The sequence below is a fragment of the Sarcophilus harrisii genome, chromosome 2 (assembly GCF_902635505.1).
Source record: "Sarcophilus harrisii chromosome 2, mSarHar1.11, whole genome shotgun sequence".
In the NCBI taxonomy this organism is placed as follows: domain Eukaryota; kingdom Metazoa; phylum Chordata; class Mammalia; order Dasyuromorphia; family Dasyuridae; genus Sarcophilus; species Sarcophilus harrisii.
In genome coordinates, this window is record NC_045427.1 from 297,436,150 (window position 1) to 297,580,328 (window position 144,179).

At 35.1% G+C, this 144,179-nt stretch overlaps 1 protein-coding gene, 1 long non-coding RNA gene and 1 other non-coding gene across 9 annotated transcripts; 2 read left to right on the plus strand and 1 right to left on the minus strand.

Moving 5' to 3' along the window:
- Positions 1 to 852: 852 nt before the first annotated feature.
- LOC111720368 lies at positions 853 to 50,506 on the minus strand. Of its 3 annotated transcripts, XR_004231982.1 has the most exons (4): positions 50,405 to 50,506; positions 28,429 to 28,558; positions 25,631 to 25,827; positions 853 to 4,278 (listed from the first exon to the last, which is right to left on the minus strand). It is a non-coding gene; the product is annotated as an uncharacterized LOC111720368 (long non-coding RNA). The 3 variants fall into 3 exon arrangements; XR_004231983.1 differs by lacking the exon at positions 853 to 4,278 and having other exon boundaries at positions 24,109 to 25,827; positions 28,429 to 28,555; XR_004231981.1 differs by lacking the exon at positions 853 to 4,278 and having other exon boundaries at positions 24,109 to 25,827.
- Positions 48,673 to 92,880, plus strand: GTF2A1 (general transcription factor IIA subunit 1). Of its 5 annotated transcripts, none has more exons than XM_031952425.1 (9): positions 48,673 to 49,130; positions 53,843 to 53,944; positions 68,370 to 68,577; positions 74,580 to 74,641; positions 76,517 to 76,601; positions 78,709 to 78,842; positions 84,444 to 84,764; positions 85,376 to 85,465; positions 90,103 to 92,880. In XM_031952425.1, the coding sequence occupies exons 1-9, from the start codon at positions 49,101 to 49,103 to the stop codon at positions 90,208 to 90,210; spliced, it is 1,140 nt and encodes a 379-aa protein (XP_031808285.1). In that variant the 5' UTR covers positions 48,673 to 49,100; the 3' UTR covers positions 90,211 to 92,880. The 5 variants fall into 5 exon arrangements, with proteins under 5 accessions (XP_031808285.1, XP_031808284.1, XP_031808286.1 ...); XM_031952424.1 differs by having other exon boundaries at positions 48,676 to 49,130; positions 74,577 to 74,641; XM_031952426.1 differs by having other exon boundaries at positions 48,677 to 49,130; positions 74,577 to 74,641; positions 76,517 to 76,592.
- Positions 70,622 to 70,766, plus strand: LOC111720385. The gene has a single exon (XR_002770074.1). It is a non-coding gene; the product is annotated as a small nucleolar RNA SNORA79 (small nucleolar RNA).
- Positions 92,881 to 144,179: the final 51,299 nt, after the last annotated feature.

Sequence of the window (144,179 nt, forward strand, 5' to 3'; positions counted from 1 at the left end):
ACCGATAATTATACCTAGAAATTATAGGCACAAGAAAGCATAAACAACTATTGAGAAAAGAAGGGGCTTTATGGGGACAGTGGAAAACTGACTTAGCCTGAAAAGTCGAGAATTCTAAGAGGAAGTGGGGAGAAGGGAAAGTTCAAAGTCACATTTTTCTTCAAATTTACTTCATACATATGGGATGGGTGCTAGACTCCCTTCCCCAAATTAACTAATCAGAAACATCTTCAGGTACAAAAAGAAAGCATTTATTAAGTCCTTGCAGGGAGAGGTCCAAGCACACTTGGGAAGCATCTTAGGTCTCAACATGTGCTCAACCCGACAAGCCAGAAACAGGAAAGCTGGTTAAATAGCAAAAGACCCAAGCCTTTTCATTGGATGTATTTAAAGTAACTATCATTGACCAATGGTGACCAGGATTATCTGCTTCCTTTGGGTCACTTCACTTCCTGTCACTGACTTAGGGTCTTGGCCTTTAGAGACCTCTAGGGCTAGAGATCATGTGACTTTCTACAAGCTGAGCCCAAGTCCTGATCTTCCAACTCTGCACACCTCTAGGAATAGGGACCATGTGACTTAGGCCTAAGATCTAACCTACTCTCATAGACTTTTTGAGAAAGCTTCATCTAGTCCCATTCAATATTATTCTACTTTATGCACATTTTTGTTTCAGTCAAACTTCATCTACTCAGAGTTTCCCGAATTTGAGATTTCATTTCCTTTCTTCACGTGTTTGTACAGGTTGTCCCACTTGCCTGATTGCTTTGGGTCTATATTTTGACCCATAATGACAAAAATACTTATCACAATGCTTTTTTTGTGGTTGCAAAGGATTGGAAGTTGAGGAAGTGCCAAACAATTAGGAAATGGTCGAACAAGCTATGATATGTGAATGTGATATAACACTCTTTATAGTGCTATAAAAAAAGATGAAAAGGATGGTTTCAGAGAAACCCAGGAAAACAACTGATTTATAGTGAAGTGAGTAGAACTAGAACAATTTCAACAATAAAAGTAATACTATAAAGACAAATATCTTTGAAACACTTAGAAATTTTGATCCACATAATGATCAACTGTAATTCTAAAGGCCTCAAGATGAACCATGTTAGCCATCTCCTAATAGAGATAGAAATTGAGACTTTTTTTTTCCAAACATGGCCAAAGCAAAAATTTATTTCATCCGACTATACATGTTTGTAGCAGGGTATTGTTTTTCTTACTTTCTCAATGGTGGGGGTGGAGTTGAAGAAAGGGTGACATTGGAGGGAGAAAATATTGAATTAAAAGTAAAATGTAATTTAAATTTAATATATACATGTGTGTGCACTACATTCTTCATATCCTTTTCACTCAGAGAGCCTACTATTCAGTTTATATCTCCAAATAGGTTAATAACTGCAATAAAAGATTCATATATATATATATATATATATATATATATATTTGCAGCAGCATTATTGATAGTAACTAGAAACATATTACATGTCTGACTGCAGAATGTCTGAAGCATCAAAAAAAAAGTGATGGAATATTACCATGACATTAGAAATGACAAATATAAAGAATTATAGGTGATGGGGGGAACCTTGAAACTGTCCTCTGACTTTGGGGGGGGGAAGCTATAGGTGAACTCTTGAAACTCTCCTTGAAACTTCTCCTGAGGCCCACCTCAGGGAATCAAGATAAAGTGGCTTCATTCTGTTATCTTGGTGGGACTAGCTGCACCCTCTATTGACTAGCTAGCTGCACTCTCTATTGAGCTGAAAATCAGTCCAAGATCACTCCTACTTAGCTTGAACTTAAGTGATCTTATTCAACTGTAAATCTAGGCCTGGGGGCAATGACAATATTGAAGGAATTTTATTCAATTGATTTATTATTAAAACGGGCAATTTTAAACTCATAATTTGCAGAGGCCCAAAGCAGGACTATACCTTATCAGGGAACCTCTCTTTCCTTGCCATAGCTGCCTGGCAGGACCCCTGTCAATTTAAATTTCCTTAAAGAACTGATATGCAAGCAGATAATAAGAAGTACTTACATGCTAATTAAGGAGCAGTGGGAAATGGGAGAGGACAATCACCTGCAACTTTTAGCTATCATTCTATTTGTTATTATAAAGTCTCAAGTCACAAAGTATAGTTTAAGACTATATTCCCATGAGAGCATCTCCACTTGGTTAATTCCTCACAATCCCTTCAGTTTTTATTTCTCCTTTGAAGACTTCTCACACCATTCTTGATATATTTCCTCAACTGGCTTGTTGTTAGTCTCCAATCTCTATTATCCTAACCCTTGAAAGCTATCAGGAAGAACCAGCTGCTTCCAGACCAAAATTACCATGAAGTACTGTGGATGGTTTGGTCTGCTAATGAATCCAGTGCCTTTTGTGGTCTGACAGACCATGGTCTAGAGTCTATTGAGTTTGTTCAGCATACAAATTGGGGTTTGTTACTCCCAACTCCCATCTAGGGTCCATCTATCACCCCAACCACTGGTGTCCCCAGTCATTAGAGTACAAATGTCTATCATAAACAGAAATGCTAAAAGAAACAAACAGATCACAACCAAACACATATTCTCAAGATTCATATATTCATCCAGTGGGAAGTCTCTGGGATGGTTTGAATCCATAGTCCACTCCATGGGAATAGTAACTGGTCCCTTAGTCCAAGTGTGATAAGTCCTTGGTACTCACAATGATATCTAGCACCAGCAAGACTTAGAAAGGTCCCTCCCAAGAGGGAGTGAATTTTTCCTCTTTCCAGGTCTGGATCAGCACCCAGTCCCAGGCTGAAATTTGTGTACAAGAAATCCTAGTGGTGGAGTCTGAGCAATCAGCCCTTTATTCTGAAATATAGTCAAATATTTTACCAGAGAACACACAATTCCTGAGGAATTTGTCTACACTGTGGAATATGAGATCCCAGTTTCCCTCTCCTCTTCCTCTGTGGGCAATGCTTCTTCATATGCCCTTGTAGTCCACAATTGAAACAAATTAATGGAGTCAGTACTAGGCAGCCCACTCCCTTTTCTCTTTCTGAATCTCCTGCTGGCTGGGCTTCAGGGCAAAATGCTCTCCTTCCTCTGCCTCTACCAGGTTTCCCTTGATTTTTCATTACAGACTTAGCAACTGTTTGCAGTATCTGAAGCATTACTTTAATCTGCTCTTTCTGTTGTTTGAGGGACTGTAGTATACTTTTTCTTTCTTCTCAGTCTCTCTGGCTACATATATCTTCAGGACCATTTCTAATAATTCATCTAAGAGCTTGGTCAGCCACCCCTCTTGCTTCTGGAGCTTTTTGGTGACGAAATATGCCCAAAGTAGATTTTTCCCCATAGCATCATTTTCTCCTAACCCTAAATACTTCCCTAATACATTCCTTGAGTCTATTTAAAAAGGTTGAGGGGGGTCTCTTCTTTTTCTTGCTTAATTTCTATTATTCATATTTTGACTTTAATTTCCAATACCTTGAATAATCATCTGTCTTAGATCCCTCATACTTTCTTTGTGAACTGGATTGTTATAATTTCCCAATTGGGATCTTGAAGGAGGAATTTTTATCCTCCCCTGGGTCCTCCTTATGCAACCGGATAGGCATTATCCCAGGTCCTCATTGCATCTCTCCTAATCTGCCCCTGCTCTTCTCCAGTGAAGAGGATCCCTAAAATTGACATCAATTCCAGCCAGGTGTAGATGTTAGGACCCAGAAATTGGTCAAACTGTTCTGCTAATCCAGATGGATCTTCTATAAGGACTTTCATCTCTTTTTTTTAAGTTTTTCATCTCCATGCTGTACAAGGGAGCATTTACAAAGGCAATTCCTTTCTGGAAGAATGGGACCTCTTTAACTAGGAACAAGCTAGTCTTTGTGGGGAGTGGAAGGTTTTCTTGTTGCTTAAGTTCCCACTGAAGAGGGCCAGGAGGAGAGGAAATAGTTAATGGTTTTAAGTTCCCTTCTTTGACTCCTCCCTGGGATGGAATCAAGGAGAGAATTCTGGGAGTCCTGGAGCAGAAGCCTTAGGAGCGGTAGTCAGATGGGGGATATAGGGAGTAGGCAATGTGAAGAAGAGGTCCCAAGGATAGAATTTCTCTGGCTCCTCTCTCTCCTCCTTCAAAACAGATAGTCCCACAGTCAGCAACCACAAGGTAGCATATTTACTCTCCTCAGAATTAACAGGCTTCTTTGAATTTACATACTGATTCCATTTTTGGCATACTCAAACCTTGTCAGTGCTTTGGCCAGAAGATGTTTCCTCCAAGTGGGGCACCTGCCCAAACAAAACAACAACAGTGTTTAATAATTTTCTTTTTTTCCTTCTCTGTACATTTTGATATTTTCTCCCGGTTTGTGAGCCTTTTATTTAGAGGGCTATCATCAGTATACTATACAGGTTCTTAGAGCTAGCTACTTTAGATTGTTCCTTTTCCCATGATTCACAATATCTTGTCCCCTCTAATGAAAGACTCACCTGATTTTACCAAAGGAAAATAAGAAAATCTTATGGCCTGAACCATCTAGGATTTCCTCAATATCAAAGAGAAATGGGAGCCTTTTAATTGCCTAGATTCCCCCAATCCCAACCTCACTAACCCAGATACTAAATCAGTTTTTAAACAGTCTCTCCAACCCTTACCAGTTTTTGGCTTTACCTGGATTACATGACTGACTATAAACTTTTCTCGGCTGGCTTATCTCTGGGACCAAATTAATCCTCTATTTTTGCTGGTCCACTTCCATTTTTGCTTTCTCCCAGTGTCTCGCTTCTGGGTTTTACCTGATCAGAGCTGGAGTTGCTGAACCAAATCCAAGGACCACCAGAGAATTCTCTGGAAAGTACCTGCCCAAGGATTCTGTACAGGAGCCCCCCCTCACGAATAGGAAATATCCTGGACATGCCCTCTAACTGGGTAAACAGTATCATCCATAAAAATAGAGACTCTTGGCGTAAGAAAAAGCAAAAGGATTTGATAAAGGGCATTTCCCATCTGACATAGTGTTTTTCAGTAGAAGTGCAAAACATAAACTGCAAAACACAAGATTAAATAGGTCCCTGAACACAGACACCCCCAAAGCCCTCACCCCAGGCTAGCCTTTTTCCTTTGGGAGAGTCCAGGCTGACATTCTAATCATGAAAATCTAACTTAGAAACAAAAGAATACAAGTCAATAATAATAAACTCTTAATTTAAGTTTCCCTAAAGAACTGATATACAAGCAGATATAATTCAAAGATATCATCACCTTTAAAAGAAGTACTTAAATACTAATTAAGGAATAGTGGAAAATAGGAGGGGACAATCACCTGCAACTTTTAGCTATACCTCTATTTGTAATTATAAAGTATCAAGTCATAAAGTATAGTTTAAAGCTATGTTCCCATGAAGAGCATTTTCACTCACTTAATTCCTCACAATACCAAAATATGAACATTAAAGTATAACTCTTCAGGTGGTTATGTTAACTGTTTTCCTGGAATGGTTTTGTGGGTATGTCTCAAACATACCTGTTGTGTTTAGATTATCAATAAAAAGATTGAATTTTAACAAAAAGAATAAGAAAAGAGCATTTTGGGCGAGAGGAACAATATGAGTAAAGGCAAGAATATAGCTATAAACATGCAAAATATGTATGTATACAAATATATTCAGTTAGTGATACAGAATAAGTTAAAAGAATAATGACACTACACACCTGTCAGATTGGCTAAGATGACAGGAAAAAATAATGATAATTGTTGGAGGGGATGTGGGAAAACTGGGACATTGATTCATTGTTGGTGGAGTTGTGAACGAATCCAACCATTTTGGAGAGTAGTTTGGAAACTATGCTCAAAAAGTTATCAAACTGTGCATACCCTTTGATCCAGCAGTGTTACTACTGGGATTATATCCCAAAGAGATTATAAAGAAGGGAAAGGGACCTGTATGTGCACGAATGTTTGTGGCAGCCCTTTTTGTAGTGGCTAGAAACTGGAAACTGAATGGATGTCCATCAGTTGGAGAATGGCTGAATAAATTGTGGTATATGAATATTATGGAATATTACTGTTCTGTAAGAAATGACCAACAGGATGATTTCAGAAAGGCCTGGAGAGACTTACACGAACTGATGCTGAGTGAAATGAGCAGGACCAGGAGATCATTATATACTTCAACAACAATACTATATGATGACCAGTTCTGATGGACCAGGCCATCCTCAGCAACGAGATCAACCAAATCATTTCTAATGGAGCAGTAATGAACTGAACTAGCTATGCCCAGAAAAAGAACTCTGGGAGATGACTAAAAACCATTACATTGAATTCCCAATCCCTATATTTATGCACACCTGCATTTTTGATTTCCTTCACAAGCTAATTGTACAATATTTCAGAGTCTGATTCTTTTTGTACAGCAAAATAATGTTTTGGTCATGTATACTTATTGTGTATCTAAGTTATATTTTAATATATTTAACATCTACTGGTCATCCTGCCATTTAGGGGAGGGGGTGGGGGGGGTAAGAGGTGAAAAATTGGAACAAGAGGTTTGGCAATTGTTAATGCTGTAAAGTTACCCATGTATATATCCTGTAAATTAAAGGCTATTAAATAAAAAAAAAAAAAAAAAAAAAAAAAAAGAATAATGACATATATAATGTACTATATATATATGCATATATATGTGTATACACATACATAAATGTTTTCTCAATGGGAAGAGTGATATGAAGGAATACAGATCTGGAAGCAAAATGGAATTTTTAAGTGTTTTTAAAAGAAAATATACTAAATTGTTCATATACCCTTTTCACCCCAAGATTCTATTACTCAATTTACACTTCAAAATAGTTTAGGATTGCAATAAAAGACTTACATAAATAAAATATCCACAGCAACATTACTGATGATAAATGGAAGCTAGAAATATATTGTGTGCCCAGTGACAAGGGAATGTCTGAACCAAATGTCATATATAAATGTAATAGAATGTGTATGCATACATATTTGTACATATATATATATACATATGTATGCATATGCATACATATGTGTATATGCATTCTTAAGATGATTATGGAGAATAGAATTTAATTAGCAACCTAAAATAGTTAATGTTGTTTCCAGAATTAAGGAATTGACAGTAGTAGTAATAGTTGGAGCTGACTCCACTGTCTGTTTTCAAGATGCTATATAATAAATAATTATTGGTTTGATTGTTTGTCATACCAATAATAAATTGTATAACCAGTTGCCTTGATATTTATTTAAGCCTAAGAGATGAGAGGATTTAAGAGAGAGAAAAATAAGTGAAAGCTTATATAAAAAGTGGTTTCTCCACTTAATTATATTTAAAGAACTGGGGTAAACCTGAGAGCCAAATGATTAATGAGAGCTATTGCAGTTTTAAATAATTTATGAGAAAATAACCATGCCACTTAATTTCAGAACAAGAGAAGAGAAAGAGTCAATAATAGACAGAGGGGATAGTAGACAGCTCCACCAAAGCTACATATGGGGTTGGGGATGGGATGGAGTGGGAAGGGGGTGTTGTTACATTGGGAGATAATGGATAAAGTTAACTAAAGTAATTGAATACTGGAAAAAGAAAGATAGGGACCAGCTTTTATAGATCATTGAATGCCAGTCAAGAAGTTTGAAGTTTAATTTATAAAAACCTGGGAATCTTTGTTAAAGTCAATAACCAAACTTTACTGTTTGCCATGTGTGAGACATGAATCATGATTCTGTACAAGATAGAATTTGAAAAGGGCACAAGAAAGTTACAAAGTAATATGGGAAGTTCAAAAGGGAGGGAAAATCACTTTTTACAGAAGGCTATCAAACTGTGGATACTTTTTACTCTGGCAGTGTCTCTACTGGGCCTGTATTCCAAAGAGTTCTTAAAAAAAGGAACAGGATCCACATGTGCAAAAATATTTGTGGCAGTCCTCTTTGTAGTGGCAAGGAACTGGAAACAGGTGGATGCCCAGTTGGGGCAATGGCTGAATGATGTGACCAGCACAACACAAATGGGCTAGTGCAATTGAAAATAAAGAGATGGGGCTGCTGATAATTCAACAGAGCCATTTATTGAGAAAAAGCATGTTGTTTATATATCTTAAAACCATGTTACTATGAAAGGCATTGTTCTGTAACCAACACTGGTTTCTATTTTCTATGATCTAACTCTCTGAAGCATATTGCTAGTTTCTAGGGACTCAATCTTATTTAAAGTTCACAATGCCCCAGTAATTGTATCAGGATCTTATGTTTTCTTATGATTTCAAGCTTAAATGCACCCTTGATTAATTTTAGGAGGAGGGAAATATCCCAATTAACAAAGTTTCTAGCTTCCTGGGAGTTCTCTGCAGCTGAATAAGTTATGGTCTATGGATGTTATGAAATATTATTATTCTATAAGAAATGATCAGCAGGATGATTTCAGAAAAGCCTGGAAAGACTTGCATGAACTGATGCTAAGTGAAATGAGCAGAACCAAGAGATATATTGTACATAACAACAAGATTATGTGATGATCAATAGTGTTGGACTTTACTCTTCCCAACAATGAAGTGATTCAAGGCAATTCCAATAGACTTGTGATGAAAAGTGTCATCTGCATCCAGAGAGAGAACTGTGGAGACTGAATGTGGTTAAAGAATAGTATCTTTTACCTTTGTTGAGTTCATTTGTTTGCTTGTTTTTTTTTTTTTTTTCTTTCTCATGTTTTCCCCTTTTGATCTGTTTGTGTGTGTGTGTGTGTGTGTGCAGCATGATGAAAATGGAAATATGTTTAAAAGAATTGCATATGTTTAATCTATACTGATAGCTTACTGTCTTGAGGAAGAGATAGAGGGAAGGAGAGGGCAATAAATTTGAAACACAAGGTTTTACAAAGGTAATTTTAAAAATTTGCATATATTTGGGAAAACAAAATACCATATAAATAAATAAATATAATGTAAACCCATTTTTTAAAAAAGTAAGAAAGATCAATCTTATTTCAATAGATAGTAGGGGAGGGAGTATATCACAGAAAGAAAATGTAAGCAGAGACACAAAAATGTAGAAAAGTTCTAGGAACTTAAAATATTCTTGTTTGGCTAGAGAAGATAGTATATAATACATAATCTGATCTATACATTAGGAATTTATTCAGTAAATTTGGAAAAATAAATTTGAGAATAGGCCATGGAGAAAATTGTCTTTAATTTAATTTTTAAGATGAACCTCTAGCAGGGTAGTAATAAAATCACAGCTGTGTATTACTTTTCCAGTGATGTATAGGATAGATTAGATGGGGGAGAAACTGGAAACAGAGAAACCAGTTAGGATACCTATGGAAAGAATTTTGGATTTGTCATAATACTTTTAGGCCTAACTCTGTGACTTGTCATCTCTTAGATCTTGGACTAATCATTGAGCTTCCACTAGCGTCAGGTGTCTCATCGATAAAGGAATAGTGGGGAAGGTGAGAGGAAACTTATTTTCCTGGATGGTACGTTTTGAAGAAACAAAAGAGCTCTTGAAAAGGACACTAAAGGTACGATTAAATAGAATGTAGGAAGGTAGGGAGAAAGGAACAGAAAATCCATTCAGAGAAATAATGAAAAGTTTGGTTAGTTCGAAAGTTGTGGTTTAATTTGATGGGTGAGATTAATTTTTTTTAAACCTGAAATGGGAACTCAGAATTATAATTATAGACTTAGAAAAAATCCAAGTGATCTTGTAATCTAATTCTCTCTTTAGAAAGAAAGTGATTGGTTGAGGAACACACAACTAATAAATGTAAAAACTAGACCTCTTGACTCCAGTCTAATAAGTTTTCTACTCCACCACAAATAAACATATTTCTTTCAAGAACTCTCACTTAACAAAAGCCCTAAATATACTTTAGAGTAGGAGTTCTTAACCTGGGGCCCTTGAATTTAGAGAGACAAAGACAGAGAACTATTGTTCAATATAATTGTATTCCTTTGTAACCCTGTTATTTTATGCATTTTTAAAAAAGTATTGTGAGAAAGGTCTCTATTGACTTTACTAGGTAGCTGGAGGGGTCTATTATTAATTATTGGCTTTTTCAGTTGTATAGTTGCCCCCATCCACATAGATAATTTGGGAAGTGAACTGACACCATTCAACATTCTGCCTTTTTTCTTTAATAGGTCATTTTAAATTTTTCAATAAACGAGGGTTAAAGATTAATATGTCTTTTTATAGCTCCTGGAAAAATAAAGCCCTTGGTACATAATACAGTTACCATATATAATGCTCTTTTAGTTTTGTAAAGTGCCATAACATTTTCTATTTTTTTTCTTTCTTTTTTTTTTATTCTCACAACAACCCTGCAAGATAGGTCTTATTGTTATCCCCATTTTACAGATAAAGAAAACTGGCAAAGGATAAGGGACTTGTCCAGAGTCACACAGCTTGGGTCTAAGTTCCAATTTGAACTTAAGTCTTAGTGACTCTAAATTCACCACTCTTAGCCATTTTGCCACCTAGTTGTGTAATCCAGCAAAATAAATTCTCACATCCAAAAATATAAATCTGTCTTCAAATTACAGTTCATCACCTCTTGTTTAGGTGGCAAGTGGTTTGTTTCATCATTATTCTTTTGTTTATTGAACAATGGCTAACTTTTATATATTTTTGATTTATCATGTGCTGATCAAAGTAAATTTTTAAATTAATTTTAAAAAAGTATCTCATAAATATTATTGTTCTATAAGAAATGACCAACAGGATGGTTTCAGAGAGGCCCGGAGAGACTCACATGAACTGATACTAAATGAAATGAGCAGAACCAGGAGATTGTTATAGATGACAACAACAAAATTACATGTTTTGATGGATATTGCTCTCTTCAACAATGAGATGATTCAGATCAAGTCTAATTGTTTGTGATTAAGAGAGCCATCTACATCCAGAAAGAGGACAGTGGGAACTGAGTTTGTTCACAACAGCATTTTCACTCTTTTTGTTGTTTGCTTGCATTTTATTTTGCTTCTCATTTTTTTCTGGTTTCATTCGATTTTTCTTGTGCAGCAAGATAATTGTATAAATATGTATACATGTATTGGATTTAACATATATTGCCACCATGTTTAACATATATTGGACTACTTGCCATTTAGGGGAGAGTGTGTGAAGAAAGGGGGGGGGAAATTGGAACACAAAGTTTTGCAAGGGCTAATATTGAATAATTGTCCACACATATGTTTTGAAAAAAAAAAGCTTTAATAAAGGGGAAAAAAAATCTCCATAATTGTCCCCTCCCATTATTATGGATCTCTGGTAGGTGAGAAATAATGGGAAGGGACAATTATGGAGATATTTTAAAAAATTAATAAAAAGTTATTTAAAAAATTTTTCCATTTCCTCATTTCTTATAGCACAATAATATCCTATTATATTCATATAAAACCATTTATTTAGCCATTCCCCAATAGGTTATCTACTTATTTCTAATTTTGGGCTATCAGAAAAAAAGCTGCTATAAATAATTCTGTAAGTATAAGTCCTTTTTTTTTTTTCCATTTCTTGAATTTTTTGAGGGCATTGGCTTAGTTGTGTTATAGTTGAATCAAAGAGTATGCAGAGTCTGGTAACATTCTGGGCATAGTTCCAAATTGGTTTCCAGAATAGATGGACTGATTCATAGCTCCACCAGCAACATACTAGTATACTTGTTTTTCAGACTCAATGTGTTTTCACTAACTCCCCTTGCAAACACATGGTCTGCAAACCTCAAAGCTTCATTCAAAGAACGAAGAGGTTTGTTTACAGAACAATACCTGTATTCATTTCCTGGCTCTTCTGATACCTTAGGTAGCACCATGAGGCTTGCAATTATTCAGCATATGGCCTTGATCCTCTTTTTTTGAATTTGCAGGAATATAACTACACCTTCAATTTTCTCACCTTCCAGTAGGTGGTGCCTGACATCTTTTGATATATTCAACCTACAATGTACCAATTAAAGTTAAATCCTCTATATATATATGGGATTATCTAAGAGCTTTCTTGTTTGGGCTTCCCTAACTTTAATGCAATTAGAGACAGTTCCAAACAAGGTACTGAATTTCAAATCTCATCTTTTACTACAATTTTGCAAATCTTTAACCTCACAGAAGGGTGCCTGGTAGTCAAGAGTATCTTTTCAGTTTGTCTTCATCCCCAATATCAGGCCTACAAATTCCCTCCCCCAACTGCCCAGCTAATATGCTTCTAGCCCCATGAACATCTCCCATAATTCTAGAAACTCGAGAAAATTTCCATTCACTTTTTCTCCATTATTTCTTCAGGTCCCAAGGGACCAAGTAGGTAGAGTTACCCAAATTATTAAGGGTTATTTCCTGTGCCAGTAGAAAATGGCATTGAGAGCCAAGAACTCTCCCCGTGTTACCAGAGGCACCAAGAAAGAATACAATTTTATTGTCTCAACAAAACTAATAAGAGTATAAGTAATAAATAATAGGTAATAAGGGGGATGTTTGACTTCTCACAGATTGTTGTGTTAATACAATTATACCCTAAAAGATTAATTTCTGCTTTCATAGGATAAAGTTATCTTTAGTGGGGCCACATTGATAACAAAGCTGTAAAATGTATTAAGGAGAAATTAAAAGCCACTTCAGGACTTGTTATTCCCTAGCTTTGTCATTTGTCTTGGCTCAGTCACATTTGCAATTCTTGTGGCAAAATAATAGTATCTAAATGTTGCTCATGTCCTTGGGAGGAAAACATCACAGATCCACTTTATTAGGTAAAGTGAAGGAAAATCTGTCTAGGGTATTCTTATCACAAAGCCTTATTTTCATACAGAGTAATTTTCATCTAATTAGAAGTTTCTGAGGAATAGAAATTCAATTTATACTTGGAAAATTATTATTTTATATGTTATATTCCCATTGTTTTAAAATACCAAAGTCCTCTAGAAAAGAAATGGATGAAAACACAGCAGCTCCTGCTTGCGGAATCATTTTTCTTCTCAATCCAGAAGGTAGCCTTTTGATCACCTAAGCATTGAGGACATGACCACAGTAAAGGACTCTGTTATCTTTCTTTTTGATTGTGGGGAATAAGATTCCTTCTCTTTCACTTTTTGTTTCTTAAATATCAACCAGTTTACTAAATATCAACAGTTGATTTTAATTGGTGAACATTTTTTCCCAGAAACTTTTCTATCAAGTATTAAAGATGGGAACCAGACCCAGGCAGTTGCCTGAGGGATTCAGTGCCCAGAGCTCCCAACTAGACCAGCAGCATGAAGACTCTCAGAACTGATCTTGGACTTAGCTCCAGCCTCATCTCAAGTTGACAATATGGGGTATTCTCAAGGAGATTGGAGTATGGACTTTGTGATCAGAACCCCAAGCAAGGGATCCTCCACCACAGAATTTAGATTCAGTTATGGTTCCTGGGATTTCAGATTCAGTTCCTCTAGCTCTCAGATAGACCTGGAACACAGGGTTGCCTAGAATAGATCTCTGCAAGAATGAATAAGCAACAGATAATAAAATGATTGCACATGTATAACCTATATCAGATTTCTGTCTTTGGGAAGAGGGATGATAAGGGAGGGAAGGAGAGAGAAAAAATTTGGAACTCAAAATCTTACAAAAATGAATGTTGAAAACTATCCTTAAATGTAATTGAAAAAATAAAATATTATTGAGGGAAAAAAAAGGAATAAACAAAAAAAAATGATGCCAAGTGTGCTGAAGACATAAACCCTCCCCAAAATAACTCCATAATAGCTATGTAGTAGTGTTGTGTCACAGTTCCCTTTTCATGTCCTGACCCAGTTTCCCTAATTGTCCTATTCAGTTATTCAGCCTCAGGTTATAATCATTCCTTCTTAATGTTTGATAGGATAAAGGTCTTATATCTTACCAGGGGTCCTCCAACTTTTTAAATAGGGGGCCAGTTCACTGTTCCTCAAACTGTTGGAGGGCCGGACTATAGTAAAAACAAAAACTTTGTTTTGTGGGCCTTTAAATAAAGAAACTTCATAGCCCTGGGTGAGGGGGATAATTGTCCTCAGCTGCCACATCTGGCCCGAGGGCTGTAGTTTGAAGACCCCTGTGATTTAGACCTTAGGCTATAATCATTCCCTTTTAATGTTTGATGGGATAAAGGTCTTTATCCATTTTAGACATTAGAATATCAAGAGCCTCTCCAGTACCTCCCTCCATTATGTCATCCTAGGTGCCTCCCCCCATTATGTCATCTTCATCCTAGGTGCCTCCCCCATTAGGTCATCCCCATCCAGGTACCTCCCCCATTATGTCATTGTTTTTGTCACCCTATAAAAGAATCTTGTATCTGACATTCGCTGCTGGATTCTTTGAGAGACTCATTCAGCCCTGGGACCAAATCATGGATCCATTTGGTCCCAGTAAATCTCTCCCATTTAAATAAATTATTAAATACTCTCTAATCTCTGTCTTGCTCAATTTCTCTGGCATTACAGTAGTATATGGAAGTCTAGCTGAAATGGCTCCTACACAATATAGCTTTAATAAATTATTGCTACTCACAAGAGAAAATGGAGAATAATTGTTAGCAAGGACAGTCTTGATATGTGAGAGCCTGGAAGTGTTTTTTCCCCCCATATTTTTATGATCTTAAAAGAAGAATGAAAGGGTGGAAGAAATACACATTTGGGAAGAAGAGAAATTGGAAGGAAATATACTATCTCGCATGATTAAGGAATACAAGTAGAAGTTTATATAAATGAGGAAGGAGGTGGGATTGAGGTATCACTTGAACTGGTCAAACAAAAGTAAATATACACCCACACTCAGAGAGAGAAAGAGAGAGACAGAGAGATTAGCATAGAAATCTCAATAAGAAAATAGAAGTAAAGGAAGAGAAGGGAAAATGATAAATAAAAAAGAGGATACACATTGGAGATCATGAAGAGAGATTTTAAACAGGAAAGAAAGTGTAAGAATTTGTGAGCAGGATTTGGGTGAAAGCAAAAACAACAACAACAACAACAACAACAACAAAAGAGTAGAAACTGTTATTTTAGCAAGCATAAATTTTTGATATTAAGCACATTCTTGTTCCATAGCCATCTTCTTCTATGTACAGAGGAATCAAGGATCCAAAAAAAAAAAAAAAAAAAAAAAAAGAAAAGAAAGAAAGAAAGAAAGAAAATAAGTATGAGAGAATAAGACAGAGGGAAATGAAAATTAAAAAGGTTTTGGACAAAGCAGCTAAGATTAAAAGGGAAAATCTTTGCAGCAAGTTTTTCTGACAGATGTCTTGGATCCAAGATATATACATTTGAACTGATTAAAATGTATAAAAATAAGAGCCATTTTCCAATTTACAAATAGTCAAAGGATATAAAAAAAGAAATCTAAGCTAGTTATGTTGTTGAGTCACTTCATTTGTGTCCAACTCTGCATGAGTTTTGAAGAGCTAAATTGATCGGCTCTTCAAAATAAGACCCATACCAACATAGTGAGTCATCAGAATCAGTATGCTACAAAGTTGCCTAAGGAGGAATTAAACAACTTAAATCAAAGCTCCTGAGGCAGTTAGTTGTAGAATCAGTGAGTGGCCACAGTATTTCTGCCCTGGGTGAGATTGGAATGGCCAATCCTAACGTTAACAAATTAGATGGAGACAGAGAAAGCAATTGAGAGACAGACAGACAAAAACAGAAACAGAGACAGAAAGACAGGGAAAAACTAAGACAGACATAGAGAGACAGAAAACAAGAACTAGAAAAATTTTTTTTCATTTAGTTTTTTTCTCAATTACTTATAAATGTTAACAATCATTTAAAAAAAAAATTGAGTTTCATATTCCCTCTCTCCCTCCCCTTATCTTTTCTTGAGAAGGCAGTTTGATGTGGATTATGCATATGTAGTCATGTAAAACATTACTCTGTTAAACAATGTTGCAAAAGAAAATGTAGAAAAAACCAAAAATAATGAAGAAAGTTAAAAAAAAATTTTGGTTTATCTTCATTCAGACTCCAACTTAGGAAAATTTTTAACAACAAAACTTATTAAAAATGAGCTTCTATATACTAGCCATCTTCTGTTAAAGGAATGATGGATTCAGGATGTAATTTTCAGACATTTTAGGACATGGTCATTGTGGAGATTTGTTTTGCTTCACTATGCTTATTTGTTACTAGGTTGTTTTTTAAGAAGGTTTTTTTTTTTTTTTTTTTTTTTTTTTAATGGACAGGATTGGGAGAAAAGATAGAAAGGCTGAATTTTTGTTGATTGAAAAAAATAATAATTTTGAAACCCAACTGTTGTATTTCCTATACTCCTTGGCCTGCTCACAGGAAGAGAGGCCATGATGGATCTAAGCAGACCTAGAAAACCTTCCTTTGAATATATGTATTATCTAGAAACTTCCTATCTCTCCTCAGATATTTCACTTTGCTTCTGGCTATATTCATTTTGGACTTCTTTGGCTTGGCTACACTCATTTTCAAATCCTTTGGCTTTCTATCATGCCTCCTTTACTTACTGTAAATTAAAATTAATTAAAATTAGAATTATAAGTTCCCCCAAAAGAACAGAAACTGTCATTCTTTTTTATATTTGTACTCCTAATACTTAGCTAAATGCCTGATACATATTTAGTCATTTTTCAATTGTGCCAATACTTTGTGACCCCATTTGGTTTTCTTGATAAAAATACAAGAGTGATTTGTCATTTCCTTGTCAATCTCATTTTACAGATGAAGAAACTGAGACAAACTGGGTTAAGGGACTTGCCTAGGGACACACAGCTAATAAGTATCTGAGGACAAATTTGAACTCTGTGCACTATGGTGCCACCTAGCTGCCCCTAATATATGTCTGGCACATAGTAGACAATAAATATTTATTAACTATTAACTAGGAAAGCTGTGGGTCCGCAGGCACAAATAGATCTTTTATTTTATACTGTAATCATTTTTATTGGATCTATTGTAAGAATAAAATTTTATATGAATCACAGAATTAGAACTATGCAATGGATCATAGAGGTCAATGATTATAGAGGATCATTAGAGGTCATAATTCAAGTTCCTTATCTTATAGATGAGGAAACTGAGTCCCACAGACATTCAATGAATTATCCAAAGTCACATAATCAGCAAGACTGAGGCAGGATTTGAACCTGGGTCTGATAGATCACAAGGCCCGTTCTATTTCTAGTCATCACTGAAGTTCCTTAGACCCTATTCCTTGGAGAAGTTGCTCCATTAGGACAAGATTACATGACTAATATACTGTGAAACAGTCAACAAAGAAGATTGGAGTTCAAAGCTGATTCTGATTTGGCAAGTCCACATTTAACTATACTATCTAAGATTTAAAACTCAGAAAGAAGAGTTAAGAAAAAGTTTCCACTCTGAAAAACTGAGTGGAACCCTACTTAGTGGATTATAGTATCATAACTTTCCAGGGAAGTGTGGGATTCCAAACACTTGATCATTTCTATTGGAGGAATTGTAGATAGGGTTTGACTTCAAATTAAGAAAATTTGGGATCATATCCCACTTTAGACACTTACTAGCTATTTGACATTGGGCAAGCCTCTTAACTTTATCTCTTTTGATTTTGTTTTTCTGTTCTATAAAAATGAGGCACTGGACTTCAAGAACCTTTAAGGTAGCTTATAGTTCTAAATCTATGATCCTATGAATAAAATCAGGTTAGTGGCTAACAGAGAATTAAATGGAAAAGAAATTACATTCAATTTTTCCCCTCTAGTTCAAGATTCTTTAAGACAGAAGCAAGACAGAAGTAGATAGTGTCTAGAATTTGGCCAGGAGTGAAAATAGAGGAAAAAATCAAAAGGAAAAGTTTAGATCTTGGATTACTGTGTAATGCTTATGTTACAGTAAATTTTTCTCAAATACAAGGCTACTTTACTTTCTTGTACTTGTATCATCAGCTTAGCATAGTGCTTGACACAAAATAAATGTTTTAACAAATGCTCTATCTGTCCATCTGTCTATCTGACTGTCATCTATCTATCTATCTATCATTTATCTATCTACTTGCCTATCTGCCTGTATCTATCTACTTATTTCTCTAACAGCAGTTATAGTTTGAACCTGGGTCTGATAAATCACAAGGCCTATTCTATTTCCAGTTATCACTGAAGTTCTTTGGAGTCTACTCCTTGGAGAAGCTGCTCCATTAGGACAAGATTACATGACTAATATATTGTGAAACAGTCAACAAAGAAGATGGAGGTTTTGCAGAAAACAGATAGTTTTGGATCAAATGGTCCTGAGCAGGTGAGCAAGTAATATTGATGGGGGAAACAAAAAGTAAGGAAAGCATTAATAGATAAAGTTTTACTAGCCCCAGGGGAGTCAGAAAACCAATGAGATAGGAAAAGGATGGATAATTTCTGAAGTCTTGTCGGAAATGAAAAAGGAAAAGAGGGGAGAAAAGAGTTAAGAAATGATTAGAAATGGGATTTCTATATGACTTTTTGGGTGGTTTTAAAAAATAGTACTTCATTTATTCACATAAGAGATAGTTTTCAACATTCACCTTTGCAAGACTTGGTATTCCAAATTTTTCATTCTTTCTTCCCTTTCCCTCCCTCCCCAAACCAGCAAGAAGCAATCCAATATAGATTAAAGATGTGAATTCTTCTAAACATATTTACATATTTGTATGACTTTTTTTTTCCCACAACATTACTTTTACATGGCAAGTCTTAGACAATACCTGAGAGACGGTTCTGTTTTCATTAGGCTGAGTCAGGAATTTGCTAATGATAGATCGAATACACTGTACAAGCCAGAAAGTAGTAGCCTATCCCAGGAAAAGTCAGGGAAAGGCTACTATTGATAAAGCTTCTTTCAGGAGATCCCAGCCACTAAGCATACCATTTTACTTCCTTTAGCAAACAGTATGGCCTGGCTCTTAACCAAGAGAATCAGTCATGAGAGGGATAGAAAACTGAGGCTCTTAGTTTCAGCAATTTTTTTCCCAATGACCTCCAGAAAACACATCTTGTTTGAATTTTTACCAGTCTTAAGTAACTACCACATGGACATAAAGTGGAAATTGATGGAGAAGGTAAAAAGGCTAGAAAAATGCCTCTTTAATCTCCATCTTATTAGAGAAAATCTGCTTTAGAAAGACTTTCAAAGTGAAACCAATGAGGAAAAAGAATTTAAAGAGGCAGAAGGCGCTATTAATCTGTACCTGGAGGAAAAGGAGACAAACTTTGGTGACAGCAATTTTATTGGTATTCTGTTTAGGAATGCCAATTCAATCTGACATGAAAGATTAAAAAAATATGCTAACTTCTGAGGATATAATTGGGACATGATAGAGAGCCTTCTGAAGTATGTCAAACCCAGAGTCCAATAGTTATTTCTGTTGAAAGGCAGTGTTATATAGTTGTTAAGAGAGTCAAGCTTAGAACTCTGGGAGATGACTAAAAACCATTACATTGAATTCCCAGTCCCTATATTTATGCACACCTGCATCTTTGATTTCCTTCACAAGCTAATTGTACAATAATTCAGAGTCTGATTCTTTTTGTACAGCAAAATAATGTTTTGGTCATGTATACTTATTGTGTATCTAAGTTATATTTTAATATATTTAACATCTACTGGTCATCCTGCCATTTAGGGGAGGGGGTGGGTGGGGGTAAGAGGTGAAAAATTGGAACAAGGTTTGGCAATTGTTAATGCTGTAAAGTTACCCATGTATATATCCTGTAAATTAAAGGCTATTAAATAAAAAAAAAAAAAAAAAAAAAAGAGAGAGTCAAGCTTAGAACTAAGATTGCTTCTATACTGCTGACTAATTCAAATACTGCTGCTGATAAATGTTGACTGTGTGATCTTAGGCAAGCACTTAAACTCTCAGTGATCTACACAATTTTGTTTTTTTAATTTAATTTTTAGTAATATTTTATTTTTCCAAATACATGCAAAGATTTTTTTTAACATTCGCCTTTGCAAAACCTTGTGTTCAAAATTTTTTTTCCTTCCTCCTTCCCACCCCCTCCCATAGAGAGCAAGCAATCCAATATGTGTTAAACATGTGCTATTCTTCTAAACATATTTCTATATTCATCATTAGGCAACTTTCTAAAACTGTAAATTGCAGAAAAGAAACTTAGCTGCACTGGTAGGTTGCTTCTATATCTAGGAATTCCCTATGCCACTGAAATTATAGGTCCAGTCTTTATCCCCATCCTATACATAGAAATGAATGAGACCTCAGAAAGAACCTAGAAAATGTTGCAAAGAAGTTCTGGTAAAGAACCTGAGTCTTTGTAGTGTTTCATTACTATTGTTAATTGAATATAAGGCCTTCAAAAAAGAAAGATTTGAGAAGTTAACAGCTGATCATGAAAATGTTATATAAGAAACAAATGTGAATTTCTGGGCCACAGCTTAAGATAGAAGAATTATGGGTTCCTAATAAAGGATAGTCATCTAAAGAAGGTCAGTAAAATAATGGATGTGTCCTGTGTTAGGCTTGACTACCTATCAATTGCAACCATTTTATGACATTTTAAGGGGAAGAGAGTGCTTTAAACTCACCACACCAGGTTACAAAAGAAGCTCACGAGGCTTTGAGAGAAGTTGAACTGGTTTTATCCAATATGGTTGAAAGAATCACTCAAAAACCCTTGGAAATATCAGTTTTTGCTACAAAAGAGGCACCCACAGCAGTCCTTCATCAAGGAGACAGTGTGATAGAGTGGGTGAACCTCCCAGCACAACCAGAACAAAGTCTTACTCCTTACCCAGTACTTGTGGCTAGAATTTTATTAAAGGCCATTAAGCAAGCAGTACAATTATCTGGGATAAGATCTGACAAGATATATATCTTTTATATTAATGCACAAATTAATGTATGCTGTGAAACCATCTTAGAGTGGCAAATTTTATTGGCCACAGCTCCAAATTTTACACACATAGATTCTTGAAAAAAGGTTTCTAAACTTCCTCTTAAAGGAATCCAGATGCATCCAAACATAATATTTGCGCTTTATACTCTTGTGACAACTATAAAGAGAGTAGTCAGAACTTCTTTTCAATCCACTCAGCAGAATGAATTGTATGCAATCATTCTAGCTCTTACTTATTATCCAGGAGATGTAAATATAATATCTGATTTGGCCTATTCAGTAGGTGTGGTACAAAGAATTGCCACAGCCCAAATAAAATTTGTAGCCTCTAATATATATCAGCTCTATAAAAGCAAGTGAGAAAGCATCCAGGTAAGATTTATATCTTGCATGTCCACTCTCATAGTGGACTTCTAGGTCCTATTTTTGATGGTAATTCAAAGACAGATAGCCTTCTAACGATGTTGGCCAATACTCCTTTATTCCAAGAAGCCCAGGCATCTAATATCATCAGGCTGCTTGAGCTTTACATTTACAATTTGGAATAAAAAGAGAGGAAGCAAGGAGCATAGTAAAAGCCTGTACAGTTTGTCTTTCTTTCCATGCTCCTACACTGCCTCCAGGGAAAAACCCTTGTGGTTTGAGACCCAATGAAATTTGGCAAATGGATGTAACCCATTATAAATCGTCTGTCTTTTATCCACGTTGTGGTAGACACCTTTTCAGGATTCACTTTTGCCATACTAGCAGTAAAAGAGACAGCTCGAGTAGTCACTGAATTCCTTATAAAAGCATTTGCAATTATGGATATGCCACAAGCAATAGAAACAGATAATGGACCTGCATATACTGCTAAACATTTTGCACACTTTTGTGCACAGTATCAGATTTTACACACCACTGACATACCTTTAATACTCAAGGACAGACAATAGTAGAGAGGAGAAACAGACATTAAGACACTCCTCCAAAAACAAAAGAAAGGGGGAGCCACAGGTAACCCTAGAGAACTTCTAAATTTAGCCCTTTATACTATTAACTTCTTGATTTTTGACAAAGATGCACTGGTTCTGGCAAACAGGTTGTATAATCTACTAGAAGGTCAGTGTCCAGTGCAAGCAACTCCACTATCTTTAGATAATTGCCAGGTGATGTGGAGAGACCCAGAAAGTGGTGAATGGAAGGGACCAGGTAGGTTAACTGCTTGGGGGAGAGGATTTGCTTGTATCTCTACAGGTGGAGAAGGAACCAGATGGGTGCCAACGAGCCGTATTCGTCTTGTCTATCAGAAAGAGACGGAGCAGATACATGAAATGAAGGAGAAGACCCAAGAAACATTGGGTGGTTCCATTGCTGATTGTGCCCATTGCTGATTGTGCCCACCACTGAAGGAGCATGACAGTTATGGCGATTGACTCATGGACATCAAAATGTGTTGGACTTCAAAACCCTCAGGAATCATTGGATTCTCTGAGACATAAGACTGTTGCAAGACTTCAAAATCTGCTGGAATCATTGGATTCCCTAACACATAAAAAGACTGTTCCAGGACTTCAAAAACTTGTAGGGATCATTGGATTCCCTGACACGTGAAGTAATGGATAATAGACTGGTTTTGGACTATTCTTGGCTGCTGAAGGAGGTGTATGTGTGATTGTTATTTACATACCCTCCTTCTAGGACTTCTGGAAATCTTTTATCACACCATGTTGATTCATATTATTGGTTATATCACTACTCGCATGTACAATTCATGTTTGTTACACCACATTGAACCTGCACTGACTGTAGGAAGAGTCATCACTGCTAGCCTGTGCTTTATTGCTTGTGCTTGTGTAATAACCCCCCCATGCTGATGCGTATACCTGTTTCTAGTAAGACCCTTTAGCCCAGAAACCCGCTAACACTATCTGGCTTGACTCCCCACTTTCCTTTGGTCTTTTTCATCTCTTTTCCTGAGAAGTCAGGGAGGGTGTGATCATCTCCTTTTTAGTGCTTTCACCTCTTTTCAGTAATCATTTAACTTCCCTGGTTGTACACATTGTGTCTAAGAACCCACCAGCTCCAAATCCCATGACTGATTCATATCTGCAATTAAATGATCTACCTTAGCCATTTATACTCTCTTCAATTAAATAACAGGAAGAAAAAAGTTGGCCTTTAAATTGCCAGTAAATTCTTTCATCTTTGTTCATACTAATATATTCTGGAGATGTTCTCATAGTCATTAACAATTTAAAAAAAAATCTGTCTATTTGTAAATTTCAGGAAGCTGTTTACACTTCCCAACAATGGAAATAAAGTTAGTATATTGAATAGACAAAATGCTACAGTAATCTCTCATTCTTACAACTGATAATATCCTGACTCACTAGCATATTGGTTAGATGATGGGCTTCAAAACCAAGAAATCTGCTTTTGATACATGCTAAATATTCAACCACAAGCAAGTCACTTAACATCTCAGGGCTCTAGAAAACTACTCAACTAAAGCTGAGTTGTCAGATAGCCTCCATGAAAGGAATTTTTTAAAACAGCAAGTTTCCTATCCAGATCAGTGACCAGGTCTTAATCAAGAAAACAAACATCTCCTTTAAAAGGTTATTAAGATAAAAAAGATTTGATTAGGGAGATCCACAAATTTGGGGTTTATGCCCAGCTCTGCCATTAACTCCTAGTGTGTTCTTGAGCTTCAGGATTAGATAATATCCAGATTCCCTTTTAATTCTGTCATGCTTTGCTTTTACTAGTAAGGATTTTGAATGATGACATTTTCTAACTGGAAGTAGAACACACACACAACACAAAGTCCAAGATGAACTCTGGCTACTCAAATACTTTTCAGTAAATGAAATTCCCCTAACAATACTCTAAATACTTTTAGATTACTCAAATTCTTCTATTTCTCATTACAGTCATTTTTTTTTTAGTGTGGTGAAGAGGATTGCTTCTTAAAACTATTAAAATAAATACTACTGAGTTAATTATCAGCATGATAATTTTCTCCAATTATTTGAAGGCTAGTTATATTAAAAAGAGATACTGAGATAAAAGCCTTTCCCTTCTTTAGCTTGCCTTGTCTATATACTCAGATATGTCTTCTGCAAGAGAATGCAAAATCCTCGAGGGAAGAGATAATCTTTTTAACATTATATCCCCAGCACCTAGTATAGTGTCTGGTACATAGTAGGAATTTAATAAATGCTAGCTCATTGAATTAGTTTTAAATTAAAATGTTATATTCTCCAAATTTTAGAATCAGAAGAATAAGGATTCCACAAAAAGCATATTCAAAAACAGAATTTGAATTCACAACTCCCTTTAGTGAGTTTATAAAGCCATACAAATTCTAAATTCTACCTCATAGCTTAATTAGTAGATGGAGTAAGCACTGCATAATTTATATATTTCTCAACAAAGATGATACCATCACTTGTTTAAGAATTTTTACTACAAAAGTTACTAACACATGAAGAATTGTTCTTCAGTCTTTTAGTGAGGAGTTAACAATCATCTGAGATGTATATATTGCTATTTCTTGGAGATCTTTAGCATACAATAAATTCCATAGAATACAAATCCTAAAACTAGACATAAATGATGATTACAGCATTTGATTAAAAAATAGCTTATTGGCAACTAAAATAACCTAGTAAGTGTTATTTGGGATTCAATAATTTTCAGTTGACATTAAAAAAATAATAGTGTTTTTTTTTTTTTAAAACATCAATAGGTTCACAAAGGAAATGAGGGGTGTTCAGGGAAGACCAATGATATGGTGCAGCCCTTCAGAAGGATGTAGAAATAACCCTAAGGCCATCTGGCCTTGGAAATGATGTATTAGAAATGATTTATTTCTTCCCCTATGCTATCCTGCCCCAGTTTATTCTATATGATCAGGATGCTGAGGTCACAAATATTGCTGGCTGTCAGATAACAGCCTGTTGGTCAGGGATAACAGAGTTTCTTAAACTAATGAACAACAATAATGAGGTATTTAAAGTTAACACAGGCTCAGAACAAAATTGAGTGTCTGCCACTTGACCTGATATTTCAGGTATAAAAACACACCTCTAGAAGTTTCTCCCATGAGCTCTGCCCAGAGAATAATGAATACTGCACCTGGGCACAAAGTCAGAACCAGACCACTCCTCAACTCTATTTCTAAGTCATAAAATTAGCATTCATTGACTTGAAGCATCTGGTTTCTCTAACTTTTCTCTATAAATTTATCTTCCTGCTCCTGGTTCTTTGCTAACTTTTTTTGGAATGTAGCCTGCTCTAATTGGCGTTATAATTATAACAAACTTTGCCCCTTGACTTGGAGATGGATCTGAGCCTGCAAATACTTTTGCGACAATATAGACATAAATATCTATGCATAATAGACATTTATGTATAAAGCATATAAATTTCTAGTTCACTATTCGTGACACTAGTCTGGACTCCCAAGCTTTCCCCCAACACCAGCACCTCTGGTATGAGGTCTTACCAAATCCTTTTCAGTGCTATCATTTACCTTTGGTGTCCACCTGTCACCTAACTCTTACTTGTGGTTCCAAGAAGCTACAGAATGTACAGAGGCCATACCTCAGTAAAACTTTCTCAGCACACAGACTAAACCAGGTTGAGGGTAACCAACATGCTTCAAACCTATTGGTAAGCCACTGGTGAGTCTTCCCCAAGCATGTGATGACTTCACAAGGCAAAATGGATAGGTGAGAACCATTTATTCCGATGGTTATGAAGGCTATTGAAGCACGTACTGTGTAACTCTTAGAGGTTGTCCAGACATAGAAGACACTGAGGTCATCCACTGCATCCCAGGCCATTGCCAATCATCTTGACTTTTGTCTTGCTACTAGACTTCAATGGTTCTGGAAGAATGAGGTTGTTGACTCCCTCTCACTTGAATTCAATTCACCCATGAGTCAAGATATCACTCCTTGATATTAATGGTCTTCTTCAAAAAAATACAAACAACGATGACAATAAATGCTTTTTGATGATATGTCTATACAGTCACAAGTACATTTAATATAGATAATTAATATGGCTATGTTTTGTTTTTCCATTTACATGTACATGTGCAAATACATATGCTATATATAGTATTTACATATATATGGATGTATATACATATATTAAACTTCACTTGATATCTCAATTTATCTTTGATTGAACCCTTTGGTTAAATCTCAGGTAAAAAAATTCAAACTCTCATTTTCCCTTCCTTGTTCTCTCTTATTTGCTAATAGTTATGTCCCTATTATTTGCCTTTTAAAAATTACCTCACAATTGTTGACCCAATATCTCTGCTGTGTTTTTATTTTTCCATAATAATCCTCTATAAGAGAAAGTTCTTTGTGGGACAGTTACACACCACTTTTTATACTATTTGGAAACTGTCAAAAATCTTCCTGCTAAATAATTACCTGGTTTCAAGGAGGACTATGAACCTTTTCCTCTTTCATTTGCTGGTTTCTAAAGCGTAAATTCTCACACTGAAAACTGAATATTGGTTCACACTATTAGCACACTCCTACACAATACCTTCCATAATACATGAACTAGTCACTTAATCCTCTCAGTGACCTAGATAATCCTCTAAAATCATGATCTAAGGAAAGCTGCTGATCTCCATTAGAGGAGTGAATTTTCATATTTGGAATTTCCCAAACCAATAAAATCACAGGTCCATCTATACCTGACCTTCTCCCCTCTGCCTCTCTCCTAAGAAATTGTATAAATATTAGAGAGTTATCTTTGGATGAATCACTTTACAATCTTTTAAGATTTACTTCTGGAAATGATAGTAAGAAAAAACTCATCTAATCAACACTTATTGGTTTATTAAAAATGTATCTCCAAATGATGTTCTGAGCAAATATCCTTTCATGCTACCTTTGGATATTCACAATCACAGCTATTCAAAGTGGGACTCAAAATGAGCATTCCTGGCTAAAATCTATGAGTCATAAATAAAAAAAGGAAACTTCAGTCATTAACTATGGTATTAATATGAAACATACTATATCAGATCTTGCCAACAATCCATAAGTATTCTTCAATGCCTTCTATGTTTTAGGGACTATGTTGAACTCTAGGGACACAAATAGTAGAGTGAGACATTTCCTATCCACACAGAGCTCACATTATTTTAGTAGACCATGTAAAGAGTTTTGAATAGAAGTCTAACTGTATGCTAATAAATGGCTATTGAGAATTCTTGGATCAGGGATTCTTAGTTTGGGATCCATTGGACCAAGAAATCTAAAGCTAGATTTTAAGGGGTCTCTGAACTGAAACAAACAAAAAAAAATACATCTTTATTTTTATTAATCTCTAACTGATAAGTAACATTTCCTTCAATTATTTAGAAAAATTGTTCTAAAAGGGAGGTTCCAAAAGATTCTATGTTGCAAAAACCCATCTTCGACCATGTTCCTGTTATCATTTGCTTTCTATAGTGTTCAGGAAGGTTCAATCAGCTCTTGACTGTGTTTGAGAAGTTCTGCAGAGGATTCATGTCACTATTATTACTAGTCCTCAGCTACTAATGTTTTCCCCTTCAAGATTTCCATGTATTGATTTGCATATGTCCTGTATGTACCCATGTGTTTAAATTTTCTCTCCCTCAATAGAATGTGAGCTCTTTGAAGTTTGGAGTTTGAAATTTCTTTTTTGTGTGTTTGTATTCCTGACACTTAAGAGTAGGGCCTACCACAATGTTGTTGTTTGGCCTTCATTCCCAAAGAGGACCATGGCATCAGGGAGGTTATGCCATGGTATGTAAGTGAATTGGGTTTAAATAAAGATTTAAATAAGATGATTGCAAGATCACCTGCCTCACTCTTCCCTCCAGAACCATCTGATTTAAGTGTTTCATACATATTGACTCATCCATTGATATAACACTATCATTAACATTATAGTTGCATATCAGAAAGTATTTTTGCATATATCACTTTTTATAACTACAATTTCCACATGACTTAACTGCTGCATATGTTAGAGATGACTAATGTAAGGTAATTGATCTTTGATCAGTCTTTTTCTCTGTCCCCAATTCAAAAAGGCTAGAATATAATAACAAAGAGTTAACATGATGTTAGGCATGTAAACAACAAGATGGGAGATTAGACTTTCTCTGGACCCCACAACTTCTCAGAACTCTCCAAAACAGATAAAGCAACTTCAACTGTCTCCTTGGTCTAATTCAGGCTTTCTTTAACCTTTTCTGGTTGTGATCTTGAAAAATTTTTACATGATGCTGGACATATAGGTATATAAAATAGGTCTATAGATAAAAAATTTACTGATAATAAATCATAATTTTACAATCCCATATTTTGTTATGAGAACCCATGTGTGATTGTAACCCATGGTTTAAGAAGCTCTGGTCTAGGACACCCAAAAGATAAAAACAAAACAAAACAAAAAACATTAACTGAAAGTCAATTATCCTAAGTTCATTCAGCACACCATTCCCACCTCCCACTATTAGCAGCAAGTTTAAACTGGCAGACCAGAAGATCTGTTACAGACTTACAATGAAACCTACCTCTGTACTCCAGTGTCCTTTCCCTCCTTCCACTGCCATGGAGATCCTAGGCCCCAGGATTGAGAAGACTGTTAGATCGTACCAGCCAATTTAGCATGACAGGTGACAGGCCTTCAGGAGCAAAAGCCTGCTGGGAATCAATTTTGTTTTTATTTTAATAGCCTTTTAGTTACAGGTTATATGTATGGGTAACTTTACAGCATTGACAATTGCCAAACCTCTTGTTCCAATTTTTCCTCTCCTTCCTCCTCCCCCCTCCCCCAGATGGCAGGATGACCAGTAGATGTTAAATATATTAAAATATAAATTAGATACACAATAAGTATACATGACCAAACCATTATTTGCTGTACAAAATGAATCGGACTCTGAAATATTGTACAATTACCCTGTGAAGCAAGTCAAAAATGCAGGTGGGCAAAAATATAGGGATTGGGAATTCAATGTAATGATTTTTCGTCATCTCCCAGAGTTCTTTCGCTGGGTGTAGCTGGTTCAGTTCATTACTGCTCCATTGGAACTGATTTGGTTCATCTCATTGCTGAGAAAGGCCAGGTCCATCAGAATTGGTCATCATATAGTATTGTTGTTGAAGTATATAATGATCTCTTGGCCCTGCTCGTTTCACTCAGCATCAGTTCAGGTAAGTCTCTCCAGGCCTTTCTGAAATCATCCTGTTGGTCATTTCTTACAGAACAATAATATTCCATAACATTCATATATTGGGTGGAGAATTTTCAGGGAGGACTCTACCACAGGTTGACTGCTCTGCTTTGGTTGCAAAGCAGTAGATCTGCAGAGAAGTTACACAAATGCCAAAAATAAAGTGTACTCCAAAAAACCCCAGAGTTTAACAAGACCTGGCTACACCCACCCAGCACCAGAAGTGACTCAGCAGGGAACACAGTACAGCTTTGCAGCCCCATTCTGCAGCATGGGGCTTTTGCCTAGGGCAGCCACACTTCTGTACAGCAGAGGGGTTCTGCCCAGGGCAGCTACACTTCTGCACAGGGGGGAGGGGCTTTGCCAGGGCAGTGGAACATCCACAGTGTGGTGCTCTTCCCAGGGCAGAAACAATTCTGCTGCAGGGCTCTTCACAGGGCACTTCTGCAACTCAGCCGCTCTTTGCAGCCTATTGGCAGGACAGCTACTGTCCATCTATCTATCTCTGTTCTGTAGAGAAAGCGGGTAACCTCCTTGCTCTGAAAGCAGACCCTAAGGGCTTTTGAAAAAATGAGTTAAAAAGCCAAGTGAACTCTAATTATTGATAGAAAGAGAGCGGATTTCCAACCCTGAAGAGACTAATAGCAGACAGTCTCCAGACAAAACTCCAAAGGGGGATGTAATCTGATTCCCATCACACAAGTCTCTCCTAGAAGAAATGACAAAAGATCTTTTTTTTTTTTTTAAATAATTATAACTTTTTATTGACAGAACCCATGCCAGGTTAATTTTTTATAACATTATCCCTTGCACTCACTTCTGTTCTGATTTTTCCCCTCCTTCCCTCCACCCCCTCCCCCAGATGGCAAGCAATCCTATACATGTTAAATAGGTCACAGTATATCCTAGATACAGTATATGTGTACAGAACCAAACAGTTCTCTTGTTGCACAGGAAGAATTGGATTCAGAAGGTAAAAATAACCCGGGAAGAAAAACAAAAATGCAAACAGTTTACATTCATTTCCCAGTGTTCTTTCTTTGGATGTAGCTGTTTCTGTCCATCATTGATCAATTGAAACTGAGTTAGATCTTCTCTTTGTCAAAGAAATCCACTTTCATCAGAATACATCCTCATACAGTATCATTGTTGAAGTGTATAATGATCTCCTGGTTCTGCTCATTTCACTTAGCATCAGTTCATGTAAGTCTCTCCAAGCCTCTCTGTATTCATTCTGCTGGTTATTTCTTACAGAACAATAATATTCCATAACATTCATATACCATGATTTACCCAACCATTCTCCAATTGATGGGCATCCATTCAGTTTCCAATTTCTAGCCACTAGCCACAAAAATTTTGGCACATATATCTCCCTTTTCCTTCTTTAGTATCTCTTTGGGGTATAAGCCCAGTAGTAACACTGCTGGATCAAAGGGTATGCACAGTTTGATAATTTCTTGGGCATAGTTCCAAATTGCTCTCCAGAATAGTTGGATTCGTTCACAACTCCACCAACAATGCATCACTGTCCCAGTTAGAAACTGGAAATTGAATGGATGCCTATCAATTGGAGAATGGCTGAATAAATTGTGGTATATGAATGTTATGGAATATTACTGTTCTATAAGAAATGACCAGCAAGAAGATTTCAGAAAGGCCTGGAGAGACTTACATGAACTAATGCTGAATGAAATGAGCAGGACCAGGATATCATTATATACTTCAACAACAATAGTATATGATGATCAGTTCTGATGAACGTGGTTCTCTTCAACAATGAGATGAATCAAATCACTTCCATTTGTTCAATAATGAATAGAACCAGCTACACCAAGCAAAAGAACTCTGGGAAATGAGTGTGAACCACTACATAGAATTTCCTATCCCTTTGTTTTTAATCCACTTGCATTTTTGATTTCCTTCTCAGGTTAATTTTACCTTATTTCAAAGTCCAATTCTTGTACAGCAGAATAACTGTATGGATATGTATACATATATTATATTTAACATATACTTTAACATATTTAACATGTATTGTTCTACCTGCCATATGGGGGAGGGGGAAGGTGGAAGGAGGGAAAAAGTTGGAACAGAAGGTTTTGCAAGGGTCAGTGCTGAAAAATTACCCATGCATATATCTTGTAAATAAAAAGCTATAATAAAAAAATTATAAAAAATAAACAAATTCTTTTTTGATTCTTTTATAAATTCTCTTTGGGCAGGGAACCATTTAACAGTACTCTTTGGAACAGAAGCTTTTTTATTTTTACTTCAGTGTCCTCCTCTGAAGATGAACCTCAATCTTCCCTGTTCCCACAGTAAGTCTCCATGGTGGGGTTCTTTCTTCTTTGCCACTTCATTTTTTTTTAATAAGAAGTATTGTAGCAAGCATCTCTAATCATGAGGTGGTGAGATGGTGTTTCTAGCTTCATTTCAGCTCTCCCCGCTGACCTAGAACCCCAAACCAAGAGTTCCCCAGCCAGTCCTATCCCACTGCCTCTCCACTCAGCAGATGCTGGTTCCTTCTCACCCAAGGCCCTGTCTCTTCAACACTGTTAGGCCTGGTGTTTCTAATCAGCTGACATTCACTCAGTCTTCCTGGACACCAATTCCAACTCCACAAACAGTCCAGAAGATGAAAGTCTCTGTGGTTCCTGCTAAAGCTCCAGTCCCATGCAGCTAGCCTGGAGGTGTTTGGACTTCACAGAGTCTTTCCTGTGAAAGACCCAACCTGGGGTCTTTCTTCAGATCTTATTGAGTTGTACCAGGAGGGCCCCTTTTCTGCCTCAAATCTTGATTTTTCACTAGTCTATGTTCGCTCTGAACTGCAAATTTATTCTATTTGTGGGGGAAAGCTTAAAACTTACCAACTTACTCTGCTATCTTCCCAGAATTTTCCACCAACTTTTAAATTTTTTAACTTATATAAAATAGTTTTGGTGATTAATGTTTTTATAATATAGTTTGAGTTACAATACTAGGTTCACTTTCTTTCCACTTTTTTTCTTGAGATTTTTAATCTTCTGTTCCTTCAGATGAATTTGTTATTGTTTTTTCAAACTCAAAAAGGTAATCTTTGCGTGGTCTGATTAGTATGGCACTGAATAAATAAATTAACTTAGGTAGTATTGTAACTATTATATTGGTACTGACCAGCTGGAGGAATTATGGGAATTGAGTGAACCACATTGACTCCATCTTGTGACTCAATTGTGGAGTTACCTCAGTTTCTTTTCTGTTCAATCATGGGTCTAATACAATTTATGCTTTGTGAGAAAACTTTATTCAATTATGGGAATTGTGAGAAATCTTCACTGAATTGTTTGAATCAATAATGAATACTCTCCCCTTCCCAACATGGAATGCTCTTAATCTTGCCTCCAGATAAAAATCAGATTACCTAATCTTGTATCCTTGGTTTACAGCCAATTGTTTACTTTTAATGCATAAAAATCTGTTTCCCCCCATATACCAGTTCCAATGCCAACCTGAGGTAGGCTTGGTTCCAATTTGTTTTGCAATTGGCATTCATTGCTTAATAAATTAATATGCTTGAAAGTTTGAACCTTTGTTTCTTCAATTATTTCAGATTTTACCAGTCACATAACCATAACCAATTAATATTTGTTCAGCTTTTAGGATCTTTACTTCTATAACAAGTGCTATGTAGTTGCATTTGTATAATTCCTGTGTGCGTCTGGATAGATTGACTCCTAAATACTTTATACATGCTATAGTTATTCTGAATAAAATTTATCTTTCTATCTCTTTTTGTTGAATTTTGTTGGTAGAAAATAGAAAGTGTGATGATTTATATAGGCTTATTTTATATTTTGCTGCTGCTGAATTTATTGTTTCAATTAATGTTTAAATGAATCCCTAGGGTTCTCTAACTGGGCCATTATATCATGGGGAAAAAACAATAATTTTTTTTTCTTCTTTGTCAATACTTACTTTTCATTTTGTTGTTATAGTTAGACTTTCATCATGTAATTTTTGTTCTTTTTGCTATTAAAATGAATTATTATATTTTAGTTTCCCAAATACTGACCCAAACTTGAATTCTTGATATAAATACAAGCTGGATATAGTGTATAATGTTTTTAATATGTTTTGCAGCTTCTTTGGTAATACTTCATTCAATATTTTCAAGTCAGTATTTATTAGGAATAGGAATTCTATAGCTCTTTTTTCCACTGTCTTTTTCTGGCTTAGGTATCAATGTTAATACTGGTATCTGTAGCTCAGGGTCTGGTTCCAAACCCAACTGCCAATTAGTGCTGGATCTCCAAAAGGTGTCTAACTAATTTTCCCATTTAGATTTAAAGACAACCCAGAGGGACTAGAAGTTTCACTAGAGAATGGGGGAAGTTTCTCTAATACTATACTTTGGTGTGTTTCCTCCAGATGGTCAGTTGTTACCAATTAGTTTTTAGAAATGGATATTAACTAAGGAGACACAGTAAGAATAGTTGGTACAAAACATTCCTCCATATTAAGGGCATACCCTCCTGAAAGTATATCTGAGTCTAGGAAAGTGGAGCTTATAGTAAGACAAAAGGTTAAGTCAACACACCTGAAAGTTTTTTTTTTGCTAGAAATCCTCCATCCTTATAAAATCCTAACAAAATGCCCTTAGATATGCTATAGTTTTGTGCTATGTCCCCTTGTAGAGTTCTAAAGCTGTCTCTTTTCAATATATTTACTTCCTCTTCATCTCCTAAAGTGATTAGCTGTTGCTGAGACACTGCTAGGACACTCATGGGAGGTGTAAGTCTTTTGGACCTTTTGAAGTTTGAAATGTCTTCCTTTGGTCAAGGGGGAGGTGGCGAAGAGAATTTCCCCCTCTCACCCCAGCTCTTCACATGGTTTCTTCTCAAAGGTTTGGCTAGAACAGCTTTCACCACTAAATTGGTCAAGCAATCTAATGCCTGGAATTTCAAACTAACTTGATATTTTATATAAAGAAGATAGGGCATGAAAGATTTTACCCAATTTCAATACATTATTTTTTCTTTCTTTTTTTTTTTTTAAAGGCAAGTTATTTCCCCAGGGCCACACAACTAGCTAGTATATGTGAATCAAATTTGTGTAGAGTGCCACAGACAGTGGGGAAACTCTCAGTGAGGTATAAGACCTTTCAGTCCAGAGGGAACCTACTGATAATGTCTGGTTTGGCTCTCATTTCCCCTTGGGGCAAATCTGCCTTCCTGAGATGTGGTGGGGAGAGAGAGGCCATGACAATGGTATTCTACTTGAGGCAGAGATATTTATAGTAAGAGCAGCATTTATATATTAATAGCAGGGTGCTTATATAGTTAGCACATGCTCAGTATGCTGTAATGATATAATGATATAATTGTACTAAGGTATTTAAGGGCTAAGAGGACTTGAAATAAACAGACTCCATCTTTGACCATTCTTGTGAGTCCCTGCCTCATCACTTCTCTATTAAGACCAAGGACTCAGGCTGGTCCCGAGAACCTCTAGAGAGCTAGTCTGGATGGTATATTTTAGTACCCCAGTATGGGGGCTCTAGAAAGCACCCTACAAATTTGAACTCCGGTCTTCCTGACTCCAGAGCCAGCAAGCTATTCACTGCACCCCCTATGTGTCCCCAGTATACTGTCTGTATCATGTTATATCATTTAATCCAAGGACTAGAAGTATTCTATGCCTTTTCAACTTAATCAAGTAGATACTTTATAGTTTAGCTTACTGTCTTTGAGTTTCTGATGAATTTCATAGAGATATTCTCATCTGACATTAATCCAATGATTAGAAGTATTCTATGCCTTTTCAACTTAATCAAGTAGGTACTTTATAGTTTAGCTTACTGTCTTTGAGTTTCTGATGAATTTTATAGAGATATTCTCATCTGACATTAATCCAATGATTAGAAGTATTCTATGCCTTTTCAACTTAATCAATAGGTACTTTAGAGTTAGTTTAGTTTACTGTCCTTCAGTTTCTGATGAATTTACTAGAGAAGTTCTCATTTATATTATTAATATTATTCCACAATTTCCCTAAATCTGTTGCTATCTTTCATTTTTGAAGAGGACCATGATATCAGGGAGATGATGCCATGACATGAAAATGAATTGGATTTAAGTGAGGGTGTGTGGTCACACCTACCTCACTTTATCCTCTAGAAGCAGGGGTCCTCAAACTACAGCCCTTGGGCCAGATGGGGCAGCTGAGGATAATTATCCCCCTCACCCAGGGCTATGAAGTTTCTTTATTTAAAGGCCCACAAAACAAAGTTTTTGTTTTTACTATAGTCCAGCCCTCCGACAGTCTGAGGGACAGTTAACTGGTCCCCTATTTAAAAAGTTTGAGGACCCCTGAGAGCCATCTGAGAATCTTCTCCCAGTTTTATTTTTCTCCCTAAATCTAGATAATCCATCAAACAATAAAGCAAGCTCTGATTTATTGTATTTGTGGATTTATAAGCCAAAGCTGACCCTGAAAATTTAAAAATTGGCTCTCAAGAGTCAGTTTGAACTAGTTCCAGCACACTTCTGCTTACAATTTTAAATCTCACTTTTTCTCTTAGTTTCTAGTTGATTGCTCATTCTATTATGTCCTACTACTTCTGTATTGACTTATTAATTTTTGTTAATCTGCTTACAGTAGCAAAGATTCTTTATTGAATACAAGAAACAATCCCAAATCAGCTTTGAAAAATGCAGTATGTTACTTTGAGAAAACTCATATGATATGATAGTCCTTTTTTTCTGAACTTTTAAGAAATGTAAAGTATTCCTCCAACTGTCAGTTCCTTATTATCTTTTTCCCCTTTACCCAAAGTGAGAGAGAGAGAAAGAGAGAGAGAGAGAAAAGAAAGCACTAGATATGGAAGGCTATAATTAGTGTAAATACTAAAGAAAGGAAGCAAAATTAAACATTAAGTTTAATTGTAGAGGTGGAGCTGAAGAATCAAAAGTTTAAGGAGTCTACATTTTTGTTGAAATGAACTGAATTAAAGTAACTTTTAATCTATATATTGTAGAACATAAAGTTTTCAAAGAACAAAGATTAGTTGGTATGATGCCTTTATCTTGAGGCCAAGAAGCTTTTGTTTTATATTTCTTGTACATATTAGTTTATAGGTGCTCTCAATAATGTCTAAATGGGTCAGTAAAATTAGCTTCATTTGAAATCAAGAAAATAGAAGCACAGGGAAAGTTGGTAATGAGTGATATCCTAACATCCATCTCCTAGAACTAGTTTAAATTATTTGTACTTCCTGGGGAAGCACACCGTTTACAAAATATGTCAATCCAAAAGTCAATAATTCAATTGATCAAGTATTTTTGAAAATCATTCTTTTAAGATTTTGCTTCTTTGATTCAACTTCAATTTCATATGATCAGAATATAAGTGAGATTAGTTTATTTCTCTCATTCAAATGAAAAACTTAAGCTAAGAAGCAAAAATAAGCTCCATTTTCCCAAAATTACCCAGTAGCCTAAAGGAGGGAGACAGACAGACAGAATCAGAAATAGACAGAAGCAGAGAGAGAGACAGATAATCTGTCTCTCTAGAAAGTTCTCCCCGAGTTAGAAAGACAGCTTGAGAGGGTAGAGAGAGAGGATACTATCAGAAAATGTCAATAAGAAAACTAAGGGCCCAGTCCTTCAATTCCACACCAAACAAAATTCCTGAGGACCAATACTATTTGGGGTTCTATTATAAACATGAATTAGTTATGGAACAGGATAAGATGTCTTATTTTTACACAAGAAAGGGAATCTTAATATAATTATAATTAGTTGAGAGGCGAAGCCATGCTGGGACTTTTGGAACAGGGTGACTGGTGAGCTATTTTACATTTTACTTCACCCAGTTAAAATTATGTGGGCTCTGCTTCTTTGATGATATATCTCAGGTGCTATTTTTTGCCACAATTACTTCAGTAACCAATATTTCACCCCTCAGGTACTTAGGATTGGAAAGATTCCAGTTACCTTTTGAAATCTCAAAAGATCTTTTATCAAAGGAAAGAAAACAAACATAAAATGGCCCAATTCCATACACAGGTTTGACTAGGTCTGTGGTTTTTAGTTGGACTGACATGATAAAGCTGGAGAGCATAGGGCTGCTAAATGGCTAGTAAATCTTAGTTGTATAAATCTGAGACACCAATTTAGCAGAAATTCTCTTAGAAATGGATGAGTGGATAGGAAGAGAATTTAGTGATATTCTAAAGAGCATGAATGAAAGAATGAAACACTTATTAAGTAAGCAAGCCCTCATTATAAAACAAAGATAGCTAAATGCCAGGGATACAAATAGAAAATTAAGATAGCTCTAGTTGGGAAGAAGTATTATTTGCTTCCTAGAAATACTATAACTTCTAATTTAAGATTTAGAAAACTGATAACAATCATGTGAGTTTAGGTTCCCTTCCTCCCCCTCAAAAAAAAAAAAAAAAAAAAAAAAAACCCATGGGGGAGAAAGTACAGTTTTGGTCACAGCTGGGAAAAGTAGAACCTATCTCCCCAGAGAAATAAAACAATGGAAAAGTTTTGAACCCTAGGGCAAATGGAAGGGGAAAAAGGGGGAATGTGATTAATTAGAATCACCATAACTTTCTTGGAGAGAATGGAATAGAGTAAACAATAAAACAGTGAGTTTAAACTAGCAGAAGTTGAAAGAAAGATTTTTTTTAAGTCTTTTTTTTTTTTTAAAGTTGTGCGGTCCAAAAACTGCTTGGTGGAATCTTCTCTTTGCAACTAACTGTATAATCTTGTTCCATCATTGATGAAATGATTGTAGTGAATAATCTCTAAGATCTCTTCTAGATTAACAGCAAAAATGACAGAAGCATGTTTTAAAACTGGATTTTAGAATTAAGTGATATTCAAATTACTTTAAATTATAGCCTTTCAGTGTGTTTAGGTAAGAAATAAAAACCTTTATGCAAATAACTTAAACTCCCTAAATCTTTCTTCATCTGTAAAATGAGAGGGTTGCTCTGATCCAGCAGTGCTACTACTAGGCTTATATCCCAAAAAGATACTAAAGAAGGGAAAGGGACCTGTATGTGCCAAAATGTTTGTGGCAGCCCTGTTTGTAGTGGCTAAAAACTGGAAAATGAATGGATGCCCATCAATTGGAGAATGGTTGGGTAAATTGTGGTATATGAATGTTATGGAATATTACTGTTCTGTAAAAAATGACCAGCAGGATGAACACAGAGAGGCTTGGAGAGACTTACATGAACTGATGCTAAGTGAAATGAGCAGAACCAGGAGATCATTATATACTTCAACAACGATATGAGGATGTATTCTGATGGAAGTGGATTTCTTTGACAAAGAGAAGATCTAACTCAGTTTCAATTGATCAATGATGGACAGAAGCTGCTACATCCAAAGAAAGAACACTGGGAAATGAATGTAAACTGTTGGCATTTTTGTTTTTCTTCCCAGATTATCTCTACCTTCTGAATCCAATTCTCCCTGTGCAACAGGAGAACTGTTTGGTTCTGCACACATATATTGTATCTAGGATATACCGAGACCTATTTAACATGTATAGGACTGCTTGCCATCTGGAGGAGGGGGTGGAAGGAGGGAGGGGAAAAATTGGAACAGAAGTGAGTGCAAGGGATAATGTTGTAAAAAATTACCCTGGCATGGGTTCTGTCAATAAAAAGTTATTAATAAAAAAAAATGAGAGGGTTGAAGTAGCTAGTCTTTTAGGTTCCTTCCTTTTAGATCTATAATCATTAGATTATAGATCTAATTTCTAGTATCTTATTTCTAAATGAAATGTCCAATGATTTCCTGGACATTTTTGATAAACTTGTGATCATTCTGATAAACATATCCAGGGGTCCATATTTTTATCTGGTATCTGATATAGAGAAAATTCTCCATCTCTCCATTTCTTGATTAGTCTTTGATCCAATTCAAGCCAGAGTGTGATAAAATGCATATCTAAGTTTTTTTTAGTATGTTACCTTTAAGAGAAAGAAGCAGGTAAGACTCTAGGAGAATTCTTCGTAATGTGAATATACAACTTTGGAAATAGGCCACCTGTCTTCTTGAGGGGAAAGAGAAGAGAAGGAAGGACTTTTAGCCAAGAATATGAACTGATTGGGATTAGACTAAGTGGTGGCAGCATTAAAAATGAAAATAGAGAGAAATGATTGAAGGAATTTTAAATAATATCCATGAAATGTTGGCAGCAAACTATATTCTCAAAACAAAAATTTCTCCAGAAGAACACCTTTAAATTGAGTATAGAATGCTTCAGGTACAATAATTTTGATTTTAAAGTAGAAGGAATAAGATCCAGTTTCTCCAAAGACATATTCAACCTGGGAATCCAAATAGCTGGAAGAAGAGGCAGAAAGGCCTGGGACTTACCCAACTGGGAGATAAAATAAAGGAGTGTCTTTGAAGAGACTGATTAAGGTTTCAAATCTATGCTAAGTTAATTGAGTAACATGAGATTTTATGCCTACACCTAACCTTTTTTACATATAATGTAGGCCTAGAGATTGCCTTCTACTGTACCAAAATGATTTGTACTTCTGAATTAACCACGCATAGTGTACAGCAGTGGAAATGAAAAAATCTTGTTCTCTGTCTTGGTCTAGGAGATCTTGGGGGGTGGGGTGGGGAGAGAGAGGTTCTTGCTCATTTCCTGAGTCATGGAAGCAGAGAGTTACTCAAGAACAAAACTGCCTTGGGAACTGGGCTTGGAAGCTCCCCTGGAGGGAACCTGTTTCATCACCCATAATAAAAATATTAAACTTTTGCTTAATTTTTCTAAGGCAAGGAGCCAAAGGGAGAAGGAAGATGGTGGTAAACCTCAGATACCAAATTCACACAGAATGGAATCCCTCAGGACAGGAATAAAGACTATTTTTTATTGTAGTTAAATTTGGTAATAAATATGATACAAGTCAGAAAATGAACATGCTTTTTGTTTTGATGACATACTAAAACTTTTCAGTAGAGTCAAAATAAAACTCAGATAACCTAATATTTTTAATTTTTACAAAGTGTTTTTATATTGATTGGTTCATTATATTTTTTCAACATTTTTGTGAAGTGTACACTCAAAGCAGAATTTCTAAATTGTAGTCCCTCAAACTTTATCTGTTTACTCTGAAATTTTTCCTGAGTTATCAAGTAGCTATGATCCTTTCTCATTTCACTCTGAACTTTCCACATCAAGTAGATTAATTATCTGGAGGGTTGTCCCAGTTCAAATGACTGTAAGCCTTGAATGGATAAATAGAATAAGATTTTCACTGATATGATAATATACCTTTTTTTTTTCTCTTACCTCCTCATTACTGTTCATATACTATCTTATGATACTCCCAGGTATGCCATTCTAAAGGACTTTCACGTTGACAAATGGCAAGTGTTAAGATCCTTATAGATCTTCCTTTCTACTGATAGCTGGAAATAGCAGTTATTCATATTCATTCTCTCTCTCTCTCTCAGGCTGAGTGTTTATTTTTGATTGTCCTATTGTGAGAATACAGAAACTACAGATCCTTTGAAATAAAAGTTAAGACAATATAAACTGAATGAGATTAGCCATGTAGAAATAAATCAGTCTAAACGATGTTTGTACATAAATTTCTGATGACTCTCCAACTAAAAACCATATTAAATTATTAAATTAGTTGGTACTAAAATTAATTATGCTCTCATAACAGAAGAAGGGTAATTTACCTGGAAACTAGGGGGAAAAAAGTTGAAAACTGTCTAATATTTGTGATTCTATTTACATAGATCTTTAAAGTTGCAAGACCTCTTACCTCTTTTGTAAATATCTCCTTTTTGAAAAGCAGAGACCCTGGGGAACTTCACATTTCTCTGCCTCATTGCTCCTAATCAGACAATACAGGAACTTTAATATCTCATCTTAATTCTCCTGGGGCATAGCCACCAACTCCCATTACAAATACACAGGTTGACAGGGCTCAAAACATGAACAAGTTTATTTACAAAGTTAAAAGAAATAAATAAAACTCATTTCAGAACTCAAAGAAAACAACAATATCCACTTGTGAGCAATCTCTCCCCCTTACCCTCCAAATATGAATAGTTCAAGTCAAAAGTTTAACACTTATGTTTTAACAACAATTTAACATTCAGACTCTGGGTCTATCAGCCTCTCATGTAGTCCACAATATTCCTGAGTGTGACCCCATTAAAATGTAATTGAGAAATATTTAATAAATAAATAAAAATACAATAAAACAGACAATATTACATTTTAAAATTAAGTCTGGCTTGAAGGGCCATATATACTAATTTTATACACTGGTTTAGATCACTTTCCAAGCTGCCCTGAGTAGGGCTCCAGCAGGGAGTCCGGAGAATTCTCTTCCCTATTGGTACTCCTTCTGTGTACTTCTTCTAGTTGCCTATACTCTATTGAAAAAGTAAGGATCATTTGCCCTAAACACCCTATTTTCTCCTTCTCTATATCTCATAACCTCCTAACATTTTCTCCTTTATTGTAGTCCGAGATAGAGGTGACCTCTCATCAAAGTCAACCTGTACATATATGAGAATTCATCAGATAACACAGGTTTACTTGTCAACTATATATGGAAAACTGCATATCCTGTGGGTATCTCAAATTCAACAAGTTGGAAACTGATCTCTTTATCTTTCCCTAAAACTCACCACTATTCTGAATTTTTTTATCTCTGTAAAGAATACCACTATATTTCCAGTCACCCAAGTTAAAAATATTAATGTCATTTTCAGCTTCTTAGTTTTCCTTACTCCACATATTCACCTCACTCTAACTACCTCCTCATCTCTCAAATTCATCTCTTCTCTACTCATATAACCACCACTGTAGTTCAGCTGTGGTCTGAATTATATAGTAATAACCTCCTATTTAGTCTTCCTGCCTCTTATCTCTCCCTTTTTACTATTGTTCAGTTTAGTTGTATCCAACTCTTTGTGAAGTTAAAAGTGTAAGCTAATTATATTAAGATTGTCATTTTTGATATGTTGGCATGGCCTTTTAATGTTATACTAATTAAATTATCAGAGATATTTTATAGAACCCCATAAAATAATAATAAAATTCATTTAGAAAAACAAAAGATTTAGAATATCAAGGGAAATGATGAGAAGAAACAAGGATGAAGGGGGAATTGCATTCTTGGACTGCAAACTATTTTATAAATATGCAGTCATCAAAATCATCTAGTTTTGGTAAAATACATATATATATATCAATGAAACAAATAAGACAAAAGAGATTCAGAAACAATAGAACTCAGTAACCTCATTGGATAATGTGGGAAACAAAAATTACCCAGGTAAAAAACATCTTTTTTGGTAAAATTTGCTAGGAAAATGGAAAGAAGTCTGGCTGAAATTAAGCTTAAACAAACATCTTATGCCATATTACACAGTACATCCTAAAGGACACATTACATTAATATCCAATATCACACTATAAAAAAATTAGAAGAGCAATATATATGTCTTCCTTAATTATGGGTAAAAGACAGTCTTAACCAAACAAGAAATAGAGCCAATTGCAAAAAATAAAATAAAGAATTTTGATTATTTCAAACTGAAAGGCCTTTGAACAGACAAAATTGAAACACCTAGGATAAGAAGGGAAGTGGTTAAGTGAGAAAAAAAATCTTTATAAGAAATTTCTCTGATAAGGATTTGACATCTAAGATATAGAAACTATAATATGCATATATAGCCATATATTTGTATAATTAATATCCATTTCCCAATGGATAAGTGATCAAAGGATGTGAATAGTTCTCAAAGGAATTGCAAAATGTTTACAATCACATGAAAGTGCTTTCCAAAACAAGAAAAAGTCAAACTGAAATGAGACTGAAATTTTATCTTATTCTCTGCAAATTGACAAAAATGCCCAAAATATGGCAATCAGTGTTGGAGGTATTGTGAAATAATAGGCACACTAATACATTATTGATGGAATTGTAAAATGGTATAATCATTTTGGAAAACAATTTTGAATTATGCAAATAAAATTACTAAAATGTTCTTATACTTTGAACCAGAAACTCCATTACTGGGCCTAAGGAAGTCATCAATAAGAAAAAAGTTCCTATATATGTCAAAATATTAATAGCAGCATTTCAATGTCTATGAATGGGGATTGGCTAAACAAACTGTGTTACATTAATGTAATGAATTATTATAATACTGACATATGAAATGAATACAGAGAAACATGGAAAGATCTATATGAACTGATAAAGTATGAAGTAAGCAGTCAAGAAAATAATATACATGGTAAGTAAAATAGTATAAATGGAAATAACAATTATACACCAAAAAAAAAAAAAAAAAAGAGTAAATGTAGCAAAATTATGAGCAAGCAGCTTGAATGAAGAGATATGAAAGGACACCTCGTAACCCATCCTTTCATAGAGGTAAGGTGGCCACAAGTATTAGATATTGCATATGTTTTCATAATTAATCAGTCATGCTGATTTTTTCCTGTCTAAAAATGCTATTTTTTACATAGAATGTCTCTCTAGGAGGAAGAAAGGGAGAGATACTTGGGATAACTACAATGTTATAAGATACAATATATCAATAAAGCCTCAAAAAAAGAGAGCTATCATTGATAACTTTGATTTTTCTGTCCTTAATGCCCACATAGCCAACAACTTCCTAATTGCTCCCTTCTCTACAGTTGTTCAGTCTTTGTTCCATACTTGTTCCAATCTCTAAAATCCATAACTCAGTATCTGTTCTCCAATTTCTAAGATAGCTTCTTTTATACAAAGTGCTTAGCATATGATCCAGTGTCTCACATAATATCTTTGATTTAAAGAGATGTTCAGACCTGATATGTACTTAGTTTTGATTGATTTGATGGAAGCTGATAGGTGGAGCAATGGATAAAACAATGGGCTTGAGGTGAGGGTCCTGAGTTTAAATAGTTTAATCACTTACAACTAGTAGGACTCTTGGCAAGGCAACAAACTTCTGTCTTATGTACTCTTCTGTAAATGGGCACAATACTTGTACCTCTCTCTCAAAGTTGTTGTGAAGAGGAAATGAGATAATTGATAAGTGCTTTCCAAATTTTTTCAAGTATTATATAAAGCTAGTTGTTATTACTATTATTATTGTAGTAGTAGTAATGGTGGTAGTGCTGGTAATGGCACTAGTGATAAAAAAGTAGTTGCACCTAGTCAAAGCATCAGAACGAAATGGGATGATCTAGATTTTACTTTCACACTATTATAATCTCTTAAAGTATGTTTAAATATATAATCAATATATGGTACTCTTACCTACAATGCTGAATATGTACTAATAAGATAATGCTTGCAGAAATAATTGATGGGTATATTTAAATATCATTTAATAGAAAAGAACTGCACTATCAATAATTTCAATTCTTTTGAAGGAAATTTAGTTGTATCTATTTAGTAGATTTTATAGCACTTTTCCAAATAGCTAAAGCATGACAAATAATTTTTAAAAATATGCTAAAAGTATCATATACAAATAGAGGATTCTATACTCAGGTATTTTGGAGTCTATAGAATTTTTTGTTTCTTCTTCAAGTTGCCTATCTTCTTTGCCCTATTCCCTTAATCACTCCAATTGTCTTGTCATGTGATCACATTGTTGTAGTAGTTGTTATTGAGAGAACCAGTGACATCATAGACATGATGTCTTGGTTTGGTCATGAACTGGATTTGAGGCAGAGCTATGGAAAGTCATCAGCCTCCCTCTCTCTTCCAGAGCCAATGGAATGTGTAAGACACAGGTCAAGACAACAGGCAAAAGTCCCCAAGAACATATATTTAGAGTCACTGAATTCAAACTCCTTATTGTGCAAATATGGAAACTGAGGCCAGAGAGATCCAATGATTTTACACACAGCTAGTAAACATTTGAGGAACAACTAGGTGGCACAGTGGATAGAGAACTGAGCTTGGAATGAGGAAAACTCATTTTCATTTTCCTAAGTTCAAATCTAGCCTCACACTCATTAGCTGTGTATAAGTCATTTAACCCTGTCTGCCTTAGTTCCTCATTTGTAAAATGAGCTGGAAGAAATGACAAACCACTCTAATATCTTTGCCAAGAAAACTCCAAATGGGGTCATGAAGTTAAGACACAATAGAAAGCAAATATTTGAGACAGGATTCAAATTTAGGTCTTTCTGAATTATCCAAAACTATGTAAAACACCTACCTATTTCTAAAAATGATCTAACCCCACTGGGATAAGAATCCAAGACACATTGTTGACTAAATGGCCTTGGATTCTAATCTTTGCTCTACTTTTGACTACTGTGACCCTAGGAAGATCACTTAATTAATCTCTTCATGATTTCATTTTCCTCACCTGCAAAATAAAGACGATTATTCTAGATATTTAAAGTACTTTCCAGTACTGTTATGATCTTAAAGTACTTTCCAGTACTGTTATGATCTTAAAGTTAACAGAAATGTTATGTTCCAAATAATTTGCTATATTGATTAACTTAGATCAAAATATAATAAAACATATTCAATGATTTTTAGATGATAGATGGAATTCATGCTTTTAGGGAGTTCTGTTTCTGTGTGGTTCAGCTTTGCTATGACCAGTTAGGTGGGTAGTGACTTAGGGAGACATTTGGACAGTGTTAAGAGTGAAGTATCTTGCTTAGTTGAGGCTGAACAAGATCTTAAATTCATAACCTTCATTTCTCCTCTTTATGAAGAGGAGATCTTTTCTTGTGAAGGTTTTCTGGAGGCAGCCTTAGTTTCAGTTACAATCAATAATTACTCCAAAATGTAGCCAGCTGGTAAAAATGCAAAGTGTTTATTTCTCCTTCCAAAATATCCCCTTTAGTTGAAGCCTAACTCTCTGCTTGAGCTCTTGCAGCTTTGTCCTTGGCTTCTGCCTCTGCTTTCTTCAGCCTCCAGTCAACACCAAGGTAGAAGATACGATGAATCACTCTTGCCTCGAAGATAGGGCTTGTAGGCTTTCTTCCAGAGTCCCCCCTGGCCCTGAGAGCTTCTTGCTTATATGCTGTGCACTGAGTACACACCCATCATTATATCACTGGGAAACCATTATGTTGTAGGATTAAATCAATGCTAAACTAGATTTAACCATTGTTTCTATCAGTTCCACTTAGTACCTTGTTTCAAGTTCTGGCCCAAAATATCTCTTTCTAAGATCAAATCAACTCCAATGGCTTAACAGTTTGTAAAGATTCCAACATTTTCTCAGTAATTTTTCCCTTTCAAATCCCACATTTTGTGATTCCCCTCCCCCCCTTTTAAGACTGTTCTTGCTGATTCATTTGAATTTGATTTCATTTCTACAAAAATGTCATTTCAGCCTTACTTAGTGCCAAATATGATCCTTTCCCCAATTCACTAGATCTAGTAATTGTATGACTCAGAATCATACATAATGATGATTTTATAACATGATATCATTGCATAACATTATGGAAAAAAATCTTAGTTGGCCGGCTTTCTGGTTATTTGCATTCTGGATCAATGGGGCCTCTGAACTTTTCAATTCAGGCTGTTGTGCTTCTACTGTAAACACTATTTCTGTCTGCATAGAGTCTAGGATTTTTACATGTCAGTGTTTTCTTAAGAAAAGGCAAATAACATAAACCCATTGATAATGAGAATACCTAGGACTAAAGTTACTACTTAAAGAATGCCAGTCCATGAGGCATATTTCCCCTCAGAACACAGATTTAAGAGTGGGAGGGGACCTTTAAATACAGTAGATTAATGAATCAGTCAATAAACATTTATTAAGTGCCAACTATGTGCCAGCTAAGCGATGGAAATACTAAGATAAAAGAGCCCTTGCTCTCAAGATCATGGTCTAATAGGGGAAGACAACATGCAAACAATCATGTGCAAGCAAGCTACGTACAGGATACATGGGAAATAATCAACAGAGAGAAAGCACTAGAATTACGGGGCATCAGGAAAGATTTCCTGTAGAAGGTAAAATTATAGCCAGGATTTGGAGAAATCCGGAGGCGAAAATGATGAGGGGTTGAATTCCAGATACGGAGAGGGAAGTGCAAAAGTCCTTGTCCGGAGGCTGAGGGTATTGTTTGAGGAATCACAGAGGCCATTGCTCCAGAATCGGAGTGTTTTAATTGAGAGTGGGAGGTTGGGGTGAGGGGCAAGACGTAAGAAGACTGGAAAAAGGGAGGGAAGGGGAGACGGGTAGTTTATGAAGAGCTCTGAATGTCAAAGCACTTATTAAGTACTCGCTATAGGGCAAGACCAGTGCTAAGTAGGTGAATTAAAAAAAAAAAAAGCTATCCCTTACCCTTGAAGAATTTACATTCTATAAAATAATGAAGACACATTGGGGAGAGGTGGCCTGGGAGATGCAATTTGGCCGACCTAGTTAATGATGTGGAGCATTTCAAGAATTGAAGTGGAAGAGGGAGGCGGGGTTGCTCACGTGGCTTCATAAATTGCTGAACTGAATTTAGTGTGTAAACCCTAGAAATGCTAAAAATCAGAATATTCTGATGCCGTCTCTTGATAATGACAGAGAACTAAAGACATTATTCCAAGACAAACTGCCAGGAGAATACTAAAATTAGATAATATGAAGCTAACATATTTCTACTAATCGGACTTAAAAGTAATGAAGGATAATAATAATAATAATCAGTTGATATGTGAAAAAAAAGAAGGGGTGGGGGAGGAGCGCTCTACGCTATCTAATTTTAAAACTATACATCCCTAAGTGAACAAAGCCCTACGCTCCCTCTCCTTTACTGGGATTGCGCGCAGCAGATATTCTCGGGACAGAACACTGCAGGCGCTTCTTCCGGGGAAGCGCGAACGTGGGGCTCCAGCCAAGCAGCAGCGGGGAGAGCGCGTACCAGGTGTCTCTCGGTTTTTGGAGTGATGACTCCGCAGATCGAAACTTGAACCAGTGACCGGCTCGGTAGGACAGAAAAAGGAGTCACATGATCAATTAATCATCGGCCTACCCCCCCCTCCCCCCCCCAAGTCCGGAGCTAACAGGGTTTCAAGTGAGCGCCGCTTCGGAAATTTCGCCCAGCCGATGCTGCGCGCTCCGAGGGACGAGAGAACCGGCGACCGGTCCTAGACTCGCAAGCTGCTTCGATTGAAGCTCCCGCCTTTCTCTGGAGCCGGTTTATCCGTTTTTTTTTTTTTTTTTTTTTTTTTTTTTTTAACTCTTATCTTACCAAAGTGAGAGACGCAAAAAGAAACTTCCGCCTGGGTCACGGCGGAGGCAAGCCACGTGACCCCGGCACGAGAGGCGATTGGGAGGGGGAGGGGGGGGCGGGAGTAAGCCGGTCAATTTCCCAGCTCCCCAGCCTCGGTTCCCTCCCCACCTTCGCACCGTGCGGAGACGTCCGCCGACCGCGAGTCATTTTGGCAGTCTCGCGCGCCCCCACGCGTGCGTGCACCCGGCCGCTCTCGCGGTGTCTCGCACCGCCTACCCACCCCCCCCCATTCTTACTCCTCCCTCTTCTACTCCGCTCCTTCCCTCCTCCCCTTTCCCTCCCCTCCCTTCCCCTCCCCTTCCTCCTGCCCCTGTCTCTCGACGGTGGTGGCTCGCGCAGCTCGTTGGCTCACTATATAAAGGAGAGAAGCGGGCGGAGAAGACGGCTGGTGGCTGCAGCCCGTGCGGCGGCGGCGATAGCGGCAGCGCGGGGGGCGGCGACCGGTGGCGGTTTCGCTCCTTTGCCCCGGGCGGGGGGCGGGGAACGCTCCCCTGGACCCCCGAAGGGTCGATTTTTTTTTTTTTAAGGGCGATTCTCGAAGATCTCAGCTCCCGGAGGATCCCCTCCCTTCACCGCCCCCCCCTTCCCCCTACTCCACCTTCGGGATTCGATTTCATTTTTCTTTTTTTCTTTTTTTTTTTTTTTAATCTCGGTGATCTGGTTACAGTCGGGGTCTTTTGTTTTTGTTTTTATTTTTTTTATTTCTTTTTTTTTTTTATTTTTTTGTTGTTGTGTTGTGTGTGGAAATGGCGAACTCGGCAAATACAAACCCCGTGGTAAGGATGTGACTCGGTGACCGGTGGCGGCCACGGCCGGAGCTGGGTGGCGGCGGGGGCGGGCGCGGGCTGGGGGCCCAGGAGCCTTAGCCGGGCTCAACTCTTTTCCCCCTACCCCACCCCCACCCTCAGCCTCTTGCTGTCGCCGCCGCCACCTCTTCCCGCCGAAGGGAAGACCTGGGCCGAGGGCGGGGGAGGGGGTTGGGGTGGAGGCAAGAATGTGGGGCTCATGGGGGGCGTAGGGTGGGGATCCCTTCCTTCTCCATGATGGAAGGCTCTCGAGAGGGGTGGGGAGAAGTGGGGGAGACGAGAGTAAGTGGAGGGCTCTCGGTGCTTTCAGGGTTTAGGGAAGGTTTCCCTCAGATTAGTCACCACTCGAGCGAAGAAGAGGCTAAAAACTTGAGAAAGGGGAGGGGACGGAGGCAGATACTCTCTCCTTCCGTCCCCTTCCCCCCCAAAAACCGCCATAAAATGGTTTTGGTGGAAGGAGAGTTGGTTTTGTTTTAAAGAGGGGGGGGCAGTTCATGGTAGAGGGAGGAGTTTAGAAAGGAGTGCGATCCTCCGGGGCAACCGAAATCTATGGCAATCTCTTTAGACTAGTGAGGCGCGAGAAGTGGCTCCGGGAGTCCCCGAAGCCCGAGCCGGCTGGAGCGGGCTCGTCCCGCCAGGCAACACTCAACTGTTTAGTTCCGATCGAGGGTAAAAAATCCGGGTCTTGGGCAAGATTAATCTCCCAGACCCCGCCCCGATCCAGTTTGCTGGGGGGTGGGGGGATGTTTTTTTGCTTATTTTGCCCCCCTCCCTTTCCTTTTTTTTTTTTTGAGCGCGAATGCCTTGGACTAGAACGAAGTATGAAGCGATCTTTGAGTTTTGTGTTTAGTTTCTTTGGTGCTGGATGGGGCCATTTTACGTTTTAAAAAGGTTGAAAAGCACTTGTCCCATCTCCTTTAGAATCGTTAAAATGGCGTAGGGGAAACAAAATCCCGTCATACCTTCGACTAGCAAGAGGAAAAGAAAATTACATTGACCCAAGGCACCCCTTTGCCTTAAATGCTGCCTTATCCTCCAATCCATTCCCGTGTCTTTTTATTTTTTTTGTTACTTGCAGTCACATAGGTTTGCAAAAAGCAGTCACATAAATAACCTTTGCAATCACCAGTGCAATGTGATCCTCGATCCACCCGACTCTCCTTTATTATAAGACTAATAACAATAAAAAATGACATCCCCCTCCCCAAATGCCGAAAACAAACCCTCTCTGCCCAGGACTGTACCGTGGAGAGTTGGCCCCCTTGTTTGCGACTCTCAGAGAGAGATCGATCCATCATGGCTGCTGCAGCTTCCCCTGCTTTTCAGTCCCTGCTCCTTGTGGTCCTCCTCCCTTTGGCTGCCCTGTTTATATAGAGCCATTGCGCTCTCTAATATAGACTCTGCCAGGATGGGAAGGTGCTTTTCAGTCCTACGTCACCGGCTCTCCATTTAAACACCAGATCAGGCTTTAAATAGTGAGAGCTGCGGAGAGCGAGGCTGGGAGGTGCATGCTCCGTAGTGAGAAACTGATTCGTGCACAGCATAGTTTTTTTTCTTTTTTTCTCCTATGGCCTCTTCTTGCACTTTTAATTTTGCAGCTCTTGAGTCCACTCTACATTGCTCATCGACCCTGGCTTTTGCTGCAGTAGCTTATTTTTCTTTCTACTTTTTAAACAGTAGGAGGCTGTTATTGATGATTTTTATGTTATTTTTTTTTTCAAAGAAGGAAAAGTAAAAGATCTAACTTCCATTTCCTTCCTAATAGCCCAAATCTTTCCAAAGTATTTGGAAGTGAAAAATAAAACATTTGTATTAACTTAATGTGGATAATACGGGACAGGCTGTATCCAGGACTTAGCATCTGATTACAGATGTCTTTAAAACTGAGGTTTTAAAAATTCACAGTTTATTTAAAAATTTTTTAGATTGTAAAACATATTTAAAAAGAGGTCCTTTAAAATCTGTTATAGATTCTAGATTCCTATAGTAAGTCTTAAATGTAATCTGCCTTCCATGCCTTTTGAAGGAAAATGGTATTTTTATTGTTAATGAAGAGGTGCTTTGGAGTATGAACACTGGATTTTTAAAAAACTTAACAGACCACAGATTAACATCCTCTTGTTACATAAACAATTTCAATTTATATTGTGTTTCTATACAGGATTCTAAATGCATAGATAACAGATTGACAGTCTTCATTAGCGTTACTCTTAAATTTACATGGACCACATAGTATCTATTGCTTTTTGTTATTGATTAGTGTGACTAAGTAGTTTTTGTTATTGGAACCAGTTATCCACATTAGAGGAACTTTGTAAATAATAGATGACAATTACATAACTACATGTATTCATTTGATCCTGAGATAGTTGTTAAATAGGAAATTAAAATATTTGAACAATTTTATTGATGAAAAAACAAAGTGCAAAGTTGCATTCCTAACAAAAGTTGGATGAATTGGGGGCAGAATTTGGAAACAAGATGTTTTTCATATCACACCCTTGATACTACTTAGTCTTACTGCAACTAGCCCTCTGTTTATCATTATAAAGAGACTTCCACATGGACCCTAAGAAATATTCCTGTTGTAAATCTTATCTAATACAGCTGCCTCTCTAAAGTTAGTAAATATTTTGGTAATGGAAATATTCACCTACTTTAGCTAATTGTAAAGTTTTTTTTTTTTTTTTTTTTAATATCCTGTTTTTCTAAGTTAGATCTTTATTTCCCTGAACCAGTATGTGTGGTGCAGTTTGTAGCTTTCATTCAGATTGATTAGGAAATGCCTTTAGAAATGATTATTCTGAATGGTCTCTGAAGTATCTTAATACTGATATTTTAAAAACCTCTTTGGCTTATGAACAAAGGCATCTAACTCATTCTGTATGCAATATGCTTTATGAAGATAATTATTCTGTTGCATTTGTAAGAATGTAAGGTTATGTTGTATAGATTATAAATCCATTAAATATCATAAGATACAGTTTAATCAGGGGGCAGGGCAAATATCTCCCCTCCACCCCATACTATAGTATGTACAAAAACAAAAGTTTCTGATAGTAATTTTAGGTGCCTCTTAAGTGCCTGAGTCTGTAAGCTAAAAATTTCTATAATTTATCATCAGAAATTTTATTATTGATGGGGAAATTTTGATCATTCGTAATTTGGGCTACTGCTTACTAATTTCTTCATATAATCTTAGAAATAATCTTGCTATGATAATCTCTTTGTAGTGAGATTTTTTTGTATGGGAATTTGGGGCTTGGCATAGAAGTCTGATATTTAAGAAATTAAATCTCCCATGTATGTGAATTATACAGTAGAAAAAGTTCCCAAATTGTTTTTGTAAGGGTTTTGTTGAGTCATTATACGTTAGAAGTTTGGTTTTTTTTTTTTTTTTAGTTCAAGGGTACTTAACTATATTTTATGGACTTCTTTTAGCAGTCTTGTGAGGCCTATGGCCTTTGAAAATGTTTTTAAATCCACAAACTATAGGATTATAAAGGGAGCCAGTTATTGAAAGTTATAAAAAGAATTTTTTTTAAGTTCATAGACCTTATTTTAATCTATTTCCTAGATGGCCTCTTGTGACTAAATAATATTTGTGATCATACAATTAACATGAAAATTTCTAAACAATTGCTCTGGAGATTGCAAATGACCTTAGTACCATCTAGTTCATGTTTTCACTAACTTTTTCCCTAATAAAAAGATCTTTTTAAAAAAAGATCCCTTTGAAAACTGAGAAATGTGTTGTGATGAGATAATTCAGTTTCATATTTGTAGAGCTAGAAGGGATCTTATCTAATGAAATCTTTTCATTTTATAAATGAGGAAACTGAGGCTTATAAAGGATAAATGCCTTACTCAAGTATTATAGATAAATAGGCCAGTATTCAAACCTTGGACTCTATAGTATTTTTTCTTCTGTATCATGCTACTTCTGTTGATCTGATTGAGCTATTTTATTAAAAATATAAAAGCATCCACCCATAACCCTCCTATACAAACCCATATTTGGGGTGTATAGAAAAGAGGCATACACCTGAACACAAAGGGAAAAAAGGCTAACTTGGAAGTCTTTGTGGGTGAAGGGAGAAGGTAAGAGAATAAAACAGTAGGAATCCAAAAGAGGATGTCAAATGGGGATGGCAATAAGTAGTCAGCTTGAGGCTATCCAGAAACAGGAGTCGGGAGTTAAACTTTCGGCTCCCAGGTCTAAAATCTAAAGGTCAAACTGAGGAGCAGAGGCTGGCATGAAGCTTTGGAAGGTTATAAGGTGGGGGTGGAGTGGGAAGGAGAAGGTGTCAAGATAAAATAGTGACAGAAACCAAATCTGAGTAATTTGCAAATCTGTTGAACAGCAGAATAATTAATATTTGACATTGAGATGCTAGAATTTTTATTCTAATATGTAAATTCTTTATATTAATGAATAATTAGTTGTTTCGATTTTATTCAAAAGAGGAAGACTTTATTTAAAAATTCATTAAATAACCTGTGATTATAAAATTTATCCACTATATTAAAAATATTTCTTTTAAGGTAATCCAATTGCAAAACTCCAATTTTTGTGATAATGCTTCCCAAACTAATTAAGATATTTTGTAAAATGACTACTGTTTTGAATGCAGTATAAACTAAATGAGTTTGTTTTTCAACAACTTCTTTTTTCTTTATAGCCCAAATTATATAGATCTGTCATGGAAGATGTCCTTAATGATGTCAGAGAAGTTTTCCTGGATGATGGAGTAGATGAACAAGTCCTTATGGAATTAAAAACAGTGAGTTGTCATTTGTTCAAAAACGTCTATAGCCATACATTGCTTCCCAAACACGTTAAGACAAATTTTTACATTCTTAAAAAGTAATATCCATTATAAATATTAAAGTCATAGTTTCCCCAATTATACCTTTGAAAATTTGCTTTAATTTTTGAAGGTTAGATTGATACTAAGGTATGTAAGATGTCATAGTTTGAATAATGTCTCATAATTTTAACCTAATTCCTATCTAAGGTTTTATGAAGGTCAAAGGATAGGTTTTTCGTGTCTTCAGTTTAATAGTTCTAAAGTGAAAATCATGATTATGCCTGGGCATTGTCTTAGGTTTAGACAATATTGGATATTTTCATTCAAAATTTATATTTTCCTACTGTTAATATAGTGATGATACCAAATGCATATATATATACATACATACATTTTTTTTTTCTTTTGGGGGGGCAGTATTTTTTATAATTCAAATATTCCTTAGCTAATTGGTCAGTGATGATATTCTAGTATGTGATATGTGAACATAACATAACTATTCTCTAACTATTTGTTTTGATGTGTGATAATTCATTTCAACAAATAAATTTATTCAGTGTGTTACTATGTTCCTGAGCACATAGTACCAGATGTTGTAGGGAGTATAAAAATAATTGACATATTGTTTATTGTCCTAGTTTGTTATATAGCAAGTTGGGAAGAGAGGCCATAATTAAATTTTTTCCCCCATAAAATGAATCTTATTTTAAAGGTCAGTAAAACTTGTGTGTTAATCAACAAGCATTTAAGTGCTAGGAAATGCTAGAGGTATAAAGAATGAAACAATCCCTTGTCTCAAGCAACTTCTGTTCGGTCAAATGAAATAACAACAGTAAATAGCTTATTGTGGTATCTGGCACTAATTATGTAAATGTTAGCTATTACTATTAAGGAAGACACTATGTATATAAGCATAGATAAAGTAGATATAAAAAGATGAATACAAATAAGTACATCATGGTTATGAAGGTAATCTTCTATTGGAACAATCAGAAAAAGCTTCATGTGAAAGGTGGGTGCCCAAGCTGCATCTTGAAAGGAGGAGGTGGAAGTGAGAAAAGATTGCATTCCAAAGATGGGTCTGGCTAATGCTTTGCAGGAGATGGAATTTTTGTATGACAGAGAGCAAGAAAGCCAACTTACCTGGATCACAGAATGTGGGACAGGAAATAGAGAGCTTTAAAAACTTAACAAAGGAATTTATAGTTTATTCCAGGAGTAGTAGGGATTTGGAAAGGAGAGTGATACAGACAGATTGACCTTCAAAGAAACTAATTAGCATATCTGGACATTGGACTAGAGAGTCCATGGATTTAAGGTGAGGAGGCTGTTAACAATAAAGACTAGAAGTGATGTGTGTAAATTTAGGTGGTAATTCTGTAAGTAGAGAGAAAAGGTTGAGTGAGAATAATATTGTAGAAATGGCAGAAGTTGATGAATTATTGAGTATGTGGAAGAAGGGAAATGATAATGCCAATTGCCAACTTGGGTGTTTGGAAGAATTTGGTGATGTGTCTTCAACTGAAATGGGAAAGTTTAAATGACAATTTTATTTTGAAAATGTTGGATTTATATAGCATGATACTTGTGGTCAGCTTTCTCTATAATTTCGTGTATAATGAATGGGCTTTTTAATCAAGGAAACTCCTGGTCATTTGAGCCTTCAGTCTGATAGGGCTTCAGACTTGTAGTAGAAAAGCTAATATCTAAAAGGGTCAAAGAATGCTGCTAAAAGGACTTATCCTTGGGTATACATTGTCTTGTTATCTTTTCTTGGCCTGCAAATTGATTTGGGCAAATCCGGAGAAATTGAAAGTTTAACAGGCAATAGATTGTAGCTTTCTCAGTCAATAAAACAGTTTCATGAGTCAGCAAATTCTGAGTTCTTGAATTCATTGGTACCTTTTACAGGTACAGGGTAGAGTGGAAAAGATGTCAGCTAGCATTTATTTATGTGTGTGGTTAGCAACTGTCCTAAATTCTCAGAATACAGATATAAGCAGAAAGAAGCAGTAATCCCTATCCATAAGTAGCTAATATTCTTTTGGGGGGAACATAGCACTTAAAAGGAAGCTGGAAAGGGAGAGAGGGGAAGGGAAGATCCTTCTGTTTGTTTAATTTCTTTCTTAATGGAATGTTATCTTTGCAGTAATATTCTTTCTAAGTTTATGGTGGGCAGTAACTTCTTTCTACTATGTTTTTTCATTAATTACTTTTACAGTGAAATAATTTTATCTTCTGGCTGATTATTGGATGGGAAACTTGTGAGTGTGAGATATAATGTGGTTTTAGGAGTTCCAGACTTGATTTCTCAGTATGAATAGAAGTTAAATTGGTAAGATCTTCTGGGATAGCAGGTATTGAGTGAACTGAGAGAGTGAAAATAAACAATGGCAAATACTCAAATATCATGCAGATACATAGTGATGGATAAAAAATAAATGGGTTTATTTTAGATTCTTTAAATATTAGACTTATTATAGCAGTAGGGTTTATTCTTTGCATTAATATATTTTCATAACTTTTAGCTATATTTTATAGATAAACTTGTTTAGGCATAAGTTTTTCCAGGAAATTCAATATTCATTTCTCATAGCCTAATTTTATAACTTTCTGCTACATCTTTTTGTGAAGCTAAGGAATTATTACTCCTACTCAGATTAAGAATTTTTCCTTTTAGAATGAGAATTCATATTTTAGACTTGTGATACTCCAACTGTTGCTTTCCTATCACGTATCACTCAACAAGCTTTTAAGTGCCTAATAGATACAAGTACTGTATCTCTAGCCTTTGAGGATATCAACTTAAGTGAATCCTATTTAAGAAATGAAATGAGCTTTCATTTTTCTTCTAGTCTAATACACAGTACTACTTAACCTTTCCATGTATGTTTACATATGAACATGTTTTATTCTATAAGATGTAAATTCTTTGAGGAAAAGAATTATATCATTTAAGACTATATTCTCAGATACTAGAGCACAGTGGTCAGCAATTGTTAGTTCCAGGGCAGATGAATATTGACCTATGTTCATCTTAAGTGTCATTTATGATATTTAAAATGTGAATTATGACATGATAAGCCATATATATCTAAGTAGATCATAACCTAGAGCTATCATCTGGTAACTGTCATAAATATTTCCTTACCCCCAGAAGTACAGTTTAGAGACCTCATTTGAATACCTTTCTTAGTCATCCTCTGCTTTTCTGCTTTTTCCCCCTTCACTTCTTATTGTACCTCTTGATTTTACTTAACTTTTCTGAGTCAGGTTCCCTTTGTTTTTTAATATAACAAATAGCTAATCTGATAATCCCGTTAAATCTTTTTGTTTCTGGACCATAAATGTGTTTATTATACTTCTGGTGATAAGGAATTATTTTTTTCTTGTTTAATCCTAGTAGTATTGTTTAAATAATGAAAATTTATAACCAATAGATAAGGTTGGTATAATGTATCTAGAATTAGTTATATCCATATACATTAATGAAAAATAGATTTCCTTCAAAAAGTTTATTTGAAAGTAACCTGCAACTCTGTATAGGCCTTAGTCATTCCATATCATGACAAAGAATGGACAGTGGGCTTTTGTATGCTATGCAGAGTGCAAGTTGTTAAAGGTTCTTGCTAAGTTGGGAGGACTTTGAATATGAACTGTCCATAGCTTTTCTCTGAGAACCAACATAGCTAATTGTGTAATGTAATGTCCAGACTAGCTCTCTGGAGGACCTCGGGATCAGCCAGAGTCCTTGGCTTAGTGGAGAAGTGAAGGAGGCAGGAGAGCCACATGACTGGTCAAAGATGGTGTCCTGGAATCTGCCGTCTTCTTTTATGGCTCAGAGTCTGGGGCTCCCTTAAATACCTCATTACGATTACATCACTACAGCACACTGAGCATGCATGAGCAACCATTACATGACCATACCAAGTACTAAGTATATACTTAACTATAAGTACCTTCCTGACCTAGATTTAAATACACCTTTTCAGAGTTCTGGCCCTCTACAGTGTAAAGTTTTTTGTGTTTTTTTTTTTCCAGAACAAGGATAAAATTGCAAAATAATCGACAAGCTATACAGCTCTATTCATTTTCTGTAGCAAAAGTAATAGTATCAAAGGAATGGGGACAACAAACAGTTGAGAATTGTACAGTTGTTAAGTTGTCTACAAACAATTTAACTTTTGCTACTCGATGTTCGATTTTTGTCCTATTGATAAAAACATTGATACACTATCAGAAGAACTAAACCATGGTGACCCCAATTTTATTGCTACAAAGCCATAACATAAATAATTACCATCTTTTAAATGGAAGAATAGTTTACATACTGTCCTCAGAGGTAAATGAAAGATTTGACAGAAATTGATTAGTCCTGTATCTGAAGGCAATAAGAAATGTTACATCACTGTGTCTTTGTTTAGCTTGCCCAGCATTTCTTGTGTGAGTAAACAAATAGACCATCCGGAGGATAAATAAGTTTGTATTTTCACATTTCTGCAACAGATAAATAAGTAGAAAAGGTCTAGGAAGAATTTAGCAGATTCCTCTAAATTAAGCCATATTTACCTTAATACTTCATGACTGCAATGAAGAGGCAGATGTTGTTTTTAGATATGGTGAGTATAACATTACAATTTTAAATAATTGGTTCCTGATAATGGGAAGCCATTTCTAAATCAGTTGCCCATGTAGGTTAATCATTAATAATTTTTTAAAAAATATAAATATCAAAAGGTTATGTTGCATGCAGCTACAGCATGTTTGATGGATATCATTAAAAAAAGATGGATGTTCTACAGTATGGAAAATTACCAAAGTAAAAATATTGACTGTCAATATTTTTTTAAAACTCCTTTTTTTAAAAAGTTTATAGGATTATGTAAATGATACTGAAACAATTTCATAACCAGTTCTTTTTCTTTTCTATGATGAATATGAAAATGCAGAATATGAACTTTTTTAAAAAGGAAGGTGAATTGTTAGTGGACAACATGTTATCTCTTTATTAAAAAATATTAAAGCTGGCAAAGCCTCAGATAAGTTTTCTTTTTACTTCTTACTACTTTGAATATGTTTTATATTGTGCAAAATTTATATCACAGCAAATAAGCTATAACATAATAGAAACATTTTAAATCAGGAGTTTACCTCATCTTCTTGCTCTGTAAATATTCACTGATCATAAGCAGTTGTCCAGAATTACAAAGGACAGGAAGATTGAATTGTGTCATCACCTTATTAAACAATGCAAGGCTGATTGAAGGTTAAACTGATGCGTATAATAAATCATTCACTGAATACTTACTGTGAGGCATTGCATATAGAATTTTAGACAGAGAATAGGACCCACTCAGCTAAGCTGGATCTCTAAGAATAATTATAGATATTATTAGAAGGATGATGAGAAATTAGCATGAAATGTAGTTCTGCTTTCATGTCTATAACTTCTCCTTGTTTTTTAAGTGATAGTAGTGGAATATATTTAAAATTTAATTAACTCTGTACCTATTGTACAGAATATTTAGCCGGGTCTCCTCCAACCAAAATAATAAATTAAAAAAAAATAATAATTTTTTTCCTCAACTAAAGTGAAAAGTTTTATGTTTATACATTTAAATTCATCATTTTAATTTTTGCCCATCACTTGTGTGATCTTTTGGATCTCATTGTTTTTCATCTGTCCTGTTAGCTATATAGCTCTTAATTTTGTCATTTGTGTCCCTGACACCAGATAAGTTTTTTTCCATGTGCACAGTAGGACTGAAAAAGGGAATTATACATGAAAGTAATATTTCTGTTATGCACAATTTGCTTTTCTAAATTGGTAATTTTAGTCTGCAGCTTTCAAAGGTGTCCTGCTTATTGTGCATCTTTCTAGTCTTCTTTTCTGTTTTTCTTTTACTCTATTCCTTTTTCATTTCACTCAAACTATCCTTGCCCCCATTGAAAAGAAAAAGAAAAACAATACCTTCATAACAAATTTCTACATTGGCTTCTAATTTGGCATCTTGCATCCATCCATCAGAGATGGGGGTAGCATGTTGCATCATGAGTCTTAATTAATCATAATTAATTGGTCATTGCATTGATCAGAGTTCTCAAGTCTTTCAAATTTATTTTTCTGTATAATATTGTTAAGACTGTTATAGTTATGCTCACTTCACTATTTTATCAGGTAATATATCTTCCCAAGTTTCTCTTATGGTACAATAATATTCCATTATATTCATATACTTATACACACACACACACACACACACACACACACACACACACATATATCATGATTACTTTAGCCATTCTGCAGTAGACTGGTGCATTTTATTTGCAGCCACAAAAAAAACCCTGCTTTACAACAGGTATTTTTCTTCTTTCTTAGCTGTTTTTATCACATAGAACTGTAGTAGTATAACCAACTCAAAGTTTAGTGCGTTTGGGGGCATAGTTATAAATTGCTTTTCAAATTTGCTGGACTAATTCCTAATACGATTAATAATCTATTATTAGTATGCCTGCTTCTGCAGAAACATTTCAGTAATTGTCTTTTTTGTTATCTTTGCTACTCCTTTCCTTAAAGAATGACTGGACACATCTAGGGGAAGGGGTGGAGCGAAGGAGGGGAAAAATTGTAACGGAAGTTTTTGCAAGGGTCAATGTTGAAAAATTACCCATGCATATGTTTTGTCAATAAAAAGCTATTAAAAAAAAAAAAAAAGAATGACTGGGCATAGACAACTTCATGGTATTGTAGATAGGACATTGATCCAGCCTTGGATACTTCCTAGATTTGTTCCTCTGAGCAAGTCATTTACCCTCTGTTTGCCTTAACTTCCTCAACTATAAAATGGGGGAAATAATAGCACTTACTTGGAAGAGTTATGGTGAAGATCAAATGACATAATATTTGCAAAGCACTTGGCACAGTATGGAGCACATGGGAAGCTCTTTATTCTCTCTCTCCCTCCTTTGTTTCCTTACCCTATACATAGTATAAATGTTTTTGTTCTTTTTTGGTTCCAGCTTTTAGCACTTTTTAGCTCTGCCATTCCTGATTGTTCACAATAATATTTACCTCTGATTTTTAACTTTATGTAAATATTATTAATCAGTTTTCCTTCTCATGCCTTCAGAATAGGATGGTAATATAAAATTCAGAGAGAGGTAGGTTTTGGTTTTAGAAATTATGTGAAAGAAATAAATGCCTATACAATATATCTTAAAGTGATAGACTCAATATAATACTTTTTTCCAGAGATTAATTCTGGAATTAATTTGGAAAACTGAATGATCTGGTTTTATAAAAGTGAATTGGAAATCATTAATGTGAAATTGAACTGTGAGAGGGCTGGTTAATGATTTTTAGTTATCATATTTGGATACTATATTATAAAGCTATTAGCACCCAAGTCTTTAACTTTTATTTAAATAATAAATTTATATAATGTTATTTGTATGAAATTTAGATTTTACAAAATTAACCAGAAAATAAACACAAAAATACTTAACACATTAAGGATATAAAGCCCTAGCAGGAATTTTTAGGTATCTTTTTCTAAAAAATAGGCTGGTTTTCATTAGCCTACCAAAGGGAACCCCTTTCCCTTTCTACTTATTTGTGTGACCTTGAATAAATCTGGGTCTCAGTATTATCTTAGTTTTGAAATGAGAGTGTAGAACGAGATAAACTCTGATGTATCTAATTCCTGTGATACTAGAACTGGAAATTTCTCATAGGGGAAAAAATGTTATAAATAGCAATGATGCCAGTAATGATGGCAGCTCCAGTTTTATATAGTTCATTACTAATTTTTTTAATACCCTTGCAACATAGTACTTAAGCTTTCATATTTTAGTAGAATTTTGATCTTGTGGATATGAGAGGCTTCACTTCGAATTAATTTTGTAACTTCTCTAGTCTTTTTGTCTTATGCTACAGTTTTACCTATATCTTTCTATAAAACTTCTATACTGGATCTGCTACTAGAGTGTAGAAGTGGAGATCCTTCTATTGTTTCTTTTCAGACATTTCTTTTGCATTTTTTCACTTAAGCCTCAGCCTGGAGTTAGGAAAATCAAGAATCTAAATTAAGAATTCTAAATCCAGCTTCAGACACTTCATAGCCTAATTTCTGTCTGCCTCACTTTTCCTCAACTGTAAAATGTAGATTATTAATAGTCTATCTCTCAAGATAATTGTGAGGATTAAATGAGATATTTGTAAAGTGCTTATACATTTTAAGTACTTTAAAAATTGCTTGTTCCCCTTCCCATGTGCAAGACATTGTTAATAATATGCTTTAGACTGCTTATATGTACCATGTTTCTTTATGTTCTTTTGCATCATCTGTGGGTGTTGATTGTTCTGTGTTGATGTCAGTCCATGTTTTTCATCACTCCGAAAATGCTGATATTTTAAAATTAGATTTTTGTGGAAAGCATATATGAAAGTATTGCGAAGTTTCCAAAGTATATTCCAGTTATTTAGTATGGGTCCTGCACGCATGTGCGTGTGTGTGTGTGTATTTACATATGTGCATACATGTACTGATGGATTTGTTCAGTTGTCAAGGTATATCCAATACCTAATAGGTTCACTTAATAGGAACTTAATAAATGTAAGATTGAGTTCCTTTGGCAGTTGATTGTCTTTCTGTTTAATTTCTTGTTTGATGTTGATTTCAATAAATTCAAAGTTGTTTTGTTTCAATTCTCATGGAATTTATCTTAAAATATGTGTACAAGTACAAAGAATCAAAGGTTTTATAAGATAGCTTATCTGAAGAAGATTGATTCTGGTAGTAGTATTGAAGCTTAACATGGGTCAGTAGTTTGATAAAGCAAACAAAATCTTAAACTGCATTGAAAGGTATAGCATTCAGGATTTGAGGATTGGTTAGTAAGTGCTCTGGGAATATTTTGAAGCAACTGAGGATACCTGAAGTGAGAAGACTTGGAGAGAAATAACAGCTATCCTTTACGATATTTGCAGGACTGTAATGTAAGGGATCAGACTTTGCACTGGACTTCAGAAGGCAGTAGGAGGCGTAGTAGCAGCTCAGAGTTGCCAAAAGGCAGAGCTTGATGTTCAGAGAAGGAAATTATAAAGAACCTACCAGAAGTAGAATGGGGCACCATGGCAGATAGTGGCAGCTCCATATTTTTTCGAAACACAATCTGGATGACCTTTGGGTATGTTTGTGTAGGAGATTGAAGTGGTTATATGAGATGTTGTGAGATCCTTCCAAATTCCGAGGTACTGTGATATTAGAATGGGTTTTTTTGGAGGAGAGGGCCTTTGAAGCTCTATTTCTGTTCTCCTGAGTTAATGTTTTATCAACAACAGACATAAGGTTCTTAATTTCTGTATCCTTTTTTAGTGAGACTGAAGACATGCTCGGCTGTTTAAAAGTGACAGAAGGTTGTTCCCTTTTCATGATAGTCTTGTAAATTCTCTCCATCCCTCCTAAAAATGTTTTTAAATGTGGAAAATAAAATACATAGAAGTACAAAGGAATCCAATTACATTGAAACATAGCTACCAAAATATTTTTTAAAGGCAAGCTCACGGACCTCAGGTATGAATAGCTAGTCTAGACTTAAAAAGGTTTTCTAGAAACAGATGATGTTTGTATCATTGGAAAAACTGAACTATTCTATTAATTTTCAGTTCCTTTTTTGGTTTTATATATATTGAGAATATTAATGTGAATGGAGTTTAATTCCTTCATTAATCTATTCCAATCCTTGGTGATTGAACAGAAATTGCATGTTTTTTTTAAGAATACTAACACTTATATTTTTATAAATCTTAAAATTTCAGTTATTAATATCTTTTTCCCATTTTTCTGCCACTGTACAAAAAGTTCCCAACAAAAGTTGGGAAAGGGACATATGAAATGGTGGAATAGTTTTCATATTTAGTAGTGTGATGGTTTACTGTGTCAAATTTTGATGAATCTTTGTTGACTCTCTGTATACTTAGCCAGGCTGGCCCTTGGCAGATGCCTTTTGTTACTGGAAGCTTTTTTTAGTTTGGTAGAACCTGAAGACCTGGATGCTACAGATAGATGCTGCAAAATCTTATATTCATACCTCCCATTCTGTGATAATCCTTTGAATTGGTTTTTTATGAAGGATAAGCACTGTTACCCTCATTTTATAGCTGAAGGAAACAGCACTCAGCAGGGACAAAGGGACTTTCCTAAGATGAGACAGCTTGTTAAGAATTCAGCTAATTGGGTTCACATCTAGTATTGTTTTGCATGTATCACACCTATCTCCTTAGGTAGTTACAGTAATACGATTGTATAGCTCTTTTTGTGGATGATAAAAGATTTTTGTTGGCTGGCCTTAAATTTAATCACCCATTGGTTACATTGTCCCTATAGGGCCAAGTACCCCCATGACAGACCTTGTTCCAAAACTGAAGATCTGGCTTTATATTCTTTAGTCATTAAATTTACAGTGATAGTTATTACCTTATGTTATAATTTCCAAGATTCAGGTTATCTTGCATTAATAAAAATTTTTATATTGGTGATTTTAATAATTTAACTTAATCTTAGCTGTAGCAGATTAAAAATTTGTAAGTTAAAGGTTGATTACTTGGGGTAGGTTTTTACAGATAATTTATTCTTAACTGACAAAGTGATGCTTCCTGACCTGAGATGATAAATCATTTAAATGCTTTTTTATTTGCTCTGAGCTAAGCACTGAGGATGCAAGTGCTAGAAAGTAAAGACTGCACCTGCCTTGGAGGAGCGTAACAGTGTTAATTTCTGGAAGGACTGGAGAGAACAACACATAAGAGAGCTGAGAAAAGGATAGGAGAGTATGAAAGGGGTTGGAAATGATTGCTAAGAAGTGAATAGAGACCTGATTCTGGGTAAGATAAAGTGAACTATAATATATCATTAATGATTATTAATTGGAAATTTTTTTTTTAATAAAATGAAAAAGCTTTTATTTTAAGGGCTTACTTTGTACCAGGCACTGTGTTAAGCAGGAGGTTGCAAATGCAAAAAACAAGTTGGTCCCGGATCTTAAGGAGTTTACATTCTAAAAAGGGAAGACATCACATTAAGGAGCTGTGGCCAGGGAGAAGTATTTTGTTAAGGGAAGTTTGAGGGATTGAAAATAGAGCCATTGATTAATTAATATATTTTTTGCCCTTTCCTCCAATGGCAGTGTTGATTTTATTAATATTCCAGAACAAGAGGTAGAAAGCAGGATTAGAAGAGGTTTTGTTAGCTTGAAGATGCCTTAAATGCAGTCTTGTGGTAAATCTGGGTTGGGCTATAAATGAAAAGTCACCAATCAGAAGCCTAGAACCCTTGGAGTTGTAATGGAAGTTGCTTTATGATGTGAAGACTAGAGCAAAAAACATGGAATAAAAATGGTTGAAGAGCAAAAGAGAAGAAGTATTTGTCCAAAAAAATTATTCACGATTATCAAAATTGGCTTTATAATCTAGTTCTATGTTAAATGAAAGTAATTATATTAACAATAAAACCTTCCAATTCTGTGAGATTTTGTCAGTAGATGGAGAAAAAACCTTTGACACAAAACTCATTTAATTTAAAGCCCTACAGAAGTTAGACATAGACCTTTTTAATATGATAACAAAAAGACAGCATTTTACTTAGTGGAAAAATACCAGATGCTTTTTCAATAAATAGAGAAATAGAGTCCCTACTCTGACATATTTATAGAAATGCCAGCAATAAGAAAAGGAAATTAAAAGCATAAGAGGAGACAAAAATTAATCCTTTGAAATTATGGTTTTCAACCATCTGGAGCAGATCTGTGATTTGAGAAGGAAAAAAGGCCTCTTATTACAGGCTGGTCCTGGTGCTTAATATTGACTCTTCCCTCATTCTTTATAGAAGTTTTTTTATATATTTTCTTTACTTTCCTAGCCATCTAATTGCACTTTAATTCCTTCATTGTAGCAGAAGACCTGGCACTCTTTAATTCATCCAAAGGGCTGAGGTTGTCCAGCAAGAGCACTTTTCAGTTCCCATCCCTTAGTTTCTTGGAATTTCTCAACTTTATATCCACTTTCTTCTTTCCTTAGGTATCTTACTAGAATTAATTTTCCTATGGGCATTCTTGACCTCCTTTTCCCTATTTACCTCTTAAGGGATTTTGTTCTAGCAAAACCTTCAGTTGTGTCTTTAGTATTTTCCTTTCCCATTGATTCCTTCATAACTTCCTTCTTTTCTGATTCTTAGAGGTGGGAGGTTGGGGAAGAGAGAATCCTTTATTGATGTTTTTACTCTCTTCAGATACTCATCTTTCTCTGCCCTTCACTGCTAAGTTTATTGAATGTTGTCTGTCTTAATACCTAATATCTCTTGAGCCTCACTTCTTCACCCTCACTATGAAACTGTTTTTCCATCTGTCATCAATGACTAAACTAGTGGTCTTTTAAAGATTCTCTCTTTCTCTCTCATTTTTTTACTTTCCTTTTAACTTAATATGGTATTAACTGTCCCATCTGACAAAATGTTTTATTTCTCTTTGATTTTATAGATAGCAGTCCCCTTTGGTTCTTTGCTTCTATAATTGTTCCTTTTTTAAGGCCTCTGTTGGCTTCACATCTAACTTATCCTTGAATATTTGTATTCCTTAGAGCCTATTCTTGACCATCTTGAGTCTGTACTCTCCCTTCACAATCTTAATTTACCTCTATACAATTCTGAAATCTATAACCTCTGTTCTTACCTTTTTTTCTGAGCTTTAGACATATTGCCAAAAACCTACAGTAAGTCAATCTAAATCTGTTGCTTGTCTATAGTATTACATACCACTTCTCTTGTTTTCCAGATTTTGAAATTATGTTCTGTCTCATGTGCCATCATATGTTAAGTGCAGGTGTTACTGCATAATATCTCCCTTCTCAATCACCTTTTCTCACTTCTAATATCAGAATGGAAGAATTTAATTCTATCAAATATAGAACTATTGTAACAACTTCCTAGCTTCTGAATTCTCTTTCACTTTACAATCCATCCTTCTTATGCCCGCTAAAAGTCTGTTTCACACATAGATCTAACCATTTCTTTCCTCTTTCTCACTGAATAAAATTCAGAACTCTTCAAGTGTTACTCAAGACTTTTTCAAGTGGCACTTGAGACCATTCATATGCTGGTGCTGTTGTATATTTTCATTGTTATCTTAATAACTGCCTACTATCTATTAGATACTGTGTAGGCACTTTGGATACCAATACAAAAGTGAGACACAATTTTCGCTCACCTCAAGAAGCTTATGATCTACATTAGTGATGTACATCATGATTTGGAGGAGAATGCCTTCCCTGAGGGATTCAGGGAAGATTCCCTCTAGGAGGAGGCACTTGAGTTTAGCAATTTGAAGAAAACCATGAGTAGAGATGAGAGCATTCCTGGCAAAGAGGCAAGAGATGGAATGTTGTGTATAGGGAATAGCAAATAGATCTATTTGGCTAGAGCCAAATCAAAGCATGTGAGAGGAAGATGTATGTAATCATAAGACTAGAAAATCTGGAGGCAGTTTGTCAAGGCTTTTAAATATTAGAAAGAGCTTGTATCCTATATTAAAAGATAGTAGGGAAATCACTAATTCTTTAACAGGAGATGACATGGTTAGACCTGTGCTTTACAAGTAAATATTTTGACAACTTTAGAGAGGAAGGATTGGAGAGGGGAGAATCTAGTTTAGAGGATAGCTGTGAAGACATGCCATTAGACTGGTAGAAGGACACAGATGTGCAAGGTAGAAAGATGGTATATAAGAAATTTAGATCACTGAAATAATAGTCTTGATACAAATAGAGGAATGAGGTTAAGTGGAAAGATGGTTGTGTTTTTTGAAATTTGAGTAAAAATAAATACATGATGTTTTGTGAATTTACTTAATATACTGATCTCCTTGTTTTTCTCTTCTCCTTTACTCCTGTCTCTGTGCCTCCTGAACTAGTTATTTGTTGATACTTTATTTTATTTTTTTTTTTACTATACTGTGAAGGTTGAGACTTCTCATCTCACTTAAATTTTCTATCCAGTCACCTATGATAATTTTTTGTACCTAGTAAAGTCAGAATACAAAGAAATGAAAGCTTACCCTGCAATAAACTCTGAGGGTGTAACTATTAAAATATAATACTGATAGTATCATTATTCTGTAACATCATGAGGTTTTTTATATTAGCCATATTGTATTGTATTGTAAAGGAATTATAAATTCAATCTTATTTAAATTTTTTTGTATTAAAATTAATACATATTGGTATTATTTAAAGAATGTATATATTTGGTGTGACTACATTTATTGTTGGAATTGACAACATACTATAAAACCATAGAATATGTACTTCATTTATTCTTTTTTTTTTTTTCCCTTTTTACTTTAGTTATGGGAGAATAAACTGATGCAATCTAAGGCAGTAGATGGATTTCATTCAGAAGAACAATATTTAATACAAGTGCAGCAGCAACAGCAGCAGCAGCAGCAGCAGCAGCAACATCACCATCATCACCATCATCAACAAGCACAACCCCAACCGACTGTGCAACAGCCATCTCAAACTCAACAGGTCCTTATCCCTGCATCACAGCAAGGTTTGTATGAAATTGATTTCAGACTTTTGGATGTCAACCTTTATTTTCTTCTGTTTTAGGAGAAACTAAATCTGCAAGAGTTAAACCAATCATGGTTAAATGGTGCTTAGTGAAACTAAAAAGTAGCATGAAATATTAATGCTGGCTGATGTCCCAGATTCTTTCTTTTGGCTCAGTTATATGCATATTCATTTATTCCTCTAAGATTAGTCTAACTTAGGAGCTACTATCATAGTGCCTTGAACATAGGTGGGTACTTAAATGTTTGTGGAATCAAATTAATACCTAATCTCATTTCAATAGGATCAAGATTTAGTAGTGGAAAGGACCTTAAAGATAATAATCTATTGTTTTATAATGTCCAAAGATAATCTTTATTAGTCCAGCCCCTTTATTTTATAGAGGAGGAAAAGATCAAAAAAATTCTTGTGACTTGATAAAAGTCACATAGCTAATATATAAAAGGACTGGGATTCAAACCTATTATCTTATATCAGATAAATGAAATCTGAAATAACTAAGAACAAATAGATTTGAGCTTCTGAACATAAGCCAATGAGATGCCAATTGTATAACAAATCAGAAGCAGGTCTCCTCATTTTGTCACTGGACCCCTGAATACAGGAGATTTTTGTGCACTAAAAGAAAACAATACGATATAAACAAGATTAAGTAATTTGACTTCTAATTTGAGGGAAGATTAGGGACTTTTCAAGATATAATTCCCAGAAATTGAGAGAGGTACCCTGATACCTCCCAAGTGTGTTTTCAATTAAAGGAAGAAGAAAGTAATTACTAATCAACAAGCTTGGAGTGTTTTCAGATAAGGCGCATAGGTTGCTTCATTTATTATTGAATCAGTTTTTGGATCTGACCACGTTTCTGGTTGTCCTCAGTAAAGGAACTATAAACAACAAGGAGAGGTGGTCCAGCTTCCCAGTCACACAGGGCTGGTTTTAAACAATGCAATGAAGTTTTCTCACAAGTCAGAAATTGGACTAGGCCCATAATTGAATAGAAAGGGAACTGAGCTAGCTCCAGAATTGAATAACAACATGGATTCAGTGTGGTTCACTCAATTCCCACTATGCTCACAAAACTTAATCCTCATTCCATTACATTATATTCTTATTTACCTTGCCTGTGTAAATAATGAATTAGTATTTTACATTTGAAATACTCCCTATGCCCTATTAAGACAGAAGCAGTTTTAATTTTTCCTTGGAGAAATATTTATTGGTTTTATTACTTAGTTAAGTCAGTTAACTTGTATCAGATCACTTACAGGTACTTTATTTTTGAATACCTATGAATTTCTGTTATTTTGTAGTATTTGGTTTCCTTAAGGTGGGCTGACCTTATAATAGTAAGATTAACTTTATGCCTTTAATTCATGTTTTCAGTATTTGTGACATTTCTTTTTTGTCTTTTTTGTCAGTGGTGAGTTTTATTTTTCTAAATTCTCTGCATATTTATTTTGACTAGGTATTTTCAGACATGTCTGTTATTTATTTTGTTTATTCGGATAGTAAAGCATATGTTTATCCTAAGTCATTAAGCCCCAAAGAATTTTATGTAATGGAAAAGGTGTACAAATTTATAAATATCTGTGACACAACATATTAACTACACTTCAGAAGAGTGATGATTCAATTTAAATCACAGCACCTGTCCTTTTTAGTCTTAGATAAGCTTTTCTGATGCTGTGACTAAAAAAAAACAAAATTCAGATCGTGATTCATCTTGTAGTGATGAATCTGGCTCCAATTTGCTAGCTTGCTCTTCAAGTATCAGTTTAGCTTGGGTTATACTCTGCTGGCATAGGCTTACTTCCATGCCAAAAGTAAAATTTCAGTGAAGGGTAAAGAAATATTATTTTAATGTAGTATGTAGGTATAAAAACAATTAGACATGAAGAAAATTAATTTGTTCATTTGGAGAATTTTAACAGCCTATAGTTTACTTAAGGGTAGAGAGGTTTTCTTTTTCTAAAACTGGTAATTTTCACATAATAAACTTGACAGTAATTTTCTCCTTTCTGGCTTGATGACTGTTCCTCCTATTGCCTAAAGCTCTGGCATTAGGATTTTATGTCATCATACATTAAAATTTGACTTTCTTCACTCAGAGAATATTTGGGATAAATGGGTTATCCTTCTTTTCTCTGAAATTTGCGGAGTCAGACATTTTTAAAATATTAAGCATTTAAATATAAAATTGTTTAAATATTTAAAAAATATTAGTTAGGAGTTAGTGGTAAATTTGAAGCTAGATGATAAGCCATATTATTACTGATAATTGACATGGATGCTAACATATAATGATGCTTAATTTGGGGCAATAATTTTTTCCCCAATAGTATTTTACATTTTCCCAAATTCATGTAAAGACAGTTTTCAACATTTTTTTTTGTAAAACTCTTAACTTTTTCTAACTTTTTTTACTCTCCTACCTTCCCCCCTCCCTAAAACAAGCTATCAGATATAGATTAAATAAGTGCAGTCTTTTAAAACATTTCCATATTTGTTAGTTGTGCAAGAAAAATCATTGCAAAAGGGGGGAGAAACCATGAGAAAGAAAAAAACAAAAAGGTGAAAATATGCTTTGATCTACATTCAGTCTCCATATGTCTCTCTCTTGATAAGATTGGCATTTTCTATCCCAAATCTATTGAAATTGCCTTGAGTTACTGAATTGTAAAGAGCTTAGTCCATAACAGTTGATCATTACATAATCTTGTACTATGGTCTTCTAGTTCTGCTTACCTCACTCAGCATCATTTCATCTTAAGTCTTTCCAGGCTTTTCTAAAATCAGCCTGCTCATCATTTCTTATAAAATAATAATATTCCATTATATTCATATACTGTAGCATATTTACATTCTCAAAGTGATACAAAAAAAGAGCTGCTACATTTTTGTAACTCTGGGTTCTTTCCCCTTTTTGAGATACAGACTCAGTAGTCACACTGGCTATAAGATATACTTCCAAATTATCTCCAGAATGGTTAGATCACTTCACAGTTCCACAGATCTGAAAGATATGAAGTGGTACCTTAAGAATTGTCTAAATTTGCATTGCTCAAATTAATGACTTAGAGCTTTTTTTTTCAAAAATATGATTGTAAATGACTAATTTCTTTATCTGAATGTTGTTGATATATTTTGACAGTTTATCAATTGAGGAATGATTGGTATTTTTATATATTTGAGTTATTTTAGAAATGAGGCCTTTATCAGTAACACTGTAAAAAAATTTTCCCCAGATTTCTGTTTCCCTTGTAATCTTACCTGCATTAGCTTTGTTTGTGCAACAACTTTAAGTTTAATGTAATTTAAATTATCCATTTTACATTTTTTGTCTAAAGTTTTTCTTTGGCCATAAATTCCTCCATTCTCCACAGATCTGATAAGTTGACTATCCCTTTGTGTACTAATCTGCTGATAGTATCATTCTGTATGTTTTAAGCTTATCTTGGTATAGGGTGTTAGATGTTGGTCATTGCCTAGTTTCTGCCATATTGCTTTCCAATTTTCCCAGGGATTTTTTTTTTTTTTTCAAATAGTGAGTTGTTATTTAAGAACCTGGAGTCTTTGGGTTTATCAAACACTACTGTACCTAAACTATTCCACTGATCCACCGCTCTGTTTCTTAGCCAGTACCAAATGGTTTTGATGACTGTAGGACAATAATTTTTAAAAATACTGATTTATTTATTTATTTATTTTTATATCACCATTGTTTTCCCCAACATCCCTTTCTCACTTAACCAACCCATTTTTTAAAGGAAAAAAAATAAGAAAAATCAGCTAACTGATCAGCATATTGAAAAAGTCTGGAAATATGTGCAGTGTTCAGTATTTGTGGACTTCCTTCTTGAATGTCTGAATTTCTGTTTTTTTTTTTTTTTTTTTGAGACATGCTTATTCTTTATCATTTTATAATTATAACTATATAAATTACTTATGAGATCTAATAATTCACTTTTGCTTATGTATGTTTCCTTTCCATTTATACCATTATAGTCATTGTGTATGTTATTTTTTAGGCTCTTCACTTTATTTCTATGTACTTATCAAATTCAGCATTTTCCCCCCTGAGTAAGGTTAAGTGACTTGCCCAGGGTCAAACAGCTTAGGAAGTATTAAATGTCTGAGGCCATATTTGAATTCTTGATTTCAGGACTTGTGCTCTGTTCACTGTGCCACCTAGCTGCCCCTCATTCAGCATTTCTTAAACCATGATGATATTCATTACATTCATGGACCATGTTCTTATCTAGTCATTTCCTAATTTATTGGGTATCAACTCTGTTTACAATTTTTTTTTTGCATCACAAACAGTGCTGCTATAAATAGTTGGGGATACTTGGGGAACTTGAGCAAAGTAGAGCTCATTATCACTGATTACTCTTAGTTATATAGTATAAAAGATAATGTGGTAAGATCATGACTTTTCAGATACATTCTTAAATAATCTCATTAGTTAGATCTTGTATTGTAAATGACTAAAAAATCTTTTTTTTTGTTTTTGTTTTTGTTTTTGTTTTTTTGTCTGAGTTATACCAGTAGTATTACATATTGAAGGACCTCTGGGCTCAAATACCAAAAAAAACCAAACCATGAATCTCTACTACAAAAAGTCCTTTAGTGCTCCCAAGCATAACTTGAAGACTTCTCAATGATAGAGTTCCTTCATTTATGAGGGACAGTCCATTTCATATATAGATATTTCTCAGTTGCTAAAAAAGTTTTTCTTTCTGTTAAATCAATGTCCTCTTCACTGTGGCTTATGCCTTTTAGTCCAAGTTTTTGTTTTTTGGAACTGAACTGAACAGCTAGTCTTTTTTTACTGGTTGACAAATTGAAGATATTTGTCATGTTTTCTTCTTCAGGCTAAACGTTTGTAATTCAGTGGTAGGACTCTAAACTATACTCACTTTTGTATCCCATTTAGCTTAACAGTATCTCAAGTTTTGGTGCCTAATACTGGAAAAGATATTAACTGAGCCGGTTCAGATATACTGAAGACTACTCTCTAAAGCTGAGAGTAGGCACACATACACTTTACATATGTTTGTTTATGTATTGAAAGTAACACTGCCCAAGCTTTCACCAGCCTTGAATATCTAGAATGCAATTATTTGGGAACTGAGAAGTATCCTAAGACCTCAGAGGAAAATAACTATATTTTATACCATAAAATAGAGCTGGAACTATACATGTTTTATATTAGAGTTGGAATTTAAGCTTGTTGATAACATGAAATGAATGGACATAAAATCAGAACAGTGAATAAGAAGGACCAAGTGATTAGAGTTGTTTAAGATGAAAAAAGACTGAGGAATGACAGCTAACAGTGAAGAAGGAGACGGTAATAACTGTAAAACAAATAGCATATAGCCCTCTTTTGGGGATCATTACTATATTACTCCATAGTGTAATAATGGATTTTCCTAATGACTTTGTTTTCTGTACTATTTTGTATTCTGTGTTATACAAGAATGCAGGGAATTATGTACTACATTTTAGTTGTTTATTTTTTAATCAAAAGAGATAGAAACTTAAGTTACCTGAATAGCCACTTGGGGCATAAAATTTTATTCTCTGAATATGTAAAATTAGTTATGAGATCTAAATGGTTTTGAAATGCCAATATTGGTGAGACTACTAGTGAACTCATGTGATTTCCACATGAGAATCACTTTTATTGCCTTTTAAGATTTGTGCTAAGATTGATGTTTTTCCTAGGTGCTCACAGGACTAACCCTACTTTTGTTTTCCTTTACTACTAGTGTACATTTGTTGTTGTTTTTTAAACATAGGATGGCTAAATTATTGGTTTTCATAGTATTAATTGATTTTTAAAAGTATGCATATTTTTAGGACTGTAATTGCCATTTTGAAGTAATGAATTTTTAACACCTTTTAAGATTTCCTAACTCTTTATAAAGTTATTAATTCCTTATGCTCATATTACTTTTTGTTTTATGTTTTCAGCAGCACCACCTCAAGTTATTGTGCCAGAGTCTAAGTTGTTACAACATATGAATCCCTCAAGTATGGTAAGATTCACAATTTAACATTTTGATCAATCTTAGCTTAACTTCACTCTTTTTGTTTTTATTTTTTATTGCTTTTTATTTTCAAAACACATGCAAGGATAATTTTTTCACCATTGACCCTTGCAAAACCTTGTATTTCTATATGTTAAATATGTTAACTTCATTCTTTAGTAAAAGAAATAGTAAATCAAGAGAAAACCTTTAAGGAATGGTTATAAATAAATAATTTTTTGGGATTTAGTAGTGGAAAAAAATTAATAGACAGAAGTTGAGTTTTAAATCTCTTTGGCAGAACATATAAAATCTGAGTCTTTGTGGGAGGCAAGAAGTGTTTTCAGAAACTGATTTTATATGTGTGCCTGTTGGGACAGCTAATCTAATTAAATTAATGCCCGAGAAAGCATGATGGAAATTCTTTATTTTAAAGTTATTATGTCATCCAAAAGGGAAGGTGTTTTGTGTGTGTGTGTGTGTGTCTATAATTTAACTTTATAAGTATTTTAGCAAGCCCTCAAAGTATTTTTGGGCTTCATAATTGCAGGAATGTTTTTTGTTTATTTGTTTTTGGAATAAAGTACTTTATATGAATTCTGTTTTCTAGCTCTCTTTGATCATCTATCAATGTTTTCAGGTTACAACTTTTTAGAAAGGTGGTAGTGTTTAAGTGAATCATAGAAGGTTATTATAATAGCATGTGCATACTTAGACACGCATACACAAATACCTTGTGTAGTATGCTTTTGATTATTGTTCCCTCACCTCCCATTTCAAATGTGAGTTCTTTGAGAATAAAGGTTGGTTTTTGCCTTTCTATCTCCCATGCTTAGCAAGTCTTCCACTTATAATGCTTAATATGTGCTTTTTGACTTGAATTGTTAATATATTGTTGGCTAATGCCAAAAGAATCACTGCAAAATTGATTAAATTTCTAATTTTTTAAATGTGTTGTTTAACTTAACAAGAAAAGGATTTTTTTCTAATATTTTGAGATTAAGATCTCAATTATAATATTTCTCATACTCATGATCTTTAGTGTTTACAAAAAAATTAATGTAGGCACTTCTTGAGTTATAAACACCTGTTTTATCCTTGCAGATACAGGGACTAAACTACCCATTCTCCTTGTCCTCTGTGCTTTTTTTGATAGCTACCAGATTGTTTTCTTGTGTTCATAGTGCAAACTATCTGGAGTTTACCTTGAGATAATCTCATTTCCTCTTAGTCATTTGCTTTTCACAACTCATAGCTCAGTTAAATTTAGCAAGACAATCTTTCTCAATTGTATATGATTTCCATTTCTTAACATTTTTGTCTTCTCAGGGGTTTTAAATTTTGTGGATTATGCAGTCTGGTGAAGTCAGTGGACCTTTTTTCAGGAATGTATATTCCTGAAATTGTTTATATTGAAGTTTAGATACTAATTTTTAAAAATTTTGCTGACCTAATCTAGACCTCCTGTTCTAGCTCTTCTCTAAACAGAGTGGCGCCAAACTTCAGTATGAATGAAGGCCCGAGGGGGATCTAGCACCTTCATGTCTTTGTTCTTCCTTTTTTTCCTTTCCCTTTCTATCTTTTTGTTTATAAGTGTATGAACAGGCAGTGTAACTGTATCCAGGAAAAAGAACTCGATTAAGAATCCTCTGTCATAAATATAAAATTCTTTTGAGAGTGTCCAAAAATTTCTGGTATCTCAGCAAAGTTTTTAACTATATCCTCCTCAAAATAAACTTGTTTTTCTTACAAAAATAATCCTGAAGATAGATTTAACTGTCCATTTTCTCCCATTTTGGATTTCTTATTTGGAATCGATTTTTCTGCTTTGGTTCAGTATTTACAATTGGACATCTCATTTTATTTTTACATCTTCTTCCCCAGAGTGCTGCTGCTACTGCTGCTACCTTGGCACTGCCTGCTGGAGTTACTCCTGTTCAGCAGATTATAACTAATTCAGGTAATTCAGGTAATTCAAAATGATAGGTCTATTTGACATCTCAAAAAATTATATTACTTAGTCTTTATTGATGAATTTATGGTTTCATTTAATTAGGTGACTGAGAGTAATTGTGAGCTTTTAATGCTTATGTTGTGCTTTCACTATAACATTTAATTATTCCTCAATATAAATTCTGTTCATGGAAATAACAGAGAAGACTATATACAGTAATATTGAGCACTAAAATCTGAACACTTAATTGTTTATATCTTAATGTTTTACTTGTTTTTTTAATATGGATAAACCACATTTGCAAATATGTAAATCATAGTTTACCCTGTTCAGTATTATTATGATGTTATTATCTTTGCTGAGTGTAAAAGGAAAAAAAAATGTTCATTTAATCAATGGCTGTCAGAGACAATTTATATAAATATATACGTATAAAATTACACATGTGTATGTAGCTAAGTATTGGAATCCCCTATAAATTAAAAGTGAGTGTAACCTAGATTAAGGCCTTATTCCATTTCACCTGGCACCCAGGTAGCTAGATGGCACTGCAGATTAAATTCTAGAGCTAGAGTCAGGAAGATCCGAGTTCCAAGTCATTTAATCTCTGCTTTTTTCTGTGTATTCATCTGTAAAATGAGACCAATAATGCTATCTAATCCCCAGGGATGTTGTAAGGAACAAATGAGATATATTTGCAAATCTCAAAGTGCTAAATAAATATTAGCTATTGTTATCATTATATTACAAAATTATGCATGACATTCTTATTACTTGTTAATTGATTTTATAGTGTTTAAGAAACAAAGATAAGTTCTTTTACCAAGATAAGGCAAAGTACAAAGTATAAATAAGAGTTTTGACTTGGTCAAGCAAAATAATAATGTTTAATATTTGGAGGTATACCCTTAGAGATGGTATCTTCTAGGGGTGTAATAAAAGCTTTAAGGAATAAGCACTGTTAATTTAGAATGCTATTCAAGAGGAGGTAGCATAGAGTACATATCCCTGGTCAGGAAGACATGGTTCAAGTCCTTCCTCTGGTACATGGACTGGTTCTTTGATGTCATTAACCCCTCATGCACTAGGCAACTTGGTAAAACTATGAGATGCAGAGCAGCTGCCAAATCTATTCTGCTCAGAGGAGATTCCTTCTCAGGAATTCTTGACCAGTGTAATCACCAGTCTGCTAAAATAAGTATAATCATTTGTGTGTCTCTGCATGTGTACATGTGTACAATGCACAAGTCTGTTTTTAAAATTCATACGGTTTTGTCTTAAGCATTTTCAATAATCTTGTCACTTTGATTTTGCTATAAGCATTTTCAATAATCTTATCACTGATTTTGCTATTAACTTATTTTGGAAGAAGGGCTCATAAATGTCTACCTGTTAGGCTACTAGGGTTCCATTTTAAATGAAGTCATTTCCATTTAGCACTCTAGAAGTCTGAAAAATGTACATTCTTCTAAAGTAACACAAGTAGGATCATAGGATTTTTGAGCAGGGGTTCAAAAATCTCTGGTCTTTTCAAAAAAGATAAAGATTTATAAAGAAAATCAATTACATTGAAATGCAATTATCAAAATATACATATATGTATTTAAAGTTCACAGACTCTAGAATAAGAACCCCTGATTTAGACATGTCACATGTCATTTAGACATTCTCACTTTTCAAATGAGGAAACTGAGGCAGGGGCATTAAACGATAAGTAGCAGAATTAGGATTTTTAAAGTCCAGTTTTCTACTCACTCTGGATTCACTTTTAATTAGCTAACTAGTAGACTCAGACTCTGTCAGCAGTTTGGATCCTCTAATTAAATCACACTCTTAATAAAAACCTGTTGGAGGGCAGCAAAAAAGATGAGAACAATGGAAAGTGCCATATTTAAAGCAGCATTTTTACTAGAATTTACCCAAAAAAGGGGAAGAAATAAAAGAAAGGAATAAAGAAGAGTATATTAAATGTAGATGAAAATACTAAAGTTAAATTTTAGGCTTATTGTCAGCTAACCTATTTTGAGAGTTTTTCATTGAAGCTTATTTAGGCTAACTTGTGATAAGCTATAGAAATCATTACTTAAAAGGTAATTTGAATAACTTTTTGTTTTTTTTATAGGCCAGATTCTACAGGTAGTCAGGACTGCCAGTGGTGCCCAGTACATACTTCAGCCACAGCAGTCAGTGGTTTTGCAGCAGCAGGTTATACCACAGATGCAGCCTGGGGGAGTACAAGCTCCTGTTATACAACAGGTAAAAAAATCTTTAATGATAAGGAATACTATGTATGTATGTGTCACCTACAAGTGGTGTTAATTCTCATGGGATGAGTACAGGCCACAGTGTCTTTAAATACCATCAGAAGCCTTGCAGAGGTAAAACTAGATGGTTGAGGAAAGATGAGATTAGCTTGCCAGGTATCTAGAAATCCTTTACCAAGATGTGTGTAGTATGTCTTCATCAAAGGTGTTAAATGACAGGGTGTTGGGAGTCTTGGTAGCAGAAAGGAAACAGCCTCATGGATTTTCTTTCTTTTATTCTTCAAACTAAAATTTTCAGCTGTTGTAGAAAGACTACTTTTCACACATAAAACTAATACTTCTAACTTGACATTTTGAAAATCTTCCTATGTATGTAAAGTTTTGAGATTCAGAAACTTTTAATATTTAATTCAAGTAAGTCTTTTTTTTTTTTTTTTTTTTTAAGTATATGTGCTGCCAAAGTGAGCACAATTTAAGTATATCTTAAACTTTATCCAGGGAATTGTGTTAGGAGCTGTGCATATAAAAATGAAGAAGGTTGGAGAGAGAACAAGTATATATAAATACAATTTAAAATTGACAACTATTGGAAAAGATCAAGGGTGTGTGTAGAGGAAGAAACTTAATTGAGAAGATCTTGGAAAATTTCAGAGAGTAATACCTGAGTTGGTCCTTAAATATAGAGGAAGATTTCACACGTTATAAAAGTTAAGGGGAGACTGGTTTGGGTATGTGAATAAATGCACATAAGAGTGAGAAGGCAGGCCAGAATGGGAAATAATCTAGTTTGAGCTAAGCTGAAATGTATGGAGACCTGTATTAGGAAAAGAACTTGATGATATAAAGGCTAGATGAACTTATTTTTATTTTCAGATAGTCCTTTTCTTGTGCCTTGAAGTGCCTTTGCTTTCTCCTTTTCTTCAAAGTGTATAGCAATTCAGATTGCCTAGATTATTCCAACAGCCTCCTAATTGGTCTCCCTATCTCAAGTCTGACACCCAGGCTAGCCTCCTATCCATCCTACTGCCCAAGTAATTTTTCTGAAGTTCAGACTTCTGGCTCCCATAAATAGCTAATCCAATGACTACTTATTGCCTCTTGGATAAAATATAAACCCTTCTATTTGACTTTTAAAGCCCTATCCAAGATCGTTCCAATCTTATTATTCTATCTTGATTGGGCATTTCTCTCCCCCTAGTTTCTCTGATTCTTCCAAACTAGCCTTCTGTTTCTTATATATATATATATATATATATATATATATATATATATATATATATATATATATATATCATGCCATCTCCTTTCGCCTTTGTAGTGGCCAATCCCCTATGTCTGTAATTCACTTAATTCCAGCAAGTATTTTAACTTTCCTTTTTTTTTTTTCTTATTTATTTGTTTATTCTTATTTATTCATCAATTTTATATGCTTATATTACTTATAATCTGTCATATTGTTTTCTTCTGTATTTTTCTGTTTGGTTTTGTAAAACGGTTCAGACTAAATTTGTTATTTTGGTTTTTAAATTTTTTTATTTGCAAAGAAATCGGTGTTAAGTGACTTGCCCATGGTCATGCAGCTAGTAAATTGTCTAAAGCAGAATTTGAACTGAGGTCCTCCAGATTCCAGGGCTAGTGCTCTATTTACTACATCATAATAGCTTCCCTGACTACAAATTTTTAGATCATATATTTTAAATGGGGAGGAAAATAGACTAGGTGATAGTTTTCAACAGTTGTCTGTTGAAGACTTGAATGAAGTATGTATGTACAGAGACTGTTGAATTGATTTTTTGGGCATTTATTTTGTGGTTGTTAAAAAAAAAAAATTCTTCCTTTAAGACAAATAGTTAAAGCACCATCTTCTTCATGAAGTATTTTCTGTTCTTCAACTGCTAGTGCCCTCCCTCTCCTAAAGTACCTTATATTTAATGGTTTACTATATATTTGTATTTATTTGTTTTTAAATTTATGCATAGGTACTTTCATCTTTCCCATCAGATATAAACTAATTGCAAGTAGAGTTTTACTCTTTATATTTTGATCTCCATTACCTAGAACAGGATATGAGCTGCTTAGTTGTTATTCAGCATTTGAAGCTAGCCTAACCAAAGTGATCCTCAGACAACCTTCAAGCCCATGCTCTTATTCCCTGTATTTTATGGCCAGATGCCCAGGTATTGTGGGAAACTGGATCTAGCAGATAATCTTGAGCATTCTTATATATAGTTGCTTTTTCTTCTACACATACACACACACATTTTCTTGATTAATGGAGGGGAAACTATCTCACAAAGCAAATGTTTTCCTGCTTTTCCGATTGACCACTTGCTTAATAGAAATGAAAAAAATGCTAAAAATGACAAGGAGATTGTTAATTTTACAATAGAGATATGAAAAATGATTAGGACAGGAGAAATAGTGGTACCAAAAAGCCAGTCTATTTCATAGTTAGGATAAGAATAATGAGCCACCTGAACTAGAGCTCAAGAAGTGGAAAGGAGCCAGGTAGATAAGAGAAAAATGATTCATGAGGTATTCAGCAATTGATAGATTTGGCAGATGAGTCAGAAGTCTAGAGTCAAGGATAACTTGAAGGTTTCATGCTTTGGTGACTGGAAAAGTAATAGTATGATTAAAAAAAAAAGAAAGCATTGGTGTCAGTCATGAAGACATTTCTAGTAGAGACTTGTCCTGTATAATATTTTTATCAGTAATGTGGATGGAAATACAAAATGGCATGTTTCTTCAAATTTATAAAGCTTGGGAGGGTTAGTTAAAACATTGACTGTGATCATAATCAAAAAGATCTTAACAGGATAGAATAATGTGCCAAATCTAATATAATGGAAAATAATTAAAAATTATTGTAAAGTCTTTAACATGTTAAAAAAAAATTATGCAAATATAGGACAAAAGAAGGGCAGCTAAATAGTGTGTGAATAGAGTGTCAGGCTTGGAGCCAGGAAGTCTCATCTTCCTGAGTTCAAAAATGGTCTCAGATACTTAATACTGAATGTCTCTGGGCAAATCACTTCATCCTGTTTGCCTCAGTTTCTTCATGTGTAAAATAATTTGGAGAAGGAAATGGCAAACCACTCTAGTACCTCTGCAAAAGCCCCAAATGGGATCAGGAAGAGTTGGACATGGCTTAAAAATACTGAACAACAACAAAGGAAAGAGAAACATGATTTGAAAACATTTCATGTGAAGAGAATACCAGAGATTTAGTGAATTGAAATCTTAGTTTGTTAAACAATGTAATATGGTAGTTAGAAGAAGGAAATGTGATGTTTAGCTTCATAATTAGATAAATACATAGTGTCCAAAGGAAGGGAGGTTATTAAAGTATCACTACTCACAGTCTATGCATATCTTGATTTTAAGTATGACATTTTAGAAACTAAAAAGTGGTTGGAAATCAGAAAATCTACTGGCAAAGTAGCTGCTTAGGGTAAGGCCCTGCCTCCATCTGAAGGACTAGGTTGAATCTAAAGTAGGGACTAAGCCCTATCCTTTGCTCAGTCTGTTACTTTGGTTCAATTCTGGAGGTCTTCCTGAATCTCTGTATCTTGCATACTCATCCGGAGGTCATTGACTTTAGGCCAGCAACCAAGACTAGTCTTAACCTCGCTTCAGGCCTGTTTTCAGTTTATTGCCTGAATTTCCTTGTTTAATTACCTACCACAAGGTCTAAGGTTTTAAACTTTTTCCCCTAGAGCAGGGGTCCTCAAACTATGGCCCGCGGCCAGATTCAGCAGCTGAAGATGTTTATCCCCCTCATCCAGGGCTATGAAGTTTCTTTATTTAAAGGCCCACAAAACCAAAGTTTTTGTTTTTACTATAGTCTGCCTCTCCCAACAGTCTGAGGGACAGTGAACTGAGAGTTTGAGGACCCCTGCTCTAGAGTATACACTGGTTACAGACCCTGTTTCTAGAGTATGATGGATTATTGTGAGGATCTCATTGGTATTTCTCTTTGGTTTTAGTGATTCTCCTTTTATTTTAGCACTCTTCTTCATTAGGTAATATCATTTATGCCCCACCAGTATGGGTCTTCGTTAATCACATTTGACGAGTATAGCATTTTCTCCATACTTTCTTCATGCTTTCTTGTTTTGTTGTTGTTGTTTTTTTTTTTTTTTTGCTTTCTTGTTCTTAATACATGTCCTGGGTGGAGAGCAGATTTCACTCTATTATGGGGATAGAGCTTGACTAATTTGGGGCAGTTAGGAGTTTAACTTAAAAGTGGTGTTAGGTCAAAGCTAGGCAAGTGAATAAATCCTGTAAAGAGGAAAAAAAAAAGAAAAGAAGACTGAGAATAGGCATGGAAAATGTTTGGAACTAGGAAGAACAACCACTAAAGAAAAATGAAGACAATGTAATTGTTTAAATTGTTAAAGTTGAGGCAATAAAACAATGGGAAAGTTTGCTTAGGGTAAAAGAAATAGCATATTTGTGGAAAAACTGGGTAAAGAAGTTTTAGAGAAGTAGAGATTAAAAAGGAAAGTAAATGGGAATGATAAGTGTCACAGGCTTCCAAAGAAGACCAGAATATTAAAATATGAAGGCAAGTGGCTACATTTGCTTTTTCAAGTAAGATGACAACATATTTAAAATATGACTCGATACTTTTTTTCATAAGTCCACCCTCCTCTTAGCTTGCCTTTCAGTTGAATGGGTGCCATTCTTTTAGTCACCTGGGAATCACTGAACTCTATTCTGCATGTCAAGTCATTTGTCAAGTCCTGTCAGTTCCTTATTTTATTTCCTTTTAGTTAAACCACAGCCATTTTTGTATAAGCCTTTGTCATCCTTTTACTGAAATAGCCTCTTCCTAAATCTTTCCAAATTCATTTTCTTCCCTTTTAATCCAGCTTCCACATTGCTGACAAATAGATATTCAGATACTACCTTGTCTGTCCCATGTTCAAAAATACCTCAGTGACTTCTCTTACTGCCTTAACACAATAAATAAATAAATCTCTTTTCAGCATTTCTAGTATTTAAAAACTCTTGATAATCTGGCTCCAGCCTGTCTTTACTACATTTCTTTCCCTCTTGCATTCTAGCTAAACTCCAGTAAAACCAGTGTGCTTAGTGTTACTGAAATAAAACTTTACATTTTCTCCTTCCATGCATTGTGTTAGTTGTGCCTATATCTGGAATGCTCTCCTTTTACCTCTTGTAGTAATCTGTGGCTCCCTTCAAAGCTCAGCTGAAGTTATGCCTCCTTCAAGGGACTTTACAATAGTTGTTAGTGTTTTATTTTGTATCTATTCAATTTATTTGTAAAAGTATTAATACTTGATGGGCTCATGAGAGTAGGACGAGTGGATAGGTGAAAAACATAGGGAGGGCAATGAGAGAGTTTTTCACTAAGTGTTTTTATCTTTTTACTGGGGTAAAAAGAGGTGAGGAAAGGGGACAGTGAAAATATAAAGGAGATTTGGGTCATGGGAATGTGAAGAAATGATTTAAAAGATTTCTGTTTAGTGCAGTTGAAGTTAGTGTAAGTTTGTTGTGGACCCAATTATCATGGATGAAATAAGTTCAAATGAGACTTTAACATTCCATTTCCTTCTGTGTTCAGGTTTTGGCTCCTATCCCTGGAGGGATACCACCACCAACAGGTGTCATCATACAACCTCAGCAGATCTTATTTACAGGAAACAAGACACAAGTCATCCCTACCACAGTGGCAGCTCCCACTGCAGCACAAGCACAGATCACTCCAACTGGTCAGCAGCAACCACAACAGCAGACTGCCCAACCACAAGCTCCTTTGGTGCTACAAGTAGATGGTGCTGGGGACACTTCATCTGAAGAAGATGAAGATGAAGAGGAAGATTATGATGATGAAGAAGAAGATGATAAAGAGAAAGATGGAGGAGAGGATGGACAAGTTGAAGAGGTAAGACTGGGAAAAGTTGAAGGTGAAAAACGACTGCTGATTTTATATTTTTCATACAGCTCTTATTTTGGAACGTCAGTATTTCAGTGCTGATTGTTTAGGGAGCAACTTTAGAATAACATTACTGCTTTAAATTCTTCATAGATCTTTGGGATTGAGATTGAGCTAGCTAAAAAGAAAACATTTAATATATTCTTTTCCTTAAAGGCTTGGTTGCTATTTAGATTTTCTCAATGATTAAAAGTGTATAATGATAGGATTTGTGGCAATTAAATCATAGTACTTATGTCTACCTTGTAGTTAAAATACTTCAATTCCAACTCTTGAATTCATAGAATAGGCTAAACATGCAAGTTCTTGATTTACTAGGTTACTACCAGTAAATAAGATTCAGAAATGAAAAGAAACTCTAGATAAACAATATCTTTCATGTAAAGAATTTCCAAGTCCTCCTGCATTGCTGCTTTTAGCAATTAGAGTCAGAGATGGCAAATTATTCTACCATTATGCTCATATGTATACTTTCAGAGAGTTTGTTTGCTGAATATTAGTAGGGTTTAATGTTAGTAATATTGATTGATGATCAATTAATATAAACTTGTCTTTCCTAGGAACCCCTGAATAGTGAAGATGATGTGAGTGATGAAGAAGGACAGGAACTATTTGATACGGAGAACGTTGTTGTGTGCCAATATGATAAGGTAACGAGTTTTAACAAATTATAAGAGGTTGTTTGTATTGAAATTTCTCATCTGGTTTTCTTCCTATTGCTAATAGTTACATATATGATTTTAAGAGGATAAAAATAAAAAGACCTATTTAAATGAGTATTGCAGTAATATAAGCAGATATTAATAAGGGGCTTTTTTTTGTGGTGAGGTGACAGTTGGGATAAGAGGGAATACTGAGAGAAATGGAGAAGTGGTATTTTAAGATTAACTGGATAGAAGAGGAAAATCTCAGGTTTGGGGAGGTTGATGGTTGATAGAGACCAAAATAATAGCATATTGAAGAAGAAAGATGATGATTTTTCAGGTCCTGCTGACCTCCAGGTGGAAATATTTTAGAGATAGTTAGAAGTACAAGTGTGGATTATTTGGGAGTTAAATATGCATACAAATGAAATGTTGGGACTGGAGGAGATTTCCATTGTAGAGTGTGTGTAAAAGAAGAAAATTATGAGAACAACTTGCCTAGTGGCTGCTGGATATTAAGGTCTTAACTAACATCTGTTAGTGGCTTCTGGGGATCTAACTCTAACCAGCAGAATAAATAGATCCCTTCATAGGAGGGAATGATAGCACTACAAGGAGACTGAGGCAGTTGCATTCTCTGATGTCTTTCCTCTTCCCTCTAGCTTCTGATTTATTGCATTCTTAATTCACAAGCAACATCTATGTCAGTAAAGGCTAATTCGCAGTTCCTTCAGGGGTGTTATGATTCATAACTGTGGGGGCTTCCAGAGAACCAATCTGCCCTTTCACACTTAGGCGTGGTCCTTAACAAAAATGTTGGGGAATATATTAAAGGATCAAGAAAAGATCAAAGAGCCAAACCTCCAAGATAGAAAAAGCCCTGGAATGGTAGAACAGAATAACATTCTGTCCCTAACAAAGTAAAGAGAATATGCTAGAGAAAAAATAAGCAAAATGCTGTTAATATCTACAAATGTGAAGACTGACAAGCCATTGAATATAACTTTTGAGCTATATTTTGCAAGGATGGTTTCAGAGTGATGAGGTCAGAAATCCAGTTTTAAAGTTTTGAGGACAATTTGGGGAGTGAGAAATTAGAAATATGTAGCATTTATTTAGTGCTTTTTCATATGCTAGGTTCTAGGAAACAGTTCTGGGGGAAAGTGAATAGTAATTGAGTGGGAGGGTCAAGTCAAGGAAAAACTTTTAGGATTAGGGATAGTTTGAGTATATTTATAGGCAACTGAGAAGAGAATAATAGAGAAAGAGATATGCAAAGATAAATGAAAAAGACGATAGTGGAATAAGGTCTCAAAAGATGTGGATGGGAAAGGGATCCAGGACAGCAGGTAGGTGATCATCAGCCTGATTGAGGAATACTACCCCCAAGGAAGTCATGTGTGCTGGATTTAGAGTGGAAAAGTCCTAGATTCAGTTGTCACCTTTGCAGTCTTTGCTTATCTGTAAAATGTTAATAATAATACTACAGTACCTTCCTTTTGTAGAGCTATAATGAGTCTCACATGAAAAAGTGCATAAAATTGGCAGACTTTTAATTGACATAGATGTCAGCTCTATGATGAAGTAGGAAGGTGATGATGAGTAAGGGAACTGAGAACTATGATAGACAAGTTGAAGAGAAGTGTAAAAACCATCCCCATCTTAGTTCTTTTCAGTTCAAAGCACATGTATTTTGCATTTCAGAATCAAAAAACAAAATTTGAAATTAGCTGCAGGATTGAAAAAAGTATTGTCAGCTTGTGGTGTAATAAAGAATTGAATTTGAACTTAAAAAATATAGATAGGTTTGAATTCCAGTTCTGCTTACTACTATCCCTTACACTTTCTGAGTCTCTTGCTTTCCTCACACCTAAAATAAGGAGATTGGATCACTTCTTATTCGAAATCCTTTGACTATCATTTATAATCTATTTCAGAAATGTTAGTGTAAATCTTACCACTATTTGAGAAATAGTGAATAAACACTTACTGGTATAAATATAATGGTGACCTAGTGGGATTTTAAAGACTTTCTTCACATCATTTTTAGTGTCAAACATTTGGTTTGTATAGGATATGAGTTGTGGCCTTGTTCCTTGCTTTATGTGTAATAGAAGACAGTAACTGAAGAAGCTTCAAAATCTAGAGTAAATCTTTCACTTTACAAATTAAGAAATAGGCCTAGAAAGAAAAGTTGGTCCTCTATTCATATAGGTGGGTAATACTAGGTAGGACTAGAATCCATGTTTGCTGACTCTTAATTCCGGTGTACTTTTCAACTATTCAATGAATTGGATTTCCCAGATCAAAAGTCTCTTAATGTTTATGTAGGTTGCAATTATTTCAATATTTTTTGCTTTGCTAATTTAATTAGGATTCTTTCACAAATGTCTATTATTATATCTGCCTATGTGTGCGTGTGTGTATGCATGCATATGTGTGCGTGTGGGCTCAGACCTCCTTTTTGTTCATTTCACTAATTTTTCCACCAGAGGGCACCCCAAAGTAGTAGATAAAAGACCAAGCTCATAAACTAAAATACTTAAGTATCAGTCATATCACAGCTATAAATTAGACTGCTGAGGTAAAAATTCTCTTATTTTTTTAGGTGTATGACAGACATTATAGTATTTTTTAATCTGTTTTAAGTTAATTAGGATGCTTTCACAAGTATTAATTATACTATACCTGCCAGTTGTGTATATATAATACACAAGTGCATGTATACCTACAGATGGACTAGAAATTGACAGATGTTTTTTTTTTTTTTCTTTAGAAGTGGATATAATTAGAGAAATCATCTATTTGAAGGATTGTTATGTAGAAGAGAAATTAGCTTGTCCAAAGATCAAGGGCAGAATTCTGTTCCCACTGAGTAGAAATGTCTAAGAATTCAGTTTCTCATGGGAAAATTTATTTTTCAAAAAGGAAAGAAACAACCTTCAACAGTGCCATGTTGGAAGGCAATATTTTACAATACAATCCCCCTATAATTCTGAATTGGATTCAGGGCAAAAGAATTTTTTAGTTTTGAAAAGGGTATACTATTAAGATGAGTCAACCAGATAAGGAGATTGATGTCCTCAAGATACATAGTCTTAAAGTAGTATGGCAGCAATGGGAATGGAATTAATAAAGGACATATTGAAAGAAAAATGGACAAAACTTTGTGCTTTTGGTGAGGGATGATATTTTTGAGGTACAGAAAAGTAAATGATGTAGGAAGGAAATCAGAGGATTTAGAATTAGGAAGAAGCTTAAAGATGACTTAGTGAATTCAGTTCCTGCATTTGAGGAGAAGGTCGAGAAGATGGTAGGTGACAGATTTCAACGTCGGGTCATTTGCTCAAATCCAGTTCTTTTTTTTCCCCCTCATGATTCCTCTATAGGAAGAGTTGGTGGTCTGTGAATAACTATTTCAGCATAATTGATTTTTGGGGTAATCTCCTAAAATTTTATTTTGTGCATTTTTAAGACATTTTGAGAAAGGCAGAGGGGAGAGTCCAGAGATTTCACCAAGCTGACAAAGAGGTTGTTAGTGACATGCAAAATAACTTGCTTTATAAGAAGAGCCCTAAACTGGGAGTCTGAGGACCTTAATAGATTTGTGCCTAAGGGTTAATAATTTAACCTCTTTGACCATCTGGTGGAGACCCTCTGTCTCCATCTTAAATGACGAATGCAGTGTTGTATAGTGAAGAAAATGTGTTATAAACTGGAATTAGAAGTGACTTGTTTTTACTTATAAGTTAGGCATAGTGACAGGGAACCAGATTAGCATAAATAATGGAGATCTTTTAATTGTTTGAATTTCTACTTTCTAATTCATCAAAATTTTAATAAAGTTATTAGAATGAATTGGTTTTAGATTTATTTCTTTTATTTTCCTTCTCAACTGAAATAATTAAAGATGAAGAAAAGTAAAGCATGCTCTTTTATTTTTTAACCCTAATTATTAAGTGAATTTGTAGGTAGCTATAATCTGCAGGGAATTGAAGACTGCCTAATAGATAGAAACTTTATTCTATTCTCCATTTCTATGTGCAAGATCTTTGTGGGAAAGCATTTGTAGGACTCAGATATTATAAGTTGGTAAATAATTTTATGTAATTGATTTTTTAAAAAAAACTTATTGTTTTTTGGTTTTGTACCACACTACTTTAACTACCTCTCCTCGATTCTTATGTTTAGTAGATTTGTACCTGGAGCTATTACAAATTTAGCATAGATAGTGAAGATCTTATTAGTTTTATTTTTAAAGTTTACACTTCATTAAAATTCTTATAGAAAGTAGTCAGAATCAACTGATTTTACATTTATTTTTATTTTTTGTTCTTATGCTCTGGTAATCATAATTAGAAAGCTCTTACCCTATTGAATCCTTTCTTTTAAAAAAATTTAAGTAGAAATAACTGGAAATAGTGTCATCCTTCCTGCCTCACTCCCCCTACCCCCACATAACACACACTGAAAAGATAGGAAGATGTATTTGGTAATTCTCTGAGGTTCTAGCTTATTCATTATAATTTATCATTATTTATTTACTCTTTAAATGGTGTTATGGTATTTTATTTTTTAATTTAAAAATTTTTCTTATCATTTTTTTCATACTCTTATTTTCATCTTATATCTTTTTGTTTTAGATCCACAGAAGTAAAAACAAGTGGAAGTTTCACCTCAAAGATGGCATTATGAATCTTAATGGAAGAGATTATGTATTTTCCAAAGCCATTGGAGATGCTGAATGGTGAAGAATTGCCTTTAAAAAAAAATAAACAAAAAAAAAAAAGGATTATTAAAGCTGGACTGGTTGAAAACTTTAGGACATACACTTCAACCAAAATTACTTCTGCATGTCAGAAAAGTATGGTAGAAGCAAAGCTACTGGAACAAAGATTGACCATGACAACGTAGACACTACTTCAGACTGGCAAACCATGGAACTGTAGCACCTGGCGTTGTTGGGAGCTGAGTTTTTGTTAGGAATACCATAATTATCACTTCAACATACAGGTACCTACAGCCAGTAATTAGCATGTAAGGCTTTGTTGCCATCTTTCTCCCTCTAACTTGTTAAATCAGAAAATATTTCTTAGAACAAATTGAAGGAACTCTTCCCTTTTGATAGACTGATCTGGAACTTCTTGTGTGTAGTCATTATATAGACTAAATTTGTGTGGGGGCTTTTTACAAAAGGGAAAGAATTATGGTATTGAATTAAAATTCTCTTGTATAAGGAAAAGATTTAAAATTCTATTTGATAGGTCTTAAGCAATTTTACTTGCCATTATCCCTCAGTGATATTCCTTCTATATCCCTACCCCTTCCTTTTCTCAGCATCTGTTTAAGAGAAAAGAATATAATCAGTGATAATATTCATAGGATCATAGACTTAGCACTGGAAGGGGCCTCAGAGGCATTTTACCAGAACCTTGTTTTATAGATGCTGGAATTTGAACCCAGGTTCTTTGCTGGATTTGGACTCATTCTTATTATTATACCATATTGCTTTCCAGTTAAAATTCACTTTTGGAGGCCACATCTTTATTTGACCTAAAACTTTATATATTATCTTAAAAATTAAGTTTTTAAAATCTATTCAGTATAATTCAAAAACTTTTTACAGGAGTTGAGAGGAAATAACAGTGGTAAGTTTAATCTCCTTAAGGAGGGCCTGTCCCGCTTTCCTCATCCTTTTCCCCCTTTTAAAGCCAAATTTGGCTCCTCAGGAATAGTTTTATTTCAAAGGGTACCATCTGATTAAAGTTGTATATACATGTGCAAATACATTGATTTATTCCTATAATTAGGCTGAAATTTGTCTTGGTGAGTTTAATCTCCAAGGTTTTAGATATCCAGTGCATTTATTATAGTTGAAGGTGAGGACACTGATTTTATTAAACAACTTAGTTACTATGAAAAAGTTTCTTGTGCTTATTGGGAAAGAATAGCAAAACTTGATAACAAAAATCTAATTGTCAATGAGTGTTTTTGAAGTGACTTTTTGGTAAAACCTTTTTTGCTTATGTGTGAATGTGTCCTTCTTGTTTACGTGGTAGCCCTACTTTTAAACCAAGTGATGGGCCAGTGTAAGCAGCTACTCCAGTTCAGAAGAAAGGAAGACAGTAGTTTTGGACTAGATAGTAGTCACAGTTCAGTGTCCTACCAGAGATTCTATAACTGTGTAGCACTGTAATGTTTCCTTACATCAGCTACTTGGGAGAGGATCAGTTATTATCCTTAGTAAACTAAAAGGACATTTTCATGAACATTGTTCTTTATGGATATTTAAAATTTTGTCTTGGTTTTGGTTGATAAAACTCCAAATGTATTTAACCTCCTGTATATTTATTAATTGCTTTTCTTTTCCCTTTCCCATCTTAGTCTTCCTTTTACTTGCCTCTCAATATGTTTGCAGCAGTAGCTTACATGAAAACCTTAAAGTACATTGCAAGGAAGAAAACTGTGATGAGCCATTATATGGGTTTTTTTTTTTTTTTTAAACACCACTTAGATCTCTAAAATTGTCTCCTCACCAGAGAGCCTAATCAAATTACTGCCCCTCTTGTCTTTGCTTATATGTTGTAAACCTCATTATAAAGTTGGTTTCCAGTCACATTAATAATAATTAAGTGCTGTTTTGATGTAAAGATTTTGAGTATGATTTTTATTTTGATTTGTCTTAATTAATTTAGGATCTAATCTAAGTTTTTTTTAGAAAAAAGTTTGTTTTTAATTACCACTATGCTAAAAGCACATGCAATTTTTTTGGAGGTCATTTATATGCTGGGGTGGGGTGGGGGGAACCAGACTAGTTAACCCTAACTTTTTTTTTTTTTTTTTTTGAATTGTCAGGTAGTAAAGCTGCCAAATAGGTTTGTTTACCCAAAAAAATCAATCATCTACCTGAAAAAGTTTAGCAATGCTGCACACAATTGAACAAATGAAACCTTTTAGCTTCTTAGCAGTTTTACTACTAGAACCCATGTTAAAATGTATACTTATTCTCTTTTGTGTCTTGGGGTCTTCTGTGGTAGACATATCTTTTTTGTTCATATTAGCAGCATTATAAACTGGCTTGTTCACTATATTACATTTTGTGATATAACCACTGCTTTCAAAGTAACTTTTCAGTTATTTTGAAGCAGGTTAATAACCATTTGTATTTGCACCTGTGTCTTACATATTAATTATGGCATGCTTAGCAAATGAGGGATTTTTTTTAATTACCTGTGAAGTTTTTTGAAAGCCAGTCAAACAAAATGACTTACCAAATTGTGCTCTTACATATTGCTACTTCAAGTGTTCCTTTTAAATCAAACTTTTCGATTTTATTTTGTAGCAATTTGCTGTAAGAATGTAGCTTGCTTACCTTTTATTGTACTTGAATTTTAATCATGGTTTTAAACATTGTAATTAAACAGACCATTTCATTAGGTTCCATAGAATTTGTCATTCCTTCCAAGAGGACAAGGAATTCCCACTTTGAGTTTTAAAATTAATATAGCTTGTTTATTTGAAGTAGAAGAAATAGTTCAGTATTAATATTACAGAGATGAGAGGTTTCAAAAGAGTTAAGTTTAGATTTGCACAGATGGTAACAGCACCTTTTAACTTGAAAAAATGGGGAAATATCTTTAACATTAATCATCAGCTCTAATGGACATTTGCATAGCAACTGGATAAAGTGTAGAAATTTGTGCCTTTCAGTATACAGAGTCTTTGTTGGTGGTCATTTGAATAAGCCAGGCCACTTGAATTCCTGAGAGCACGTTTAATTTTTGCGGAGTTCCAAATGTATCTTTAAAAACTCTTAATGTGCAATTAATTTCTAAAATCAAATAAGTAAAATGTCTGCTATTGAGGGGAATAGACATATAAGGAACTTTATATTGGACTGTTATATTTTTAATGTTCAATTTTTGTTATTGCTAAGTAATTAAATTTCATCCTAATGTTACATCCATGTTGTCCCTTGCATCATAGGCCATATTGACATAGTCCTCTGAGTAATACATCATGATTTCAAAAATACTTGATAAATTTCAGTGTTTTTTGAGAAGCATAGTTCTAATATACAATGTTCTTAGAAAACAACATGAAAACATGATGTATACATGTTTTCCTTTCCTAGAGTGTAAAATGAAAAATCAAGGGTTGGGCTTTTTCTTTCTCTTTTTTTTTGGGGGGGGGCCTTTTTTTTGGGGGGGGGTTGAGGGATATGGATTTCCCTCTGTTGAAAGTATTTCATGAACACCCAATAGCAATAATGTCACCATAAACTACTTCCATAGGGGGAATATTCGTAATCCCACTACAGGAAAACAGTCAAGTAGATTCCCATAAGAGTTCCCTTTTTAAAAATTTTGTAATTTCTTCCCATTTGAAAAATGTTCCTTTATTTGCAGATTGATTTCACGCTGAATTTTTTGTTATTGTTTAAAATTGTTGTACAATGTTAGTTAGTTGTTAATAAGACCCTTTCATCGGCATTTTAATTTTTTTTCTCTGAAGCCCCTTATAGCCCCTGTACCGGTATCAATACAATTAATATTTTTCAGACTTCCAAATTCAACGGTTAAAATAGATTCACACATTCATACACACAGTTTTGATTCTTATTCCATTATTATGCCGGGGAAATGATATTTAAATTTACATTCATTTTAAAATAATTTTGTTCTCATTTACTTTTGGACATCTGCTGTGACTTTTAAAAAATAATTTTGGCTATGCTTATTATGAGGAACAAAAGGAACTTTTTATGGGAGAAACTATTTTGGGTTATTTACACCTATAGTCCAATGTGTATCAAGGTGTACCAATGAACTATAATATTTTTTGGTAGGGGGAGGGACTCATATCCTTTTTTTGCTGTTCTGAGCTACAATTGTCAACTGCTGTTGTACATACTATTATGTGTACGGGGGTAAATATATTTATTATGTTTGTAAAAGTCATTCTGTACAATTACAGATCAAGGTTGCTCTTCTGTGATATACAGGATATTATGTTTCAAAGGCCATGCTTGGAATACAATTAGAGAACTTAGTATTTTGATGTACTAAGACCTATTTTAAGTTTAATATTTTGCCTTTGCAAAAACTTTAATTAAAGATGTTATTTAAAAAAAACTAGTTTTTTTTTTTTTTTTTTTGTTTAATAATAAATTTTATTTTCACACAAAGGTTACTACATGAAGTTATATCCTTTGGCAAATTAGGGAAATGCTTCTGATGGTAATTGCGGTGATCCATTGTGGGAAAATATAAAACCTGATTAAATTAGTGAGAGAACACTAATCTGAATAAGAAAGAATATATTTATAAATATTGAATAATTTTTAAGTGTCTTCAAGTACATGGGAATAATATTGAGCTCTAAAAACGGAACCCTATTTAGTAAATGGGGTATAGAATCAAGATTTAGAACTGAAAGAGGGCCCTAGAAAGGAATCTAGTGCATTCCTCTTTTTTTATAGATGAATAAATTGAGTTCCGAAGAGGGAAAATGACCTTGCCTAATTTTTCACAGGCACAGACATTGGCAGAACTGGGATTTGAAACAAGGTAGGGGTTTTAAAAAAAATTTTTATTGACATCTTTTCATGCTTACATTTCCCATTGTATCTTTTTCTTACCCCTTCCAACAAGCCATTTTGTAAATTAAAAAAAAGAAGGGGAAAAAAGTTCTTCAGGTCCAACCAATATCTCAGATAAGTTTCATGTTATAATATTTGTTATTCTGTCTCGGTGTACCCTACTTCAGCAAAGGAACCTGGGGGATTGGCAGAATGAGAGGGATATCTGGGAAGGCTTACATTTCCCTATCTCTGGTTATTAAATGTTTCACAGCATTCAGTTTCAATTTTCGTTTTTTTTCTTTATTGCTGTAGTCACTGAGCATGTTGCTGACCTGCCTCTACTGACTTAATACTGTCCTGAAATGCTTTATTTTTTAAAGTACTTTAAAGGAAGTATTTGATCATTTACATTTTTCTTTTTAGATGAGCTCTCATTACTAATCCATTGTTTTAGCTTTTTATTTTCAAAACATAAATGGGGCAGCTAGGTGGCACAGTGGATAGAGCACCAGTCCTGAAGTCAGAAAGACCTGAGTTCAAATCTGGTCTCAAGACACAACATTTCCTAGCTGTGTGACCCTGGGCAAGTCACTTAACCCTGATTGACTCAGCAAAACAAAAAACAAAAACAACATATTCATGGTTTTCAATATTCACCCTTGCAAAACATTGTATTCCAAATTTTTTTCTCCCTACCTTCTCCCACCGGATATGTAATCCAATATGTTAAACACATATTTCTACTATTATGCTATACAAGAAAAAATCAGATCAAAAAGGGAAAAAAGTGAGAAAAAACAAAATGCAAACAAAACAACAGCAAAACAAAAAATGAAAATATTATATTGTGATTCACCTTCAGTTCCCCACTGGCCTCTCTCTGGGTGTAGATGGGTCTCATCATTACAAGACTAGAGTAACTGGTCTGAAACACCTCACTGTTGAAAAGAGCCACCATCGGAACTGATCATATAATCTTCTTGTTGCTGTGTACAATGATCTCCTGGTTCTGTTCACTTCATTTAGTAGTTCACGTAAGTTTCTCCAAGCCTTTCTGAAATCATCTTGCTGATTGGTTCTTACAAAACAATATTTCCTAACATTCATATACCATAATTTACTCAGCCATTCTCCAACACCCATTTCCAGTTCTGTGCCACTACAGAAAGGGCTATCACATTTTTGCACATGTGAATCCTTTTCTATTTTTTAGATCATTTACATTTAAAAGAAAAATTATTTCTATGGTGAAAATTTTTACTTGGACTAGTATCACTCCTCTCTCTTAGCCTGTTACTTGGCAAAGCTTTGTCTTCTTTACCACCCTCAGAGATTGGTTCAAAATGCTGGTAATTAATTTCTTCAAATAGAGATGTAATTACATGATACTTAAGACACTTCCTCTCCTCCCTTTCCCACCCAAATAACTGTCTTGCACTGAAAAATAGTTTAAAAACCTCATAAAATCAAAGGGTATGGTAAATTTGAGTTGGTCTCAGGGTATGTAATCTAATAAAATTGAGAGCAAGAAGAGTTGTTTTTTTTTGCAGAAAGTGAATTTTACCTTAGACTTGAAGGAAAGTGGAAGGTGAAGATGAGGGAAGAGTTCCAGATATGCAGGAAAATTTAGTAAAATTCCTGGAGTCCAGGAGTATCATATTAAAAGATCAAGGAGGTAAGTGTCACTAGATCACAGTATATGAGTAAAGTATAGGAAGACTAGAAAGATAGGAAGGGAACCTTATGAGAGCTTTAAAAGCCAAACAGGATTTTGCATTTGATCCTGAAGGTAATAAGCAAATTACTGTAATTTATGGGAGGAGAGTAACATTGTTAAATGATTTTTGGAAGATCAATTTAATGATTCAGTGAAAGATGGACTAGATTAAGAAGCAGGACAGGAAGACCAACTAACAGGGTATTGTAATAGTTAAAACTTGGAGTTGGGGACCTCTCCCCTAGGATGGTAGTGGCAGTGTCATTGGGAATGAGATGTATATATGATCTTCTGAAAATTGAAACTATCGGACTTGGAAAGCAATTAGATATGGAGGAGGGGTGAGAAGGAAGAATAGGGGATGATGCCTACATTTAAGGCTGAGTAAAAAAGGTGCAGGTACCTTTGAAAGTCATTGGGAAGTTAGGAAGGAGGAGGGATGGGTTGGGGAGTATTTGGAGGGGCAGAGTATGAGACATAATGGAGTTTAAGATGTCTTATGAGATACCCAGTTCAAGTTGGAGATGCAAGATAGGAAGGAGAAAAGTTAAGGCTGTACAAATTTATCTAAGAATGAGTCATTTTCATAGAGATGACAGTTGAAGCCACAGAAGCTGGTGAGATCACCATGTGAAATAGTGTAGAGAGAAAGGTTTCCCAGAATAGATAGAGCCTTTTTTTTTTCAATAGCTTTTTATTTACAAGATATATGCATAGGTAATTTTTCAGCATTGACAGTTGCAATCCTTTTGTTTCAACTTTTTCCCTCCTTCACCCCACCCCTTCCCCCAGATGGTAGGTTGACCAATACATGTTAAATATGTTAAACTATAAGTTGAATACAATATATGTATACATGGCCAAACAGTTAATTTGCTGTATAAAAAGAGTCGGACTTTGAAATAGTGTACAATTAGCCTGTGAAGGAAATCAGAAATGCAGGTAGACAAAAATAGAAGAATTGGGAATTCTTCTATTCCCAATAGTGGTTCATAGTCATCTCCCAGAGTTTTTTCCCTGGGTATAGCTGGTTCAGTTTATTACTGCTCTATTGGAACTGATTTGGTTCATGAAGAGGGCCACGTCCATCAGAATTGATTATGATATAGTATTGTTGAAGTATATAACGATCTCCTGGTTCTGCTCATTTCACTCAGCATCAGTTCATATAAGTCTTTCCAGGCCTTTCTGAAATCATCCTGTTGGACATTTCTTACAGAACAATATTTCATAACATTCATATACCACAATTTATTCAGCCATTCCCCAATTGATGGGCATCCACTCAGTTTCCAGTTTCTGGCCACTACAAAGAAGGCTGTCACAAACAATCTTGCACATACAGGTCCCTTTCCCTTCTTTAAAATCTCTTTGGGATATAAGCCCAGTAGTAACACTGTTGAGTCAAAGAGTATGCACAGTTTGATAGCTTTTTGAGCATAGTCAGGATAGATAAGAGCCTTGAGGGATACATGTGGTTAATGGATATAACCTAGAAAAATATCCAGCAAAAGATTCTGAGGAATAGTTGGGTAGAAGGAACAGGAGAGAGAGCATTGCATGAAAACCTAAAGAGGAAGATAAGAGATCAACGAGGATGAGAATTAAGAAAAGGTCTTTAGAATTTACACATAAGATCATTAGTAATTTTAGTACTTTATAGAAAGCATTTCAGTTGTTAGGAGCCAGACTGCCCAGTTTAGAACAATGAGAAAAAAGGATGTAAAGGCACTGATTTTAGGATTCTCAAGAGTTTTGTCATGAAAGACAAAGGAGAAACAAGACCATTGATCATGGGAAGGGATAAGTCAAGTGAAGATTTATGAGAACAGGGGAGAGACATGGGTATGTTTTATAAGTAGTAGGGAAATATCTAGTAGATAAGGAGAAATTAAAGTGATAGAGTGAGATTAAGAACAGGGGAGAGACATGGGTATGTTTTATAAGTAGTAGGGAAATATCTAGTAGATAAGGAGAAATTAAAGTGAGAGAGTGAGATTAATGGAGAAGGGAATCTGCTTGAAAAAATGGGATAGGATGGTCTCATGTGGGAGGAGAGGGTTTCTGCTTTTGCACTGAAAAGGTTTCTGCTTTTTGCATTGTCGGAGTGAGTGAAGGTTTCTGAGTGGGAGGAGTAGAAGAGCAAAGGAGTAAATGGCCTCAAGTTTTTTTCAGCAAATAGAGGAAGTTTCTTAGGTGAGAGGGAGAAAGAGAACCATGGATGTTTGAGGAGGGATGAAAAGTTTTGGAAACACTACTACTGTGAGTGCGATAGTGAATGAATCAATTCATAAGGAGTTGCCACATTGAGGGTGCAGTTGATTATGTAGCATAAATCTCTAGGGGACCCAATTAGCATCAGCAAAGTTTCATGATTTTCTTTAATTTTAATCATCATGTGAGTAGGAACAAGGGTAACAGTTGGTGGAAATAATCAAGGATGAGGCTTGGCAGGGCAAGATAGGTAATAGGAAATAGAGGCAAAAGATTATAGAGAAGGATTGAACTGGTTGACCAAAATGTCTAAATGGAGAAGTACAGAGTTAATGGTTTGGGAAAGAACTAAGGGTGATAAGAACTGTAAGTTATCATAAAGATAAAGAGTTGAGGAAAACAAGACAGAGGAAGACTGGAATGAAAAGTTCAAATTAGTAGAAGGAATTTAAATGTCTGCTGAAAACACTTGTGCAATGTTAGAGGTTAAGGATTCAAAGACAAAAGTGAAAGTTCTGCCCTTGAATAATTTATATTCTTTGGAGCAGATAACAATAGCCTTAAAGACGGCAAGGAATTCTCAGAGGAAGAGGTGAGGAAAAACAGAGGGATTGGGATTAGAGTGCTACTCTGGATGTTCTTGGTCAAAATTTTTAGACATGGGAAGTATATTTTTAGACATAGGGAACTAAAGGCATTGAAGTAAAAGATGGAGTCTTCAGGGAAAAGCTAGTAGCCCTGTTTGGTCAAAGTTACAGCCTGTGAAGGGGAATAATGCTAAATTAGCCTGGAAAGCTAGGTAAAGCCAAATTTTAGAAAGTTATAATTGATAGTAGGGAATCTTTGAAAACAGAATCTTGGAACCACCCATTTAGCAAAAGATAAATGATGATCTAGCTATAGAGTCTGAGATCTAACTATAGAGATCACATTGAGAATAGTGATATAGAAAATAAAGTATCTGAAGGAAGAGAAAATGCTTGGTAGTCAAAAGCCACAAACGGGTAAAGCAAAATGAATAAAAAAGTCATTGAAATGAACAGTTACTTTAAAGTGGTAATGATAACTTTGATTCATAATAGAACACTAACTGCCTAGGCCTCTATTGCCTGAAAGCCAGTTATATTACATTTCATTTTTCCGGAATTCTCTTGGTAATTTTAAGGGACTTTAGGTTGTCATGGGTTTTCTACTATTGGCTCCGATCCCCATCTATGGTGTTCTTTCAATTGTAGAGATGAGTCCTCTGCACTCCAGTTCCATTTAGCCATCTAACAGTCGTATTAACCTTTACAAAGAAATATTTACTTCAAAGGTTGTAATCATAAATATATAAACTACCCAAAGTGTAAGGCTTAATTTCCTCTGATAGACTACTTCAGTCTCTAGGAAAGGAATTGAATCTCATAATTTTACTCAATACCTGTAGTATCCCAAATTTTAAGTACAAAGTCCCCTTAGGTTCATGTCTCCAGCACTTGGGCTTCTCAGGATTTCCTTGTTGGGCTGGCTCACTGGAAAATCCCACCTGGAATCCTGGCTCCAAAAATGCCATGGCTGGAATTCTTGCGGGTTACATTACCTCCAGTACTTGAAATTTGGAAGAACAAATGAAACATCAGAGAAACAGAACACATAAGACTCATCTGTTGGAGTCACTAGACAAAAAGTGCCGAGATAATGGTCATCTGTGGTAGTGCCATCCCAAAAGAATTCATGCTCAGTCATTCTCCAAATTAAGTAAAGGCATTTATTTGGGGTAATGTACCTAGTGGATTCTTCTTAAAAGAGGCAGCCAAAAAAAAAAAGGCAGCAGCTTTTCTTGATAAGGTTAGCTTTTATAAAAGGGAAACATGCAATGTTGGCAGGAAGATGAGGTAATCCTAGGTATGTGAGCAAAGTGTGAGGATTTTCTGATCCTTGCATGCATTGTACCAGAATGCACTTTATTTGCCTACTAGGAGAGGAGCCAAGCATAAAGTAAATCATTCTAATAGTTCTAGGGTTACTAGAGGGTAAACTAGACTAAGATTTGCCCAGGTGCTAAATGAGGAAAATAACCTTGTGGTTTTGCAGTTGGTTATCAGCTAAGGGGCTAGCTAGATGTGACTGATTTAAGATAGGGGCCTTGTGAGAGTGGACTAGGGTGCTACCCAGGATGTTCTTGGTCAAAAGGACAGAAGGGGAGGGAAAGGTATCTATTCTCTATCCCATTCCAAGGAATCCAATAAACTTTAAGTGCCTACTCTAGGTTGAGGATATAATTGATAAAAAAAAAGCAACATTTCCAGCTCTAGGGTTAAAATCTAAAGGTAAATGAGGAGGCAGGAAAGGGGGGAAGGGACACCAAAGGAAACTTTATCCCTTGTAGGGTAATCTTGTTTTGTAAGGCAGCAGATGCAAAATAGAGTGTTCTGAGCATCCTGCTTTTGATATTTTCAATTTTTCCGATATTTTCAATTTCAATTATTTCCAATATTTTCAATTTCTGATGTTTTTCTAATATTTCTCTAGGTATAAAATAATTACCTAGAGAGTCATAGATATAAAACAACATCCTGGTTTTATTGATCCCATTGATCATGGGAAGGTTTCTGCTTTTTGCATTGTCGGAGTGAGTGGTTTATTACCTACCTGATTTAGAGCAAATCCCCTGCCCTCCTTATGATAAGGTTTAGATTTAGGGAACCAAAATGAGATTAGGATTTCTGGTGGTCAGGGAGTTAAATGATAAGGTCTAGTGGCAGATTCAGGGTTTAAGGAACTAAATGAAGAGGTTTGGCTCCCCTGCAACCCCTTGGATTCGGCACAAGAGTAGGGAGTTTTGGGGACTCCCTTCTGGCGGCACAGAGGTTCTCTGTAAAGGAATTTATAGACCCGAAAACCTAGATTGATAAAAGTGGTTTATTATGGGGACTGGAAGTAAGGTTAGAAATCCTGACAGAGAGGCATAAAGTCTGGTTAGGGAAATAGGTGAGGGTAAAGAGAGGGTGGCACTGGAAAAGAATATTCCAGTGGACAGAGGCTCCTTAGCTTGCCAAGCATGGAGATGGCATGTTTGGAACCTCTGCAAAGAGAGGGTTTTAGTTTGGCTCTTTTATAATGGGAGCTTTAGCTGAAGGGAACTCGTGGGTGGAGTCCCAACTTGGCTCCTAACTGGGTTTCAACTTGAGCTGGAATTTGAATTGAATTCAATGAGTTTCAGGACTGATTTTTAGAAGTTTCAGGGTTCCCTCTTCACTTAGAGCTGTGTTTCTTATGTAAAATGAAGACTAGATCAGACTAGATCAGATGCTCCTGAAGCGGGTTGTGGTCCCTTTAAGAGACTGTATTTCCTATTGATCTGTGATTCCTTTCATCCCCTCCTGACTGAGGCATATCCTCCCTAGACAAGTTGTCTTTCCAGGATGCCAGAGTCCTTGATTCAATTATAAATCCTGGTCAAACAGCATCCCTTTGAATTCCAATAGGAGATCCGGGCTTGTCCTAATCCCCATTCTGACTTGTTTGGGCTACCCAGCCCCAACTGGTTCTGATCTGCTTGGGTTTCCTAACCCCCCCACCAAGATAACCAATATAATAAGCTTCCATCAACTAAAGTCTTTACAGCTGGACCTTGGCACCTCTTTTTACTGCCAGGACCTTCTGTCCCCTGAGAACTGCATTCTCAGTGCAAAACTCCATTTTCCATAGATCTGCCACTATAGAAATCAGTCTCTGGTTAAACTGATTTCTAACAATAAACTTTCATTTTGCAACTAATATTTGGGAATGAGGGAATTCTTTCACTCCTAAAAACCTGCAGCTGATTTAATGGGGATTCTTAATAACTATCTTATAGCCACTAACTAGACCACCTGGAATCTAGACCAATCAAATAGTATCATTCCTATTCTTTTTGCAGCTTTACATTTTAAATCATGGAAATATCATATTGGAGGATATTTTGACAAGCCATTCCATATGATGGATGCCAAATTAAACTGAATTGATAAATAAATTTAGTTAAGATCAGAGGTTTTTGGTGCTAATAAAGTTATCTAGTTTCCTTTAGGAAGTAACTTAGTTATCTAATCTCTCCCTCCTCCATCTGATTTTGCATCTAAAATACAGGAAGTCACATAACTAGTCAGTAGCGGAACCAGTAATTTAATGCAAGGTTTCTAATTCCAAATCCAGTGCTGTTTTTTTTACTAGTGAAAAAACACTAGGTATAATTAGAACCTAAATTATTTCAAAAGGTTGTGAGAAGGAACTAAAAAGAAAATTTATGAGCATTACATGTGTCCAAACTTAAAAAGCTTCATAGGATCATAGGCTGAGATCTAGTAGGAACTTAAACCATTTAATATTTCCACTCCAATGTTCTTTTATACAGGAGGAAACTGAGTAATGTAAGTAGTTAAGAGACTAAACCTAAGGTAAACCTAAGGTAAAAAATTATCAGCACCTAGGTAGCACAGTGGATAGAAAACTGGACATGGAATTAGAAAGACTCATCTTCCCGATTTTTAAATCCAACTTCAGATACTTCCTAGATATGTGATCCTGGGAAAGTCATTTAACCCTGTTTGCCTCAATTTCCTTCTCTGTAAATTGAGCTGGAGAAGGAAATGGCAGACCATTTCAATATCTTTGCCAAGAAAACCCCAAATAGGTCACAGAAAATCAGATGCAACAACAATAGAAAAAGTGTCAGGATTTGAATTTGAGTTTCCTGGGAAAAGAAGTTCATGTAGTTGCAAAATAATGGGCTGGAGAAAGCTTGCAAGTATCTTCCTGGATATCAGAATAACTAGAGTTTCTATGGTTTTCACATCAAAAACGATTATAAAAACTTTGGTTCAACTGGAGAGAGGTAGGGAAGAGATACTGACAAAAATAAATCTAATTTTTTTTTTTTATTAGAAAAAGAAATAAAAAATAGTTTTTTTTAATTCTAAGAGCAAAATAAATTATGGAAATAATTGAAAGTATATGAACAATACTGACAATTCAGTAAAATAAAAATTTATAGAATATAGCTTAAGCAATTTTTAAAGCTTATTCTCTGAGTGTTCATATTAATAAAAAAAGAATAAGTTGAGATTGAAACTTTAAAAAGTCACAGGAAAACAACATACCCAAGATGATCACAAAAGAATACTGCTAAAGTCAAATGGGAAATTAACAGAATTGAAAAAAAAAAAACTTTTATCAAAACCAAAAAAAAAAAAAACCTTATCAAAACCCAAATCATCAATTAAATTTAAAAAGAAAATAATATTACCAGAATCAAAAAAAGAAAAAGGAGAAAACAAATAGTGTTACAGGAATATGTACAAAACAGCCATTGATCAATAGCATGGGGTCAGATTTTCCATGGAATTTATGGGGGAGAGAGGGGACCTGAAGCAGGGGACCTGAAACGGGAAGGAAGGGGGAAGGAAGTAAGAATGGAAATTGTATTTCTAGGTTGTAAATTATTATGGATAACACAACCCCTTTATAAATATTATCTCAATTTATACTACAGTGCTATCCCCATCTTGTAGATGAGGAAACCCAGGTCACATAGGTTATTAGTGTATGAGGCAGGATTTGAATTTTTAAGTCTAATATTCTACTACTTAATCCTATAAAGTAGAAATTATCACTTCCCCCCAAAAAAAGAGCATTTTAATAAGTTAAGTGAGACCGAGGTAGGGCCAGAGCACACAATAATAGAGAAATGTGTTGTTCAAAAAAAAGAAAACTAGACAGTTTCTCCCAAAAAATGGGAAGATGAAAATTTTATATCATTTCCCATGATAAATTCCAAATGGTTCAGGAAGCTGAACAAAACAAAATCTTAAGCTAGAAAATAATTTTATTTCTTTCACACTGCAAAATGTTTAGAAGAAATTGAATCAAAATAGATGAACATTAAAAAAAAAAACAACCCAAAAACTTTAGTTAACAAAAATAGTGAATCCAGAAGGAAAAGAAATTGAAGAAAAATCTGTTAATTAAAGGAGTTACAGCCCCAGATTATTTACTTTTTTATTTGTTTAGTTGCATTTTCTAATTACCCGTAAAAACAATGTTTAATTTTTTTTAATTTTGAGTTTCAAATTTTCTCCCTATTTCCCTTTCCCTTTCCCTGAAATGACAAGCAATTTTATATAAATTATACATGTGTGATCATGCAACATATTTCCATATTGGTGATGTTGTGAAAGAAAATGCAGACCTTCCCCCCAAAAAAACTCATAAAAAAATAAATAGTATGATTCTATCTGCATTCAGATTCCATCAGGTCTTTCTCTGGAGGTAGATAATATTTTCCATCATGAGTCCCTTGGAATTGTCTTAGATAATTGTATTGTTTAGAATAGCTAAATTATTTATAGTTGGTCATTGTACAACATTGCTATGATCTCCTGGTTCTGCTTATTTCACTCTATCACTTTATGTAAATCTAGGTTTTTCTGAAATCATTCTGCTTCTCATATGTAACAACTTTTCCAGCCATTCTCCAATTGATGAGCATCTCTTAGATTTCCAATTCTTTACCATCACAGAAAATTGCATAAATAGGTCCTTTTTCTTGTTCTTTTTTTTTTTTTTTTTTTTTAAATCTCTTTGGAACACAGCTAGTAGTGATATTGCTGGGTCAAAGGATATGTGCATTTTTATAGCCCTTTGGCTATAGCTCCAAATTGCTCTCCAAAATGCTTGATCACTTTACAATTTCATCAACTGTACAATAGTGTCCCAATTTTCCCACATCCCTTCCAACATTTACCATTTTCTTTTTCTTTCATATTAGCCAGTCTGATAGGTGTGAGCTAGTACTATAGAGTTTTAATTTTTATTTCTCTGATCAATAGTAATTTAGAGCATTTTTTCATGACTGATCGCTTTGATTTCTTTATCTGAAAACTACCTATTCATGTCTTTTGACCATTTACCATTTTATTTACCAGTCTTATAAATTTGACTCAATTCTCTACATTTTTGAGAAATTTTTACTTGCTGTAAAAATTTTTTTTCCATTTTTCTATTTTTCTTTTAATCTTGGTTGGAGTGGTTTTGTTTGTGAAAATATTTTAAATGTAATATAATCAAAATCATTCATTTTACCTCTAGTAATACTCTCTATCAATTCATCTTACCTTTTCCATAGATCTGATAATAATCCTGTTCCATGCTCTCTTAATTTGCTCATGGTATCTATCACTCTTTGTGTCTAAATCATGTGCCTATTTTGACATTATCTTGGTATATTGTGTGAGATGTCAGCCAATATTTAGTTTCTGCCAAACTGTTTTATAGCTTTCTTAGCAGTTTTGGTAGCTATGCATTGTGGTGAAAACCAAAATAAATTTATACTTAATATATCAAATCAATGTAATAAAAAATATTTAAAATTTTTTATTTCTTTTTTTTTAAATATAGACTTTGCCTATCAAAGAATGCCTTTTTATATTTTTCATTTTGCAGCTGGATTACTTCTGGCGATGACATAGTTTTAGTTGTTCATAACATTTTCCCACAGTATAACAGATTTTAAAAAGAAAGAAGAACAGTTCAATAAAACCAACTCTCACATTTACTGATTCCAAAAGAAAATACAGTATTTTTATCTCTGCAGTCTCTAAACTCTGCAACAAAAGAAGGGAGGAATTATTTTTCAATTTTTCTCTAGGTCTGTTATTGATCATCATATTAATACAGGGTTTGTCACTTTTTTTATTCTTTACATTTAAGATGTAGTCATTATGTAGTATATTGCTTTCTTGGTTCTAGTTATTTCTTTTTGCATCATTTCATATGTATTTTCCCATTTGAATTATTCATTTTCTTATAAAATCCAATATTTTCTTTGCTTTCTTCTTGTTTCATATATCATAGTAATATTCTATTATCTTTTTGCACCAAAATTTATTAAGCCATTCCCCAGTGAAAAGTGTCTACTTTATTTTAATCAACTCTCAACTCTCAACAGGGACTCTAGGCAACTGTAGCATACAAATGGCCATACTCCAGTAAAACCACCATGGTAGATGGGCTAAATCAGGTTGAGGATAACCAACAGGCCTCAAACCCATCAAGTTGTCTGTCCCATGCATGTGAATATTTCCACCAATGCAATAGTTAGATAAGAACAATTTGTTCCCAAAACAATAAAGGCAGCAGAAGCAGGTGCTCTGGAGCATTGAGAACTTAATCAGATATTGCCAGTGTCACCCACTGCATCCTGGTCTTGTCACAGGCTTGGATGACTTAGGAATAGATTTTTTTCTTAAAGCTTTTTATTTACAAACCATATGCATGGGTAATTTTTCAACATTGACCCATGTAAAACCTTGTGTTCCAAATTTTTCCCTCCTTCCTTCCTCCTCCCCCCTCCCCTAGATGGCAGGTAGTCCGATACATGTTAAATATGTTAAAATTATATGTTAAATCCAATACATGTATACATATTTATACAGTTATCCTATTGCACAAGAAAAATCAGATCAAGAAGGGAAAAAAAGAAACAAAAAATAAAATGTAAGCAAACAACAACTGAAAGAGTGAGAATGCTATGTTGTGGTCCACACTCAGTTCCCTCTCTGGGTGTAGATGGCTCTCTTCATCACAAGATTATTGGAACTAATCTGAAACATCTCATTGTTGGAAAGAGCTACATTTGTCAAAATTGATCATCGTATAATCTTGTTGCCATGTACAAAGATCTCCTGGTTCTGCTCATTTCACTTAGTTTATCAGTTCATGTAAATGATTTAGGAATAGAGAATGAGGCTTGTGATTTTGTGCAACTCTGCCTCATTTAACAGTAGCAGCAGCTACAACAATGTTTCTGATTCTTTCCTGTATATGACAAAAAGTGCTATTAGGAATATTTTGGTGTATGCATAACCTTTGTTTCATTGACTTAGGAATTTCTAGATCAAATGGTATGGATGTTTTAGTTGCTGTTTTAGTATAATTCCTAAGTGTTTGGACTAAATTTACAACTTCATCAGCTGTATATCAGTGTCTTTCAGCATCTCCTTCCAATATTGATTATTATATCTTTTGTTATATTTTCCAATTTGTTCCAATTTTTAATTTGCATTTCTCATATTATTAGTGTTTAAACTGTTGATAGATGATATAATTTAGTCACTTATGCTTTGAAGAATGGCTCTTGGTCTTATATATTAGCATATATAGCATTGCTATATAACTTGAATATTACAACTCTTTATGAGAATTTAATAAAAAAAATTTTTTTCCCTTTGATAATGGCTCACTGACTGCCTAAGAGTAAGCCATCCCATTCTTTTAGCTTCCAAATCTCTCATGCCCACTTGCCTCAATACTACTTTTATGTTTTATTCCAGTTTTGCCCATCTCTTCCACTGTGACTTTCAGAACCCTCATTCCATAGCTAAAAAAAAAAAAAAAGTTTCATTTTAGAAATCTTAATTTCAGGCTCTTTTCTTCTTAATTATATAGATTTTGTTTCATATATGTTTGCATTTTGCCTCCCTCATTAAATTATAAACTTCTTAAGGGCACAGACAATTTTTTGCCTCTTTTTGTATCCTCAACTCTTAGCATAGTGCCTGGCATCCTGTTTTCCCTGATGGATCTCCTTATGTTGATATCATTTTCTTTTCTGAGATCCCTAACATACTTATGGGCATGTGAAAGGAAGGTCTTGAGGGTCTAGGGAAACAACCTTATAGCAAGATATTGTTTAATTGGGTGGTGATGTGCTTAATAAATATTTACTGATTGATTCTCATATAGACTCAAATCCTCAATATGATAGAGTCCTAGTCTTCTGTATTACTCTAGTATCACTAAATGCAGCCTCTGTAATACCAACCCTCCCCTTTGTTACCCATATGCTGGATGAAAGTGGCTCTCCACTGCCATTTCTGGATTCTCTTTTTGCTATCATCACTTAACCATTTCTTTTCCTTTGAGGTTTACTTCATTCAAATTTATCATTCAATCTGGATCTTATTTGTTGGTATCTACCAATACATTTTATTATCTCAAGGAGTTCAATACCTGACTCATGATCTTCTCCTTATTCTAAGGTACTTATCCTTGAAAAATGGAGGTCAGCACAAGAAACCAGAGTATCCAGTGCAATTTAGACTTACCATTTTACCCAAAACTTGAGTAGGGACTAGAAACTACCCATTTTAGGAACTAAAGCTGAGAGATGAATGAATCAAAATAAATACATAAAGCAAAACCCACTGCTCAGTAGCAAATATTGTTGCAAATCTATAAATTTTCCAAAAAGGAAAGAATACTTCACACAATTGACTCAAGAGGAAGAAAATGAATTTTCCACAAGTATCTAAAATATCTAGATATCCTTAAGTATTTAGAAGAAATCAGTAATATTTTTTAATGAGAGAAAGAACTAGGAGAATAAGTAGTTTAGAAGAGAAAGAGATAAATTTCAAGAAATAGGCTCAGCTAGTGAAATGGCACATTCCTGTAGTTTTTCTTGCTAGGGAGTCTGAGGTTAATGGAACACTTGAATCCCCAAATTCTGAACTGATGACAATTAGGTGTCCACACTAAGTCTGGCAATGGTCTGGTGAATCTTGAAAGTAGAAGACCATTAGTTTGCTTTAGAAAGTTTAGCATATACCAACTAGAAATCAATAGATCTATGAGATGGCAAGAAATATTATAATAAAATTGTAAAAAAAAATTAAAAACCCAAGATATCTGAAGATATCAGGAACTAAATTGGAAAACAAATCAAGGAAAAATAAAAATCATTGGACTTTTGGAAAATTATGTTGTTTTTTTTTTTAAAAAGCTTGGACTATTAAAAAAAATCATAGATTAAAATTGCCTGCGTCTACTAGAATCAGAATGTAAAATAGAGAAAGAATCCACAGATAGTCTACTGAAAGGAGCACTTAAAAAAAAAATCTTAGCAATATCAAGATGAAAATTCGTAACTCTTGCAACCAAGGAAAAAAAAATGCTATAGGCATCCAAAGAAGTAGTTCAAATACCAAGGAATTACAGTTAGAATCATCAAGAGACCTGGCAGCTTCTATTATATATGGTAGAATATCTTGAAGTACTGTATTCCAGAAGGTGAAAGAGAGACTTGTGTCTTTTGAGAGAAATGAGAAGAGTATACAAATATGAAAGAGGGGGTGAGGGTTGTGGGTTTGAGATGAAACTAATTTGAAAAGTACTAAAAAGGGTTGAATGCAGTCTTAACACACGCAAATACACCAAACTAGACAGAGAAACAAGCAGAAAGAAAAGAGAATTATAATGGAAGATAATATTGGCAAGGGAATAGATTAGAATGACCCTTGTAGGTATAGTCACATTTAGTTTGCCAAGATGTCCTCCTCTTGGAAGGCAGTAGGAAACTGCTTCAGGGAAATTGGAGGATATGGACATTCACACGTGGACATTTTGCCTTGGCTTACTATGTGATTAGGAGCAGCCTTTTCCCAAAAAGTTCTGCTATAAATATTTTGGAGCATATGGAGATATTTTTTTCTTATTGATGCCTTCCCTGAGATATAAATCCAGTAGTAGAGGCTCAAAGAATATAGACATTTTAGTCTTTTTATTTGCATGATTACAAATTGCTTCCAAAAATGGTTGTATCATTTCACAGCTCCACCAACAATGCATAAATATACCCATCTTTCTACAATACCTCCAATATTAACTGTTGACATTTTTGCCAAATTTGTAGGGTGTATGGTAAAACCTCAGGGTTATTTTGAGTTGTATTTCTCTTGTTAGTGATTTGGGACATTTTTATGTGCTTATTGTATGTGTGTGTGTGTGTGTGTATGTATGTGTGTGTGTATATATAATTATGTTGTGAATGCTTTACAATTATTTTAAGAATTGTTTATTCATATAGTCATACCATTTGAACATTTATCTTTTGGGGAATAGCTATTAGTCTCATATGTATTATTTTTTTTTGGATACCAAACCCTAACGAGAAGAAATTGATATGTAGATTTTTTTTCCTATTCTACCACTTCTCTTCTCATCCAAGATATATTAATAATTGTCTATACAGGACTTTTTTGGTTTTAAGTAACCAAATTCCTGTTTTATCTTTTGTAATTTTTTCTATATATTATTTGGCTAATAATAACTTCTACCACTGATCTCTCTCTCTCTCTCTCTCTCTCTCTCTCTCTCTCTTTTGGTTAACCTCTTTCCCTTTAGGATTTTGTTTATTTTTTTTTCTTAGAAGAAGTTAAGTCTAGAAAAGAAGGCTAAGCACAACTAGAAAAAGATCTTTCAAAATAGGAAGATCAAAAAAAGATATTGGACAATTACTTTTGGGTGGATATATAGTGATCCTAACTTGGCAAGGTAGAAATTCTATAGCTGATGATTTAAAGATTCTGTGAAAAGTATTTCTTAACAGAGCTTTTCTAAGTAGAATGGTATTATTATAGAAGGTAGAGAGTGTCCCACTATCAGAAATAAAAAAAAAAAGAAAAAGAAAAATATCACTTGTCAGAAATGTGGAGAAAGAATTCTTGGTTTTGCTCTGTGTTAGAGGGCAAGTCATACTATCCAGCATGTCTCACTTATTCATGGGACTGGGAAGAAGAAATGAGACAGAAGAGTAGTCTAAGGAAGGAAACCTTTTAGAACCTAGGCTCTTTTTTTGACATAAGCCAAGTATAAGCACATAATGATGCTTTAACTTATGTTTCAGGGATTCTGTCCCTGCCAACCCCATTTGTTACTCCTTCCAAGGTAAAGTAATTTGAAATTATCTTCCTCAACACAAAAATAGGTACCACTTAACCTTCCTTTCCTTTTGGTTCTGAGCCTTATGAGTTGATGAAAACTATCATTTTCTCAAAGGCAAATTAATCTTTTGCTGAAATAGAACCGATTCTCAGCTATGTCTAGGGAGATTTCCCAAGGAGTTTGTTAATTCTCAGTAGGACTGGATAATTATAATTAGGGAGAGAAAGGTACAGATACTTGTATTGTTTGGTTAACTTTTGGGATGTTGAAAAACTATGGGATCAGTGAATCTTTTTTATTATTTTTAATTTTCATTTAAAAAAATCCATTTTCCTTGAACAACAATACTATATGATGATCAATTCTGAAGGACATGGCCATCTCCAGCAATGAGATGAATCAAATCAGTTCCAATAGAGCAGTAATGAATTGAACCAGCTATACTCAGTGAAAGAACTCTGGGAGATGACTATGAAGCATTACATAGAATTCCCAATCCCTCTATTTTTATCCACCTGCATTTTTGATTTCCTTCACAGGCTAATAGTACATTATTTCAAAGTCCGATTCTTTTTGTACAGCAAAATAACTGTTAGGACATGCATACTTATAATTGTATTTAATTTATACTTTAACATATTTAATATGTATTGGTCAACCTGCCACGGGGGGGAGGGAATGGGAGGAAGGAGGAAAAAAATTGGAACAAAAGGTTTGTCAATTGTCAATGCTGTAAAATTACCCATGCATATAACTTGTAAATAAAAAGCTATAATTTAAAAAAAAAATCCATTTTCAAGTAAAAGGTGGAGTTGAGTGAAGAGTGTCTGTTCCTTAGTCTTTCTGGAAACTGAACCAGAAGTCTGTTGGAATGGAGGAAGAAGAAACCAGAGGAAATAAGTATTTATGTATTGACTACTAATTGCTAGATACTGTGCTAAGTGCTTTATCAACCCTTCTAGGTGAGTGCTATTATTATTCCCATTTTATATTTGGGGAAACAGAAGTTGAGTGATTTTTGCTTATGATCATGTTATATATAAAAAGTTTGAGATATAGTTTCTGAGTAATTAATCATTTTATTAAATATTGCTAGCATATAATTAATAAAAAGCAACACTCTGGAATGCCAAAGAGGGATCTTGGTCATTTTTTGATGCTCATATGCTCTTGAAAGAGTGGGTATTCCTGATAGGTGTCTGTCAACTTTGTTGATTAACAGTTAATGATAGGATAAATATCATGAAAGAAGGACCTATTTATTGAGGGACTGTGGGATCTAACTTTGATTATATCACTCCTACAGAAGACTACCCTTAGCTCTGGGCAGTCTCCACTCCCTCAGGCCTTAATGGAACCCAATGGGTAGAATTCACTCACATTAGATTTCCTTTATAAGTTTGTCAGGCTAGCCTATGAAAATTACTAATATAAGTATTTTGCAAAATCACTGATAATCACTTATTAAGGATACAAGAGGAACACTTCTCAAGTAACTATCTCTTGAACTCAGGGAACCAGATAGAAGTTTTGACTATTTCTGTGTTCAGTGATTCTTATGGCTAGTCATTTCTGTAGTAATTTTAGTTTTCCTAACTATGACTTAGAACCTTATTTATAGTATTTAAGCATTCTTCCCTCCTGCCCTGATAGCCAATTAATTACCCATGCTATGTGTGGTCTTCCTGCCTTGGCAAAATAAAACTGACTGAAAGAGAATCCTATGTGGTTTGTTCTCAGTCTGACTCTGAACCACATGCTCTCCCACAGCATTTTTCCTAGTGCCACAAACTCAGGAAAAGGCATCTCCTTTGTTGATCCTAAGACCCACTTTCAACCAGAAGAAGCTGAAATAGGTGCTTCGCTGGACTATCCCATCTTTCTCCCTTCCTTTGTCCCTTTGCTGGAATATCCCATCTCTCTCCCTTCCTTTGTCTCTTAGTCTCACACTGGGACCTCTGGAAGAGCTCCTAACTGTCCAGCAGCAACTGGTGGCTTTTGGTTTTAGGGGAGACCAACTGCTGTGTACCCCTGCTGTGGTTGCCATGCTACTTGAGCTCCCTCGAGGGCATGCCTTATATCCATGTCTATTTTCCTTTTTCTCCTTCCAGCCTTTGAGATGCTGAAGTTTGGAAGGAAGCTGTGAGTCATGGGGGAAGGACCTTCAATCCCCAGAAATTCCCCTCTGGGTTGCTTGCTGACAAATTGGGAGAAATTTGTGCCATAGGATCTTAAAACAGAAGCATCCAGTCTTTCTCAGCCATGTAGTCTGGTTACAATATTCTTTAGAAAATCATGAGAAATAGTGAATGGGTCACTAAATTATAATACTGTTTTATAATTGGACTTGTTCTGTAAATGGGAAAGAAAATGATCCGAGGTCTAAGATATATGTACAAACCAGCCAGAAAAAAAAAAAAAAGCTTCTCTAAGAGTTATAGTTAGAGCATTTATTTATTAGCATAACTAACTTGCATCTAAGTCTTTTTTTTTTCAGTCCTGATACTGGCCAAGTCGAGATTAGAAAAATAAAGAAAATTAAAATTAGAGAAATAAAGTTGGATAATTAAAATTGTAAAACTGCTGAAAACATCTTAGCAGATTCTGGAGGTTTTGAGATTAATAATTAAGGAATTTGGCAATTAGTCATTTTAAAAATTGGATTAGTCAATTTAAGATGTAAGTCCCTGAGACTTGGGAGTAATTCTAGGAATTAACTCCCTTCTGAAACATCTTTGTTTTAAAATTTCGCTGTCTAGAGTTTGTTTTAAGGAAAAATAAGGATTAAATCTTATAAAAGTTATTTTTAAAAAACTTTTATTTTTTTAAAAAAGGTTTTGAAACTAATTGACAAGATTAATAGCTGCATTGTTCTAGGGCAGTGAAAAAAAGTTAGTTGACAAAATTCAGAAATAAACAGAATGAAGAAAAGAACAGGTAAGTAGCAATCTTTTGTTAATTCTTTCTTTCCTATTTTGTCTCAAGTCCCCTTTCTGCACCATTAGGAGAGGAAAATATAGTCCCCATTACATAAAGGCTAAGGTAGATGCTGAAAAGGGAAAGCAGAAGGTATTGAGGGACCCTGATCACTGAGCAACCCCACTTCTGGACACATGAATGTATCTCAGTTTGTAGAGATTGTTAACAAGATCATTAACAGCCCTTGTTCCTTTATTAAATACTCATCTCATATCAGATTAAAAAAAGAATGCTGGAGAATTATAAGGACACTTGGATTCCATCCCACCTGGTAGAAATGGGGGAAGCAGCAACTGTAGTAGGGGCTTCACTGTCTTGGCAGCTTCTCAACTCATTTGGGAGTAGTGGGGGGTTCAGGCCCCATGGTCAGCATTCCCTGAGCCCTGACACCTGAAATGACCACCAGAGAGAAATACTGACACTAGCCACCCTAGCCCCTCAGTAGTACCTTCTGTCACACTCCCCAAAGCCTAGTCAGCCAATGTCTCCAAGGCTGGTCTAGCCCTTGGCAGTTCCCACCTAGCTGTTGCCCAAGAGTTGGGTGCTCCTAGGCATCACTTGATGTGATTGTACAAGTTGGAAAAAAACCAAGCTCTACTTTGGTAAGTCCATCCTTCTCTGTTTCATTTGCAAAAATGTATCAGCTACGTGATTTATGGCAATTTATTTTATCTTTGCCCCAGTTTTCTGATCTGTAAAGAGAAATATGTTCACCATTGCTTGAAATTAAGCAGAAGTTACAACTAAGACAATTTGTCATTTATAAAAATTGTAAGAATGTTAAGTTATTTGGAGCTATTGTCATTTTGTTAAAACATAAAATTGGTAATTACTGTGTGTGGGAAAAAGGAATGAGGTGAAAGCCTTGGGCTGTGAGTCTGTGCAGCACCACTACACCCTTCACAGAGTTGGGGAAGATGTCAGAGAGCGGTGTTCCTGTCAACTTCCCTTAATTTGTAAATTTGCCATATTTTCTGAATTTCTGTGTGGGCAAAGTCATCAGGCCCGAGAAAAGAGCTCTTTTGAGGTGTTAAAGTTTCCAAACAAGAATGAGTTTACTAAGACTATACAATTGTTAGATAGAAGTGATTTCTAATGATAGGTTTTTATACCAGGATAAGTTTTAATTCAAGAAGAAAAATCAAAATAAATGAGAGATATTAAGTGAAATTGCTTATATGTTGGATCCTGGTAAACTTTGATTGCTTATTACAACTTTATGAAAGTTGATTGTATCTACTCCTAAGCTGTGATTAGTGAAATTTGCTATTTGAGATAAAATCTCTTGGGACCGTAACTGATACTCTTTTGAGTTTTAATTCAGGTGTAATTGTCTAATGAATCATTAAATTAGTAATCCAACATTTGAGAGAAATGCCATAAACTACTCAGAAGAATGTGATCCTGAACTATTACAGCTGGACAGCTATATCTAGGCCAAAAGTGGATGGATAATTTTAGCCTCATCTAAAAGGTGGATCCTCCTAACTCAGTTTTTCAATTTTGTTCCTTTGAACAGGATTGTTTTCTACCTGATTACTCCTGAGTCTGGCTATGAGATGGAATTGTTGATGCATGATTGGTTGTCAACTGTGATTCTTATCTGATGTCAAACAGCTAAGGATGCCTTTACCTTGTCATATATGTGCCTTTAGATTTCAGCCTAAAGGACCACTTTGATGCTGTTATAATCATGTTCTTGCTTTTTCTTTTATAACACATTTGTATAATCAGAGCAAGTGGTCAGTAGAAGACATGAGAACAATACAGTATGTAAGATCTTACTGGTTTCAACCTGAAAATGTGCAATCATTATATCCTAAATTTAGATATTATATCCTAAAATTAGGTAAATGAGTATTTTATCTAATCATTTGCCTGTTACTAGATGTATATGTATAAGGTCCTTAAATGTTTCAAACTGATTTTTAAGAACAACTGGCTCTTGATACAACTGTCTATGGGGCCTGTTATTCTATTGGTTATTGAATAATTGAATAACTATATACAATAGTTGTCTTTACTTCTTTTCTCACACAGTTCTAAAAACTCTGCAACCTGGCTCCTATCTTATCATTTAACTAAAACTACTTTTTTCTGAAGCCATCAATGGTCTTTAAATTGCCAAATTCAATAGCCTTTTTCTCAGTATTTCTTAGCCTTTCTATAATCTTTGAAACAATTAGTTACATTTTTAATCATCTATATAATCTCTCTTTAGTTTTTCATATTAGTCTCTCCTGGTTCTTCTACAACTTAATTCTGTCTCACTTACATATTCTTTTTCAATTTTCTTTGCTGGATCTCCACTTAGTTCATGCCCACTAACGGACTGTATTTTGATCTTTTCTTTACTACCTCACTGGTGATTTTTATCAGTTCCCCAGTGGTTCAATTACATAGATAATTGATGAGTCTATATATCTAACTCTAAACTGTTTCCTGATTTCCAATTTCACATTACCTTCTTAAGATAGCTTCTTAATACTGGTTAATTTTCATGTTCAACAATATTGCATTATTTGTGGAGTTGTAAACTGATCCAGTCATCCTGGAGAGCAATTTAGAGCTACGCCAAAGAGTGATCCAGCAATACTACCACTAAGTCAGTATCCTAAAAAGATCATAAAAAGGGGAGAAAGAACCACATGTACACAAAAATATTTATAAACCGCTTTTTTTGTGGTGGCTAAAAATTAGAAATGCCCATCAGTTAGGGAATGGCTTAATAAGTTGTGGTATAAGATTGACAAGCTGGATGAAAAGACTTATGTGAACTAATACAGAGTGAGGTGACCAGAACCAGAAGAATGTTGTACAATGAACAACTGCAAGTGATTCAATCAATCCCAAAGAACTCTTGATGAAAAATGCTATCCTCCTCCTGCAAAAGAACTGATGGTGTTTGAATACAAAGCAAAGCATACTATTTTACACTTTCTTTCTCTCTTTTTTTAAATTTGAATTTTCTTCCACAAAATGATTAATGTGGAAATGTTTACATGATTGCTCATACATGACATACATTGCTTATTGTCTCAGGGAAGGGAGAGGGGAAGAAAGAAAAGATAGAATTTGGAATTCAACACTTAAAAAACCAAATTATTTTTACATGTAATTAGGATTGCATATCCAATAGATATCTCAAACTCTTTGTATCTAAAATAGAGCTCTTTGGGGCAATTAGGTAGTACAGTGGATTGAGTACTGGCCCTGAAGTCAAAAGAACTTGAGTTCAAATGGGGTCAAATGGGGTCCCTGACATTTATTAGTTGTGTACCCCTGGGCATGTCACTTAATCCCGATTGCCTCCAAAATAAAATTAAAAGATCTCATTGATTTTCCCCCCTCCTAAAGCTACTCCACCTCCTAACTTCCCTATTACTTTGGGGGATACCATCATCTTTCCAGTATCCCAAATTTAACTTCTACCTACATTCATCCCACATATCCAGTCTGTTGCCAAGTCTTATAATTTCTTCCTTTATTGTATTTCTTGTATAGTTCTCCTCTTCACTCACACAAGCTGCCATTCTGGTGTAGATCCTCATCATCTCAAGGCTAGACTACTTCAATAATCTTCTGGTTGGACTTCTAGCCTCAAGTCTCTCCTCCTTCCAGCCCATCCTATATTCAAGATGTCAAATTGATCTTCCTAAAACACAGGTCTAATCATATAAATACCTCTTCCCGAAATTCAGTGAACTGGAAAAGCTCTCTTTCCTCTAGGGTCAGATATAAAAATCCTCTTATTTAGCTTTTAAAGCCTTTTACAATATAGTTCCTTCTTATTTAGTCATCTTACACTTTACTCTACTCTATATATTCTATGATCTAGCTACTCTGCCTTTGTGGGGATTAACATTATCCCACCTATATTAAAAGAGACTGAGACAGAGATCTTAGCCAATGGCACTTTATTAAAGGATCCATCGTCTTTTCTAGAAGTGGACCTCACATCTTCCTCATGATCTGAGATGCCTACTCCTAGGGCCCTGTTTTTAATAGGGTTAGATGTCCAGTCATTTAAGAATAGCTGTATCAAATACAGAATAATTCCAAAAATTGACATGTAATGCATAAGCTAAAATAAGCAAAATATGTCTATAAGGTCACAAGTTAGGTGAAGTAAGAAGTATCTCCGCACAAGACAAACAGGTTTCTCCTTAGTTTGGGCTAGAGGAAATAGTACAAGTTATCATAGACAGTGACCTAAGTGGTCAGAAGATGGTCATCTGCTCTTATTGGACAAGGGATTGGTCTGAAGGTACAAAAATATTTTGGGGAATTTTTCATATAGTTGTCGCCTCTGCCACATTGGGTTTGGTTAACATGACAAGGCAAAACAAGGATGAAGGGCCTTTAGTTAACTTCATATAGTTAAACAACTGAACTTAGAATCTGCAGCTCAAGCTCTGGGGATATATAGAACTTGGAAATGATTCTAAGTGATACTGATTGAAATAGAGTAGTGATGCACATAAATCACCTCTCACATCTTCTGGATTGTCTCTTCCATATAAAGCTTCATTTCCTGACTGACTGTCCTTAATGTCTAGAATGTTCTCCTTCCTTATCTTTATCTTCTGACTTCTCTGAATCCCTTCACACTTCATCACAAATTCTACCTTCTGCATGACCTCTTTGCTAGTAGTCTTTGCCACTAATACTTGCTATTAACATTGTATGTATCTCCTGTGTACAATTACTTTTTGCATTTTGTCTCCCCTATTAGATGGTGAACACCTTGAGGAAAGAAACTATATTTTTGCTTTTTTTTGTATTCCCAGAAATTATCACAATACCAGTCACATAGGTACTTAATAAATACTGATTTAATAAACAATGCCTTTGTGACAAGATTATGAGGTACACATTTTATCTTTCCTTGCACATTTGTTAATATTTAATAATATTTTTAACATCACAAATCCCTATTTTCTGTGTTCTTATCACATTCTTCCATCTCTTATAATTATGACCTTTTTCTGGTCATGGAATTGCCAATAAGAAAGTAGGTAACTGATAGTAATTTTTTGTTTTTATTGATAAAAGAAGGGATTTAGAACTGAAAAAATAGAGGTTGTCTAGTCCAGAGTTGCTTAAACTGTCAATTATGACCCTATGTGGAGTCATATAATTGAATGTGGGAGTTGTGAAAAATTTGGCAACATGGAGAGACTTACATGAACTGATGCTGAGTGAAATGAATAGGGCCAGGAGATAATTATATATTTCAACAACAATACTGTATGATGATCAATTCTGATGGACCTGGCTCTCTTCAACAATGAGATGAACCAAATCAGTTCCATTTGTTCAATAATGAATAGAACCAGCTACACCTAGTGAAAGACTTCTGGGAAATGAGTGTGAACCACTACATAGCATTTCCAATCCCTCTGTTTTTGTCAGCTTGCATTTTTTATTTCCTTCTTAGGTTAATTTTATCTTATTTCAAAGTCTTATTTCAAATTTTTCTTGTGCAGCAAAATAACTGGATGGAAATGTATACATATATTGTATTTAACATGTTTGGTCTACCTACCATGTGGGGGAGGGGATAGGGGAAGGAGGGGAAAAGTTGGAACAGAAGGTTTTGCAAGGGTCAGTGCTGAAAAATTACCCATGCACATATCTTCTAAATAAAAAACTATAATAAAAAAAAGAAAAATTTGTTAACAGTGAAAGTATCAAATATTTCTCCAAGATTTAATTCTTTATGCAAAAATAAATAAGCACATCCATCTCATTAATATGCAAATTTTCTTTCATTTTCGATAAATGGTAAAATAATATGTATACAAAAGAATTGTTTGAAAATAAATTTCTTTGATTTGTTATCAGTAAGTGTTTGATTTCTATACCTATTTTATATACCTATATATCTGGGGTTGTATAAAAATTTCTCAGGTGAAAAGGGGTTGTGAGCAGAAAAAGTTTAAGAAGACCTGATCTGGTTCAAGTCTCTATTTCTCTTCCCCCCCACCTCTCTCTCTCTGTTTTTTTTTTAATGTATTGTTTATTTTTTAAGAATTAAAAAAAATTTTTTTTGAGTTCCAAACTCTTTTTTTCTCCTGTCCTCCCCCTTCCAACTGAGAAGGCAAGCAATGTGATATCATTTCTGAATCTGAAATCACATAAAACATTTCTATATTATCCATATTGAAAAAAAGCAAGAAAAATAAAGAAAAAGAGAATACTATGCTTAAGTTTGAACTCATAGTTCATCAATTCTATCTCAAGATTAATAGCATCTTTCACCATGAGTCCTTTGGAATTGTTTTGGATCATTGTATTGATCAGAATAGTCAGGTCTTTTACAGTTGATCATCATTACAGTATTGCTGGTACAATGATCATCCTTATGCTCACCTCACTTTGCATCAGTTTATGTATGTCTTTCCTGACATCATCTGCATCATTTCTTATGTCTCCATCACAATCATATCCCACAACTTGTTCAGCTATTCTGCAATTAATGGACATTCCTCAATTTCCAATTTCTTGTCACTATAGAAAGAGTTGTTATAAATATTTTTGTACATATAGATCCTTTTCCTTTTCCTTTGATCTCTTTGGGGTACAGGCCTAGTAATGGTAGTGAGACTGGGTCAAAAGGTATGCATAGTTTTGTACCCCTTTTGGCAAAGTTCCAAACTGTTTTTCACAATGATTGGACCTGTTCACAACTCAATCCACAATTCACTAATGTACCTATTTTTACCTTACCCCTTCTAGCATTGTCATTTCTGATAAGTGTGAGGTGTGGTACCTTAGAGAGCTTTGAATTTTTATTTCTCTGTGATTTAGATTAATAGTCACTTAGAGCATTTTTTCCATATAATTATAGATAGCTGTTCACCCCTTTGAAAATGGTTTCTTGTTCCCCTATAAGCATCACACATGGAAGATATTTTTTTCTTTCTTACTCATTTTTTCCCTTTGTAAAATGAGGAGGTTAAATTAAGTGATCTCTAAGCTTGCTTCTAAGTCTAATATTCTATGACTCTATAATAAATACTTTGCTACTTCAAATTCAAGCATACTGCTCCCCCAGCTCTCACTCCCACTAGTAGATCTGAAACCAAACTGAAATTTTTTTTTATTTGCCCCCAGATGTAAAAGTTCTAGAGCAGGGCTTCTTAAACTTTTTGTACTTGTGATCCCTTTTTACCTGAGAAATTTTTATGTGACCCAGGTATATAAGCATATAAAATAGGTAAACAAATCAAACATTTATTGATAATAAATCATAATTTAACAATTCCCACATTCACTTATAAGACACTATATTAGATTGCAACCTGTAGTTTAAGAAACTGGGTTCTAGAAAACTTTGAGGGGTTGGAAGTGAGGGCCTGTAAGGAAAGAAAAAGGCCTTACTAGAAACTCTGAAGACTTGTTAATGAAGCCAGGGAAAGATTTTTATTCACGATCTTGCAAGAATGGGTGAACACACATAAACACATCCTAAAAATGCCAAAGCATAACTTCCCTGATTCCCCATTGGCTGTATATTATAATACTAATTCTCCCATTCTCTCACTTTGGACATAGTTCCTTGCAAGTGACTATATTGGCAAAAACATTACAGATACATACTTGTTCCCCTCTTGCCTTGATGCAGAAGCATTTCCAACCACATTTTCTACAATTCCCCTTTTCTTTTTATTTACCCTTGTTGTACCTACATCTTATTCCATTATGTCATAAGAAGATTCTATTCTTGATAACAATATTCCACTTTTCCTTGTCATAATTGGGGTTCACCTCAGTCTCTTCATCTAATGGGAAAAAAGTATTTGGTTGAGTGCTCATGAGCATTTGTTTTGTTATTGCTGTTTTATTGCTAATTAATCTCTATACCAACCTACCCCCTTTCCCTTATATAAAGCATTATGCAACAGTTTACAGCTATCATTGCTCCATTTTTTTTTTTTTCATTTTCCAAACCATGACTATGGTTGTCATTCCCTAATTTTTTGCTAATTCTTTTGAAGGGGTCTTTTAAGGCTTGGTAATGGTCCCATCTGGAGTAGTATTAGGAATGAAAGTACAACTGTTCCCCATTATGACATATACCCTCCTTTTTTCACTAACAACTTGTCCAAAGCCATTTTATTTTCCCATGCCATTCTGCTCTAACTTTTCTGTTATTCCCTTTACTATGTCTTTGGTATAAACCTCTCTTCATTATATGTAATTGATCCAATCCACTTTTTTGTTCATGGTTACTTATGAATGTAGGAATGACTCAAATTCAGAGGCTACCTGATTTCTAGTCTTAAATTCATCAGGTACTTCCCCAGAGATCACTATATACTCATCAAACGACCCATGTGGCAAGTTTCTTTTATTCCTTTGGAAATTGGTGGTTCGATCCTCTTCTTCTTTTTCAAATTATAATTCTGTAAAAGAAATAGTCAATTTAACTAATGCCCAATGCCCAAGTAAAGTAGGTTGAAGAGTGCTGCCTCCATTATGTCACTAAAGATCTGCTCGAGGTATGTTCATCGCTGAGAATTACCATAGCTATCTCCCAGGTATATTCCAACTTTGAATGCATGATGACAAGGTTCCTAGCTTTGGGAATCCTATACCTTTCCATGAAAGACAAAGTTGGAGTTATTTCCTAAACCTGGATGAGAGGTTGGTATAGCCTTAATGTTCCCTTTCTTTATTTTAGGGGGAATAGAAAGGAGGAATAGGACAAAACACTGCAATTCTTTCTAGGGATATTGTTTTGGAACAGAAGGACCATGCACTTGAATTCAGTCTCATATCTTTCCCTTTCACGGGGAAATGGTACTATCTGAGCAGTGGAGTGACCAGTGGCAGAAGCATAGCGATTGCTTTTTTCAGACTCTTTTCAGTGTACTTTATCCATTCTACCCAGGCATTTGTTTCTCCATAACTTTGATGACCTTTACAATCTTAGGGTTATTCAAGGGTTTCCATTCCTTCACTATCACTTCATTTCATGGGGCACTATAGTTATACTAGGGTTTCCTTGTACTTCCAAAATACTATCCTAAATCTTGCTGCTGGATCTTAACTTGTCCTGTCTATTTTAAACCTATAGGTCCAACTCATTTCCCAATCTTTTATAGTTAAAATTATGGGATCACATTTTAACTCTTGACAATTGAATTTGGTTTATATATCAAACATGTTCAATTTTTATTTTAGTAAGGGGTCTATAATGTTTTGTGGTTCAGTTTTCTTGGGGTCTCTGGAAGCAGCTTTCATTTCAGTTCAGTAATCATCATAAGTGTAGCCAGGTGTTAAAGTCCAAATCCTTTATTATCTCTTTGCCTGATGCTGGGCAGCTTTCTGGAGAGCCTTTCATTCTGGCCTTGGTCTTAGTTGGGGAAGTGTAGGAGGCCAGGCCAGCCACCAGGAAGATGGAAGATCAAATTGAATTTCTCCCCTTGATTCTGAGAGCTTAAGCTTCTGCCTGTCCTGTCTGCCCTCTGAATCTCTCCGAATGAATCCTGGCTAAGGTTCCTAGCTTATATGCTCTCTACACTGAGTATAAACCAATCATATCACTGGGAATCCATTATTTGTTGTAAGATTAAATCAATCATACTGAACTTAGAGAAGTATTAAGCACCATGTTAAACTAGATAACCATTGTCTCTATCAATTCCACTGACTTAGCACCTTGTAAGAATCCTTGTTTCAAGTTCAGAGTTCTGGCCCATAACAGGGGTCCATTCACCAGTCAATTCCAGTTCCCCACAAACAAATGGGGCCCAAAGTCCTTTGGGATATAGGAAGATGGTCTCATCTTCTAGCATTCTTCCTGCCGGGAATAGGTATAGAGCTAAGTTATCATACAACTTCGCAAATCATCCCAAAGCAGCATTTAGTGAGTTCTGAGTCAGATCCCTGAACTTGATCATACAGTGCTGGTCATTTGAAGGTGAATTGACCAAAGCCTAGAAGAAAACAAACCTTAATAAGCAGGAGTAAGGAACACTATCATCAAAAGGTGAAAACATGTTTGTACCACAGGTTCTCTTTTTCAAACTATGCTGAAGATGTTTCAGATTGAGTTTCATTAATTAGTGGAACAACAGTGGGGTCCCACAAATAGTTATATCAATTTATCTTACATAATTTTGAAACTTTTAAAGACCTTACTTCATACAAGTGTATCTATGTATAGTAAATATCTAGTATATATCTACTAACAAACAGATGATGAGGCCAAATATTCATTTTTCCAATAATTAAACATTTTCAGATTGAAAATAGCAAGATCTTACATATTTGCATTCATGCCTTCTGCTGACCACTTGCTCTGAACATAGAGATTTGATATAAGAGGAAAAAGCAGGGATATGATTTATTACAGAAAGTATCTTTCACTGTTTGACTTGAGGTGTAAATCACAAATGACAACCACACATGTAGTCAGTCATTCCTCTGGGATGGTGGGTTTACTGACTTCATCCTCACCTAAATTCAGACTCAAGTTGCAATCCCAAGACATTTCATCTCAAATAGCAAATAATCATAGGTTCAGCTCTCAAGAATCACATATTCTAAATAATAAGTATTGCTTGGTAATAAGGGATTCATCACAGAAAATTCACAATTCATCTTGATATCTAAGTTAGATACCAAATTGTTTTAGCTCTGACTTGTCAACTTACAAGCAATGGTAGAAATACTCAGTTTCCTAAATGACAGATACAAAACATTATATAAAATAACATAACTTTTTAAAACATATTTTCCACAAGCTAGCTCCCTGGAGGGCCTTGGGGTCAGCCAAAGTCAGGATAAATCAAAATCCTTGGTCTTTAGGGGGAGAAGTGAAGGAGACAGGCTTGCCAAAGATGTATCCTGGATTTGGAGTCCAGAGTCTCCAGCCTCTCTCCTCCTCCTCATCCTGCTGCCAAGTGACTCTCACTTCTCTCCCTCCATCCTCCAATCCTTGCCCACGATTATCTTACTACCAAACATTCAGCAAGTATCAATTGTGAGGAGAGCCATCATCTAAATATATGCTAACAGAGCCATTGTCTCATATCGAATAGGTAGCCTTAAGTGCTCTCTTGTCTGATTCAGAGTTTCAGCCCTCTACAATTCAGTTTATATTCAGGTCCCTGAATGACAAGTCAAATTTCAGTTCTACAATTTCAGAAAGAATCTATTACTTATCAATGAGTATTTATTTAATTTCATAGATACAACTGGGTAGGATTTTCTTTTCTCAAGATATTGTGGCTTTAGGAGTTTTTAGAGTTCCTGTTCCCTTAAATGAGTTTTCTTTTTAAGTTAGGGAAGAAATAAGACAATTCTTAAAATTCAGGAAGGACATAATCTGTCATAAAAATGGGTAGGAGTAACAAAGTTATTTTAAAATTTACCAAACTATTTAACCTAGTTTATAAGGTTCTCTAAATTCCAATCCTCATTCACGTAAAATTTTTCAAAACTTTTTGAGTTAATGAATTCTAGAGCTACAATTTCAATTACCTTATTTAATTTTTATAGACCCAACTTGGCCAGCACTGTATCCACAGAAGAAGAATTAGGCCTTTCTCTTCTGTCACATTAAGTAAATTTCTTTGTTTAAGGGAGAAAGCAAGACAAATCTTAAAATTCAGAACACAGGCAATGGCTAAATAATTTTGGATGAAACTACACTGAATTTCTTCTTATAACACATATTTAGCAGGGCTGATAGAATTCCAAACATATCTCAAACAATTTTACAAATTGTGTGTAATATATAATTTAGAAGGCAACATAATACCTTAAATAAATTACATCTGATTAAAGAAGATACAAACATGTAACCTCATTAAGTTGAGTAAGCTACCAAAAGAGAACTTTGTTTAAATATAGATTTAAATAGTAGTAATACTTTAATATCTTCATCATTAATTGTGGTGTTCTTTTTCCAAAACACAGCCAGGTGATAAAAGTTCAGATCTTTTATTGTGTCCTTTAATATAGCCCGGTTAGCTCAGGCCTATCTCTCTGCTTGGTTCCAAGAGATCTTGCAGCTTTGCAACTCCCATCAGTGGTCACCTAGATCCTTGCAAGTGACCACATTGGCAAAAAGCAGTTACATGTTGTCACATGGGCAATTACAAATGGGTTATTACATCATGTGCCTCTTCCCTGCTCACCCCACTCTCTTGCAGAAACATTTCTGGCCACATTTTCTATAGGCCGTGGTATTAGACACCCTCATTCCAGACACACTCATGCTTTTAGTAGCCTGTTTGGCGTTTCTTTTTTTTTTTTTTTTTTTTCATTTATCAGCTTGACTGAACAGAAGTTAGCGAGGGTTTCATTGTCCAAACATTTTTGTTGTGAATATCTTCCTTGTGTTGGAGGTGGGTATTGTTCGTACTCAGGACTGTAACCAGAGAAGTGATCCAGTGATTAAGGCAAGGTAAGGAAAAAATGAGGCAAAGAATGGTCTTTTTGATCTAGTCAAAAAAAAAAAAATAATCAATCTGGGAGGAGAAGACTGTCATTAACAGTCTTCCCCATAACAGAAACAATTTATATTTACATTCACTCTGAGGCAATTAAAGATCAAGTGGGCTTGGCCTGGAACTTTTTGTCTTGATAGGCTTGATTTTCCAAACATTTTTGTTGGGAATATCTTAACTTTGTGTTGAAGAGAGTGGATAATACTCTGAGGAAAAAGAATGCTAAAAGATTAGATTTGGGAGTCATAGCTAATCTGTTTAGGATGAATAGCTTCCAAGGGAAGTATTCCGACACTCCAAGGAAGGGAAACTCTAGATTTAAACCAGGGCCCTGGGGGGGGGGGGGGAGAAAAATGTGTGAAATCAAGTAACATATTAATTTACTAGAGAAAACTGAATTAAGAAATCAGGTGGCAACATAGCCTTTTCAAAGTAGTAGTTTGAATCTCTACTCTGTTGCTTTACCCTCTTCAACATTCTTGATTATTTGTTGGATGTTTAGCCATCTCCCAGGACTCTTTATGAGCTTTAAAACACCTGTTGTGACTCATTCACCCCTGGCAGCAGGGGCGTTATTTTGCAACTGACTGGGCAAATTAAACTGCACTGATGTCATCTCCTCTCCCCTGCTCTCCTTTCCCTGGGAAAACAAAGTGTCAGTTATACTAGTCATAGTTTTGCTAGCAGACATTAGTAAGAACACTTTGTTTATCCATAAAATGAACTACAACCATTGATTAAGAATGGATTGAGAGGCAAGGATAGAATTTGGACATTGAAAGACTGCCTAGACTGATGTCATTGTTATATAACAGTACCTTATAATGTTATAGAGAGAGGTTGTGTGGTACAGTGATTAAATAGATGGCTTTGGAAAATCAGGAAGATGTGAATTTAGGTCTTGCCTTTGATACATATTAGCTATGATTCTCTGGTGAAGTTACTTAAACTCTCAAGGTTCTAGGTACTCTAGCTATGAATTGTAAGTACTGATGAGGTTCAAGAAGTCAAGAATGCATGGAGTTGACTGTAATGATGACTCAGACTGTGGTGGTTTTCCTGGAGGCAGCCTTAGTCTCAGTTGAAATAAATAATTACTCCAATATTGCAGCCAGCTGGTAAAAATGCAACCGTTTATTTCTCCTTCCAAATTAGCCCGGTTAGTTGAGGCCTATCTCTCCTCCTGGCTCCAAGAGATCTTGCAGCTTTGTCCTTAGCTTCTGCATCTGCTTTCTTCAGCCTCCAGCCAGCTCCGACTCGTGGCTTCTCAATCTCCAACTGAGGCAAGTAGACTTCTGTATCTCCCAGAGTGCTCTATCTCCAACCCCAGTTGAAGTTCCCCAGAACTCCTTCGAGTGGCTCATAGGAACTGAATTTATGCTACTTCTCTGAGAGTGGGATTGTGGGATATCTCCTAGCATACTCTCTGAAATCTCCCAAACATGTGAATTCCATTGAGTTCTTAGATACTTAAGAGCTCTCTAAAGGTGTGAACACAAGCATTGTTCTATCAGTATTAGCAACTTATCACCTTGTAAGGATTCACTCTTAAGGTGTGAACCAATAAGCACTGTATCAATTCTATTGAGTTAACACCAGGATTCTGACATCACCCTCGAGTTTTCACCTTGTTTCAAGTTGAGTTGACACTAGGATTCCAACATCAGACCATCTTCCATTCAAAGGGCAAAAAACTTTACCATGATGCCGTAAGGCAGGCAAAGTTCCTAATGAGTAACCAACTAAGAGGGAATTAAGGAATAACCTCAAGGGTTAACATCTATAGCTTGGCTTCCTGATTATTACTGCTTGGGAGTAAGAAATAGGACCACAGTCTTTCACCCCTTCCTTAACTAGAACAGGACCTTGTGAACTTTGAAAGTTGAGAGGATTTAGACTACTCATTTTAGCAGCATTCCCTTTTGGGATGCTAGTGATGGTAAGATCTACATTGGGACATAATAATAGCAAAAATAATAATAGATAACAATTATGTAGCACTTACTATGTATTAAGCACTGTACTAAGTACTTTACAATTATCATCTCATTTGATTCTTATACCAGTCTTCAGAAGTGGGTGCTATTATTACCCCCATTTTACAGATGAGGAAACTGAAGCAAATAGAGGTTAAGTGACTTGCATGGACTCACACCGCTGGTAAATGTATGAAGCTGGATAATTTTAAATTAAAAATTTCCTTATTCTAGGACCAGAAATATATCTACTACATACCTAGGGGCATTGAGGAAAGTCTGCTTTAGGATTTTAGGAAGAGCCCAGCATAAAGCTAAACCATGCCTGAGGAAAACTTTGAGTACTTCATGAAAAAGAAAAGAAGACTTCAGCAATCAGTCTCTATTGAGATAACATTTTGTCACATATGCTCTCTAAGTTTGAGCCCCCTTTACCTTGTGTTCTCTATGTATTGGAGGTAGAATATGTCACAGGAAGAATGTTTTGTTTGTATCATATGTTCTTATATATCACCTTAGTAAATACCCCTTTCTAAAAAGTTAAATTTGACTAAATTAATGGATATTAACTCACAATCAGGAGAGGAAGCAGACAATTGGAAGCTCATGAATTATTGAATTAGAAAGCAGTCCTCACCCCTATTCTGCATTTAGTGGGATACATCTTTTCGGTTCTCCTTTTCTCTCTCCTTTCACTTCTTTTCTCTGCAATTTGTAAAGGTTCATCAGATAGCTATTTTGCTTTTTTGATCTTCTTTTTCTTTGAAATGTCTTTAATTGTTGCTTCCTGTACAATATAGCAAACCTCTGTCCATAGTTCTCCAAGCATTTTTTCCACCAGTTTTAATCCCTTAAATCTATTGATCACCTCTATTTCATATTCATGGGATATATTATTTAGGTCATACATACATACATACATACATATTTAGGTCTGATGGTTTTTCCTTACTTTGTTCAATTAAAGTCTGAATTTTGCCAGAAGAAACTCATAATCTGAGCAGTCAGCCCCAAGTCTCTTTTTAACTGACTATAGATCAGGGATCTTCAAACTTTTAAAATGGGGGTGAGTTCACTGTTCCTCAGACTGTTGGAGGCCTGGACTATAGTAAAAACAAAAACTTTGTTTTGTGGGCCTTTAAATAAAGAAACTTCATAGCCCTGGGTGAGGGGGATAAATGTCCTCACTGCCACATCTGGCCCATGGCCATAGTTTGAGGACCCCTGGTATAAATCTTCTCTACCTTTGGCTTCAAAGTATATAATCAATTTGATTTTACTATTGACCATCTGGTGATGTCCATGTGTAGATCACTTCTTGGGTTATTGAAAAAGAGTGTTTGATTGATGCATTGTTGGTGGAGTTGCAAACTGATCCAACCATTCTGAAGAGCAATTTGGAACTATGCCTAAAAGGCTATAAAACTATGTGTACACTTTGATCCTTCAACACCTCTATTAGGTCTGTATCCCAAAAATATCATAAAAAAAAGAGTAAAGGACCTACATGTACAAAAATATAATAGCTCTTTTTGTGATGGCAAAAAAAATGGAAATTATAGGGATGCCCTTTGACTGGGGAAAGGCCCAAACAAGTTAAGGTATATGAATGTAAAGGAATACTATTGATGTGTAAAAAATGATGAGGGAGTTGATTTCAGAAAAACCTGGAAAGATTTACAAGAACTGATGCTTAGTAAAGAGAACAGAACAAGAAGGACATTGTATACAATAACAGCAATATTATCTGCTTCCTTTTGTATTTCAAGGCCAAGCTTTCATTACCTTTTGATTTCCTACTTTAACATTCCAATCCATTCTAAAGGATTCTTGCCCATAATAGTATTTGTAGTAATCATCTGAATTAAACTCACCCATTCCCATCCATTTTAAGGTCATTGATGCCCAAGGTGTCAGTGTTTAATATTTCCATTTCCTGTTTGAGTTCATTCAGCTTACCATGGTTTGTAAGTCCTACATTCCAGGTTCCTATTCATTATTGACCTTCACAGCATTGGATTTTCCTTTTGTCACCAGTCATATCTGCAGCTGAGCTTCCTTTAATTTTGGCCCTGCCACTTCATTAATACTTGAACGATTTGAAGTTGTCTTCCTTCCCCATCTTCTAACCTGAACATTTTCTAACTTGATGGATTCATGTTCAGACATAATTTCTTTTGCCCATGGGGTTTTCTTGGTAAAGACAATGGAGTGGCTTGCCATTTTCTTCTTTGGTGGAGAAGAGTTACCAGATCATAACTATAATTGGCTTACCAAAAGATAAGGCTAACATTTATATAATGCTATGTGCCAGATACTTTGCTAATAAGTTCTTTACAATTATTATCTTGTTTGAACCCTATACCAACCCTGGGAAGTAGATGCTATTATTACCCCCATTTTATAGAGAAGAAAACTGAGGCAAACAAGGTTAAATTGACTTGCCCAGAGTCATATAACAAAGTGTGTGAGGCTGGATTTGAACTCAGTCTTTCTGACTGCACTGTATCCACTGTGTCATTTATGGTATTAGAGGGAGTTATGGTATTTGAGGGAGTTGTCAGACTTTACAGAGCAAAGGTAAAGGTAGTGACTGGTTAGCAGTCCTGAAAAAATGTTTTAAGTAGCAAATCCCTGTAGAGAATATAACTGGAGTTGTAGATCACTGGGTTATTTTTGAAGTTTTTGAAGTGCTTGTTTGAGTTTACATGATAAGCATTTCTTTTGTTTGGAGGAAATAAATGTTTATTTGTTATGTTGTTATTTGTTATGTATGTTATTTGTTTTGTTGTTTTTTGTCTTTTGTTCTCAAAAATGAACATGCTATCAGGGAGGTGATACCATGATATGCAAATGAATTGGATTTAAGTGAGGAAGAGCTGTGCAAGGTTACCAGCCTCACTTTCCCTTCAGAGCAATCTGGGACCAAGGACCAGATATAAATCAGGATAACTGTACTTTTTAGTAAGAACTAAACCTATGGTTTCTTTTTTCTTTTTTTTTTCTTTTTTCTGAGGCAATTGGGGTTAAGTGACTTGTCCAGGGTCACATAACTAGGAAGTGTTAAGTGTAAGTGTCTGAGGCCAGATTTGAACTCAGGCATTTCTGACTTCAGGGCTGGTACTAACCTATGGTTTCTTAAAGTGATTTTCCCTAAGACTCTGTGGTGAGAAGATGAAGAGCCAAGGAATGAGACTGGATCTCTTCTACTGATCCAAGCTTTCCTAAAACTGAACCCAAAATTTGTATGAACCTAGTTTGGAAAGATTGTTCTAGATTTTTTTATTCATTTATTTTAGACAGACTTTTAAAATTTTTTTGCGTTCCAAATTCTCTCTCTCCTCCTTTCCCCTCTCTTCCTCATTGAGAAGGCGAACAATATAATATTGTGAATCCTATATTAAGTCTTTCCATCAATTGAGTGGATGCCCATCAGTTGGGGAATAATGACAAAATAAGTTATGGTATATGAAAGTAATGGAATATTACTGTTCTATAAGAAATGATGAGCAAACTGATTTCAGAAAACCTGGAAAGCCCTACATGAACTGATGCTGAGAAAAGAGAGCAGAACCAGGAGAACACTATATACAGCAACAAGATTATGTGATGATCAACTGTGATAGACTGACTCTTCTCAACAATGTGGTGATTGAAGGCAATTTCAACAGACTTGAGATAGAAAATGCCAATCATATCCAGAGAGAGAACTATAGTGACTGAATGTGGATCAAAGTATTTTCACCTTTTTTGTTTGTTTCTTTTTTTTTTCTCATAATTTTTTTCACCTTTTAGTCAGATTTTTCTTGCACAATATGACAAATGCAGGAATATTTTTTTTAAAGGGTAGCACATATTTAACATGTCAGATTGCTTGCTATCTTGGGGAGGTAAAGAAGGGAGAGAGAAAAAATTGGAAAGCAAAGTTTTACAAAAATAAATACTGTAAACTATCTTTACATGTATTTGGAAAAATAAAATACTATTGAGAAAAAGTTTTTCTATCAATGTTAACTGGTGTAGGAGATAAATACCTGTCCAGTAACTGATTTATATTATACAATGAGTACTACTAGTGGATTGAGTACTTACTGGTTTGGGTAAATGCTAGATATAAGTCAAAGTTAAACTTTAGATAATTTGTTCCCCAGGCTACAGGGTATGTATATGTATATAGGGAACTGGAAATTAATGCATCAAAGACTGGAAGAAAAGAAGGTTTTGTTGCTTGCTGAGAATTCAACAGCTGGTCAGTGACTTACCAGAATCTTAAATTCTTAACTCCTAATTCCAACGCCAGTTTTTTTCATTATATAAAGTAATAGATGCTCTCTGGCCATCTCTACTAAATTTTAAAACAAAAACACTTTCTCATTTTAGGAGAAGTCTAATCGAGAAATGAAACATGAAATACATTCTGTGTCTGGCACAGAATAAGCATTTTATAAATATGTATTGACTGGATGAAAATGAGTACTTGTTCACTAAAAGATGGGAGCTAATATGGATAATTCTAGCTATAGCCTATAGCCCATCCTGTTAAGTCAATTAAAAAGAGGAACACACTCCGTTTGGTTTTATTATTTACTGCTCTTTAAATGTCACTGTAGAAAGCCATCATTGGCTGATAATGTTGACTAGGAAACATTCAAGTGATAAGGGAGAGAAAGGAAAAGACACTGGGGGAGGTAGGAAGAGGAATACAAGAAGAGAAGGGAGAGAGAGAGAGAGAAGCAGGGTCTTAATCTTTCAGATAAAGGACTTTTTAAGAGAATGGTCAGGGCCTTTCTAACACTGATGAGTGAAAATTTGTTAGCTGTTTCCAAATGCTTAAGCCACAAGGAATACCGTAGTGAGAACCACTTTTCCTCCTTTCTCCCCCATTGTACTAGAAAGGCAAGCAAGGGAGATGAATGCATTTCACAAATATACTGTTAAATGGAAATATGTGTCACATCTTAAAACTACTTAATGTGTTTCCCCCCCCACAAGTTCCACTCCTCGATGATGACCCTTCAGTTGGCAGACACTTAACCTCCTAGAAGCACTGACTCTTAGACTTGACTGATTTTTGCTGAGTCAGACAATAAGAACCTGTAACTCAGGCATGGTTGTTATTTTTCTTTTCCAGTTTAAAAGATGATTTGTGCCCTTTTACCCAGCTTTGTACACAGCTAAGGGTATATCCAAAAAAGATTAAAGAAAGATGAAATGATCATTTGTGTACAGATGTATTTATGGCAATTCCATTTATGGTGGGGAAAAAAAAAGGAAACAATATGTTCAGCAGTTGGAATAAGTTAATAGGGCACTATTATGCTATAAGGAATGAACAAAAAAGATGATTTAAAAAGAAATTAAAAGACTTATATGAATGATATAGAGTGAAATAAGCAGAATCAGGAAAAAAAATTACATTGTATCATTAACATTATAAAAATGGACAATTTTGAGGACATTTATAAAATGATGAAGAATGAAATATCCAGAAACAGGATAAAAATTTACATACAATTAGGAAAATGTACAAAGTTATACAAATAGTAAAACAAACAACTTTGAAAGCTGTTAAGAACTATGATTTTTAAATAGGTAGAGTGGTGCTATAGATAATGAAATGCTACATGAATTTTCCAATGAAAGTCACTATTAGTTTTATTTTATTTTGACATATCATATAATGTGGGAATAATCTAAAAATGTAATGTAAAAACATCAATAGAACTGGGAGAAAAAGGGGTTAAGGCAAAAGGCTCATATTAATCTTTTATATATCCAAGCAGGATATCTATGGACTTTGATTTAACTCTGGATCAAAGGTTGCTGAGACTCTTTTGTACATGTACAGTCAAAGAGAGCATATACTGGGTCTATTTTGGGCCACAGTAACATTTCATCTGTCTGGAACTCAGCTCCCTGGGTAATTTAGAATGAAAACAAAAATAGGAAACAAAAGTCAAAACTCTTAAAGCCCTTCATTCCATAAGTCATATCCTATTTACTCTTATTTTATACACATTTCTAATAATGAGGAGGGGAACCGTGAAACTTTCTCGTGGACTTTGCAGGGAAAGCTTGGGAAACTCCCTCAGATCAGCTCTCCCCTGAGAGACCAGTCCCAGGGAATCAAGATAAAGTGGTTTCATTCTGTTATCTAGGTTGGATTGGTTGAGTCCAGGACTACTCCTACTTAGTCCGAGCTGGAGATTGAGATTTCTATCCAACTCTATTGAGTTGGAGATTAGTCCAGGGACACTCGTTCAATTAGAAGATTCTCTATTCTGAGTTCAACTCAAACTGCTCCCACCCCCACCAAGAGCTATCCATATAACAAGCTTCCTTCCACTCAATCCCTTGCAGAAGGCCAAAAGTAGGAATCATGCCAAGGAATCTCTCTCTCTTTCTCTCTCTCCTTGGCATAGCTGCGACCCTCTGCCCGCTGAAAAGACATTCTCTTTTCAGCATTACTCCCTCTTTATCTCTCTTCCTATTTCCCTAACAGGACCTTATTTACTTCTCTGTCGGGATTTCTCTGCTAGATCTTTAATTCTCTGTCAGGACTCTGACACTAAGGGAGTCAGCCTGCAAAAGCTGACTTCTCAGTTTTAATAATAAACTTCTTTTCCCAGTTTAACTTTTCGGGTTTGTAAATATTTATGAAGGACCTGCACTGACTAGAAGGGGATTCCCACAACTCCCTGCCCTGCGCCAAACCTCATCAATTTTGGCTCCCTGACCAGGAATTGAGGGGAAACGAACCTCATCAATAATACTGATTATTTGGTTTCCAAATCCATAATAATTCCAAAGTAATAAATGAAAAGCAGAGAGAGGGCTAGGCATAGGCTGGTTTACAGATAGCAGAAAGAAATAAACAGTTGCCAAACTGAGGAAATAGAAAAAACGATGCTAACTAGACACTGTTCAATAAGCATAGTAATCTGGCAGATATTTGATGTAAGAACAAATGACCTTATACATTTAATAGGGGAATTAGATTACTGAGTCAATTCAGAACATAATAACTGGCTATGATGACCTTGAATTGTTAGGGAAAGGTTTAATTATATTCATTATAATCTCATTAATGAGGTTTCCATCAAAGTAGTTTAAGATTAATGATTAAAAGTTCCCTGAAAGATAGGACTGTTTCTTGGTGCCTCTTATTTTTAGTTTATATTTAAATATCTTAATAGTTATGTTAGATTGAGTGAGAGAAACTAGGAGACATAGATGTTCTTCCTAATAATCAAGAATGAGTTAGAGTTTTGTTCAGAGCTTTGTGGTGTCCTCTTTTTTTTTTTTTTTTTTTTTAATTGGTTCCCCTTATCTCTGCCTAGAAGTTCAGTGGCTATTCATGGGCAAATTCCACAACTTTTTGGCACATGCTCTGCTTTTCTGACCTAGGTTGGCTTACCTCCCTTAGGCAGCTTGGCAGCCCTCTGCTGTTCACCATAATAGTGCCAGACTTCGTGTTGACACCAGTTCTGCTTTTTCTCTATTATAGCTCAGAAATTTCAAACTCAAGTAATCCATCACCTCCAACCTCTCCAGCAACAGGGATCACAAGTGTATATTATCCCTGCTATTCTTAGTGACATCCTTAATAAATATAGGGACAGCTACTCTTTAGGCTTCCATTGTAATGCAATGCTTATTCTACTTTGTCCTTGATAATTGAGTTTCTGCCTAATATCTTGATAGCTTCCTTTACCTTTAGCAAGATAATTTAAATGTATGAAGGGCAGATAAGGCAAAGATCACATCACAATTTTTGGAGCTCAGGCTATGAAAAAAGAAACTCCCTTGAGTAAATTGTTGAGGGTACAAAGTCAGTTCTTCATAAGGATAGTTCTTTGGCTAGATCTGAATGTTAACTTCTTACCAGTTGAAAACAGTCCAGAGAAGATACCAGCTAAAATAACTTCATATTGTGGCTTGGGCCACTGGGAAGACCATACACATGCCAAAGATGTGTGGTCATTGTTTTCATCTCTTCTTCAGAGAGAGGCTGCAAATGGTAAAAACAGGTAGATAGCTTAGTATCTATCCTTGGTCTGAACCAAAGAAAGAATTGGTTACTGTATTTTATTATTTCAGCATTTGTTGAAACTATTAGCACTTCTCCTATCCTACTTCCTTTTCTGTCAGAGTGCTTAAGAAACAATTGATAAATCAGAGAAATATCTCAAGAGCAGGCTGAGTGAAACAGTTCCATCTTTTATCAGGAGGTAAGGTTTGAAGAACTCGAAATACTATATTCACATTCCTTCCTATTTGAGTAGCTTTCTTAAGTAATATTTATGATGACTAACTTCATTTCTAATCCATTGTGTTGGATGTCTTCAGCTGAAATGAGTTCTAATGCTTGAACTATGTGGTGAAAATGAAGTGTTTTTTTTTCTTGATCTTTAAGTTTTAGTCTTATTTAAAAAAATGTGGTCTTAAGAAGTACCTATAGAAAAGTGTATACATTAGAGGGATGTATCAGTGCAATGGAAAAAGTTGTTAGGAAACTGTTGGATCATCCTTGGCTAAATTGTAATTATAACTGACATCCCGTTGCTTATTTGGAATTGAGGGTAATAGAATGGGACAGAATGACTTAGATTTACTCACCCAATGCCTTGTCCGAGTACAATAAGTCCAAGGAAAATAGGCACAAGAATCTCATAAAATTGAATTGAAAAGTGACTTGTAGCTTTTTATGATTAAAGAGTTGGATATCTATTTTATCAAACTGGTTTCTACCCCTCTCTTCCTGACACACACACCCATCCACAACATACAAGACCGATCATTCCTGACAGAACAAGTAGATCCCAATGAGACATGTGCCAGCTTGAGAAGATTACGTTTGTGTTGTTAACAGAATAGAACCTTTTGGATTTAAAATTGTTTGTACCTTGAAAAGAGTGTGTTCAGGGCTGTACTTCTACCAGCTCTCAGATCCAACCTAAATCTTGGAATATAGATAACGTGATGTTGCCTTCAAAACTCATGTGGATAAACTGAGCCAGCCAGGGAATGCTAATTAGTATGTAACTTCAGAGTATTGCAGGTGCCAATGACAACTATGATGACAGTGTCCCCTACCACCATTACTACTGTTGTTTCTGATTTTTTGGCAAGGATACTGAAGCACTTTGCCATTTCCTTCTCCAGCTCATATTATAAAGGAGTAAACTGAGGCAAAGATGGTTAAGTGATTTGCCCAGCATCATAGAGCTAGGAAATGTCTGAGGGCAGATCAGAGCCACCTAATACAGCAGCTTCTGCTACTGGTCACTAGTGACTGGATAGAATTCTGGGCCTAGAATAAGGAAGAAGTGAGTTCAAATGTGGACTTAGATCTTTAATAGCTGTGTGACCCTAGGTGAGTCACTTAAATCTCTGTTCACTGGAGAAGAAAATGCCAAGAAAACTCCATGCAAACCATGAGTCACAAAGTCAGACCATGAGTCACAAAGTCAGACATGACTGAATGACTCACAAACAAAACAAAACAATACTACTAACAAAAATAACAAAACAACAATTACAAAAACAACAATACTAGGACAGCTATGGTGGGGCTTAAAAGTACAAGTCTTGGGCATTTAGATGGCACAATGGATAGAGCATCCGTCCTGAAGTCAGGAGGGCCTGAGTTCAAACCTGATCTTAGACACTTAATACTTCCTAGCTGTGTGACCCTGAGCAAGTCACTTAACCCAATTGCCTTAGGGGGAAAAAAAAAGTACAAGTCTTATGAGGAGTCTCATTCATCATCTCTCTCTCTCTTTTTACTAGAACAGAAACTTTGAATTCTTCTTCTCCTGCAGATGTTCCACTGAGCTTCATCAGGAATTCTCTGGTAGCTACATGGTAGGTCCCATTGGGTCTAGGACAGATAGCATGTGGCTATTCATTTCTATTTTCTTTTCAAGAATGTTTCTGTGTCCTGTATCTTTCATGTTACTGTGAGAAATAATTCACTTGAATCAATAAGTAGTAATCAGTTTGATATGATTCTATGGGGGTAGTGGTTGTAAGTTCTATATATCGGGCCTCAGATTTTAAGTGCACTTGCCTAATCATAGGAAGCTAACTAGAAGCCCTTCACCTTTGTTTTTCCTTGTCATGGTGACCAAGCCCAGTGTGGCAGAGATGATTGGATTAAAATGGAAAGTCTTCCACAACTTTTTTTTGTACCACCAGACCACTCTCTTGTCCAGCATAAGCAGATGACTATCTGATGACCATCTTATGACCATTTAGTCAATGGGAATGCCCCATGCTTTGCTCAACCTGAAACATACCACTTCTAGTTAATGCATCATCTAAGAAGCAAAATCTGTCAACCAATGAAATTTTTTACTTTGTATAGCCTCCAGAATGTTCAGGTAACAAATCTGGTATCAAGCCTCACAAAAATTAGGTCCTTCAAGAAGGGGATATCTCAGAATGTGAGGAAGATATGAAGTCCACTCCTTTGAGGGGGGCCATTGACCTTCAGACAGGCCATTGGTTCAGAGCTTTGACTCAGTCTCTCTTATTGTAGGTTGAACAATTTTAATTCCTACATTAATGGCACCCCAAGACGGGACTTCTTTGCCTGGACCTTAACCTCTTTAGGCCAGTCCTGTAAAGGACACAAAAAAGAAATGCATACCTGGTCGAATTTTTGCCAATGACCCCAAGGACACTGATTCTGGGAGGTTAGACTCCTTTTACTGTCTGTATTCAAATTCTCTGAGCCAAAGGTAAGTTGTATTCAAGATTGGTGTATACCTTGATTTACCCTAAATTCATTTTTTTTAAAGGGTTAGGAGGAAATGTTTGAATTTTTAACTAATCTGTTTAAATTTGTAAGCTCCAGAGCACTCAAATTCTATCTTTATAAAGTTTATATGGCCATAATTTACACTTTTTATACATAGGCTACTCGTTTTTTTTTTCTCCTTCTGTTTTCTATATTTTCATTTTGTTAAGATCAGAGAGATTCAGGAGTGGAATTGCTAGTTCTTCACTTTCAGCAACTAGTCACCAATTATTCCAGTTGGGATAATTAAAATTGATTTTTTTTGCCTTTAAATTCTTTAACAAGGAACAATTAAATCATTCTTGTTGCTGGTGGAGAAATCTCTTAAATTGGTTGAGGGAAACTTTTAGTGGCTCACTGTGGAGTGAAGAATCATTCAGAGGACTCCATGACCAGTCCCCTGGATGGGTAGGGCTTAAGAAAGTGATTTACCACTCCAAGGCTCTGACATCACCTGGAAGGAGCTAATTCAGTCCAGACCCAATAACCTTAGGGGAGAGATTCCCCAACTCAACCATAAGCTTGTCAAAGTATTTGACCCTCCTATGAGTAGTCCTACCCTCTTCTGACCTGAGAAGGCTCATTTTAGTTTTACAGACACGAGGAAAAGAAAGATTATTATCACTTATATTTTTAGGATTAAGTCAGTCACAATCAAAGATAAATTTTTAGGAAGTAAAAGAGAGCTGGTAAAAATTTTGCTAAATGTTCACTCATAAAGAACCTTTAAGATCTAGTTGACCAGTTTTAGGACCCTAGAGGTTAAGCCCAGAAATTAAGAATTGGAAGTACTGAAAAATTTGCCAAAACAAATCCCTGAATATTAATGTTAACTGTAGGAAAAGAACTATAATAGATGGAACTCAGGTACCTGAAAGACTGCCTTCACTGATTCATAATCAAAGCAGGAGTTAGCATCTTCAGTGTAGAACTGACAAAAGGCAAATACCTCAGGAATCTAGTCCCATTCTCTCAGAAGTTCTTGCAAGATAGGAGACTTTCAAAGGAGAGATAGGATCAGGTATAAGAGGATAAATGCATCCTACAGGATCTCCATTGGGACAAAGGTGAACTCCTGATTTGTGGAAAGACTAAAGAAAGAGCCATTTATCTTTGTAAGGTTTGGTTGAGAGCACAAAGTATTTAGGGAATTGTTTTGGCGGAAGTATGGGACTTGTGATTACTTTAAAAGTTATGAAATTATATTGTACAATATCCTAAAATCAGCTTTGAACAAATGAACTATTGATATTGCTTAACTTTTCATCAATCTCAATTTTTCTACCTGTGATACTTTGCCAAAAATTGTGGGAAACTTTTAGTGGCTCACTGTGGAGTGAAGAATCTTCACTCAGGTAATGTGTGGCAATCTTCTCTTATGGATTTGTTCTAAATACAAAAAGGCACTTTAAATGAGTGAATCCAATTGGCAGATTAGACTGAAGCAATTCATACTGTTACTAAATTAACATGTTTCATTGATAAGATTCTAAAAGTATTACCATAAATTATGTCCAAAAGGCTATCAAACTGCACATACTCTTTGATCCACAGCGTCTTTACTGGGCTTGTATCCTAAAGAAATCATAAAGGAGGGAAAGGGACCCACATGTGCAAAAATGTTTGTGGCATCCCCTTTTGTAGTGGCAAGAAACTGAATACTGAGTGGATGCCCATCAGTTGGAGAATGGCTGAATAAATCAAATGGAGAATGGCTGTATGTTACGAAATATTATTGTTCTGTAAGAAACGACCAGCAGGATGATTTCAGAGAGGCCCGGAGAGATTTACATGAACTGATGCTAAGTGAAATGAGTGGAACCAGGAGATCATTATGCATGGCAACAAGAAGATTATTTGATGATCAATTCTGATGGAAGTGGCTCTTTGAAACAATGAGATAATTCAGGCCAGTTCCAGTGGTGATGAAGAAAATCGTTTACACCCAGGGATAGGACAATGGGGATTGAATGGGGACCTCAACATAGCATTTTCACTCTTTTTGTTGTTGGTTGCTTGCATTTTGTTTTCTTTCTCTTTTTTTTTTCTTTTTGATCTGATTTTTCTTCTGCAGCATGATATTTGTGGAAATATGTATAGAAGAACTGTACATGTTTACTACATATTGGATCGCTTGCTGTCTGGAGGAAGAGATGGGGGAAGAGAAGGAAAAAAATTAGAACACAGGGTTTTGTAAGTGTGAATGTTGAAAATTTAAAAAAAATTTTTAATTAAAGCCTTTTATTTTCAAAATAAAATAAAAGCATTACCATAATTAGGAAATAGAAGAATTATGTTGAGCTGACAGCAGGATTTTAGCTATATGATGGTTTATAAGTTCTATACTTAGTAGAGGAGACAGGTAAGATCTTGATTTCAAAATCTCCTAGAGAAAAACTTAGAAGTTCAGACCTGATTTAATATTGTTTCTTATTACATGTTTTATGTGTGTTTTGTAAATGATGAAACTAAGTTTAGGAATAGTTCGAAGTATGGCAGCATATGTTGCAGTGTTGTCTCTGACAGAATTCAGGCTCACACTGTCTCCAGACTAAGCAAGGACATTTATTTGGACATTTACTTGGGACAAAGGATAATAAACCCTGCAGACCTCCTCTTTAAGGGAAAGAAGCAACCCAGAAGAATGAGTCAAGAAATTATATTGAGAAGGAAAAAATAAGAAAAAATAGGAGAATTAGGGCAAAGCAGGGAAATGGGGCCATCTCAGATTTTAGGACAACCTCAGTTAAGGTGGGCGTGGGAAAAATCCCTCTTATTAGATATATCTTTGATAGGATATGCATGGAATTTGGCCTGATAAAATTCATGACACACAAAGAGAATGAGAAAATCCTGGATATTGAAGCTGGGGCAGCAGCTAAGATTACATTAGTAGGTTTTTTTACATCATGTAGAAAGAGATCTTATACAATTAGGAAAATCTTTTAAGAGAATGGGAAATAAATATATCTGTTTATGTTATACTATTTGTGCTTTGTGCTAACCCATACCTAATAGGTACTTATGCCCTTTCTTTTGGCATGATCAACCAAAATTTTGAAACAGACTGTTTAAAAAAAAATTCTTAAAAGAAGACAAATCTTTTTTTTCCCCCCTCTGTTCCCAATGCTGGCCATGTTGGAATTTGCTAAGATGAAAGACTAATACAGAGATTAATTGAAAACTAATAAATGAAAAATGATTATTATGGGATATGGGACTGAGCCTCAAAATTACTGGGATTCTGGGCCAGTGTCGCAAGTGTCTCAAAAGGATTTGTAGACTTAGACCATCATCAAAACAAGAGGCAAATAATTTATTATTACTCCATTGACTAATTTTCAAAAAGGTATTAGCCATTAACAAGGGAAAAAATGCAGACTAAAAATTACGGAACTCTCTATAAGAGGGAAGATGCAGTGAAGCAGCTCATTTATAAGGAGGGAAGGTGCTATGAGGCAGGCAAAAGTTATTAACTCAATTAAGAAGGGAGAGGGTAGACCCTTATATATAGTAAATGAATAAACTCAGGAGTTGAAATCTATAGCTTGGTCTCCAGATTGGATACCATAACTGGGAGATCAAGAAAATCCTGTCAATGCAAGAAATTCAACTTTGGTCCACTGTAAGAAGAAACCACTATAGTACAATAAAATTCCATTTAAGGACAAGATAATTCTGTCTGTGCTCTAGGGAGTAATAACACATATAGCTTGGCCTAGTAACTGTGGGTCTTCAGCTAGGGCCCACTGCTACAAAGGCCCACCTAAATGCAACAATAGCCCTCTCCAGTCAGTGCCCCTGTATGTGGCCCACCTAGCCTGGTCTTTTGCTGCGATCTTATTCATCCCATCAATTGGAAACCAAATATCTAAAAAAGGAATAATCAAATTTCTTTTATTTCTAAATTATAATTTGTATGTCTTGCAAAGCATTTTGATAGCTTAGGGAGTACTATCAAACTATGTAGGACAGCGACCCTTCCCCAAATGAAAATCAGAGTCTTTCAAGGTAAAAAGCAAAAAAGAATTTATTATGGGGAGAAAGGTGAATTCCTAACAGACAAAGTGTCAGTAGAGAAATGCAAAGCACAAACTACAAAACACAAGATTTTATAGACCCTAAAAGAAGGTTTCTCCCTCCCCCCCCAACCTTTTCTCCCATTATCTGAGGGAATCCACGCTTAATTATCTATTATCTTATAAATCTCTCCCAAAAACAAAAGGGTACTAGTAA

What these genes read in the sequence shown, in the direction of transcription:
- GTF2A1 (XM_031952424.1), top strand. Translation starts at nt 49,101, where the DNA reads ATGGCGAACTCGGCAAATACAAACCCCGTG. An exon ending in TCCTTATGGAATTAAAAACA is followed by an intron (nt 53,945 to 68,369) that starts GTGAGTTGTCAT and finishes TTTTTACTTTAG; the next exon opens with TTATGGGAGAATAAACTGAT. An exon ending in AAGCTCCTGTTATACAACAG is followed by an intron (nt 78,843 to 84,443) that starts GTAAAAAAATCT and finishes TTCTGTGTTCAG; the next exon opens with GTTTTGGCTCCTATCCCTGG.